General features: G+C 44.1%; 1 long non-coding RNA gene across 1 annotated transcript; it reads right to left on the reverse strand.

Moving 5' to 3' along the window:
- Window positions 1-67878: 67878 nt before the first annotated feature.
- LOC146864103 (uncharacterized) lies at window positions 67879-69003 on the reverse strand. Its single transcript, XR_014976609.1, has 3 exons — window positions 68842-69003; window positions 68577-68711; window positions 67879-68039 (listed from the first exon to the last, which is right to left on the reverse strand). It is a non-coding gene; the product is annotated as an uncharacterized LOC146864103 (long non-coding RNA).
- Between the last annotated feature and the right edge of the window lie 75176 nt (window positions 69004-144179).

Raw genomic sequence — 144179 nt, forward strand, 5'->3', positions numbered from 1 at the left:
TTTTCAGACGATGAACATGTGTGACCTTGGTGACTGACTACACTCCAGCAAAAGAAATCAGCCTTAGTGATGTTGAATGTATTAGCGTTACTCACTGCTTCCATAAAACACCAGTCACTTGTGAATACTCAGCATGATTCTACAGGATAAATTGCTGGGTGTGTGCTAACAGTCTGCTTATGCAGACTGTGTATTTTCAGTTGCAAGAGACATACGCATGGTTACTTCCCAAAAGAACCAGAGAGACACGAAATACATCTCTGACAGCAATTCCACTATGCTCACAGACTCATGCTGTGATTTTACGCGGAAAATGAAATTTGCTTGCCAATTTCAAAGCACACTTACTACTGTTTTCTGTGTTTTTAGGCAGAAAATGAAATTTGCTTGCCAATTTCTAAGCACACTTAGTACTGTTTTTTCCTGCAAGCGTTAATTACTCTAACAGTCGCATACATTTTCATTACAGTTTTCAGACACAGAAAACAGCACATGTCCAAACAGCTTTTTCAGACCATGAACATGTGTGACCTTGGTGACTGACTACACTCCAGCAAAATAAATCAGCCTTAGTGATGTTGAATGTATTAGCGTTACTCACTGCTACCTGAAACACCAGTCACTTGTGAATACTCAGCATGATTCTACAGGATAAACTGCTGGGTGTGTGCTAACAGTCTGCTTATGCAGACTGTGTACTTTCAGTTGCAAGAGACATATGCATGGTTACTTCCCAAAAGAACCAGAGAGACACGAAATACATCTCTGACAGCAATTCCACTATACTCACAGACTCATGCTGTGATTTTACACAGAAAATGAAATTTGCTTGCCAATTTCTAAGCACACTTAATACTGTTTTTTCCTGCAAGCGTTAATTACTCTAACAGTAGCATACATTTTCATTACAGTTTTCAGACACAGAAAACAGCACATGTGCAAACAGCTTTTTCAGACCATGAACATGTGTGACCTTGGTGACTGACTACACTCCAGCAAAAGAAATCAGCCTTAGTGATGTTGAATGTATTAGCGTTACTCACTGCTTCCATGAAACACCTTTCACTTGTGAATACTCAGCCTGATTCTACAGGATAAACTGCTGGGTGTGTGCTAACAGTCTGCTTATGCAGACTGTGTATTTTCAGTTGCAAGAGACATATGCATGGTTACTTCTCAAAAGAACCAGAGAAACACGAAATACATCTCTGACAGCAATTCCTCTGTGCTCATAGACTCATGCAAAATTCACCACATACATCCCCTCCCAAACTCATAACTCACCTTTAAAATTAGTTAGTTGAGAAAGAAATGTGGCACTCAAACAGCAGACTATCACAGTCAGAATATGAGAGCTGTACACCTCTCTCCTCTGAGCAGAACCAATTAATGGCAATGTTTCCCTCTCTTTTTTCACACATATACATGTTAATTACAAATCTCTGTGCTTCCAACTTTTTTTCAAATGAAATCATACATTTCTATTGGTTGAAAACTTCAACACTTTTCAAAATGTACCCTTCCCCCAACTTGTCTTCTGCCTGCTACCATAGCAACAGGTCATGGAACACTGCTGTGAGGAGAGAGGTCAGAAGTTCACCACAATGTTTCAAATCGAAAGACCAAGAGTGCTTCACCTGTCGAACCTAACAGCAAATCCAAACTATTCTTCTGTGGGAACACAATTTTCTGAACCAATACAAAACATGCTTCTAAAAATGTACACATACAGCCTAGTTTTTAGTGTAGAATGGTGTGAAACAGCCAATGAGTTCTTTTTATTTTAAAAAAATATGTATGCCTCCATTTTCAAACTGTCTTTCATTTCATTTTGCCATTCTACTGAAAGACACCTTCAGAGTGCATCCAGATCTCCTTCAAAGATGTTCACAGTGTGGATTGTAGGTCACAGCTATGTCTTCTGGAGTGAAAAATTTGCAGAAAAAAGAGCTATGGTGAGAGACCTTGCTTTGCCAAATGTAGACATTAAATGGATTGGTCAGAGAGGGTTAAAGTGGCACCAATTAATGCCTTTGGTGAAAACCTTTCTGCATCTCCCACAGCCTAACCTTATTATTGTGCACTGTGGTGGAAATGACCTAGGCACTTCAACTGGTGTAGGTCTGGAAATGCTTATTAAGGACACCTTTGTGCAATTGATGTCGCTTTTTCCTCATTCTGCCTTTGTATATTCTAACATATGCCAAAGGCAAAAGTGGAACTGGTCCAACCAATTTTGTCCGCAAATTGACAAAGCAAGAAAGCACGTCAACAAATCTGTTTCTGCTTTCCTCAGAGACTATGGTATGGGTTCTATATACCACAACAACTTGCGTTTCAACATGCAAGACATTTATAGAGGAGACGGTGTACATTTCAATGATGAAGGGAACAGAGTCTTCCTCTTGAACTTTAGACTCTGCATCGGTACTTACTTGTAGGTACCAAAAAACACTCAATGAACTCAACGGCTCTTTTTAGAGCCCCCTAATATCTAAACACTTAAAATTGTTTTTTTCTTCTTTTATTTTTTTTTCTACCGTACGCGTACGGTAAGCTTACCGTACGCGCACCCCGCGGTTTAAAAAAAAAAAAAAATTAAATGTATTTTTCATACTTTTATGGCCTTCTTGGACCCCCTGACTAACGCTAGGGGGTCTCTTTGTTGCCCCCTTTCCACGTTCTCCTCCTTTTTTTTATCAGTGTGAGGCACACAAAATGGAGGCTGACGCTTCCTCATTTCGGCCGATTCGAATGTTTACAGTCATGTAACCACCAATCAGAATAGAGCTCGCGCATGGCAGCGTGCGCGTACGGTAAGCTTACGGTACGCGCTCGGAGCGCGCCTATAGATATATATATTGATTCAAATGCTATTTTCTCAGCAAATACTGAACACATTTACACCAGACCTACAAAAGGCACATCCCTGACCTGAGGACTACCTCTTTGCCAAATTTCAAGTATTTCTGTTCAGCTGGAGCTTGGACTAAAGGTCCTATGGAAAAATGCATGGGGAAAACGCATTTTTGGACCCCCCCTTTTTCTCAGCCCCCACTTGACAAATCCCCCCGAGACTTTCAGGGAAGGAGCGGAGCGGAGCGCCCCACCTATTTTGAAAATTTCGCGAGGATTCGTCAATCGGCGCCAAAGTTATTCAAAATAGAATGTTGCGGATTTACTATGGAAACACGGTCCTAACTATAACTACCTACTGGCGACCACCAGTAGGTAATATATATATATATATATATATATACATATACACATATGCAGATATGCAGATATGTATATATTCAATGAAAAACCAAAGGTTACAGAGACGTTATAGTTAGGCTGATATTTCACTCAAATAAAACCAAAGAAATTCAGCCATTATAGTTAGTTGAGCTAACTGTAACTCACGTCCCTGCAATGCACTGCTTATGACCTCACATATTACATCACTCATTTCATGGTCAGTAACATCACTGATGACATCTCAAATGACATCACTGATGACATAATCCACAGAAGCTCTGACACAGCCTCTCACACTCCTATGTAACCATTCGTACACCCACTCAAACTTTCACACTACCATTCTTGAAAAAATTGACACACCCATATCAGTACTTACACACCCACTCACTCATTCATAAGTCTACACATCCATTCACTCACCCATACAGCCACTCATACACCCACTCACTAATACATCCACTGACATATCCACTCATACACCCATATAGCCACTCATATACTGTCAGGCACTCATAGAGCTACTCACGCACCTACTCACTCACCCATAGAGTCAATCACACTGCCACTTACTCACCTATACAGTTATACACACACCAACCCACTTATTCATCTAGATACTAACACATACTTACTCACCTGTACAGTCACTGACACAAGCACATACTCATCCATACAGCCACTCTCACAATCACTTACACATATGGTCACTTAAATACTCTAACACTCACATATACTGCCTTTCATATGCAGTTACTCATCCATATACCACTGAGACATCCATTCACTCACCAACACAGCCATATGCACACTCACTCACCCATATAGCCCCTCTCAGATACACTCATGAACCCATACAGCCAGTGATTCACCCACTTACTCATCCATGCAGGGAGTCACACATACCCTCACCCACCCACACAGACGCTAAGGCACCCATACAGGTACTCAGACAACCAATCAATAACCCATATAGGTACTCATGTACCTACTCACCAAACCATGCAGCCACTTACACAACAACTGACAGACTGATACAAACATTCACACAGATTAGTCACTCACCCATACATTCATTGAGACACGTATAGTCACTCACTTATATAGCCAGTCACACACCCACTAAATTATCCATACAGGTACTCATACACCCACTCATTCATCAACACACCTTGACATTTATATATTTAACACTCATACATTTTTAGAAACATTCACAGTCACTGGATGTTGTCATCAGTGATATCATTTGAGACGTCATCAGTGATGTCACTGACCATGTCATGAGCGATATAATATGTGAGGTCATAAGCAGTGCATTGAGGGGGCGTGAGTTACAGTTAGGACAGCTAACTGTAACTGCTGAATTTCTCTGGTTTGTACAAGTGAAATAGCCTAACTATAACGTCCCTGTAACCTTTGGTTTTTTCAGTAAATATCTAAGGATTTTTTAATCCTTTTTCCTAACTATAACAGCCCTGTAACCTTTGGGTTTTTTCAGTGAATTTTTAAGGTTTTTTAAATGCTAATTCCTAACTATAACTTACCTGTAACTTTTGATCTTTTTCAGTGAATTTCCATTTTTTTTAAAATAGCAATGGGCTTTGCAGAATGGTGTGGAAAAGGGGGTAGGGCCTCTGACCAGCTGTGTAGTACTTATAGAAAGTACCAGGAAGGCTTCTTGGTCCCCAAGGTCCTATAGCATCCAAGACAACTTTATTCCCCAACCAGTAGTATGCCAGGAGATGTGCTTTCAGAGTGATGCAGAAAGGGTGTGTGGCCTCCGAAGACCTTTCAGCAAACTGACTGTGTGGAACTTGCTGGAGGTAATAAGAGGGATACTTTGCCCCCAAATCCCCTCAATAGCAAAGGAGACTTCATCCCCCAACTAGTACTATGCCAGGAGGTGCGTTTACAGAGGGATGGAGAAAGGATGTCCTTGATGATTGCACAGGTAGTGCCTGTATGATTCTATGATTGCCATTGCCATGGACAGAATGCGAATACTGGGTGTTTTTAACAAACTGTAAAACACATATATAGACATATTTTCCATAAGGTTTCAGTGTAGCTATTTAGTAAAATACTAATTTAACTTTCCCCTTTGTATTCATTTGTCAAAATAACTACATCAAAAGTGCATTTTCCTTCTACACAGCAAAACTGGAGATCACAATGACATCAGTAGTCACAAATACAAATGTATAAAACAGATATATAGACATATTTTACACAAAGTTTCAGTCTAGCTGTTCAGTAACATATTAAATTAACTTTATTTTAAGAACATATTTTTAAAAAGCAACAGTTTCAAAAATATCTTTCAACATCTGAACTCATGAGCACCACATAACTTTCAAACAAACATCAAACTATCCATTGTTACCCAAACTCATGGGGAATCAAAAAAATGCAGCAAAACTAGTGCAATACACAATGTATGACAGGACCCTCTGTAGAGGGATGAACAAAAAATATTCATGTGGGATGACGTCCATCTCATATTATCTTAAACCTATCATAGAAAATATCTCCAACTGGCAATCTACAAGAGTAAAGCTGGAGGACCATATACATCAGTGGCAGCAGCAACAATACCCGGTCAGAAAAGTCCCTTTAGAGGTACAGACTACTGCAACAGATATGACTCTACAGTTTTCAAGAATGGCCACGTATTGCATGGACTGTAGTGTTGTTATAACAGCTGTTGAGCAATGTGTGACAGCTATTCACAATGCTGCCAAAAATCATACATGGTATTTTTTTCCAGTTTGCACATTTCATAAGAGGAGTTCATAGTGAGCAGCAAGAAGCCAATGCAAAGCTGAAGGACCCTAAACTTCAATAACAGCACAACAACACCAAAGCAGAGAGTCCATTTAAAAGTTCAATTTCAACTTCAAGATTTGGCTCCACACTTTTACCCGAAGGCATCATACTGCGTGGATTGTGGAGTTGTAGTTAGTGCTGGAGAGAAGTCCATAACGGCCCTTCGCAATGCTGGAAAGAATAATAAATGTTAATTTTTTTATTTTTGCCCTTCATAGTTTTTCTACATTAGCAGGAATTTTATTAACTTACAAAATCGGTATCTAATATCTATGTATTGTTCATCTTATTATCTTCCAATTTTTTGTAACACTACTTACATATAACTTGCCGTATAGACAAGTCAAACCATCCCTCTACAAATAAATTAAAAGGTAACTTTTTCACTTTTTAAATATGTCAACAGTCTGTGTTTAAATCTTCTACTAAGTGCATCAACAACATATACAAATATGCTCTGTTTTTTTACAGAACACTGTGTTAAATTTTGTAATCTCTCTTGTAAAACTATAAACTGTAATATATGAGTCTTGTTCTGCAACTCCTCCTCCTAACATTTTCCCTAGAATTCTGTTCAGGACCAAAGAACCGAAACTTAACATCACCACAAACCTTTTCTACGTGTGCCACACAACCATGCAAAAGTCCGCTACTTATTTCTTCTAAACATAAAGCAGGAGTTTTCACATAATACAGTCTGATACCTAAAGTTTGCATTGTTGAGTGGTTTACCTTATTTTGTGTTTTAAACTTTGCCATGGAAAGATAAGTAGGAATGTTCTTAATATAGCAATGCATTGCTATCTAATACTAGAAACACTACTACAATTCTATTTATATACAGTACCCTGACTACACCTTCCTTGACCCCTCTTCTGAAATAGCTTCTTCTACATTTCTAGGTACCATCACCTCTTTTGCTATAGGACTACCATTCTTCATTTCATAACATTGTCCTCTTTAATCAATAGCATGAATGAATTTGTTAACCTGGAGATAGCTTTCTTCATTAAAAAAAAGCCTCTGTACAAGAAGTATGTATCCATTGTCCACTAAAAACAGTTACTTCTATTTACTAATCTTTTCTTCTTGTTTTATCTCCTCATGCAAAACACTATTTTGTTAAGAGTCTTCATTCTATTTAGAATCATATTGAAAAGCATCCTATTCATAGCAAAGACCTTATCAACTACTCTCTCAACTCGTTTTTTCTGTTTCACTGCATCTCTCCTTCTTCTACACTTTTTAAAATGTAACACACAATTTGCAAGGCTGTAACTATGCAATCATTATAACTTGTACAGAACCTATGCAGCCATCTAAACACCCACTTACAAACCATATAGTCATTAATATACTGAGGCACACATGTGCACTAAGGAAACAGTCAGGCACTACTCATGCACTCACGTATTACGTAGAGAGTACCATTGTAGTAAACCTAGCACCCATATTGTGTAAAGACTACATATTCCTCAGTAAAACTTGTAAATACATGGGTTTGTGGTTAAATACATCAATACTGCCTGGATGATTAAATGATCCATATCTGCATTCTTACTGCCTGCATGTTTGCATGAGTATACCACTAGTATCTTTGTGTTTGGATGAGTGCATGAGTAGTGCTTGAATGATTCAACAAGTGTGTGACTAATGCTTCAATATTTCAATACATGCATAGATAGTGGTAGGATGATTACATGAGTGCAACTCTAGATGATTGCAAGAGTGCATACATCGTATATTGGTGATTTGTGCAGTGCTTGGATAGTGCATACATGATAGCTTAAGCCCATGCATAGCACCTAGGCGATTGGATGAATAGTGTTTCAGAGATTGGATGCAGCCCATGTCTTTTTGGTTGACTGAACAGGTGGTGCCTTGATGCTTACATAACTACATGGGTAGTGCCAGCAGAATTGAATAAGTGCATCAGTAGTGCCTACCAAATTATATGAGTGCATGACTAGTGTTAGAGTGACTGCATAATTCCTTTATTAAAGCTTGAGAGATTGAATGAAAGTAAGTATACTGCTGTGGTGATTGTATCAGTGCAAGACTATTAGCTCAGTAATTAAATGACTGCATAGGTACTGGATGGGTGATAGGTTTATTACAATGGAATTCTACATAATTACATGAGTGCATGAGTAGAGCATGAGTGTTTCATCAGTACATGCATGTGCCTCAGTTTTTCAATGACGGAATGGGTTGTAAGTGGGTGTTTAGATGGCTGCATAGGTTCTGCGCAGATGTTATAATGATTGCATAGTTGCAGCCTTGTTAATTGCATCAGTCAATAGATAGCAACTAGGCGATTAGATGAATGTATACGTCGTGACTACATACTTTAATAACTACATAGTATTTGCCTGCCTGATTGCAAGAGTGCATGTATAGATTCTGGAACATTGAATAACTTCATGGATAGTGAATCACTGATTTGCTGACAGCCTGAGTTGTGGCTGGGTGATTCCACGAGTGCCTAAATACTGCCTGAGTGACTGAGAAAGTCCCTTCATTCCTGTTAGATACATAACAATTGTCATTATATCTCTGAATCATTGGTTATCTCCTACCGTCAGGCTCAAACTGCCAGTTTGACTGTATACGTGCTTTTCTTCTGAGGTATGTGTGAGTGAAATCTGGGTATCAAACTTGATATATAATTGCATACAAGGTCCTCTAGAAACATACATTGCTTTGCTATTGAGCGTACACATGCATCAGTAAGTTTCAAAAATGGAATATAACATTTGGAAATTTTTCAAAGCACAAAACCTTTTGTGACTGGCATACCTACATCATTTCTCAAATACTTCTGCTTCTAAAACATATGTTCAGCATATCTCAAACAAAAGTTATACTCTAAATAAAGCTAGCACAAGAACTCTCGAGGCATTCTGCACTATTAAACCTTCTCAATTTTAAACAAGGCATGTTTAAAGAAAAATACAACCCTCGCCATATACACGAAATTTTTATCAGCCTTACTGAACATAAATCACCATGTAAACATATATGCAATTTCTTAATAAATGTACACCTTCAAGCCATCTTTCCCAAAATATATGCCTCTCTGCATCTTTAAGCAAACTCAAAAGTCCCACTGTGTGTAATATATGTATATGTATCTCTCTCTCTCTCTATATATATATATATATATATATATATATATATATATATATATATATATATATTACCTACTGGCGGTCGCCAGTAGGTAGTTATAGTTAGGACCCCTTTTCCATAGGAAATCCGCAACATTCTATTTTGAATAACTTTAGCGCCGGTTGATGAATCCTCGCGAATTTCTCAAAATAGGTGGGGCGCTACGCTCCGCTCCTACCCTGAAAGTCTCGGGGGGATTTGTCAAGCGGGGGCTGAGATAAAAGGGGGGTCCCAAAACGCGTTTTTCCCATGCATTTTTCCATAGGACCTTTAGACAGGGCTACAGCCCGAACGGCTGAACAGAATTACTAGAAATTTGGCAGAGAGGTAGTCCCTAGGTCAAGGAAGTGCTTTTTGTAGGTTTGGTGTAAATCTGTTCAGTAGATTCTGAGAAAATAGCCTTTAAATCAATATATATATCTGAGCCAGCTTACGGTACGCTTACCGTAAGCTTACCGTACGCGTACGGTGACGTGCGCGAGCGCGATTCTGATTGGCTCTTAGATCTTAGTAAACATTCGAATCGGCCGAAACCAGGAAGCGGCGGCCGCCATTTTGTGTGTTTCACTCAGAAAAAAAAGAGTGAAAACAAGAAAAGGGGGCAAGGAGGAGAGTTACAGACCCCCTTACATTTGTGAGGGGGTCAAAGAAGGACAGAAAAGTACAAAGAAAACATTTATTGATTTTTAAAAAAATCACGGGGTACGCGTACGGTAAGCTTACGGTAAGCGTACGGTAAAAAAAAAAAAAGAAAAGAAATGAAATACAGATTTAAGTGTTTAGATATTAGGGGGCTCTAAAAAGAGCCGTTGTGTTTATGAAGTGATTTTTTATTGGTACCTACAAGTAAGTACCGATGCAGAGTCTAAGGTTCAAGAGGAAGACTCTGTTCCCTTCATCATTGAAGTGCACACCATCTCCTCTATAAATGTCTTGCATGTCATAACGCAAGTTGTTGTGGTAAATGGCACCCATACCATAGTCACGGAGGAAAGCAGAAACAGATTTGTTGACGTGCTTTCTTGCTTTGTCAATTTGCGGACAGAAATGATTGGACCAGTTCCATTTTTGCCTTTGGCATATGTTGGAAAACACAAAGGCAGTTTTAGGGAAAAGAGAAAACAGTTGTGCAAAGGTGTCCTTCATAAGCATTTCCAGACCTACCCCAGTCAAAGTGCCTAGGTCATTGCCACCACAGTGCACTATTATGAGGTCAGGGTGTTGGTTTTGCATGAAGGATTTCACCAATGGCATCAATTGGTGCCACTTTAACCCTCTCTGACCAATCCATTTAATGTCTACATTTGGTAAAGCAAGGTCTCTCACCATATCTGTTTTCTCTGCAAACTTTTCACTCCAGAAGACATAGCTGTGCCCTACAATCCACACTGTGAACATCTTCAAAGGAGATCTGGATGCACTCAGGAGGTGTAATTCAGTAGAATGGGAAAAAGAAATGAAAAACAGTTTGGAAATGGAGGCATACATATTTTTAAATAAAAAAAAAGAACTGATTGGCTGTTTCATACCATTCTACACTAAAAACTAGGCTGTATGTGTAAATTTATAGAAGCATGTTTTGTATTGGTACAGAAAAATGTGTTACCAAAGAACAGTACTATGGATTTGCTGTAAGGTTTGAAAAGTCAAGCACTCTTGCTCTGTGGAATTGAAACATTGTTTGGCGAACTTCTGACCTAACTCCACACAGCAGTGTTCCATGAGCTGTTGCTATGGTAGCAGGCAGAAGTCAAGTTGGGGGAAGGGTACTTTAAGAAAAGGGTTGGTTTTCAACCAATAGAAATGTGTGATTACATTTGAAAAAAGGGGGAAGCACTGAGATTTGAAACTTACATGTATATGTGTGGAAAAATAGAGGGAAACTTTGCCATTTTCTGGTTCTGCTGAGAGGAGAGAGGTGTAGAGAACAGAGATCCTGGCTCTGAAAATCTGCTGTTTGAGTGCCACATTTCTTTCACAACTAACTAATTTTAAAGGTGAGTTATGAGTTTGAGAGGGGATGTATATGGTAAATTAAGAAATGAATAATAGAATTGGAATTCCTTTTGTAGAAGTTGTGTTTATTATTTTCTGTTTTGGGAGAAATTTAAATGTGAGGAACATGTAAAATAATATGGACTATTTTTTCATGATAAATTAAGGTGTACTGGTAAAAATAAGGAATACTTTAAGGGTTTGAGGTTGCAGTCAGTAATGCAAATACATTCAGCATCACTAAGGCTGGTTGCCCTTGCTGGAGTGTAGGCAGTCACCGAGGATACACATGGTGGTGGTCTGAAAAAGCAGTTTGGACATGTGCATTTAAAAAAATCTAAAAAGTGGATTCATAATGTGTCAGTCTGTAAAAGTGATTTTCACTTGCCAAAAAAAAAGAGCAGTAAGTGTGCATTTAAATTGGCAAAGAAATTTCGTTTTGGGACTAATGTGAAAACATGACTCTGTGTGCAAATAGGAATTACAGGCAGAGATTTATTGCGTTTTGCTCTGGTGATTTCACAGTTGCATTAGTAGGAAAAAGGGGGAGCGATTTTTTGGGGGAAGAAGCAGACTCTTAGCACACACCCAGCTCCTTTCCATGTATAATCATGCACAGTATTTAGAAGCGAGTGGGGTTTTGAGGTTTCAGTCTGTAATGCAAATACATTCAGCATCACTAAGGCTGGTTGCCCTTGCTGGAGTGTAGGCAGTCACCGAGGATACACATGGTGGTGGTCTGAAAAAGCAGTCTGGACATGTGCATTTAAAAAATCTAAAAAGTGGATTCATAATGTGTCAGTCTATAAAAGTGATTTTCACTTGCCAAAAAAAAAGAGCAGTAAGTGTGCATTTAAATTGGCAAAGAAATTTCGTTTTGGGACTAATGTGAAAACATGACTCTGTGTGCAAATAGGAATTACAGGCAGAGATTTATTGCGTTTTGCTCTGGTGATTTCACAGTTGCATTAGTAGGAAAAAGGGGGAGCGATTTTTTGGGGGAAGAAGCAGACTCTTAGCACACACCCAGCTCCTTTCTATGTATAATCATGCACAGTATTTAGAAGCGAGTGGGGTTTTGAGGTTTCAGTCTGTAATGCAAAAAACATTCAGCATCACTAAGGCTGGTTGCCCTTGCTGGAGTGTAGGCAGTCACCGAGGATACACATGGTGGTGGTCTGAAAAAGCAGTCTGGACATGGGCTTTTTTAAAAAAATCTGAAAAGTGGTTTCATAATGTGTCAGTCTGTAAAAGTGATTTTCACTTGCCAAAAAAAAAGAGCAGTAAGTGTGCATTCAAATTGGCAAAGAAATTTCGTTTTGGGACTAATGTGAAAACATGACTCTGTGTGCAAATAGGAATTACAGGCAGAGATTTATTGCGTTTTGCTCTGGTGATTTCACAGTTGCATTAGTAGGAAAAAGGGGGAGCGATTTTTTTGGTGCAGAAGCAGACTCTTAGCACACACCCAGCTCCTTTCTATGTATAATCATGCACAGTATTTAGAAGCGAGTGGGGTTTTGAGGTTTCAGTCTGTAATGCAAATACATTCAGCATCACTAAGGCTGGTTGCCCTTGCTGGAGTGTAGGCAGTCACCGAGGATACACATGGTGGTGGTCTGAAAAAGCAGTCTGGACATGGGCTTTTTAAAAAAACTGAAAAGTGGTTTCATAATGTGTCAGTCTGTAAAAGTGATTTTCACTTGCCAAAAAAAAGAGCAGTAAGTGTGCATTCAAATTGGCAAAGAAATTACGTTTTGTGACTAATGTGAAAACATGACTCTGTGTGCAAATAGGATTTACAGGCAGAGATTTATTGCGTTTTGCTCTGGTGATTTCACAGTTGCATTAGTAGGAAAAAGGGGGAGCGATTTTTGGGGGGAAGAAGCAGACTCTTAGCACACACCCAGCTCCTTTCCATGTATAATCATGCACAGTATTTACAAGCGAGTGGGGTTTTGAGGTTTCAGTCTGTAATGCAAATACATTCAGCATCACTAAGGCTGGTTGCCCTTGCTGGAGTGTAGGCAGTCACCGAGGATACACATGGTGGTGGTCTGAAAAAGCAGTCTGGACATGGGCTTTTTAAAAAAACTGAAAAGTGGTTTCATAATGTGTCAGTCTGTAAAAGTGATTTTCACTTGCCCAAAAAAAAGAGCAGTAAGTGTGCTTTCAAATTGGCAAAGAAATTTCGTTTTGGGACTAATGTGAAAACATGACTCTGTGTGGAAATAGGAATTACAGGCAGAGATTTATTGCGTTTTGCTCTGGTGATTTCACAGTTGCATTAGTAGGAAAAAGGGGGAGCGATTTTTTGGGGGAAGAAGCAGACTCTTAGCACACACCCAGCTCCTTTCCATGTATAATCATGCACAGTATTTAGAAGCGAGTGGGGTTTTGAGGTTTCAGTCTATAATGCAAATACATTCAGCATCACTAAGGCTGGTTGCCCTTGCTGGAGTGTAGGCAGTCACCGAGGATACACATGGTGGTGGTCTGAAAAAGCAGTCTGGACATGGGCTTTTAAAAAAAACTGAAAAGTGGTTTCATAATGTGTCAGTCTGTAAAAGTGATTTTCACTTGCCCAAAAAAAAGAGCAGTAAGTGTGCTTTCAAATTGGCAAAGAAATTTCGTTTTGGGACTAATGTGAAAACATGACTCTGTGTGGAGATAGGAATTACAGGCAGAGATTTATTGCGTTTTGCTCTGGTGATTTCACAGTTGCATTAGTAGGAAAAAGGGGGAGCGATTTTTTGGGGGAAGAAGCAGACTCTTAGCACACACCCAGCTCCTTTCCATGTATAATCATGCACAGTATTTAGAAGCGAGTGGGGTTTTGAGGTTTCAGTCTATAATGCAAATACATTCAGCATCACTAAGGCTGGTTGCCCTTGCTGGAGTGTAGGCAGTCACCGAGGATACACATGGTGGTGGTCTGAAAAAGCAGTCTGGACATGGGCTTTTTAAAAAAACTGAAAAGTGGTTTCATAATGTGTCAGTCTGTAAAAGTGATTTTAACTTGCCAAAAAAAAAGAGCAGTAAGTGTGCATTCAAATTGGCAAAGAAATTATGTTTTGTGACTATTGTGAAAAGAAATGTAGTAATATATTTAAATAAAATAAAGGAATTTTTTTTTAGTTTTTTTCAGGTATTGCTGAAGAGCAGTGGACAAAATTTAAGATGCCTACAAAATCCAGAGTTCAAAAAACGCACAAAAAAAACCTATATTTGAAGACAACTAGAGGACCAAAGTTAGTAGAAGATGCTCATGTTGGGAAAAAGAAAAAATCTTCTGGTAAGCAGAAAAAACAATTTCTAAAAAATATATTCAAAAGAATGAAAAATGTACAAAATGTCTGTACTCGAAAGGATGTTTTGAAAAAAAAAGGAGAGGAAAAAATTGACAATTTAGTTAATGCAAATATACCTTCAGCAACTGAAAAGATTTATATAAATAGAAAAACAGCGTTTAAAGAGATACGTAGAAAAATGTTTCAGAGAAGAGTTATGTCCAATTTGATGAAGGATGTGAAGAAATATAAGAAAAAGACAAAGTTTTATAAAAGAAAAAAAGAAATAGAAGCCATTGCAGCAAAGGCATTAGAATTAAAAAGGAAACTATTCATTTTAATTTTGAATAGGATGCGTACATTAGACAAAATGGTTAATGTACTGAAATCACATAGCAAAAGGAAAAGAGTAGTGAACAGAACAAACTTTTGTAAAGTGTTTTTAGGAAAGTGGATGCATAGTTCAAGTAGTGAAGCTTTTTTTAATGAAGAGAGCTATTTTCAAAGTAATAGTTTGCTGCATGCAGTTGACACCAGAGGTCGTTCTTACGAAGTAAAAAATGGTTGCATAATGGAGAAGGAGATAATGGTTCCAAGAGATGAGGTACAAGTGATGGCAGATGAGGCTATGGGGAGACGTCCTAAAGCCCCAGTGTACACTTGGAATTGTAGTAGTATTTGCACTGTGCGTCAGGAATCTATTGACAAATTTCGAGAGTTTCTAAGAGAATATAGTAAAAAAAGTATAAAACAGAAGATTAAGGTGCTTCAAAGTCTGGATCCATGCAGAGTGAGAGAGAATACTGGTTTGCAGGGTCATTCTCTGGCTTGTCTATCTAGAAAAGTGTGCAATAGTGTTTTCCATCATTTTAGGATGCTGGCTGTTCATCATACTGAAATGAGAAAGTTTGTGAGACGGTTGTATTTTGCCAAAAGTCCAGCAATAAAGTTAAATGAATTGAATAGGGCTCTGTTCCGAGGAACGGTATCAGATGTAGAGAAGGTTGTTGATGAAATTCAGTTTTGTTACTTTGGTCCTGAACAAAACAGTGCAGAGAAGGACACAGTAAATGAGGAAGAAGTGGAAGAGAATGTAGAACCCTCTGTAAGTAACACATTTAATGATCACATAACAAAATTTGCAATAGTCTCTAATGAAAGACCAAATTTTACTTGTATTTGTTGCCGCAGAACTCATTATAGAAAACAAACTAGGAATGTTGATCTCTACAGAAAGAGTGAAAATGAAGATAATTATAAGTGGAAGGATTTTGCCACATATATATTTCTAGAAAATTGTTTTGATTTGGGTGAGGATCAGCGTATTTGTAAATACTGTTACAACAAGTTAGAGGAAAATAGAATGCCGACCAGAGCTGTACATAATAATTTGGAATTGGATGCTATTCCTGCTGAACTTTCTGAATTAAATACATATGAGTCTATACTCATTCAATGTGTTCATCCATTCCAGACCATAGTACGTATGGAGCCCAAAACTGGTAAATTACCTCCTTCTGATTTACTGAGAGGTTTAAAAGGAAGAGTGGTGTATTTGCCCTTGGATTTGAAAAAAAATATGGAAACTATTGATGCGGATACTTTGGAAACTGAACCATTAATTATTCTGGTTAATGGTGTACCTACAAAGAATAAGAAGATTTGGCAGGAGCTGGTAGATGTGCGGAAAGTACAAAGAGCAAATTTGTATTTGAAAAGGAATAACAAATGGTATGAATCAATTTATATAGAAGAAGAAGAAGAAGAAGATTTACAAGAAGACACAGAAACACCAACTGGACAAATTGAAAAAGTGGACAAGTCAAAGGAAGAAGAAATTTATGAACATTTTAGCATACATCCTCTTCATTCAAAAGAAGTTATGGGAGACAATATTGATCTCTTTCAGATGAAGAAAGCAAAAGGAACTCCCGTGAGTGTATGGGAGGAGAGCTTGGAAGCTCGATGTTTTCCCCAGCTGTTTCCTAAAGGAAAAGGAGGACGATACGATGAACGTCCAGAACAGATTCCAGCTTCTGAGTATCGGACTACACGACTATATGCTGAAGATCCCAGATTTCGACAAAGTATTCCTTATTTGTTCCATCTTTTATTTGAAAGCGACTTGTCTGCACTGTCTTATGCAGTAAATCACATTTTAAAAAGTGGAGTACATTTACAAAATGTGTCTGCTAAGGATTTTATGGAGAAAGTGCAGCACCGAGATGATCATTTGGAAACACAACTGATCAATCTGATGGCTTGTCAGCGTGGGACAAATGAATATTGGTACCGACGCCATGGTGAATTAAAATGCATGTTACGGAATTTAGGAACACCAACATGGTTCGTTACCCTAAGCTGTGCGGAGTACGCTTGGGATGATTTACTGGATTTTCTACGAGAGGCAAATTCAAACATTAAAAACATCGAATACAAGACAGCAGGAGAACTGTGCTCATTGGATCCGGTTAATGTTTGCAGATATTTCAATCATAGATTTGAGGCTATGATGTCCTTCATCTGCAATAAAAAAAATCCACCTCTTGGAGAAGTAGTAGATTTCTTTTGGAGAAAAGAGTACCAGGCAAGAGGTGCTCCTCATATTCATATGCTGTTGTGGATCAAGGATGCCCCAAAGTTTGGAACAGATACTGATGAAGCAGTGTTATCTTTCATTGAAGAATATGCAACATGTGCTATACCAAAAAGCACAGAAGAGAAAAAGTTAAAGGAGCAAGTTTTACGTTTCCAAAGTCATCGGTGTGGAAAATACTGTCGACGGAAATACAAGAGCAAAGATAAATACTACACTAAATGTCGATTTGGATTTCCTAGACCTGTTCTTTCAAATGGAAGAGTCAACAGTTTTATGTCAGCTGTGAGACATACTATCACAAGAAAATCACCTAAGAATACCTACAACCTAAAAAGAAAAGAAGAATCAAAAAATATAAATGACTACAACCCAGTCATTTTATCCATGTGGAACGCTAACATGGATATACAGTATGTAGCTGACAATTCCATTGCTGTTGCTCGATATGTAACGTCTTACATTACGAAATCAGAAAAAACAGAATTGAAGGAAATGTGGGAAGAGATTTCTCACGAGAAGACTGTCAGTAAGAAGCTGTACAGTTTCAGTTTGAAGATGTTATCGCATCGAGAAATTGGATTCTACGAATGTTCAGATAGGTTATCTTCTGCAAGTCTCTACTCGAAGTCAAGAAGAATAATTTGGGCAAGTTTAGGCCTTGCAGCAATGAGAAATCGGGTACTGAAATCTGTTGGAGAAATTGAATATTTGGCCGAGAATGACCCAGAAAGTACAGATATTTTGGAATCAAACATGTTGGACACATATTATCCCAAGAGAAGTCAACATCTGGAGAACATGTGTCTCTATGAAGTGCTGCAGAACTACATTTATTCACGGAAAGCCGCAGAAGACATCAACAATGGAAAATATAAAGTCGTTGGTGAGGAAGGATGTTTGGTGAAGCAAACAAAAGGAAGTTTGATAAATCACAGGAAGCTGAGTTGCGACACTACTGACAAGAAGGAATTTTACTACTTGGCTCTTTTACAGTTGTTTAAACCATGGCGTACAGAGGATGAACTACTGGGAGAATTTCAAAGCTATGAAGATTCTTTTAATGCTTGCAAAGACAGCATACAATGCAGTACATTCTCAAGTTATCTGCAAATGTTAAATGAAGAAATTGAACAGGAAACTACAATTGCAGCAGAAATAGCTAGAGACAGTTCTCAGGATAGCCAAAGTTCAGGAACACTCAGTCAAGATCCCCTAGGACAACCAATCGTTGAAAATGAAGCATCAATAGCCATGAATGAAGTGGAAACGGCTATGAATCAAGCTCAAGAAGAATTTATAGACTTAGAAAATTTGGAAAGACAACTGAATCAAGAGCAGCAACAAATTTATGAAGAGATCAGAAACAAAATTGATCACGGATTTCTACATGAAAAAAAAGAGTGCTCATGCACATCATTTCATCCAATCAGGATGTATGTAAGCGGACAAGCTGGAACTGGAAAAAGTTTCCTTATAAAAGTCATCAGAAGCTACCTACAGCAAAAAACAGATTCTACTTTGTCTTGTGTGGTTACTGCTCCAACTGGGTTAGCAGCATATAGCATAAAAGGAATCACTTTACATCGTTTGCTAATGTTACCAGTGGAGCATGAGAACAAAATACAATACAACAAGCTAACTGGAGAAGCATCCTTGGAAGTTTCAAGAGTATTGAAGAAGATGCAAGTTCTCATTATTGATGAGGTGAGCATGGTATCAAACTTAATGCTTGCCTTTGTGCATTTAAGAATGCAGCAAATTTTGAAGACAGACTATGACATGTTATTTGGTGGAAAACACGTCATAGTTTTTGGAGATCTTTTGCAACTTACTCCAGTTAAAGGACAACCAGTGTTTAATACTGTCACACATGAAGACACGAAGAAGTCATTGGGAAGCATCGGAAATACAAATATTTGGTCCTTCTTTGAGTACAAGGAACTTACTACTAATATGAGGCAAGCAAGCGATGAAGAATATGGAAGTATTCTGAAAGATATCAGAATTGGACTACTCACAGAAGTTGGCAAAAAAGCATTACAGAGTCGGCTGCTACATAATTTATTTCCAAAGGAAGAAATAGTTTCAGAGAAAATATACAAGAACATTGCAGAAAACAAAAGTGTCATCTGCTTAATGCCAACTCTACGTGAATGCTCAATATTTAATGAGGAGCTTTTGAAATTGGAAAATGAAGAGATCAGGAAATTGGAAGCAGTGGACAAAATTGAGGATGGAAGAATTACTGTCACAGTAACAGGCACAATGAAAAATAAATTGGATTCACTAGAGAAGAACATCTCTAAAACAGCTGGATTAGAAAAAAATCTATATGTTTGCATGAACTGTAGAGTATTTTTAAGGAGAAATTTGGATGTTGAAAAAGGTTTAGTTAATGGAGCTATGGGAAGAGTTGTGGGTTTTATTAATTATCAGAAAAAAGATGGAATTGAATGTTTAAAAATAAAATTTGATCAGATAGAAGAAGTTAAAGACATTTGTCGTTGTTCAGTTCGTTTCATGCTTGTGAAAGACTTATATGTACGTAGGAAGCAGTTTCCGTTTTCTCTAGCATATGCTGTAACTATTCACAAGTCTCAAGGATTGACTGTAGATTGTGCATTTGTGAACATTGGTTCAACTGTGTTCAAAGAAGGTATGGCATATGTTGCTTTGTCACGAGTGAAAACATTATCAGGTTTATTCATGATAGACTTTGATGATTCAAAAGTTAGTGCTGATACAAACTGTGTAAAGGAGTATAATAGATTAAGAAGAAGCTATGCTCCTCATTTAGGTCAGTATCCTGTGTTGGAGAAACGTGTAGTTTCTCGTAAAAGGAAAAATGAGAATATCTGTAATGAAGATGTAGAGAGGAGGAAAAAAAAGAGGAGTGATGTAATTGCAAGCAAAAAGAAAAAGGAAAATGAAGAACAGGTTGTAGGATGTCATTTTGAAAATAGCTCTGGTGTCAACTGCTACGCAAATGTAGTGCTGAATGTTGCATTTTATCTGGAAAGTTTGCAAGAGCAGATAATAGTAAATCAGGGAAAAAGATTCTGTTCTGAGCTGAGTCTCCTTTTTCAAAAGCTGAGTAAAGATAAAACTCAAATAGAAAGTGCTACTGAAATTAGAAAACTTTTAGATGTATGTTCAGGACGAACACAGTTTTCTCAAAATGAACAGCAAGATGCACACGAATTTTTGATGTATTTTCTTCAAGTACTGGAAGAAGAAGAAGTTGCAATTGATATTTTTTTTGGTCTCTCTTATAAATGGGAACATAGTTGTGAAAACTGTTATAATATATGTGGCTCTAATGTTGAAAATGAAAGGTTTATTTATTTAACATTGCCAGAGAGTAAAACAGTCACTTTTGCTAAATTAGTTAAAGATGCTAATCATAGCATGAAATGCGGTGAGTGTCAATCTGACATGTTTTCAACATTAATTTTAAAGGAATACGGACAGTATGTAATTTTAATGATGCAACGATGTAGAGCTGATGGTTCAAAATTGGATACTTTAATAAAGAAGTTTACAGGACAGCAATTATCAATTTCAGGAAAAACTTTTGTAACAGTTGCAATAATTTTCCATGATGGACCTACTGTTACTTCTGGACATTACACAGTTTATCTTAAATGTGAAAAAGGCTGGACACTGTGTAATGATTCCCAATTGATTTTCAAACAACGTTTGCCTTTTGATTTAGCAAATTCCTATCTAATCTTCCTGAAACCTAAATTTTAGAGAGACTTGGCAAGATCTGGACAAAATAATTTTACCATTTTACTGGATTACCATTGGAATTTTCAAAAAAAAAGATTTTTTAAATTATCATTTGGCCTAATGGAAAGATAACCAATTGTAATGTGGACTTTTTTAATTTTTTATGAAACTTTCAAAAACCAATAATTTAGAGAAAATCGGTAACATCTGCACAATTTAAATTTTGGAATGTTATTGGAGTGCCATTGGAAATTTTTTCAAAAAAGATTTTTAAAATTACTATTTGGCCATGCGGAAAAGTAACCAATTCTATTGTGGACTTAATAAATTATTAAAAAAAATTTCGGGAACCAAAATGTTACAGAGAATCGGTGAGATCTGGACAAATTAAACTTTAGAATTTTATTGGATTACCATTGGAAATTTAATCCCAAAATTTTTTTAAAATTACTATTTGGCCTAAAGGAAATGGAATCAGATGTATTGTGGAGTTATTTGAGATATAATATTGTGATTATACTTCTGAAACAAAAATATCAGACGGTATTTTAAAGAAATAAGTATTGTTTTTTGATGATATTTTTTTTAGAATATTATGCATTTCTGTAATGTTAAGTTTAAGTGAGAAGAGATTCTGGGCTTTTTTAATACAATCTTTGAGATTGTTATTTTTTTTTTGCCCGCTGTTAAATGATGAATGCAATTGCTTTCACAATTTATAGTGAAATGCAATATATTCTGAAAACAGCAAAAATAAGGCAAAAATATTTTTTGGTAAATATGTAAATACGTGTACTGTATTTTAAAATGTTTAAAAAATATTAATACTTTTTTCTTTTTTTTCAGATTGATATAGAAAATTTTCGAAAACTAGAACCATTTTTAAAGCAATTTTTTTTTAAAAAAACAAATGAATAAATATTTTTTTGAGTGGGTATGGTAAGTCAATAATAATAATTGTAGTGTCTCAAAGACCTTGTAATGTGATAATTGATTTTTAGTGTTTTTAAAAAAAAAAAAAATAATTACGCGCACCGTACGCGTACGGTAAAAAAAAAAAAAAAAAGTTTTAAAAAACATATATAAAAAAAGATGAAAGATAAGGTTGGCTCTTAAAAGAGCCGTTGTGTTCATGCAGGGAGAGAGGAAAGAAAGAATGGGAAAATTAGTCTCTGTGACAAGTGTGCTGATCTATTTTGAGGTTCACTAGGGAAACACTGGTCTCCCTATGACAAATTAGATCATGACAAGAGGCACATCGAATATCAACCCTCAGAAATCGAGGGTTAATTTCCAGAGGGCCAGCAAAAGGAGATGCTCCCCCCACAGATGAAGGGCTCACCTGACCTGCAGAAGAAGGAGTCAGCCCTGCAGATGATGGTCCAGGCTGAGCTGCTGTGGATGTGCTTGGTTGACTTTCTGAAGGGTTACCTCCAAAAAGTCGAGCATGTGTCCTTTTGTGTACATCCTTGAGGTGCCTCATCATGGTATGATTCCCAAAGGAATACTTCCTGTCAGGATTACCTCTTGAAAGTACACGCTGACACAGCTTGCAAGTCACTAAGGGTGCATTTACCTTTAGCTGGCCTTCAGGAAAAGTAAAATAATCCCATACATAAGAGGTCTTTTGTTTCCTCGCTCTCTGCCTCAAAGTAGTGCTGCTAGTGCTAGCCTCACTCTCAGAAGGGCTCTGCTGTTCTGCCATCGTATCTCAAAGACAACCCAGCTCCTTCTCCTAAGGGATCACAAGCAGAAATGAGGGGAATGGGTGTGGTGTAGGAGAGTTCTAGAACTGAAAGTAGTTTCATCCAATCAAAAGTTGTGTTTCATGATCACATGACCTACCGTACGCTTACGGTACGCTTACGGTGCGCTTACGGCAAAAGTACGCATGCGCGTAAAAAAGACACGCGCTTGCGCGCATGCGCATAACAGTCACTACCCGACACTTCCGCGTAACGTGCGCGTGTAGCGTACACGCGTACGCGTCCCACGCGGAGTACGCGCGGCTACGCAAATTGCGTAACTATACGCAAACAGCGTAGATAAATTACGGGCATTGCGTAAACCGTACGCTTACCGTAAGCTTACGGTACGCGTACTAAAAAAAAAAGGAAAAAATGTACTGCAAAAATTTTTAACATGTTTATTTTATGAAATATATTTAAAAAAACATATTAAAGAATTTTAAAAATTTAACCATAGTCTTTATAAAAGGTTAGAACATTAAATTAAAAATATGTTTAAAAAAATAGAAGAAAAAAAAAAAATTAGCATTTAAAAAACCTTGCAAATTCACTGAAAAAACCATGGGTTTCACACAGGTTATAGTTAGGAATTAGCATTTAAAAAACCTTGCAAATTCACTGAAAAAAACATGGGTTTCACACACGTTATAGTTAGGAATTAGCATTTAAAAAACCTTAGAAATTCAGTGAAAAAACCATAGGTTTCACACACGTTATAGTTAGGAATTAGCATTTAAAAAACCTTAGAAATTCAATGAAAAAACCAAAGGTTTCACACACGTTATAGTTAGCTGGACATTTTACTCGTAAATAACCATTGAAATTCCCCCGTTATAGTTAGTTAAGCTAACTATAACTCGCGCGCCCGCAATGCACTGCTGATGACGTCACATATTACATCACTCATGACATGGTCAGTGACATCACTCATGACATCACTGATGACATCTCAAATGACATCACTGATGACATCACTGATGACATCATCCAGTGAATGTGTGTTTTTCTGAAAATTACATATGTTTTATATATGTATATCTCAAGGTCGATGAAAGAATAAATGGGTATATAAGTGTCTAAATGGATGATTTGTTTTTGAAAAATTGATTGTGTAACTGACTGATTAAGTGTATCATAGTGAATACATGGCTTAGTGAGTAATGTTTAAATATGTATATATCTGTATCAGTCTTTCACTTTGTGTATAAGTGGCTGTATGGGTTGGTGAGTACCTACATGAGTGTCTATATAGGTTATTAGTTGGTTTTTTGAGTATCAGTCTGAGTGTCTGCATGGTTCGGTGGGGGGTATTACGTAGTGCATAGGTGCATGAATGAGTGACTCACTGTTTGTATGTGTTGAAGATAGTATGTGTGCAGGACTGCATGGGTGGATGAGTGTGTGTATGGGTGTGTTAGTGAGTGAATGACTGTCTCAACAGTGTCTTTATGAGTAACTACATATGTTTTTAACTAGTATATGTGACTATTGGTGTATATAAGTGAGTATATGTGAGAGTGAGAGATTGAAAGAGTTCCTGTATGAATAAATATGTGTTTCTATAAGTGATTGTTTAAAAGACTAAGTATGTGTAAGTTTTTGTAGAAGTAAGTGTGGTGGTGTGTGTATAACTATATGCAAGTAAACGGATGTTTGATTCTTTATTAGCATGAGTGACTATGTGTGTGAGTAACTCTACGGATGAGTGGCATTGTGTAACAGGATGTATAGGTGTATGAGTACATATGATGAGTGAGTACATGTATGAGTGACTGTATAGGACTGTTGGTGAATGAGTGGATGTGTATGTGGATCTTAGAATTACTGAATAGGTTGTTGTAACTGGTATTGGTATGTCCATTGTTTTGAAAAGTTTAGTCTCTATTTTTGAATGTGTGTATCAAAGGTTATATTAGGGTGAGAGGAGGTCTGCCACTCTATCACAAGGATGATGTCATCAGTGATGTCATCAGTGATGTCATTTGAGATGTCATCAGTGATGTCATGAGTGATGTCACTGACAATGTCATGAGTGATGTAATATGTGACGTCATCAGCAGTGCATTGCGGGCGCGCGAGTTATAGTTAGCTTAACTAACTATAACGGGGGAATTTCAATGGTTTTTTACGAGTAAAATGTCCAGCTAACTATAACGTGTGTGAAACCTTTGGTTTTTTCATTGAATTTCTAAGGTTTTTTAAATGCTAATTCCTAACTATAACGTGTGTGAAACCTATGGTTTTTTCACTGAATATATATATATATATATAGGTTTCACGGGCGTTATAGTTAGCTGGACTTTTCACTCGTATAAAACCATTGAAATTCCCCCGTTATAGTTAGTTCAGCTAACTATAACACACGCGCCCGCAATGCACTGCTGATGACGTCCCATATTACATCACTCATGACATGGTCAGTGACATCACTCATGACATCACTGATGACATCTCAAATGACATCACTGATGACATCATCCAGTGAATGTGTGTTTTTCTGAAAATTACATATGTTTTATATATGTATATCTCAAGGTCGATGGAAGAATAAATGGGTATATAAGTGTCTAAATGGATGATTTGTTTTTGAAAAATTGATTGTGTAACTGACTGATTAAGTGTATCTTAGTGAATACATGGCTTAGTGAGTAATGTTTAAATGTGTAAATATCTGTATCAGTCTCTCACTTTGTGTATAAGTGGCTGCATGGGTTGGTGAGTAGCTACATGAGTGTCTATATAGGTTATTAGTTGGTTTTTTGAGTATCAGTATGAGTGTCTGTATGGTTTGGTGGGGAGTATTACGTAGTGCATAGGTGCATGAATGAGTGACTCACTGTATGTGTTGAAGGCAGCATGTGTGCAGGACTGTATGGGTGGATGAGTGTGTGCATGGGTGTGTTAGTGAGTGATAGACTGTCTCAATAGTGTCTTTATGAGTAACTACATATGTTTTAAACTAGTATATGTGACTATTGGTGTATATAAGTGAGTATACGTGAGAGTGAGAGATTGAAAGAGTTCCTGTATGAATAAGTATGTGTTTCTATAAGTGATTGTTTAAAAGACTAAGTATGGGTAAGTTTCTGTAGAAGTAAGTGTGGTGGTGTGTGTATAACTGTATATGCAAGTAAATGGATGTTTGATTCTTTATTAGCATGAGTGATTATGTGTGTGAGTAACTCTATGGATGAGTGGCGTTGTGTAACAGGATGTATAGGTGTGTGAGTACATGTGATGAGTGAGTACATGTATGAGTGACTGTATAGGACTGTTAGTGAATGAGTGGATGTATATGTGGATCTTAGAATTACTGAATAGGTTGTTGTAACTGGTATTGTTATGTCCATGGTTTTGAACATTGTTGTTTCTATTTTTGAATGTGTGTATCAAAGGTTATATTAGGGGAAGAGGAGGTCTGCCACTCTATCACAAGGATGATGTCATTAGTGATGTCATTTGAGATGTCATCAGTGATGTCATGAGTGATGTCCCTGACCATGTCATGAGTTATGTAATATGTGACGTCCTCAGCAGTGCATTGCGGGCACGCGAATTATAGTTAGCTGAACTAACTATAACGGGGGAATTTCAATGGTTTTGTACGAGTGAAAAGTCCAGCTAACTATAACGCCCCTGAAACCTATGGTTTTTTCAGTGAATTTCTAAGGTTTTTTAAATGCTAATTCCTAACTATAACGTGCCTCAAACCTATGGTTTTTCAGTGAATTTCAAAGGTTTTTTAAATGCTAATTTCTAACTATGCCTACAGAGATAGGACATGTGAAGAAAGAAGAAAAAACACACAGAAAGAAAAAAAAGAAATGCAGAAAGAAGCAACAGAAGTCCTCAAAGACAAAGAAAAGTGCAGGAAGAAGGATAACGTGCAGAAACAACAAACAGAAGAGCAGAAAGAAGCCTTGTTGCAAAATCATCCTGTACCCTCAACTTTTTCAGATGGATACTGGTGGTAACTGAGTCTGACTAACCAGTCCTAGAGCCAGTGCTATGTTAAAAGACACTCAGAATACAGTGAAAACACCTACATACACTAGGGAACACTATGCGTTGGGGTCCCCCTGTGATCAGCATTACCTCCTCTGTAAGCCCCTAGTATATAATAGGGCAGGGGATTAAAACTACCTCTTAAAACGCGCCACAAGGCGTGTTTGCACACGTCACCTCAGGCCCCGTCCCCTCACTTCCCCACTGTGTAAACACGCCCTGTGGCCGTTTTAAGTTGGGAGATTAAGTCCCCTTGAATCCTGAGGGTCCCTAGGGCCCAACTAGACCACTAGGTACCTCCAGTAAGCGCCACAGAGATGCGTTGCAGAGCGATGTAAAAAGGGGCACGGCCTAGACCACCTCTCTGCAACACAGCGCAGTGGCGCTTACTGGAAGCACCTGGTGGGCTAGTTGGGCCCCAGGGTCCCTCAGGATTGAAGGGGAATTATTTCCCCAACTTAAAACGCGCCACAGGGCTTGTTTGCACACGTTAACTCAGGCCCCGTCCCCTCCCTTCCCCACTGTGTAAACACGCCCTGTGGCCGTTTTTAGGTCTCGCCTGAGCCAGCGCTTTAGCTTTTGTAAAAGGGGGATCTGGAAGTGCAAACTAGTGCTTTTCAGGCCTCCAAATACAGTGCATGTGTGCCGGGCGCGCGCACCATTTGGTAGCCTGAAAAGCACTGCCTGATCACGTTCGCGGCCGCTTTGATGTCCTCAGTGAGCCGCACGGCCACTGAGGACATCAAAGCGGCCACGCACACCATTTGCCACCCCCTTCCTGCTTGTTCTTTCTAATAAGCTTTCCCGCGTGCGCGCTTGTATGTTTTTTAAACTTTGAGAGCGAGGCGCGCATGCTTCTTCCTCTAGTTTTCCCCTTGTCTCACTACTTGCACCTCATGCTTCCAATTTTCCTGTATGTTTGCTGTCCCCAAAGTTGCTTGTTTTCACTGTTAGTCATTCCACTTTCCCCTGAGTCTGCTTTCTGATCCTTAGCCTGCCCTTTTACCGCAGTGTCTGTTTTGCCCTTGAGTCTTTCCATGTTTCCCTCGACTCAGCCCACGTATGATCTTTCTCCCCTCAGTTTTGCCTCGCTCCCCGGCAGTCTCTCCGCTCGCATCTGTCACTGCCGGTCTGTTCTTTCTCCCCAGTGTTGCTGCTCTTCATGCATGTCTCTACCCTTACCACCCTCATTCTCTTCTCTCCACCTCCCCTGCGGATCTCCGCCATCCTCTGCCACCCTGCTTCTGTTCTTTTTCTCAGTTTCAACGTTGTCCCTGCTGGTCCCTAACAGTTGTTAATTCATCTTTATTTATTTATTTATTTTTAAGGCGCTCTACAAACAGATTGGTCTCTAGGCGCCAGTGGTGAAAGGAGTCATAACCATCACTCCTGCAGGCCAGTTCTCATCAGAGTTGCTGCTCTTCTCAGAATATACCTTTTATGTGCGTCACACATTACACAGGAAAAGCAGCGCCCGGTCACAACGACCAGTCTCACCACTTTGCTTCGATTACACTAATTTACTATGCGTGCTTTTCGCTTTCCCCGCTGGGGGAATTTCTGCAAAGGGGTAATTTTGGTGTACTATTCCTGTAATGTTCTCTTTTCATCATGCTACAACATGCACTGTGTTTCAGTGTTTCCATATAAAGGAACTGTTATTGAGAACGTGTTATTTTGAAATCATCACAGACCTGAGAAGGCTTGTTAAAGCATTTGTCTAAAATGAAGAAAATCTGGATCCAGTATGTTCGCGAATTAGAGATAAATGTTCTTCAAGAATGTAATTGGCCGTACTTGTGCTTCTTATGTGGCAGCTGCACATGAAACAAGCATTGGCATAGCCAATAGGTCTTGCTCTTTGTTAAGAAGGCTGCATTTTCTGTATTCTTTTTTCTACACCTTGTCTGTTGTCCTACCTCTATTTTTTGTACTTGCATGTAGAGATGCGAGCAGTCAGAAGCACTTTGTTAATTTAAATATACCGTGCGTACACCTGAGGTTTAAGCAGTAGCGGGGGCACGTCCTCTTCGTTTTCACGGTGAGTTTTATTTAGACAAAGGTCACGGGATGCTGATTTCATGAGGCACTGGCGTTTTAGTTAGTGACGGGCTAACATTTAAAAAGCTTTTGGCAGGCGTCAGTGAAGGCCATGACCCCACCCCCTCACTCCCTCTAGGGATTGTAAACACAGGCTTGCTGTCCGCGAGGCGCTCTCTGCCACCACCCCCTGCTGCGTGCTCTCACTACCCCCTCCCTTCTCCCCCTCCCTCCTCGTCAGTCACCGGGCTACAGCTTGTTAGTAGTGCATTTCAAGCGCACCTATAACAAGCATTGGCATAGCCAATAGGTCTCGCCTTTGGGACCTTATAAGTGTTTGGCCATGCAACAGTTATAGGATATTGTGCTGCATATCTAAATACTTATAAGGTCCCAAAAGCGAGACCTATTGGCTTTGCCAATGCTTGTTAGTTGGGAGATTAAGTACATTTGAATCCTGAGGGTCCCTAGGGTCCAACTAGCCCACTAGGTACCTCCAGTAAGCGCCACAGATCTGCGTTGCAGATAGGTGTAAAAAGTGGCACGGCCTGGACCACCTCTCTGCAAGGCAGCTCAGTGGCGCTTACTGAAAGCACCTGGTGGGCTAGTTAGCCCCCAGGGGCCCTCAGCGTGTTTGTACACGTCACCTCAGGCCCCGTCCCCTCCCTTCCCCACTGTGTAAACACGCCCTGTGGCCGTTTTTTAAGATGGGAGATTAAGTCCCCTTAAATCCTGAGGATCCCTAGGGGCAAAATAGCCCACTAGGTACGTCCAGTAAGCGCCATTGCAGAGACGTGTAAAAAGGGGCACGGCCTGCACCACCTCTCTGCAACGCAGAGCAGTGGCGCTTACTGGAAGCACCTGGTGGGCTAGTTGGCCCCCAGGGTCCCTCTGGATTGAAAGGGAATTATTTCCCCAACTTAAAACGTGCCACAGGGCGTGTTTGCACACGTCACCTCAGGCCTCGTCCCCTCCCTTCACCACTGTTTAAACGCGCCCTGTGGCCGTTCTAAGTTGAGAGATTAAGTCCCCTTGAATCCTAAGGGTCCCTAGGGTCAAACTAGCCCACTAGGTACCTCCAGTAAGCGCCACAGAGCTGTGTTGCTTAGAGGTGTAAAAAGGGGCGTGGCCTCAGAACACCTGTCTGCAACGCAGCTCCCTGGCGCATACTGGAGATACCTGTTGGGCTAGTTGGCCCTCAGGAACCCTCAGTATTGAAGAGTGCTGCAAGGAGGGGTCGTGGCCTCCGGCGCGATGCCGGTCTTTTATTTATTTTATTTTTTTTAAGAAGGAGGGCTGTGTGGCCCCCCTTCTTTTTCTAATTTACTGGCCCCGGGGACCCCATCCCCCAGGGCCTGCACCCTAATTTTTTTTGTTGAAAAAATAAATTTGGTCCTCCCAAGGCCTTAATCGGCCCCAGGGACCCCCTTTTGTTTTTATTCTTTAGGAGGGGGCAGCGTTGCCCCCCTCCTCAGGCCACTTATGGCCCCGGGGACCCCATTCCCCAGGGCCGGCCTTTGTTTTTTATTATTTTAAAAAAATATATATTTATAGAAACACCTAGGACATGCTGGGCAAACCGTACGTACCTATCACCATGACGATTTGCGTGATACTCATTAAAAGGCGACTATGCATAGAATGAATACACCGCTAGTGAAGCTCTGACGTGTCTGACGCCCTACCATGCCTAATCCCGGCGCCCCCACCGGTGGGTACTCTCCAAGTAGACACCCTTGTCGTTTATTTATACAAACATGGGTAGCTATTAACGGGCACATTTAATATACACGCACACTAAGCCATTCAAAGGGGATTCGACAAAAATTAGACCAAACTATGCAAGAAACCCCCCTCACGGTTAATAAAATACACATCCACCGCTGGATGTGTAATACTTTTTATTTTACTCTCTGGAAAGGAGACGAACCTCACTTGAGAGTCACAGCGTGCTCCTGGCTGAGCCCAATGCTGTGTTACACCCACCAGTGCCCGCCGAGTGCCTCACACCTCTGTGTTGTATTCCACCAGCTAGTGCGTATGCTATGACACTCTCTAGCCCATGTGCACTGTAACACCACCCCGTGAATATGTCATGCCACACTTGCCTTCGCACAGGCTATATTGCCACATCGAACGTGCCCTCCTCGATGCCTATGTTATAACGCACAGCGCTATGCCATACATATTACAATCTGGGATCCATATCTTTGTCACAGTGCATATGCAACGTTACACTCACCAGCACATATTTTATATTGCAACTTTAGAGACTAGTTAAGTTACACAACACTGCCCTGTGCATATTACACTCCAAGGCGCATATCGCATAGCACGCGCTAGTGCCTGTGCTATCTCTCACTCTCCAATGAATCTGTCATTGCGCACAATGTATTGCATATTATATTTCACGCCCCGGTTCATCTTATATCACACTTTTTGGTGCATAGTTTATACCATATACTATATCTAGTTTTCATTTTGAATCGTGCTCTCAGGACTATGTTCTATATAACACTGCGTCCACCTACCCTTTTCATGGGCATTACATTTTGCGATGGGGGGTGGAGGGTCAGGGGTGTTTCTGCCAAGTGAGCCCAGAGTCACAGTCACAAACGTCCTCTTCTTCCTGAATAAAAGTGAGATTATGCTGCATACTTGTTCATATTTTAAGTAGTTCGCACAGACACACATTTTAAAAACAATAAAGTTCTTAATACCCACCTTCTCTGAACAGTTAGCTTGCTGCCCCATCCACCTCCTCCCTATCCTCTGTTGTCTGAATCCATGGACTAGCCTCCTCCCTCCTGACATGCATGGTTTGATGTGCTGCCACTGCCCTCCATTTAGCATGATGTACCAGTCCACTCCTCCTGCCCTCCGTTGCCCAATTCTATGGCCCATCATTGACCTCCTGCTTAGCCTCTGTTCTTAGCTTGCTGCCCCAATTCTCCTTCCCCCTGCCCTCCGATGTCTTTGTGCATGCCCCTCCTCCATCCTTTTTGCCCACCATGTTCCATGGACCTGCCACTCTTATCTACTCTGAGTGTTCTGTTGAGCTGCCACTCCCCTCCCACCTGCCTATCATTGTCAGATGACTGTAAACAGTCCCTACCACCTCCACCCTGCCTGTCCACATGCCATGCCCCTATCCCTTCCTCCTGTCCTCCATGGTCCATTTTACTGCCACACCCTTCTGCCCTCCCTGGTCAGTTGTGCTGCAACTGCTCCTCCTGCCTGCCCCGTGCGGTCTGTTGTGAGGCCCCTTCCCCTGAACTCTCTTGTCTGTGCCCAGGTCCTGACCCTCCCTTCTATCCTCCATGGTCCTTTGTGCATGCCCCTGCACCCTCCTTCTTGCCCATCATAGCCATTGTGCTGCCACTAACCCTCCCACTTGCCATGCATGGTCTTCTGTGCTGCCATGGCCCCTCCCACCTTCCCTGTGTGGTCAGCTAGCTGCCCCTGACCCCCTCCCACCTTCTCTCCATGGTCTGTCTGTATGCCATCATAGTCTCATTGTTGCTCTCCATGGTGTGTCTTGTTTCTAGTGCCCATCCTGCCTGACCTCCATGGTCATCTTGCTGCTCCTGCCCTACTCCCTTGCCCCCAGCCCTCTGTTTCCATGTGCAGACCTCTATTCCCTCCCTCCTGGCTTGTCTGTTCCATTGTAATGCCCCTGATCCGTCCCTCCTGCCCTTTATGGTCTGTTATGCTGCAGCTTTCTCTCCTGTCTGACCATTATGGTCAGCTAGCCACCATTGCCTCCTTCCCCTCTGTTCTCTGTTGTCCATGTGCATGGTCCTGTCCCCTCTCTATTGCTTTCTATGGATTGTTGTGCTGCACTCCTGTTCCGCATGCGCTGTGTGGTGTATTGTACTGCTGCAAACCCTGATGCCTGCCCTGTAGGGTCAGTTTGGTGCACCTCTCCATGTCCCTCCTGTCCTCTGTTATCCGAGTCCATGTCCCTACCCCAATTCCTCCTGCCTACCATGATCCAATGTACCATACTTGCGAACATTTTGAACTTGGTAAGAGGGAGATTTTGAAAAAAAACTGGGGTATTGATTTTCCCCTTTGAGTTACATTGAAAAAGAGGAGATTGTAGACAGGAGACAGATCAAATAAAGCCCACTTGAGCTTAAAAACATTGTACGTTTCCTGGCTGAAACGGGGCTGTTGGCATGTATGGTTGTACTACCACTGCCTCTTCCTTCTGCCCACAATGGTCCACAGCCTCTCTTGCCAGTCCTGTATTGTTGGTTTGTTGCCACTGCCCCCCTTTCCACTGCCCTCCATAGTCTGTTGTGCTGCCACTGCCCTTCCTACCTGCCCAGTGTGGTCAAATTGTTGCCTCTGCACTCTCCTACCTGCCTTCAATTTTCAGAGTCCGTGTCCCTGGCCTCTGCCTCTCAACTGTATCCCAATGAACAACTAGATTGCTAACATTCTATATTTATTACAAAAGTGTGGAACGCCTGACGTCATCTTGATGTAATCAAAACTGTAATACCTAGAGTATTTCCTTTACAAATTACATATATGAGAGGGTCTTATTTGCATCAAACATATGGTTAGTGCTCTAAAAAACTAAAATGAGGACATATTTTCTGAGTTTTCAAATAGCGACAAAGAACTTCTAAATTATTTGTAATCTTTATTTTTGTTATCTAGTTGACCACTTGATTAAATGTTGCACCTAGGGGAGAGGATGTGGTGTTACTTCCAGAGCTGCAGACTTTGCAACTGGGGAACCAGGTTGGAGTTTCTGCTTCAGCTCAACATTCTGTGATTCTGGTCAAATCACTTAATCTCCTCATGTCTACAACCAAAATGAATTTGATCTTGTGTGATGTAACCAATGCTCATGTAAAGCACTCCAATACCTGACAAGTCTGCACTATATAAAACTGCAAATACACAAAAAATAAGTGTTTTGCACACTTCTATCATTGGGCTACATGTGGGCTACATATGGGTGATATTTGTGCTGCATTTGGTCTCTTTTGTCTCTGGTGGCCATCTTTGGAGATTTATTTGTTATGAAGTTTCCTAATTTCCTCATTTACTGCAGTCTCCTCAGTAGGAAATACTTTCAGTTTTTTACTTTGGTTCCATCAAGAAGGCATTCAGATGTTTCACACATTTGCCATACATTCTGAATGTTAGCACTCTAGTTGCTCATTAGATCACTGTAGTAAAGCTACTTCTCACCAGGGAAGCCTGCTGCTGGTATTCAAAGTGCATGTTTCAGTCTGCATGTCAGAATTTTTAATGAAATAGAAGAGGATTTGAGAGGTCACTAAAAATGTGCCCTAATTTTTCTTTCTGCAGCACTAATCATACTTTCTATGGCAAAATGAACCCCCTCATTTTGTTCCATTTTAAATTAAATGTTTTAAGAGTTACCACTTTATTCCAACCAAGATGGCTTCAGGTGTGCCATACGTTTGTCATAAGTAGGACTGTTAGCGCTCTAGTTCTTCTTAAGAACACTCTGGGAAGCTGCAGTAGAACACAAAGGAATCAACTGACAGTCTCTGCCCTTGTTGGATGTACATGTTTTACTGGGAATGTCAGACTTCATTCTCACATGACTGAGAAAGATAATGTGAATTTACAGAAAATATGCTCTCAGTTTAGCTTATAGATTACCTTCCAAACCTCTGTGGGAAAAGCATGAGAAAATAGTTTTCTTTCAAACATGATTCATGATATCACAGCAGAAGGCTTTTTCACATGGTAAAATCACCTTAGAACACACCACAATTCCTAAAATGAGTATGGTACCATCAACAAATGATGTATAATGTAACTAAAGTCTTAAAACCTTCTATTAACTGCAAAGCTTTTTATTGAGGTGCTATCATGTATATTGGTCCCAAGATGGCTGCCAACACTTCTTGGATGTGTGGTTAGGCTGCGCCCAGATATATATGTGATTTTACTTTTGATTTTCTCAGGAACTACTGAACGGATTTACACCATTACTCCGGGGAATGAGCCCGATGCATGCAGGGATTAAAACAATTGGAATTTATTCAGCAAATCACTTACAGCGCATAGGGATCAAAGTTCAAGAAACGCTGTGGCAGACGTGTTTCAGCCGTAAGGCTTTCCTCAGTGCCTGGTTTCAAGCAGTTCATTTCACCTGGGGCAGGTTTAAATCTCCTGGTGTTACTGTAGCCACTCCCACTAGCTGGATGTTTCAGCTCCTCCTCTGCTTCATCCTATGATACACATCGCACTGGGCTTAGACCTGCTGCATGCTGGTAGATGAAGTTCGGCGGGGTGACCACTTCCATGAGCGGTTTCTACCAGACCCCCAGTGGTGTCCCAAATCCTGTTGGCATCCGGACCTTATTCAACCAACTGCGGATCCAAGTAAAATGAAGGATTTCAGGCTGAGACCAAATGTATCCCCCGCAGTAAAGACTACAGCCTCTCTTCCCACGCAGTCGATGTATAAACACTGTAGTAATGAAACCGCTTGGGGGGGTGACACGTTGTATTTAAGTACAGGGTACAAAAGGTGCTGGCTTAAGTGTCACACCTGACCGAGATATATATAGCTATGTGCAAGCACAAAAACTATATCTCACCATCTAAGCATATGCAAAGTGGTCATATAAGTTAAAAACCCCATTGAGAAACACTTTCCAATGTATAACTGACAAGTATTACATCTTTCTAATTCATATACACACAGACTACATGTTCTCATCTTTTAATATAATGTGCATTAATGATTCACTGATATGGGGGTGTGGCCGGCAGCAGATGAAAATGGCCGCCGCCTAGAGGAGCTACGGACCTCTGCGACATTCCCCAGACATCTGCCAGACGTATCCGCACCAAAATCCGACTGCAATGCTGCGTGCCGACGTCGGAAGAAGACAAGCATCGATCGATCTGCCCGCGGTAGATGGCGGCTGAAAAATCAGCGAGTTCTGCCGCAAAGAGAAGCTGCGGCCTGAATATTGTGCTGAGAACGGGGCCTCAAGTGATCCGGCTGCTCGGAAGACGGTACCATGTTTCTGCTCTACCAAGGACGCGGAAACTGATCCACAGCTCACCGCAGGGCTACGTGGTGCAGCGCATAACCTGCCAAGCCCCACTCTGATCAGTGAGACCTCCGAGAGGGGTGTCTGCCGCACCGCACACCGGCCCTGCAGCTTCGGGCTCGCAAACCTGACGTGGCCCGATGGAAATAAATAAATAGAAGGTTCGTGCGCACACAGAGGAACAGTGTACTGGTGGCAATCCTGACTCCCTGGCGAGGCCCTGCCCTTTTCAACAGATATACCTCGAATCAACAAATTGCTGGCCGCATGGTAACAGAACCCACCACCAGACGTGCTACAGATGGTGCATGACCAGGGATACCCCTCAATTGAACAGGGGGAGACACATCATGCTACTGGGGCAGGCAGGAAAGAGCGAATCCCCCCTCACAACCTATGGATTGGCAGTGAACCTGGTTCCAAGGCGTACGTGGGCACCCATGACACGACTACTTGTGCACACCCCCAAATGATCAAGTGCTCACTTTACAATGGAAAAAGGCGCGTGTTTGCTTGCATCCAGGGCTGGGGGCGATAAGGCAACCTGGTGACGCAGCCCCCCTGCGAATAATTTGTTATCGCTCTACAAAACAGTGTCAGACCTTAGGGGTAGGAAACCCGAAAGGCAGTGTGCGACTGTTACTCGCACAGGCAGGCAGGGGTGTGTACTACCACCTCAACTGACGCCGATGCATAAACTCCATAGCTACACGGCACAATGGGAGGATGAGGCCAACGCATCACGCATCAAACCAAACTCGACAAATACGCCTGCAATAAGTCAAACCAGGAGTTACCAGACCACGTAGTAACGTCCGCAGAAGAACGGATTGCGTTAGAAGATAAAGAAGTAACGCTCAAAGATATCCTGGCAACACTAAATAAAGTGCATGCATCCCTGGAGTCCAGAATAGACACCGTGACCAATTAACTCACGCTAATATGTGCTGACTTCCGCAAACTTAGTACAAGAGTGACAGATGTGGAAACAACGATGACTACGCTTTGTGAAGATACCGCTGCCCTCAAACGCCAGGTGTCGCGCCTAGAAACTGAACACAAAGCTATGACGGCTAAACTAGATGACTATGAAGGCCGTTCCTGGCGCAACAATGTTCGTATCATAGGTGTGCCAGAAGGAACAGAAGGGCCAGCCATTGATCTCTTTGTGGAAGACTTAATTAAGAACCACCTCCAACCTCAAGGACTATCCACCTACTTTTCAGTCGAGGGGGCCCATCGCATCCCAGGAGGTAGGCCCAAGCCAGGAGCGCCCCCCAGGCCTATATTGGCCTGCATCTTCAACTTTTGAGATCAGGATCTTATTTTGCAGACGGCCAGAGTGGCCCCTCCGGTAAGGGATGAACATAGTATGATCTACTTCTATCCGGACTATACGGCCACAGTTTCAAAGCAGTGATGCAATTTTCTGGAAGTGAAGAAAGAACTGCGGGCTCGTGAGCTCAAATACTCCATGATGTTCCCTTCAAGAGTAGTAGCCAACGGGAAAATATGTTTTTTACAATGCCGTATGAGGCGAAAGATTGGCTCGAGGGGTGGCACGAGGTAACCCATCCTGGTAGAGCCGGGAGGGACCTCGGGCAACATGCAACAGGCTTATCACAGTCAGAATGATGAGACGCAGCATCCACGACCGAGAGGCCTGATGAAGAGCAATGACCGGCTAGAAGGATGCCTCCCTTCGGAAGACAGCGGTGTCAGAGATAACCTATCACAGAATCAAGAGGCCATAACCGATACAATTGAAACGGAAAAATCTTTGACTTGAGATCCAAAAATATAAGACTGCCGACCACACACACACATATATATGTATAGCCACCTCAGGACCGCATGGGAACATCCTCAGAAAGGCCTTGGCAATGGCCGGGAAGATGTCGTAGTGATCTTTGAGGACGTGTGCACAAATGAACAGATAATGTATAACATGTTCAGGGACATTACGGGGAGGTACCGGGGAGGCTCTCAATCGCCACATACAGAGTTACCGGGGATATGGGAATTAGGCACTCTGCAAAGCTGGGGAGGCGGGTAGTTTCTAAACCATCATGCAGGGAGGCAGGGGGGAAGGACGAATGTTTATTGGTGTTAGTTTTAGTTTCTTAATTTTGTATTCTATGTTCTGCCTTACGGTGCACCGTCATCACACTCGCAAGAGACTGCCACTTACAGACCAGTGCCTATGCCCATGTAATGTGAACTCCAATGATGCATACATCCACTCACCCTAATCCCCCGGATTTTGCGCCTACACATATGCTACATCTGCCACTAATTTCTTTGAATGTAAATGGCCTTAGAGATAAACTAAAGAGCGGACTGATACTACATACAATACCTTAGGCGCAAAGCGCCAGCAGTCATACTTCTTCAAGAGACCCACTTAGTAGGGACAACTTGTAAGGCTCTAGACAGATGGGGTTTCAAACTGATAGTCCACTCAGAATTCATATCCAGCTCTCGAGGGGGTTGGGATTCTGATTAGTGAACAGTGCCCGCTAATCATCAAACACACGTACACAGATGAGCAAGGCCATTTTGCGGCCATTTCCTTCCAATGGGAGGGACGACCAATCAATATTGTGACTGTGTACATACCCCCAGCACTTCACTCATTGGCGTTCCCAGCACTTGCTGCATTCCTGCTCCGACTTCCAGAGGGAGAACTCATTTGTGGAGGTGACCAAAAATGCAGCCCTCAATGACACACTAGACTGGACACCACACAGACAGCAACGCCGAACACCCTCTCCCCTGGCAGACTTCCTTGATACAGTAGGGATAGTCAATGTCTGGCGCTCACAATTCCCACAAGCAAGACAATACACATACCACTCAGGGGTACATAACAGTCTATCTAGGATAGATTATATACTGACATCAGCAGACACTGTGGAAAGATTCGTACATATGACACACCGACCGTGGGGAATCTCGGACCACACACCAATATATGTTAAATACTAGGGGTGGGCAGAATTTGCGAAATTGTTGAAAATCTCCGCAAACACGCCGGAAATATCGCGAAGATGCGGAAGTTTTTTTCCCGCCTGTTCGCGTATTTTTTGCGTGATCGTGGCTCGCCAACTTACCCATGCGGTTGCTCACAGGCGTGGCCATCTTGTTTTCCCTTATCCCGCCCGCTCGCGTTCGACATAACGTGCCTGCGTCCTCACGCTCTTACTCGCAGTGGAGAATGACGTGTTCGAGATCTCAATCTTCTCATACTCTCGCGGTGCATGATCGCGAGAAGAAAGACAGATGACGTTAATGCGGGACAGCGCAAAATGGCTACCAACAATCCAACATCTCGTGGAGAACGCGAGCGGATCGGGAAAACTTGACGGTGAACGCTGGGAATCAGGTAAGGCGATCGCGCGCACGCGAGAATGTATTTTTTTGCAGCGCGAGCAAGAAAAAAATTACCGGTAAGATGCGGATTGCGGAAATTATGACATTTTCGCGATTTCCGCAGTACACGAAAATGCCAAATTATCGCAATTTCCGCAAGCGGAACGGAATTTTGGCCCAGGCCTATTAAATACACACGGAACACAACTACCAAAATCCGAATATTCCTGATATACCCAGGCTATGTAAAAATCCCAAGATTGGGAAGGGCCTAACCGCAACCACAAAGCACTACTTTAGCGAAAATGAAGACTCACTTTGTGGGAAGCATACAAAACCGTTCTTCGTGGACAAGCCATATCTCTCATCACAGACCACAAAAGAGAAAAGGCAAGACTGGTAAAGGCATTTGAGCAGCATGATTAGAATCACTGCATTTGTAGGACCCCTCCGATATAAACACACATCAACTACACCTCAAAAAACAAGACTACAAGGAATACCTATTACTAGAAGCAAAAACTAGAATGACAACCACACTCCATATAATCTACGAAGTGGGAGACAAAGCCAGTCGGCTTTTGGCATGGCTGGATAAACGAGAGCGAGCAAGTCGTTGGGTAGCAGAACTCCAGGACACTACGGAAGAAATAGTGACAGACCCCCAAATTATAGTAAACATGCTGGCACTCCACTATACTGAGGTATACACCCCTTCAACCACGAAACAACAGGAGGACGCTGAGGCGCTCCTCCACGACATTAAACTTCTGAGGCTCGCAGGAGAGGAAACTCGGCTGCTGAACAAAGAATTCACCACTGACGAACTAATGATAGCGATAGGGAACGTACAATCTGGGAAAGCTCTAGGCCCGAATGGCATACCCATAGAATTATATAAAAGAAAGGCGACGGTAATTACCCCACATTTATTAAAAATGTACAAGGCAAGCTTTTAATTGGGAGAACTCCCTAAAGATGAGAGGATGGCCACAGTGGTGGCTATACACAAACCGTAAAGCACCTCCTACCAGCCCATCTCCCTAATTAACGCGGAAGCCAAGATTTTAGCCAGAGCACTGGCAAATAGAATGACACCCTACTTAGCTAAATTAATACACCCATATCAATCTGGATTTATGCCGGGCAGAAATACAGCGCTAAACCTGCGACGGCTGCAAAATGTCCTGGGACGCAAATATACGTTACAGGAGGAGGCCATAATACTGTATCTAGACGCCCGTATGGCCTTCAATACAGTTGAATGGCCTTTCCTATTTGCGGTTCTCTAGCGATTGAGATTAGGACCCGAGTTTTGCTCTTGGGTAAAGCTATTATACATGAAGCCTCTTGCACACGTAGTAGCGAACAGCCGCATCTCCAGGGAATTTCCGCTGGAGCGCGGCACCAGGCAGGGATGTCCGTTGTCACCGCTCCTTTTCGCTCTCGTGCTGGAACCACTAGCCGCATGGATAAGGCAAGATCCAATGATTCGAGAGCTCCGCTGGATGGAAGGTTGGGAAGACCGCATATCCCTATATGCAGATGACATCCTTTTATATATTGCATCCCCCCAACCGTTCCATGCATGCAATCTGGGATATATGTGACTCCTATGGTAAACACTCTGATTATACGATCAACTAGAACAAGTCAACACTGTATGTCCTGGCAGGCCCACCACCGAAGCTGCCCACAGGGTGTGCAGTGAAAATAGTGGAGGACACTTTCAAATACTTGGGGATCGATGTCACCTACGACCCCGAGGACTTCATGACTCTAAATCTTTTACAACCCCTAAAGAGACTACCCAGGGACACCAAACATTGGCAATCCTTGCCATTGACGCTGCTAGGAAGAGCAGCACTCTTTAAAATTATGGCACTCCCTCGATTCCTTTATGCTCTACATAATGCCCCATTCTTAGTCCCCCCCCATCATACTTCCGCTCAATTGATACGGAAGTGACCAAACTTCTTTGGAATGGAAAACCAGCCTGGATAGCAATGTTTATGTTTATGGGATTTGTAAAGCGCGTGACTACCCTTGGGCATCTCAGCGCTGGAGTGATTCAAAGGTAAAAGCAGTCGGTACCTAGTCCTACGGGAAGAGCCATGTCTTAAGTCTTTTCCTGAAGGAAGCTTCATTTTCAATGAGTCGAAGCTCTGGGGCTAGGCTGTTCCAGAGTGTGGGTACCAGATGGGTGAAGGATCTTCCACCCCATCTGTCTCTTTTGGTTGTGGTTGCTTTCATCAGGAATTTTGAACTTGATCTAAGATGTTGGTGGGGCGAATAGTTGACGACCAGCTTTTGGATAAGGGCAGAGCCCCTCCGATACATGGCTCGATGGGCCAGTCTTAAGGACTTAAATTTGATTCTGGCTTGGATCGGGAGCCAATGCAGTTCCCTCAATCCTGGTTTGACTGATTGACGTCTGGGTATGTTCAGAAGCAGTCGGGCAGCTGCATTCTGAACAATTTGTAGTTTATTTGTTACATATTTGGGGGAACCCAGAAAGAGAGAGTTGCTGTAGTCCAGCCTCGATATCACTAAGGCATGGACTACGGTCCTCCTTGCATCCTCTGGGAGTAGGGATATAATTTTTCTGATCAGGCGTAACATCCCGAAACAGGTACCAGACATTTTTTTGGCCTGCACCTCCATAGTTAAATTCTGGTCCAGCCACATGTGTAGGTTTTTTATAGCTGCTTTGGGGAGGGAGATGGCCCCCAACTTACTGGCCAGAGGATCTCTAATCGAGGATTGAAGTTGTTACCCAGAATCATCAGTTCTGTAATTAACAAATTAATTAGGACCTGGTATAACGGTGGCATTGCACTCCCCAATGTACAAATGTACTACTGGGCGTCCCAACTGGCCGTGATAAACCAATGGATTCATATCCCGCAAACTGATCCAGCCTATGCTTAGACAGACTTGCCCTAGGGCCAGAGGGGCTCAACCGAGCACTGTATAACAGTAACCACAAGATGGCACTACTAGGACGGACAAAAAAAACGATACAGCTCTGGCATATAGTACAAAAAAAGATGGGTTACAATAATAAGATCACGCACACCCCTTTAGGACACCGGTAAACTAGGCAAATTACGCAAGAGTAGAGGGTTCAGACAATGGGATATTATAAGAATATCAAAGGTGGGAGATCTGTGAGACAAGAGAAAAATTATCCCATTCACCAAACTCAGAGAGCAATACAAGATGGCACCTACGGAAAGCTTTCGCTATCCCCAGGTAAAGTATGCCGTGGAACCTACCATCCCCCCCTGATACTGCTCTCCCTGAAGCTTCACCACTAGAGGATAGACTTCTCACAGACCACATGGACAAAAAAGCCACGTCCTTAACATATCGAATAATTATAAACAACCACCCGGATCCTACGCAGGCTCTACGGGATAAGTGGCAGAAGGACATAGGAGAGTTGGATGAGACGGTCTGGCAGGAGGCATTAGCATCTCCAAAGGAGGTTGCAATTTCCTCGAAACGCCGACTAGTGCAGCTCAAAGTGCTCCATAGGATCTACTATACTAGGGTAGTATTATGTAAAATAGGAAAGACTAACAGTCCACAATGTCTCCGACAATGCGGGGAAGTAGGTACATTTTACATGCAATATGGGAATGGCCAGCAATAGCGAACTACTGGGAGGGGGTCATGTCCACAGTCACACGAGTCAGTGGGGTCCCGGTGCCACCAGAACCTAAACAATGTCTTTTGAACATATGGGAAGCTACAGATCTTAACACCGCGGCACAGACCTGGGCAACACTGGGAATGAAAATAGCTAGGAGAAACATAGCCAGACTATGGGGGTAAGCAACACTCACACGAGCCGAGACTGGAGTGCAGACATGGATATGGCCATGATGGCCGAAAGAGTGGTGTATTTAAATAGGCGATGCCCCCAAAAATGTGAACGATTGTGGGGAAAGTGGAACGCATTTAGAGGGGGAATATGTACTACACCTGTTGTGGAGTCGTCGCAGGAGGACAGTTAAAAACATTACATGGTATAGAATTGATTCTGATCACTGTAGATTTGGTAAAGTACTGAATCAATGTAAAACGAATGTCTCACGTGTAATGGATCTGTAATTTTTGGACTGAACTGCTATATGTTATGCACCAATAAAAAGAATGTTTTGAAAAAAATGATTCACTGATATATTGTTTTTATATTTTCACCAATATTTGCGACAACTTTGACAGTCGCGAAGTCCCCGCAACGGTACACAGAGTGGCGACATCATCACAAATATCACACGCCATTACCAAAAATTAATTTTAGACCCATAACCTGTGTCACTAACACCTCCATTTTTCAACCATGGGGTCAGAGTATCTCCACCCTGACCCCTTATATGGGCTTTCGCAAAGATTTTCAGCCCTGGGAACCGTTCCAGATAGATAAAAATGCCAGCCGCAACTTTCTATTCAGGTTGCAACCAGCCAATCAGAGCATTCCTGTTTGGGCGTGCATTCGCGATTCAGCACGAAACCACCACAAAATATCCATGGCCAGAGATATCACTATCATTTTCAGCTTAAATTTCTCAAAAAATACTGAACGGATTTACACTAAATAAGCAAAAGGCACTTCCTTAAACCGACATCTACCTCCCTGCAAAATTTGGTGTAAGTCCAATTAGCGGCTCGGTCTGTAGAGGTGGCTAAAGGTTCCTATTGGAATTAACATTAGAAACACAACCTTATTTCACGCCCCAAATTCTCAGTCCCCACTGTACAGATCAGCCCCAAACTTTCCCACTCAATAGTACCCACAATTACACTTTTTTGGCAAAATGTTATGCAGATTAGTCAAATGACACCAAAGTTATAGCCAAGTCAAAAAATGCTTTTCCTATGAAAACAATGTCCTACCTATAACTACCTACCCACGACCGCCAGTAGGTAATATATATATATATATATATATATATATATATACATATTTTTATATATATATATATATATACACACACAAATGTATACATATCTATATATACAAATGTGTATATATATATATTTATATATTTTCACTGAAAAAAACAAAGGTTACAGGGATGTTATAGTAAGGCTCAGGTTTCACACACATAACCAGTGAAATTCAGCAGCTATAGTTAGTTGAGTTAACTATAACTTACGCTCCTGCAATGCACTACTTATGATCTCACATATTACATCACTCATGACATGGTCAGTGACATCACTCATGACATTACTGGTGCTATCTCAAATGACATCACTGACAACATCATCAAGTAAGTGTGTGTTTTTAAAGAGTTTATGAGTAATAAACATATATACTAACCTACTATAAAAGTTATATTAGTATACTAGGTGCCCTACTATTTAGTGAATCTACTTCTGACATATATTATGTGAGAGGCTGTGTGACTATATTTATCCTTGTGTGTATGGGTGTGCAAGTGGCAATATGGGTGTATATGTGGGTGTGTGAGTAGCTATGTGGGTGAGTGACATGCTGTGTGAGTGGTTGTATTGGTGAGTGAGTGGGTGTGTCAGTAGCCGTATTAATGAGTGAGTGGTGTATGAGTGGCTCTATGGGTGGGTAAGTGGGTGTGTAAAAACTGTATGGGAGAGTGAGTTGGTATCTGAATGGCTGTAAGAATGAGTGACTCAGTGTGTAAGTGGCTGTGTGGGTAAGTGAGTGGCTGTTTGAGAGGGGATGTTTTGCTAGGTAAATTACTGTGTGAGTGGGTATTTAGGAGAGTGTCTGTGTGAATGGATATATGGGTGAGTGAGCGGATGTGAGTGCTTGTTTGGATATATGAATGTTTGTGTAAGTGGGTGTTTGAGTGAGTGTTTGTATGGTTGAGTGAGTGGTTGTGTTGAGAGGCTGTATGGGGGAGTGAGTATGTGTGTAAGTGACTGTTGATAAATAGGTGGGTGTGTCAGTAGCTCTATGGATGAGTGTGTGGCTATGTGAGTGGCTGTAGGGGTGAGTGACTGGTTGAATAAGTGGCTGTCTGGATGAGTGAATGGTTGTGTGAGTGGGTGTGTGAGTGAGAGTGAGTGAGTGAGTGAGTGGGTATGTGAGTGCCTCTATGGAAGAGTGAGTTGGTATATAAGCACTGATATGGGTGAGTGAATAGGTATGGGAGTGGTTGTATGAGAGGTTCTATGTGGGTGTGTGAATGGTTCTGTGGATGATGTCATCAGTGATATCACTGACCATGCCCTGAGTGATGTAATATGTGAGGTCATAAGCAGTAGGGGTGGGCTGAATTTGCAAAATTCACTTTTGCAAACTATCGCGAAAATGTTGAAAATCTCCGCAAACGCACCGGAAATATCGCAAAGATGCAGAAGTTTTTTTCCCGCCTGTTCGCGGTATTTTTTGCGTGATCGCGGCTCGCCAACACACCCATGCGGTTGCTCACAGGCACGGCCATCTTGTTTTCACTTGTCCCGCCCGCTCGCGTTCGATATGACGTTTCCCCCGTCCTCACGCTCTCGCTCGTGGTGGAGAATGACGTATTCGAGATCTCAATCTTCTCATACTCTCGCGGTGCATGATCGCGAGAAGAAAGACGTGATCGCGAGACAAATGACGTGATCGCGCGACAAATGACGTTAATGCGAGACAGCGCAAAATGGCTACCAACAATCCAACATCTCGTGGAGAATGCGACCGGATCGGGAAAACTTGTCGGCGAACGCGGGGATTCAGGTAAGGCGATCGCGCGCACACGAGAATGTATTATTTTACAGCACGAGCAAGAAAAAAATTACCGGTAAGATGCGGATTGCGGCAATTTTAACATTTTTGCGCTTTCCGCGGAATGCGAATATGCCAAATTATCGCAATTTCCGCGAGCGGAATAGAATTTTGGCCCAGGCCTAATAAGGAGTGCATTGCGGGGGTGTAAGTTATATTTACCTCAGTTAACTATAACTGCTGCATTTCACTGGTTTTCTACCAGTGCAATCTGAGCCCAACTATAACATCACTGTAACCTTTGTTTTTTTCAGGGAATTTCTAAGGTTTTTTAAATTCTATTTTCTAACTGTAACATCCCTATATCCTCTGTTTTTTTTCAGTGAATTTCCAGGGTTTTTCAAATTCTATTTCCTAACTATAATGTCTCAGTAACATTTGTTTTTTTTCAGTGAATTTCTATGTTTTTTTAACTAGTAATCACATTTGCAGAGTGATGGAGAACGGGGGCGGTCCCTCCAACCAGCTCTCAGCAATCCCGCTGTAAGGGACTTACTGGAGGTAACAGGAGGGCTTCTTTGCCCCCAAGGTCCCTCAGCAGCCAAGGGGACTTCACACCCAACCAGTAGTGCACCAGGAAGCGCGTTTGTAGAGTGGTGGAGAAAGGGGGTGTGGCCTCCAAAGACCTCTCAGCAATCCAGCTGTATGGGACTTACTGGAGGTAACAGGAGGGCTTGTTGCCCCCCAAGGGCCCTTTGGACCCAAGGGGACTTTAGTCCCAACCATCAGTGAACCAGGAGGTGTGTTTGCAGAGTAGTGCAGAAAGGGGGCAGGCCCTCTGACTGGAGGTAACAGGAAGACTTGTTGGCTCCCAAGAACCCTCTTCCGGCAAGGGAACTTCATCCCCCAACCAGCAGTGTGCCAGGAGGTGCGTTTGTAGACTGGCAAAGAATGGGGGTGGGGCCACTGGCGATTTGCAGTATTTTATTTTTTTATTTATTCAGGGAGGGAGCCATGTGACCCCCTTCTCTGGGCCAATTTTGGCCCTAGGGACCCCATTCCTGGGGACCAAGCCTATTTTGAATAGAGGAGGGGGCTGTGAATCCTCCCTCCCTAGGCCGATTTCAGCCTATAAAAAAGGATATTTTAATAAACTAAAAGGGCGGCCCAACTCCTGGGCAGATTTTGGCTCCAGGGACCCAATCCCCCGGCCTCTTTTTTTTAAATTATTTTTTAAATTAATGAAATAATGGGGGGGAGATCTCATCCCTGGGGACCTAATCCCCTGGGGCCCTGCCTCTTTTGTTTATTTAAAAAAATAAGAAATAATGGGAGGCAGGCTGCGTGGCCCCCCTCCCGGGCCAATTTGAGCCTTGGTGACCCCATGCCCTGGTGTCCGGCCTCTTTTATGTGTGCCCTGGTACCACCCAGAAAGACACACAATTGATGGACGGAATGTAGATCAAATCAAAACAGTGGCTTGGCAGTTTGGTCTGGACTGTTCTCATGAGGCACAGGGTCAAAACTGATTTCCATATGGCTGGGTTCAAACTGGGGTGGCATAGTGGACAAAAGAACAATGGATATATCCCAGATCTCTTAACTGGGGGAGAATGTTTGAATCATTCAGCATTCCGTCCATCATTTGTTGCAGTTACACTTTTTGCCCTAAGTGGGATGGGTATGCCCAGACATGGGTCCCTTGCTCACTGTGCCACTGGATTCAAGCTAGCCTGGCTAATGAAGGGTAACACACCCCAAAACCAGTCCCAGGATGCTAGTTTCCAGTCCAGGGAGGAACTGGCTTGGCAGTTCTGTCTGGACTGTTCCCATGAGGCTCAGGGTCAAGACTGATTTGCATATGGCTGTGTCCAACCTGGGGTGGCATATTGGGCAAAAGAGCAATGGATTTAACCCAGATCTCTTGACTGGGGAAGAATGTTTGAATCATTCAGCATTCCATCCATCATTTGTTGCAGTTACATTTTTCCCCCTAAATGGGATGGGTATGCCCAGACGTGGGTCCCTTGCTCACTGTGCCACTGGATTCCAGCTAGCCTGGCTGATGAAGGGTGACATACCCCGAAGCCGTCCCAGGATGCTTGTTTACGTTCCAGGGAGGACCTGGCTTGGCAGTTCGGTCTGGACTGTTCCCATGAGGCACAGGGAAAAGACTCATTTGCATATGGCTGGGTCCAAACTGGGGTGGCATAGTGGGCAAAAGAATGATGGATTTAAGCCAGATCTCTTGACTGGGGGAGAATGTATGAATCATTCAGTATTCCGTCCATCATTTGTTGCAGTTACAATTTTTGCCCTAAGAGGGATGGGTATGCCCAGACGTGGGTACCTTGCTCACTGTGCCACTGGATTTAAGCTAGCCTGGCTGATGAAGGGTGACATACCCCGAAACCAGTCCCAGGATGCTTGTTTCTAGTCCAGGGAGGACCTGACTTGGCAGTTTGGTCTGGACTGTTCCCAGGAGGCACAGGGTCAAGACTGATTTCTATATGTCTGGGTCCAAACTGGGGTGGCATAGTGGGCAAAAGAACAATGGATTTAACCCAGATCTCTTGACTGGGGGAGAATGTTTGAATCATTCAGCATTCCGTCCATCATTTGTTGCAGTTACATTTTTTGCCCTAAGTGGGATGGGTATGCCCAGACGTGGGTCCCTTGCTCACTGGATTCAAGCTAGCCTGGCTGATGAAGGGTAACATAGCCCAGAGGGGTGGCAGTCTCCACGGCCATCTATGACTCCAGGAGGGGGGCTGTGTGGCCCCGTCTTTAATTGTAAAGATTTGCCCTGGGGAGGTTGCAGTCCCCAGGGCTGTGGGGGTGCACCACGGGCCCCCTCGCTAATTTGATTTTAGCCCCAGGGAGGTGACAGTCCACATTAACTTCACATTTTGCACTGGGGAGGTAGCAGTCCACAGGGCACAGGGGTTGCTGAAGAGGCAAACCCGGCATTTCTTTAAAATTAAGACAGAGGGAGGTGGTGGTCCCCGGGGCTGTATGGGAGGCCTGGGCCTCCCCCACACACATTTTACAAATAGCCCCGGGGAGGTGGCGGTTCCTGGGGCTGTGGAGGGGTAATGTGGGCCTCCTGCATAATTTTATTGTTTGCCCTGGGTCGGTGGTGGTCCCTTGGGTGCGGGGAATGCCACGTGGGCACCCCCGCATAATTAATAAACACTGCCCTTGGGATTTGACCCACCCAAAAGCTTCATGAAATAGATGCTCATGACACTGCGTGCCATTTGTTTTTTAATTTTGCCACAGATCCACGGGTCCACCCGCGAATTCGCAGCAAAATTGAATTGGAAAATGCTTTTAAGGCCCAGCGGGGTCCCTGTGGGAACCCCCCCACCATATCTGGTGGGTAAGGGTATTCCTACCCTGCAGGCTTTTCTTTTTAAAGCATTTTTTGTGGGACCGAGTTTCAAAGCGAGTTCCAAGATAGCTGCCAACACTTCCTGGTTGAAGTGTTGGCAGTCAATAAAATTTTAGTAGGATCAACAAGTCCACTGCAAAGACTCACATCCCTAGATATCAGTATTTTTTAAACCTAAATATCTCTGAAACTACTGAATGGATTTACACCATATCACAAAAAGCTCGCTTTCTGGGCCAACATCTAGCTGTCTGCCAAATTTGGTGTAATTCTGTTCAGCGGTTCGGGCTGTAGTCGTGTTCAAATAAAAATCCCCATAGACATAACAGGGGGAAAATACGTTTCGGGACCCCCTTTTTTCTTAGCCTTCACTTGACGGATCACCCCAAAACTTTTTAGCAGCTGAACCAAAAATTGGACGTTTTTTGAATATTTTGTGAAGATTCGTCAAACGGCTATTGCCAGTAGGTAATGTATATGTTGTATGTATGTGTGTATATATTGGTGAGAGATTTAAGCTCTTATATTCAAGATACCACCGATTTCATCAAGCGTATTCAGGAGATACTGTGGGAACCTGACTTTCTCCTTATCACCATGGACATAACCAGCCTATACACCTGTATAGCACATAATAATGGACTAGAAGCACTCCAATATTTCCTCAAAACTAGGCCTCTTAAATTTCAGATGCATAACAAAATGTTACTTGAATTTGCCGATTTCTGCCTGCATAATAACATTTTTTTATTTGGTGGCCAATTGTATTTACAAACCCAAGATACCGCGATGGGCACGTGCTTCGCCCCCAGCTACGCGAACTTTTTCGTGGGCTGGTGGGAGAAGCACGTGGCCTGGGCGGATGACAATGAAAGGTGGGTCGAAAAAAAATCGCCCTATGGGTGTGATATATTGATGACCTTTTTATTGTCTGGAAAGGCACACCAGAGGAAGCAGCAGAATACATTGATATCTTGAATGATAACATGCTAAATTTGAGGTTCACTAGCTATATGAGCAAGACCATGGTACTGTGTTTAGATCTTTCAGTTTTTGTGGCAGATAATAAGATTTGAACGAAGCTTTATCGTAAGCCAACTGCTGGGAATACAGTTCTCCATTATAGGAGCCAGCACCCTTGTACACTGATTCACAGTATCCCATATGGGGAGTTGTTGCGACTCAAAAGGAATTGCACACTCCCCTCGGATTATGTTCAGGCAGCAAGTGAGTCATTGGGCAGATTCAGGCAGAGTGGCTACAAAAGTGGTCTCTTACATGAAACAACTCTGAAAGTGCAGGCTATTGAAAGGCAATCCCTTTTGGGATCTAAAGAATTATTGGAGACCCGAGAGGGTGAGAACACAGAAAATCCACAACTTATTTTGGGGTTTTTTACAGAATCAGGTGCTATCAGGAAGTTAGTAGAAAAGAACTGGAAAGTGCTACAGATAGACAATATCATTGGTAAGGCTTTACCGAGTTGACCTGAGATCACATATCGAAAAAGTAAATCTTTGAAAGATCTCTTAGTACAGAGTCACTTTTCAGAAGGTATTTCCAAAATCACTTTAGCTGGTTTCTATCCATGTGCTGCCTGTAAGGCATGTAAGAACAGCAAAAAGGTAAAAGAATATGCTCTTCCGGGCAGAAAGGGTACACACAGCATCAGCAAATTGATTAATTGCAACACCAGTTTTGTGGTTTATTGCTTGGTATGCCCGTGTGGTCTCCGTTATATTGGAAGTACAATCCATCCAGCGAAGAAACGGATACTGGAGCATACAAGGGCAATTACCAATCATGATACAGCCTATCCAGTGGCGAGGCATTTCGCTGAAATGCATGAATCTCGCAGTGATAGACTAAGCTTTTTCTGCTTAGATCATGTACCAGTGACAGAAAGAGGAGGAGATAGGGTTAAAGAGTTGCGACAACTTGAGGCAAGATTTATCATCGAGCTTCAAACACGCACTCCTGGGGGATTGAACATGGAGGAGTAATTGTGGTATTTTATTGGTTAAACTGCCCAATATTATTGTTAGATCTCCTAAGATTATCTTAGATAGGTGTAAGAGCAATTCCATATTCCCCAGAACTTATTTTCTATCTTCTGCTTCCTGTTCTCTATTTTCAATTTTCTATTCTCTATTTTCTGTTCTATACTCTCAGTTTCACAGTTTTTCATTGGAAATTATAATTTGGTGAACCGTCTTTATATAAGATACTGAATTTTGCTAAAACATGGTTGATTCATAGTTCAAGTGATTATTGATAGCCCATTTGAGGGCTTAATTTTGAAGTAATTTAATTTTTAATATTGCTTAATGAATCAATTCAAGGGATTATTAATTGTGATATATACAGAAAATTGGATATCAACATTACGGTGGATTTAATCGACAAATGATGCCAAACCAAAATCTGAAAAGAAGCATATCTCTGATTAATTCATTTTTTGCTTTAGGATTTTGTGTTTCAATAGAATGAATTTTGAAATATAAATGTCATTGTACAATGTATTTGCATAAACAGAACGAGATACATGAACTAGGTCAAAATGGCCGCGCTAGTAATACTGGTGTTTATGTCATGTTGGAAAGTCCCCTGTTTATGTTGCTGGATGACCCTGAGGACGAATGGTTAAGCCTGTTATTTAAAGGCAGTGATGATGTAAACAAACTAACACTGACGAAGGCCAGGGTGCCGGAACACGTGTGTTAGCTTTCTTTTGAAACAGAATAAAATACTTATGTGATCCAGCTGGAGTGCGCTAAACGTCTTCTTTGCTGAGGCGGGTTCTTTTCGAAAAAAATAATAGCGGTATCGTCCACGCAATTGGCGCACCCGCACTAAGGAGAGCGAGGTAACTGGGCGGTTCCGTTTGTATCTATATATATATATATATATATATATATATATATATATTACTTTCCTTTAGCTGAAATTACACGCACACTCAAAGTATAATGCTCATAGAGAAGCTGATTTATTGCTCGCTACGCGTTTCGACAAGTTAATGTCTTGATCACACAAAGTGAAGAGCTGGACGGGTTTACGGGTTGTTTTTATGAAAAATATAAAAGCCTCCTTACACCCCATCTCATAGACATGTATCAGGAGGCAGTTGAGACAGGAGAACTTCCACTCAATTTGAGAGAAGCTGTTATAATTTTGCTGCCTAAGCCCGGAAAGGATGTACAGAAATGTACCTCATACCGACCTCTTTCTCTCTTAAATTTTGATAATAAAATTCAGGCTAAAATACTGGCAACAAGGCTTGCATTATTTGTGGAAAAACTGATCTCTCCAGCGCAATCAGGTTTTATTCTCCACAAATCAACAGCCCCTAATATTTGCACGTTAATTGCCACATTGCACAGGATATCACTGATGGTCCCGGCAGCCGCTGTCCGCTTCGATGCTGAGAAAGCTTATGACTCACTTGAGTGGCCCTTTTTATATGCCACTGTGGGGAGACTGGGAGTGCCAGAACGGTTACTGGCAGTAGTTAGGTTATTGTACACTTTGCCCACAGCACGAATTAGACTTAATGGCACCTTGACTAACGCATTTCCACTCTCTCAGGGAATGCGACAGGGGTGCCCACTATCTCCCTTGTTATTTGTAATAGCGCTTGATCCACTGGTGCGACATCTACTAGAAAGGCATAGTCATCGGGGATTATAATTTAATACTGGGCCCTATGATATTATTCTATATGTATGGCACTTAGACGATAATTTAACACCATTGCTCCAGGAAGTGACAAGATATGGTACCAAGTCGGGCCTACACATCAACTGGGAGAAGTCGGAAGTATTCCAATTGACTGAGGCAACCTGCGATAGAACGGTGGACTACCCGCTGGCCTGGTGTGATGACTCTGTGAGGCATCTAGGAGTTCACATCCATAGAGAAAAAGATTGTATCCTCCAATTGAATTATGGCCCAGTGATGGAGAAACTGGGACGTAACATCGATTGTTGGGTGAAACTGCCCTTGTCAATGGATGGAAGAATAGCTATAATTAAGATGGTGGTACTTCCACAATGTCTATATCTTTTCCAAAACATTCCCATACTGTTATATAACAGCTTCTTCACAAACCTGCATACGTTGTTGATACGACTGGTGTGGGGTGGTAAACTACCCCTTATTGGTTGGGATACCTAGTGTTGCCGTATGAGAAGGATGGGTTTGGGTTCCAAACTTTCAGATTTACTACCTGGTAGTGCGGGAAAAACTTTGCCTGACACTGGTATCATGCAGACATTAGGATCCCATATTATAGACCTGAGACCGATTTTGCGCTTCCAGAACCACTCAATACCCTGCTGCTGTGTGGGTTCCCACGTGACCCGCAAGACATCCAGACACTGTCCACAACAAGTTGGGCATGGCATAAGTTACTATGAGTAACAGGTTCTTGTATATTATATTCATCCGCGCTGCCTCTCGCGGGGAATGGCTGGGTTCCCATTTTGCAGGAGACCTTAGTGAAGCGTACATTGGCCAAATATCAGCTAACAACATTTGGTGACCTGTTCCCTGGCAGACATATTTTTTCACGTACGGAGGACCCCCTTTTCAGAAATGCCACCATAATGAACCACTTTGTGTTGCAAAGATTGCAGAGGGTGTTGCGCACATGCATGTATAGTTACCCTTTGGAGCCTCCTGAATTTCCAATCCTGACAGGGGTAATCAAGGATAGGGATGGGAGTCACTTGATGGCACGGATGTATAAGGCAGCAGTGGCGGTGCTTCTGTGTCACGATACGGGTGTTCGGGCGGCATGGGAAAATCTATTGTTATATGGGTTTAGCTATGAATGCACTTGGACATATGACCATGTAAGATGCTGTTATAATTTTTTTGTTTTTGTTTGCTGCACTGTAGTGCTATGCTCTCCTTTTCTTTTCTTGTTGTAATTTGAATAAAACTCAATACATATATTAAATAAACTATAACTGGCATATTTCAGAGTTTGTGGGTGTTTTTTTTTAACGTTTGCTCATATCTCATTTCATCACCTAACCGATGTCAATTTGTTTTTTCAAGTGAGTTTTTCACACACAAGTGAGAGCTGAGTAAAAAAAGAGGTCCCAAAATGAAAAATCCCCATGCATTTTCCATACACTTCTTTAGGCAGCACAATGGCAAAAACTGCCTAATGAAATTACACCAAAATTGTCAGGAAGCTAGATCTTGGTTCACAGATTGTGCTTTTTGTGATTTGGTGTAAATACGTTGAGAAATGTTGAGAAATTCAAGTTAAAAAATATTTTTATTTCTCGATGGTTGAGTCCGCAAGAGTTTCTTGTGGTAGCACAAATTCAAAAAGTGTTCTGGTTGTCTCAGGAGAATTATATTCCCTTGGGCCCATTCGCTCCAGGGGGAGTCAGACTCCCGCAGGAGCAAGCGCTCCGATTGCTGCCAGCAGCATGAGACAATGTATCCTGTTAGACATTACAGGACTCAGGGTCTTAGTCTCCTGTGTCGATGTGTAAAAAAATAATAATAATGTACGGGAGGCAGGGCTAAGATACCCTGCCCCTTAAGGCCCTGTAGTGCAGACCCAGAGGGAATCCCACGGCCAAAATAAAAGAAAGGGGCAATTTTTGTTGTGGATCCATGGGACTGCCGCGGAATTGCTGCAGAAAAAAATGGTGGCCCAACATTAATTTAATAATTTGGGGCAGAGGCTGTAAGTGTGCCACCCTACCGAGCCTTTCTAAGATCCGGGGACCCCCATCCCCTGGGACCAACCATAACTACGTTTAAGCGGAGCCTTGCGTTCCCCCTCCAGGAGCCTTAATTGCCTCTGGGGACACAACTCCCTGGGGCTGGCTCAGTTACTGTGTCTTGAGGGGTCCACCCACCTAGTGCGGGTAAGGAAACATGTGTTTGCTCCTGCCTGGTTGGAGCATTTTTAAAACTACCACCGGACGGGAAACAAATTGCCTTCCCTGCCTGCAATGCTGTGGGTAAGAAAAGGCAAGTTTGCTCCCAGCCGTTGGGAGATTTTAAAAAATCTCCAGCCGGGTGGGAGCAGACTTCTGGTGCTCTGCCAACACTCCTGCGAATAGGGAAACAGATATTGCTCCCTCCCAGAGAGAGCATTAAAAAAACAGCTGCCTAACCATGTGAGAGCAATGCCGGCTCTCACAATTCTGGCTGGGGCTGCGAAGGTTCTGGTGCTCCCCCTTTGGCCCCCAACTTTAGCTTTGTGGGTGCCCTCGGTGGGCACCCACCTGTTGCCCCAGGGGATGGGGTCCCCGGGCCTAATAAGGTTCAGAGTGGGCGCATGGCTCCCTCCCCTTTTTTAAGAAATTCAGCCCTTGAGGATGAGGTCCCCAATGGCCCTGGGTGATGGGTCCCAGAGGCCTAATAAGGCTCTGGGTGGAGAGCTGTGTTGCTCCTTCCCTTTTATATGCAATTTAGCCCAGGGATAGGTCCCTGGGGCCCAATAAGTCTCGGGGAGAGGGGCCACATGCCCCCCCCTCTTTTTTTTTTGCTTTGGCCCCAGGGGATGTGGTCCTGGGGGCCTAATAAGACTCTCAGAGGGATGCCGCAACCCATTCCCTTAGAATTCAGCTCCAGGGCATAAGTCACCGGGACCTAATAAGGATCAGGGCTGGGGGCCCAACAGCCACTCTTCACTTTTTAATGTAGCCATCCCCCCCCTCCACTTAATACAAGTATTTCTTGGTGGGTGGCCTGGGATGGCTTCGGGGCACCCACCATAATTTAGAGAGGCCCAAGTAGATGGGGTTCCCAGGGCCACAACAGGCTTGGCCGTTTTTTAATGGAATTCAGCCCAGAAGAGGGAGTTCCCAGGACCTATTGAGGTGTGGGTATGGGGGCAACTTGCCCTCTCCCCTTTTTATTGGAATTTGGCCCCAGAGATAGGGTCTCCGGGGCCAAAGAAGGCTTGGGATGGGGTTGCATGCACCTTCCCCTTTTCAATTGCTTTTGGCCCCAGTGTATTAGTGACTTGAGGCCTACTAAGGCTCTGGGACGGAGGGTTCCCTCCGGGCCTAATAAGGCTCAGGGAGGGGGCTGCATCGTCCCCCGCCCCTTTAAAAAATGCCCGGGGCAATTGGGTTCCCATGTCCCGAAGGCCAACCCTATGCTGTATGTGCACTGATATAATTTGAGAACTCATCAGTGTTGTCATAAATGATGTCATAGTACATGTTAAGAGTGATGTAATATCTGAAGTCATAATCAGTGCATGGCGGGGGCACAAGTTATAGTTAGCCCTGCTAACTAAAACTGGTAAGTTTCTGTGTTTTATTTTTTTGCTTAAAATGTTACGTTGGCACTGGCATATTCACCGAGCTATAACATCACTTCAACCATTGTTTTTTGGGGGGAAATTTCTAAGGTTTTCTTTTTAATGGACAGTAAAATATAATAACAATCCCTAACTATAACGTCACTTTAACCTTTGTTGTTTTCAGTGTATATTATGAATGTATGTGCGCTGGGAGAAGCCATCACTTACAAAAGATGACCAATGAGAAAGTTGAGCCCTGAGAAATAAATAAATCCCCAATGCTGGTGTACCCTCATGTGGAAATTATTTCTTGGTTATAGGAGTGCTAAATATCAAGTACTAAAGTGAAGGTATCCCGTCTTGTACATGCTAATCCTCTGGTGCTTCGGAGATCACTAGAGCTTTGTTTCCCACACGGTTGAATCCATGCTTTCTAAAGGAGTAATAAAATACTCTGATGCTGACACTTTTACTTACATTTTCTCGTGCTAAAAGGTCAATTCTCTGACCCTGGGGCTGCATGTAAAAGATTGTGAAAAATGTATTTTCCTTTATTTTTATTCAAATACAGTGATACGACCATTTGCAAAACCACTATATCATCGTATCTTATTTTGAATTATTATGTACCATGAATTATTATATATTTAATCTCCCAGTTGGGCTTTAAAAATGCCTGGATAGTGAGATATGTGCATTTAATGGGCTTCTACTTAGGACCTTGCCTTTGGTAATTAAACAGTCCCAAGCTGAAAGAATTATTTGATACCACCAACAAATGAATGACTGCAGTTTATGTTGTTGGCAATTGTATATCTATTGTACAAACTAATGTACATTACTATAAACAGCTAAAAGTAACTTAAAACTCCCCATTTAGCATAATGAATGTGAAGGCAAAAAGATAAATTCCTTTCTACGTATTGCAGTGTGTGCCAGCGTGCACACAGCATGCACAGAGCCCTCCATTGAATGCCTTCTGCACTTCTCTGTTTCAAAGCCCTTAAAAATGGCAGCCAATGATAACAAAGAATGAAACTACACATAAGCAGACTGGTTCTTCCTTTAATGTATATTGCTCTGTTACAGACGTATTCTATTGAAGACCCTATCATCTTACCCAGGATTGGGAGCCTCGATAAAGAGAGTTCAGTTACACAGCTAAACAATGCGGCTACATCAGAGAGATTAAAGAGTGAATGCCTTAAGATACAGCATGCCACGTTTAAAAAACAAAACTCAGGGTGCTGCAAGTGAGTGGTTCGCATATTAAAGAGCAAGCCTTGCACTTTGTAAGAGCAATTATGAGTGGTATTTTACCGAATTGCCATGGTTATGTGTAAAATGATATGACCCACGAACTTTGGATGTTTATTAAATCATTACGTTTTCTATTCCACCCAGATTATGAATGTTTTAAAGTGGTTTAGAGCCTGCTTCGCCACTAGGGTGATTGCTTGTTAGGTCCATAAAATGACTGTGAAGAATTGAAAGGTTTAGGAGCTTGGGGCTTGACGTACCAAGTCGTTTTACCGTCGCTAGGTCCAGTTTGAGTCTTTAAGACCGCAACATTTTTTAATGTACAAGACCTAAACTGCAACTCTGTAACATGTTTCAGAATCGCAAAGTGGCAGTGCTTAATTTGTAATTGGTCCTCTTTAAACCATTTACAACCACTCCATGCCCCATCAGCTCACTCTTGCAGCTTTCTGCTTTTTAGGTCTCGCCTGAGACAGCGCTTTAGCGCTGCTCTGGCGAGACTTATAGTAAGCGAGTTTTGGAAGTGCAAACAGTGGCTTTTCAGGCCTCCAAGTACAGTGCATGTGCGTCGGCCGGGCGCGCGCACCATTTGGAGGCCTGAAAGCACTCGTTTGCTTTCACTTTCGCGGGCCGTACGGCCGCTTTGATGTGATCGCGATCGCTTGTTAAACATTCACTTCCCCGGCCGCTTTGATGTGATCGCGATCGCTTGTTAAACATTCACTTCCCCTTCTGTGAAGAGCTCCATGGTCCGGCTGTCTCAGCCCTCATTCACGCCTCATTACATTCTGCTGTGTCGCTTGTTTGTTTTGCCTTGGGCGCTTTGGCGGCCCCCTCCCTGGACTTTTGAAGTCCTCACGCACCAGGTCTCCTCCCTGGCCCGGATGTGGAGCTGCTTTCTGTTTTGTTTGTATTTCTTACTCGGAGCGTTTGGCTACACGCCTAATATTACTTTCTATTGTTTTTTACAAACATTTATTCAGACGGGAGTTTCCGTGTACATTGTGAGACAGTATTTTTGTTGACATGTGAGCTGCTTTTATAGCGTTAGTTTTACGTTCCCAATGCTTAATTTAAGATAAAACAGGTGCCGGGACTTCAGTTTCCTAATGCTTAATTTCAGATAAAACAAGTGCTGGCACTGTCTCTTTCTCTGTATCCTTCTGGGTCCTATTTCTTCTTCCTGGTCTGTCTCTCCGGCTCAATCTCTCTGACTCAGTCTCTACGGCTCTAGTGCTGTCTCAGTCTCTGTCTCTCCGGCTCTAACCATCGGCTCTAGCTCTCTGGCTCTGTCTCAGTCTCTGTCTCTCTGGCTGTATCTCTCAGACTCTGTCTCCCCGGCTCTGTCTCCCCGGCTCTGTCTCCTAGACTCTGTCTCAGTCTCTCCTGCTCTGTCTCTCTGGCTCTATCTCTCCGGCGCTGTCCTAGTCTCTGTCTCTCTGGCTCTGTCTCACAGACTCTGTCTCTCCGGCTCTATCTCCCGGGCTCCATCGGTGAAGTGTGACTTGCTGTTTGGAGAGGCCAAGCCTGGGCTGACTTCAGCTTGGAATTCCGATGTACCATGGTGAGGGGGGGGGTGCAGTTTGAGGGGCACATGCGGGGGGCTGGAAGTCATTCCAATGTAATCTCATTTAAAAAGACATAAGTGAGCATGTGTAGGGCCTGGCTGCGCAGCAGTGGGGCGGGGGTCCCCCCCTCGCCATTCAGACCCTGACAGCCTCACAAGGGTGGGCTATTAATCCGGGGCCGATGATCAGGGGCGTCAATCACCTTCGGGGGCTCAGCACAGGCCAAGCCTGGAACAAATGCCCCCCGCGGGCCCTGGCCGTCCTTACACTCCCCCCCCTTTATGCGCACTCCCAGGGGGGCATGTACCCCACTCCATGGCAGACCACTCGGGCAGTGAGCAGAGACTGCCTGCCCTGGGAAAGCGTGGGATGAGAACTGCCCCGCTGCCCCCTCCCCAGGCACCGCCGAGGCATTAGCCAGCCACCTGCAAACAACACAACACGATGTTGGGCTCTGTGTGTGGGAGGGGCATGTGAAAGCAGTAGCAGTAGGTAAACACACGGAGGGACTCCCAGGGTGGTGGAAATACCAGGGCTCTGGCCTGCAGGCACTGCCCCTGGCCGTGCCACACTTCAGTGATGTGCTGCCTGTGAGAGCCACGGACAGACACACACACACAGACAGCAAGGAGACACAAACATTACCACAAAGAACACACAAACAGATACCAAGACACATTCAACTACTCAAAGGCAGACACGCAAATAGACACACAACCGTGTGCAAAGATAGGCACACAAACATAAATGCACAATTAGGCACAACACACACTTACACATAGGATACACACGTTCAACTACTGAAATACTGACACACACAAACAAAAAACTACAAAGAGGCGCACACACACAAACAGGCACACAGACAACCACATAGATAGCCATGTCCAACTACTCAAACGACAGTCAGACACGCAAGCAGACAAGTGGGCAGACGAGTCCGGCCACTCAAAGACATACAGGTGCACACAAGCGAAGATTGGAAGACATCTACACATCTGCACCAATAGGAGACCATGCTCACAAACGGGTCATGCAGTGCCACTAGAGTTATGCCATGGTGCGGTTGCGACGTTTTCCGCATAATTATGGATGCGCTGCATTTGCCGCATAATTCATCATCTGCAGCATAATCTTCAGATATTAACAAAGAACAAATTAGTTTTTATTTCACACAGTTCAAAAGTTACTAAAACGTCAGCGACACGTGTTGGCGGGTAGTGGAAGGCCCCTTGCAAAGGTTGACTTCTCTCCTTTCTGTTGCTTGTTGCTGTGCTTGGGTTTTAAAACTAGGTGCAGTCTGTTATTCCCAGACAGTCTTAACAAGTGTAACAAGCATTTGCAATGCAATAGGTCTCGCATTTATGCGAGTTTACGCTATTGGCATTGTAAATGACAAAGCCTTTTATTTATGTTTTAAAAACCAGAACAAAAATAAAAGGCATTATCATTTACAATGCTAATAGCTCAAACTCGCGTAATTGCGAGACCTATTGCATTGCAAATGCTTGTTTCCCTTTGTGATGCTTTTCCATCTTTCCCATATGTGTCTTTTGCTCACAGTAAATGCCTGATGCAGAAAAATAAGTGCCCCCCAACAAATTGCAGGTGCCCCTCACCGGCAACCGCCTGCTCAAATAAAGCACTGCAAAGTAGGTTTTAGAATAAATACAGAATTGGTACATTGAAGGGGCATTTCAAGGGCAACGCTTCTAAATACCGATTATATATCTTATGTGACAATGTATTTACCACCAAGTCAAAATTGGTTAGAACCATTTGCAAACAGGAAGAGGTCCCAAAACAGAGGTCAACAAAAGCATGTTTTATGAGTAGGCAGTGGTCTCTGGGAAAAATGTTTATAAAAGTATTCATTTTCTTTTTTAAACGCATCTCATTTTACTATTAGAAAAATGGTCTGCATTAAAAAAAAGATTGCTTTATTTAAACGCAATTACTGATATGGTTGTCTGCTGATCCCAACTGGCCACCATGTCTGTGACACTTATCAATCGTAGAGAATCTTAATTTGCGACCTACCTCATGCATATTAAGGAGGTAGGTCGTTTTGAGAATCTTGTAAACCAACCTATTAATGCATAGGTTGGTTCACAAAATACTAATGGATTGGGTAGAAGTCAGTGATTCGGTAGAAGTTGATGTATAAATTATGGTATGCACCCACTTCTACGGAACCCATTTTGTTTGATTCCAAATAAGAAATAACAAATTGCAAATTGTTCTGTGATACAATTTACAATTTCTTAATAGGAATATTAGTAGATCAGGCCTAGGAATCTTAGTAAACTAGGCCCCTAATTCCTTGTTTTGGACAGTGCATGCAGACTCTAGATTTTTATTTTCTTATTTATACTTTTCTAAAATTCAAAAAATGCAATAATATAATTAATAAGTAATGAATTTTATATTAATATTAACCCTTTGTAACCTGTGAAATTTCAAATATTGTGCCTGGCGACTGGTCAGGCCCTGAACTCACCTCCCAAGTTGTCATACCCAGTGCATGAAACCTTTGTTTGCTGAGTTAAGTCCCTTGCTAAATACTGTGGGTTATCTTGTATAAATATCTGTTTTTAAAATCAGTGGATCCAGATTCTGAACTGTGAATCAAAAATGTCACGAATGATCCATGATGATGAGCATCTTTTCCTAGTCTGTAAATCCATGACAGATTCACAGAGATATACGGGCTGATTACGATGGCTGTTGGACGAGCGTCTGACTGCCATTGTTGCAGGACCGGGACCGGCCGACAGGTAGTCAGTGGACCAGCCCACTAAATTACGATATGACCCCAAAAGGGCCACAGCACAAAGCCATAATGCCAAAAAGCATGTTTGTAAATATTCCTGCACCCTGTGGCAGGCACCGCACACGAAGCTGGTATTTTAGTGGGAGGGCCCATAGTGTAGGGCCATGGGGAACAGGGGCACTGTTAGGGCACCCAAAAAAACCTTTCCACGTCAGAATAACCGACGTGAAATTGCTGACAAAAAGGTGAATCGTAATCGCCACAGCGGTGCCTGAGAAAGCCCAACCTCCATTTGGGGGAATGCAAGCCGACCGACCGCCTGAGGGGCTCCTTGAGCCCGTCTGAAGCTGTTGGTCGGTCCTTGGGGCAATGCGGTACGATCTACCACATCGTAATGCGGTGGTCTCACTGCAGTTTTAGATGTCAGTGGGACCGACACTGACGGCATCTCGGTGTCAGTCCTACCGAAATAGTAATTGGCCCCATAATCTCAGAATATTATCTATGGTGGCTTCCTCAAATCCTCCATTCATCCTCCGAATAATTAGGGAATTTCCACATTGCCCCTTTGTACCAACATCCTTTTATCACCCATATAACTTTTTTTGCTCTGTGGATCTTTATTTGCCCAAATGACACTATGAGTTAGAATCTGGAGCCAACTCCTTGAGCCCATTGAAACGTATTCATATTCACAGAGCTCATTCATAAAAAATGTGAGCTCTGGACTGGATTTGCAAATCCATTGGGGAAAATGACACCCAAATCATTATTCATAAATAGTGCAAATCGTAGGAGATGGTGAGTGGGTCTGTGGGCAGAGTTCCAAAATATAAGCTTTTTTTACTGAAAACACAACAGTTATTATTTTGGATAAAACGTGCAAAACTATTGAAATTCACTAGTTGTACACACCACACAACAAATGCCATAACTCACATTGCCAGTCATGTTTTGCTCTTGGTTGCCTGTCTGTTTTTCCTGTGCCATTTTAAAATTGATGTTTTGTGCTTTGTTTTCTGCATGGTGGGTTATGATTTGCTCTGTGTGTATTGCATACCCTAACTGTCAAATTCCAGATTTATTTTTAATGTTTGAGGCAGAATCAAAACTTAGTTTTTAACTGTACTTATTCAATGAATTTCTATGTTTTTTCTGGAGTTGATCACAAGGCCTGTTCCATGGCAAGACATTGCACCCATCCTGCAGTGGACTGCCAACCTCCACTGAGCATGAAGTTTGACTCCCATGCACAGTGGTTTGCCAAAGGACCTGCAGTCAAATCATTGTGGGCAGTGGGCCCCAATTTTGCACTGCCTTTGGCCTTGCATAGCAGAGTTTGGGTGCAAAGCTGTCCCTATGCCCAAGACCTGCACTCAACCCGCTGAGGGAATGCTGATGTCATCAAAAACATCACTTGTGTTGTCATCAATGATGTTATGTGTGATGTCCTATGCAGTGCGGGGGTCGTGCGAGTTATGGTTGGTGACGCAAATCGTTACTGCCGAATTTCTTTGGTTTGTCATGTTTGAGCAAGAACCATGACTCATTTTATAACATAGGCTTTTTAAATGGAATTCATGCTTTTTTTTTGGTTTCATATATAATTACCCTGTTGACAACCTACACCAGGGCACTGCGTTTTGCACTAAACACACTAAACTGCGTTTTTGCACTAAGCACACAAAGATTGAAATTAATGTGCCTATCTAATTCCCATCTTCTACAAGTAATTGCTGCTAAGTTTCTCCCAAAGCTTACCTGCGGCTCCGACCTATTTAAAGGCAAAGACGCACATTTTTTGAACTTACAACAATCTTGTCTCTTTAAACAATTTTTCGGAGTCTGCAATTTACCTCCCAGGCGCAGGTTTGCTTAGAATTTGGATTACTCAACGAACTCCCAGTAAGGTCAGCGGCAATACTCAAACTGTGCTGGAAGCTGAGAGCAGCCCATGAAGAATCCTTGTTAGGTCTCTGCTGGACGTAATTAAAGAACCAGCCCAAAAGCAAGAAAGACTGGCCTACCGCGCTTGAGCAAGTAACAACTACCCTAAATATGCATGAAGTATGGGGCACAAATACCAGCTTCTCAGTATTCAAAAAATTGTAAATACTGCTGCTAAACACGTTGGGGCAGATTTACAAGTGCCTTGCGCCTTATTTACGCCGCCGTTCCGTCACTTTTGTGACGCAGCGGCGGCGCAAAACCAGCACCAGGCTGCGGGGTATTTACAACGTGATGCATCTGGGAGATGCGTCATGTTGTAAAGCCCTGCTCCAGAAGTAGGCGTTCCTGCGCAGGGGGGGGGCGGGGGGGGGGGCGTTCCGTCGCAGGAACGCCTCCTAAAAGTGGCTGAGTGAAATCTACAAGTCACTTTTTAGCCCATGCTGCGTCAAAATCCTGCGCCTGCTTGAAGCAGGCATAAGGATTGATGCAGCATTGTAACGATAGGGCACCCCAGAGCCTTGCTGGAGCTGCGTCGCGCTTGCGACGCAACTCCAGCAATGCGCCGCCTTTACGGCACAGATGCGTCACGCATCTGCCCGTTTTTGCCCCATGGTGCGCCGCATTGTAAATGCGGCGCATCCATGGTGGCGGGGCCGTGACGCACAATAACTGGCGCATCCCTGCTGATATGCAGGGATGCGCCAGTTATTGTAAATCTGCCCCAAAACTTGGCTACCGGACAAAGCAATGCTCGCAAAAAAGAAACATGGATGGATGGTTTTATCCTCGAATGGGGCCCGCTCGCCACAGCCGTATCTTGTACATAACATATCCCTAACAATACAGACCTTACTGCTCTTGATTCCACTGGGAACTTTTTGCTCAAAAGATCAAGTCCCACCAGGGAGACAAACTTGGCCGACCAGTCTGTGTCGGTTCTCCTGACATGTGGGAGAGTCAGTCTTACATTTCTTGTGCTTCTGCCCAGCCGTCAATACATGGAGAAAGCACTTTACTTCCAGCCCTCTGTTCCCTTCGGATACGATTTTGCCGACTCACCGTAATAGCATTACTAAACCGCCAGTCGCCACAGCTTGATTGCAGGACAACCAAGTTTTTGCAAGAAGTCAGCAAACTGTTACAGATAACATCGAACCCACATTGCTGACTTCAGACCCAAGTCTTGCGGCTGCCCTACCCTATACTGCACAAGTGCAAACCCACAATCATTGAAAAAGAAGACAGCAGACACCTAGCACTTTTTGTACATAGACCAAACACCACTGTGTCAGACGAAATTATACTCCACTCTTAACTTTAAGATCATTACATGACTCTGCAGCCTCCCATATCAATATCAATCTTGCGACAGCCACACATTGCACAGCACAGGTTTCCAAATAATGGGAATGGAGGACAGTGAATACTTGGCATGCACTTGTGCAAAGTCTGTTTTTCCACTGATTTTAGATGCATAATCCCTTATTTTAAGGTTTGTTCTTGAAAATGAAATTATTTATTAACAGGGATGCTTTAATAACCGAAAAGGCAAATTTTGCACATGAAACCCTAGCCCAGTGGCAGCCTCAAATTGAACAAAGCATCTGAAACAAGTGAACACTTTGCACATTATGGACACTAATGCATTGTCTTGGTTTTTATATGTAATGTGTTTAACGTCCTTTTTTAAGAAGGTCGAATGAATGTGCTACATTACACATCAAACCCTTGTCTAGATGTAGCTACAAATGACAGTGTCCGTACATAGTCACCTAAAGCCACGATTGTGGTGATTCCGGATCTATTTGCATACAGAGCCCACTTCATTGCTTTAGATGTAACATGTATAACGCTTCACTAGAGATTTTGACCCAACAATATTTTAGTATCGGCCCAGACAATATTATCTGTTATTTCAAACTTTGCAATGGTGAAGAAAAGCACCACATAAGGAAATATTGCTCCATGCGATGTCAAGTAAGCGCAACTCAAAGTATAAATAAGTACGTAGTCATATTTGGCGTATTTTATGCTAAAATTGTAATGGTTTTAATTAACTACACAATAAAGTTGTTTTCCATGCACTGTTTTCATATATAATTTCCCTGCGTACAACCTACACCAGGGCACCTAAATCCTGCTGTGGGGCATACACCATTGGGCCTTGCTTGCGGTCACATCCAGCACCCAAACTGGAGCAAGCTTGCAGCCTCCCAACCTGGGGCAAGCTTGCAGCCCCCACTATGCACCTTTGGTAGATGGCAGCTCAGAATTAGTCTCAGGGGCTAGCGTTTGGCCAGGCCCTGTGCTTAACCCAATGCAGATAGCCAACCCCACTGTACATAGTTTTTGGACATGCCGGTTATAAGGCCTGGTCTTCAGCCAGGACCAGAGCCCAACCTGTGGAAGGCCCCTGTTGTGGGAGTGGTGGCTCAAAGGCCAGTCTCTGCACCCAACTTTACACAAGTGGGCAACACCACTGCGCACAGCCTTCATCAGTGCATAACATATGTTGGTCACAGCTCTTGACCAGAGGCCAGGCCTTGACCTCAACCGAATTTAGGCAACCAACTCCATTGCACACAACCCCCATCCTTGTTCAGTGGGAGTTGGTTTCAGGTCCTGGCCTCTGCCCAGGTTTTGCACCCAACCCACTATGGGCAGACATGCCCTTTCAGTATGTTATTTAGTTTCAGTCAACAAATCAGATTAGCTATTCATTTATTATAATATAGGTTAGGTATTATTTGGCTTACCTTCTCTGAATTTTAATAATGTTTTAATGGATTTACAATGGTTTTGTAATTTTACTTACTTTTACACGTTGAATTGCACTTGCAAGGACTAATCCTGATTGTTTTCATGTTTTTTTTTTTAGATGAATTATCAGATACTTGGTGGTCCTGGTCAATTTATAGTAACATTTATCTATTTAAAATGAGAATATCACTTGGGCTTTTGAGTGATATTAATTATTTGATCCCTTGGAACTAATTATGCTATAATAGTATTTGTATCAGCAAGATCAAGTGATAAATCAATTAACCTGTTGGTTTATTATAATTAGTATATTTTGTCTGCTGAATAGTATGCTTTCTCAAGGCATGACTACATTTAAATATTGTTTCATTTTTATTTTGATTTCCGAACATTAGTGTTAGTCATTTTTTAAGACACTTGTAGCTTCAGTTTTTTTTAAATAAAAGTGAATGAAAGACTGTACAACAGTGTTGTGAATACGGTTCTTGTAAACTGAAACATGCTAAATGCACATCTGTTCAAATAAATTCCACCTCATCTTGTATAGTACACAGTGGTAGTAGTATGTGAGCCATACTTTCCATCGGAAGAGCATTTTTCTGTTTTGGTAATAACTTTGGTGCCATTTGAACAATCTTCACATAACTTTCCTAAAAATAGTTCACCCATTTCAGCTCCTTCCTGTAAGGTTTCAGGGTTATCCATCAAAAGGTGGCTGAGAAAGGGGGGGTGTCCCAAAAATAATTACATAAAATTTTGGCAGAAAGCTAGATAACAGAAAGAGCGGTTTTTGTGAGTTGGTATGTATCTGTTCAGCCGTTTTAGAGAAAGTGATCTAAGTTGCTGCAGGACTTGCACCACAGGACTTGCAATGCTATAGTGAGATATAGATAGATAGATAGATAGACATACAGAAAGACCCCGGCACTCTTCATCAAATTGAGAACAATCACATTTGTTTGAAATTAATCATATAAACTGCAAGCACTAAGTAATATAGAGAAGAAACCAATTGGCATACAGAATTTCATGAGACATACAAATATGTGCTGTGAGCTCAGTTTTAATGATTGTCAGACACAAAGCACTTCATCTAGCGTGTAACATCATATGTCAGATAAGACATCAAACAAAGAAGATTTTTTCGTTGGTATATACATCTCAATTCTTGCAGTTCTTGTAAATGCAAGGGTTGACACGTAGAGCGTTCTTATCTGAAACAGCCAACGCGCGTTTCGTCACCACCGTGACTTCCTCAAGGCTGTAAGGTAATAGTAGAACAAACATTGAAGTGTTCCGACATAAGTGCACAAGATACTTTAAATGTCCATTTCTAAGAATTTTTATTTGAATACTACTAAAAAGATATATGTCAGTGACAGAAGACCGCTTGGAAACGATTTCTATGTTTTCATATCACCCTAAAATCACGAGCCAAGAATAAGCGAAAAGACATACAGAAATTGGAGTAATGTGGGAAGCGTGAAAAGATTCCGTGCACAATAGAAACAGTCACACAAAAGAATTCAAAAGTCTAGCCAACTAAAAAGGTGTTCGTGAATATGTAAAGAAAGCTAGAAACCAGTGAAAAAAAGATCTATAGGTCAATGTCCACTCCCAAGATATAGTGAGAAGAAACAACTCCATTAATATGAGAAAAGAATACAAAAGTATTTTGACGAAAAATAAGGTGAATCTGAAATGGTCCCCCTATTGACCCCAAGTATATCGAGTCATAAGATAAGAATTGAAGAGTATATATAGAGACATTATGTAGTCCAAATTCTTTTTAAATCACCTTCAGTTCTGATGGTTGTAAAAGAGTTGGCGATGGCTATAGTGGGCCCGATCCCCTAGGTTTCTCCGAAATCCCTAGAAATATCTCGAGGATTCCGGATATTCGCTATCTCGTAAGGTTGAAAATATATCGAAGCTGGAGAAGGAGAAAAAGCGAACCAGTCCTAGCAACATTAGATAATCCATTTGAGCAAATGTTGGCAATTCTAGAACCTGGACCAATACATTATATTGTCTGTAATATAACCGGACAGCTAGACATTCACCTTATTTGGCTTCTTTTGTGTGGAAGAAAGGGATATCCTATATTAGGATCGTTTACAACCTCCAAAGTCCTGGAGAGTGTTGGAGTCCAGTAAGCAGAAAGTAGTTTGGTCCAATTTGGCAAAAACTACATATAAGACAAGAAGTAAATGAAGTTACAAAATGTTTTTTATAAAAAGTTTTTTCATAAATTTCTCTGTCAATTAAGGCCTCATCCCAAACAGTCAAAAAAGAGTAAAAGTCACAAGGCCTTGTTATTTATAAAAAGCATAAAATGAGCGTGACTTACACAAAGCACGTTACAGTCTAAGGACACAGGGTCTTACATCCAGAAGTGATGGATAACCCTGTCGTTCTCTCCGAATAAGTAAAAGTCTATGGAAAGAATAAAAAATGTGCAGATTCAGTACATAGTAGGAAGGATTTCTTTAGTTGGAGTATTAGATTCCTCATATTAAAAATAAAACTAAAATAGGAAAAATAGTTACGTCTAGCTCAAAAACACTTACGAGATCGCCAGCAAGCTATATACGCTCTGCTATTCGTCAAATATCCCGTGAATTCAAGTTTCTAAGGCACCATGATAAGGTCCTAAAGTTCAAGGGTATAAAAATAAATATCACTAATGAGTCAGACCCAAAATATCACTGGTTGTTGTTACAAGTTATTTGAAAAACAGGAAAAATTGGGTCCTAAGCATTCGGCCATTGTTAGTGCTACGCTATCCAGTTATGGCATTTACAGCAATTTATTTCCGATTACGAGTGTAAGAACTGTTAACCACCAACAAAAACCTCCCGTCACACACTACGCTGTCCACCGCATTTACCTTCAGTCTGCAAATTGTAACGTCCTAAGAGTCCTCCCGTCCGTAGCCTTCCTGCATCAAATAGACCCGCCCGAGTTCTGATTTAAAAACCAATTATGTCCCGGAAGTGTTCCCTGCAATGTCGCGAGTGAGCAAGCAAGCAGGTTAAAAAACTGACTATTACTCATCAGTATGGGCGCCATATTGGAGTGGGGAAAAAAGGATGAGTTCCATTTAATCATTCCTAAGTCATATGTTTAGATCACACCTGAAACGGTATTCTAAGTCGTAAGATGCTGGAAAGGTAAAGAAAAGGAGAAATGGCGGAAATGTAGTGCATGAGATCAATTAGAATAATTTTATGTTGGCATGGAAGGATAGACCTCGAATGTCACCAAGAAATAGAATTTCAAAGGAAAAGAAAGAGGAAGGGAGTGCAAAAACCCAATCCACCATGATTTTAAAGATCAAGAAGCCATTCTACCTATTTTACCTGTACATTTTCGGATAAAAACATTTAGGGAATACTAGAGACAACAAACAGAGCAATCATCATAATTAGTACAGTAACGATATTATCTTGCTCATGGTAACAGTCTGGTACAACATAGCACATGTTTGAAGAGGAAAAGCTCAGTTTTTAGACCAACACTTAGATTAATGATGTTGTAATTTCTAATTCCAGTGTTAAGCACAAAAAATAAAGTACAACCAGACCCACAGTAGGCGAGTTGGACTAGAAAACACCAATGTACTCATTGCTTGTGGAATTGTTTAAGTCAAGCCTACGCAAGCATGTCAGCATAAATAAATCATTCGAGTTTAACTTTTGCAGAAATGTCAACATGAGTATATAACACAGGGTCACATTGTAAGTCATGGTAACTAACTTGGTTTTAGTCACATAGTATAAAATTAGGTTCTAGTATACTTTCTAAAATAAAGAGTAGCTCTGTGACACAAGCTCAGGATGTGGGTCATCACTCAGACAGGAAGACATGTAGTTCCCTATCAAAATTTAAACCCTGTTCCACCGCTCTCAATCTGATGATCCACTGTGTTTCGGTTCTGCGTAAAATTAAGACCCGGTCACCCCCTCTTTGCTGTGCTTTAATTTGAGTGATGCCATGAAAACGGATGTCTTTCATGTTCGCTATCAAATGTGAATCATTAAAGTGGACCGCAAAGGGATACTCTCTGTTGTTATTCCTGACTGCTCTGATATGTTCTTGTATTCGCTCTTTAAGAGGACGCAGTGTACTACCCACATAGATGAGCCCACAAATGCATACTAGACAATAAACTACATAGCAAGTATTGCAGTTTATAAATTCACGCACCGAATACTTTACTTGAGTGTTGTATTTAAAGTCCATTAGTTTGTTCAGTGCAAAGGGGCAAACATTGCATTGTGTGCATTTGAAGAAACCCTTCGGTTTGTTTGGAAGCCAAGTAGTAGTTTGGTCTTTGGGGGGCAAATAGCTGGGACATAAGATGTTACGTAAGGTGGTACCCCTCCTATGTGCAACCATTGGTTTTTTTGTGATGTGTTTTGCTAAAGATTTATCTAGATGTAATAGATGCCAATGTTTTAATAGGATTTTGTAGACAACATTGCTCTGTGTGTGGAAACCAGTCACAAGTGCAAGCTTATTACATCTATTCCCTTTCTTCCTATGTGTGTTGTGTACCAGCGATTCTCTCGAGGTCTTAAGTATTTTAGTTTTGGCCTTCTTCAGAACAGTTTGTGAGTACCCTCTCTGTGCAAAACGTCCTTCCAAGATGTTTAGTTCCGAGGCGAAAACTGAAGGGTCTGAACAGTTTCTTCTAATCCTACTCATTTCCCCCAGAGGGATTGCATTGATTTGTGAGCTAAGGTGTGCACTGTTCGAATGTAGGACTGAGTTGCAGGATGTTTCCTTCCTATACAGTTTAGATAGGATCTTATTGTCCTCCACATATAAAACTACATCTAAGAAATCTATTCTGGTTCGATGAGCTTTGTATGTGAAACTCAGATTGTATGTATTGACATTGAGATGGTCCACCAATTTCAAAAGATCTCTTTCGTTACCTGACCATATCATAAAGATGTCGTCTATATATCTAGACCAGTAAATGATATGTTCAGTCACTTCCGGGGAGCCTTCACGCCAAAGGTTTCTCTGCTCAAAGTTCCCCATATACAGATTCGCGTATGACGGTGAAAACTTAGAGCCCATTGCGACTCCCACCGCTTGTCTGTACCAGCTACCCAAATGTAGGAACACGTTGTTCTGTAATACCAGGCGAGTTAAGTCTAAGAGCATCTCTGTGTGCTCATATAGTGTTGCATCCCTTTGCCCTAGACAATCACTTAGGACCTGAAGTCCCTTTTCCAGTGGTATGCTAGTATATAAAGAGCGAACATCTAGTGTCACAAAGGTATAGTCACTAGACCACTCGAAGTCCTCCAGTTTGTTCAGAAGATCTCCTGTGTCCCTAAGATATGAGGGTAAGTTATGTACTAGGGGTTGCAAATAGACATCAATGAATTCTGATATTCACTCGGTGGGTGAACCCAACCCAGAGATGATTGGTCTACCCTGTGGGAACACCCCCGGTTTGTGAATTTTCGGTAAAATGTAGATGCACGGTGCTCGGGGGGAACTGTTGAAAAGGTATTTGTATTCGGTGTCTGAGATGAGACCCTGTTCCTGCAAAGAGGTGAGTTTCGTCTTGATTAGTGTGGTGATCTCGCCTAGTGGGTTGTGTGTTAAGCCTGTGTATGCTAGTCCTTCCGCAAGTTGTCTCTCAATTTCCTGGATGTAGTCGGTTTCTCGCATGATTACTATATTTCCACCCTTGTCAGCTTCTTTTATGACAATATCTGTCTTTTTTGCAAGAGATTTAAGTGCTTCATTTTCTCTTTTGCTTAGATTAGATTTGTGGAATGCAGCATTTGGAGCAAAGGAGTCCTCAAGTTTATACAAATCACAGGTGACAGCTTTGTAAAAAGCATCAACCAAGTTATCCGATGGTAAGGGTGGTATAAACTTAGATTTGGGTTTCAGGCCACTGTCTAGCCCCAGATTTGGAACAATGTCCAGATCCGCAAGGATATCTAGCATAGTTGGCGGTGTCCCAGAGCAATCATCAAGTGATAACAGCAGATGCAAGTCTTGTATTTCCTTGATTGTTTTATTACAAGGAGTCACAGTTTTTTCAATACATTGTACATCTGTACATTTGCTTTCAAATTTTTTTTCAGTTTAAGACGACGTACGAACTTGAAAAGATCAATGGGAATGCGTGTAAAGTCTGGCAATGAAGTAGGACAGAAATTAAGGCCCCTACTTAGTACATCTACATCACATTTGGTGAGTTCACAATCAGAGAGATTAACAATTGTTACATTCTGCTGTACAGAGTTTAATGTCTTTACGCTATCTGGCGGTAAGTGTGTTATATAGTTAAATTTTTCCGATTGCGTGAGACCGATCTGGTCGTTGCCCCTTCTCTCGTGTTTGCTCCGTTTTCTTCCCCTCCTTGTTTTTTTGGGATTGGTCTGTTGTACCCTTGTCTGGTGCCCTTCCTGTAGATAGATAGATAGATAGATAGATAGATAGATAGATAGATAGATAGATAGATAGATAGATAGATAGATAGATAGATAGATAGATAGATAGATAGATAGATAGATAGATAGATAGATAGATAGATAGATAGATAGATAGATAGATAGATAGATAGATAGATAAAGGTAAGGGTGATGTTATAGTTAGATGTTGAGAAGTCATATAGAAACTATCAATTAATCAATCAAAATAAGGTTTATTCGAAAACACAGAGTGAATCATAAAATACATCCATGACAAAATTTAAAAACCACAATACAAGTTAAAAAAGATATGAAGAGTTATTCTATATAAAAACATATAAACCAATCATCAACTGGGCAAATTCGTCAACTAAACGCTGAAGGCCGATGGGAGTACGGGCCATTAATACAGCATCATCGGCGTACAAAAGAGCTTGTATTGGCAGATGTCCCACCTGAGGTAGATCTGCACATTTGCTTGCCAGTATATCCCCTACGCTATTAATATAGAGATTGAACAGGAACTAACATTTGAAAGAAAATGAAATTCATAACAATAACTAGGCCCCGCCCATGCACTGCTTATGACCTTACATATTACATCACTCAGACATGTTATACAATGTCACTGATGACATCCCCAAATGACATAATTGATGATTACATCATCCAGACATTGTGGACTTAAAGTAATTCAACAAACTACACCTGTGCCCACTTTTCTATGACCAATCAATTGATAATGAACATAACCTTTGAATACATTCTGAACACATAACATATCTATTTAGTCACCCACATTTGGTAAATGTTACCCTTTTTCACTGGTATTCACCCACCTAACAAACATAAAGCATCCGTGGACTATAATGGATTCACCCTCTTTTTAAACCTTGAACACCTTCACAAAAATAGTTCCTACTCTGCTCATCTTAACAGGATCAACCTACTAAAGACTTCACATGGCCTGAAATGTTAAGTCAAAATGTATGTATTTTCCACCAATAAGACACCGTCTGCCAAGACCCATTCCTGAGATGCACACGAGGCTTACAGACTTACAGCAATGCTTACAGCCTCAGTCAGAGTTAAACCACCTCTAAGTGGGTCTGCTGCAAATCGGCGCATATAAAATCTCCCTACTTCCACGGACAGAGTAAATCCGCAGTCGCACGCACATACACTCATCATACGCTAGGGCCCATCACACTAAAATTCACACTATTACTCTATCCACACTGAATATAGGAGAGAAACCTAAACCAATCTGCATCTAAACGAGGTCAATGCGACCATAAAGACATTGTCCTGAGTCATGATTTTAAACATAGGAAATACATTTGAATCTCAGTAAATGACAAAGAAATAACCACCCGACACTGGAATTCAAACAAATGCCTATTTATCTAAATTAGTTCAAATGAAAGTCAATCAATAGCAAAATCATTATTCTCATAGTTACCTATTCTAGCTAAATGGGTCAGGACAGGTCTCTCGGTAAAGTCTCTCGTGCTGCCGTCCTCAGCATAGGTTCAGGAGGAAGTCCAAAACGCAAGGAACGCAATGAATGTAATGAACGCAATGAACACGGACCCTCTCTAGTCTAGCATTTTTATAACAAAAATGACAAAATAAAAGTTACAAACAAACTTTGAATATCCGTTGAGCCGCTGAGCAGAGCGAGCAGGAAAGGATGTCACTTGGTTACATTTAGAAAACCTCCGCTCAGAAAAAATCACAAAAATAAAAACACGGAAGAAGGAAAATCGAGTTTGCAAGTGTTACTTTTATGAAAGCTCTTCCTTGGTACCATAGCAGAGCCACCGCAGATTTGTCATTGTTCATAGTGGCTTTATCCTTCTCCAAGGACAATTGGAAACATGCCCAGAGCTGCTGTCCTCACGGAAACTTTTAATTCAGGCAGAGGCTGTGGTCAGGTGACTTTCAACCATATTCAGCAAGGCCTCTCGTCAAAATTCAATCACTCGAACGCAGGCTGTAAATAGCAGCCATCTTTGTTTAGGCCAAAACGAACCATCTTAATTAAAAGAAACACATAACAACGTTACCACATCATAATGATTGTACAGTGTTAATCCCCACTAATACCCTTATGTGTATGTAATTACCTAGCCTTTTGCAACGCAATAAAGCATTAGCACACGTTATTTTAAAAGCGCAAACTCGAAACAAATAGCACTTCTGCGAAACCCATTTAATTAAACTGCGCATATTAATAAGCAACATATATGCTTTCCCACGTGTAGTTTTCTCTCATTAGTAATGTTGGTTAATTTGGACTTTTAACAAAACAAACTATTAATTAATGATTACAAATTAGTCATTTTAATCATAACATATAGACGAAACTGGAGCTTAAAACTCGATAAATTTTCAACAGAAAACTCTGCTCCAGCAATCCCCCCTTTGGTGATATATTATCACCACAAAAACCAACCCAAAAAAAAAAAATTTAGTCCCAATTTTTAGGAGAAATTGAAAATGTCTTTTATGACACAACATTAAACACCAGACTCTCTCACATCATCCCTCTTCGACTCCAAGTACACAATCTCCCTCAATTCTTCTAATTCTATTTCTTGTGGGTCTCTTCTTAACCTCTTTTGTTTCTTTTCAGCATTTCCTCTAATTATTCTCTTTTTCCCTCCCCTGTTTTTACAACACAAACACCCCAATCTTAGTATCAATAAAGCAATAATTACACATGTCAATTGAAATAATATTTTACCAATAATGGTACTACCTATTTTAGCAATAAAACTCTTAACAGCAACTATCTTATTAGCTATTTTAGTCCAGATACTCTCAGCTTCCAGTGGTACTAATTCTCCATGCAAATCAGTAATATTTTTTATATAGACCTTTAGATCTTTGCTTTTGTCAGGAATGTAAGTGCAACAATGTTGAACTTTCAGCATTCCGCAGACTCCACCCTCCTTGGCTAATAGAATATCAAGGGCAAGTCGATTTTGCATAGACATGGCACGTACGGCAATCATCTCCGTATTTACCAAAAGAAACCCTCCAGCGGTACTTGTCGATAAACGATCCACCACTGTTGACAGTTTCCGAATCCCATATGCATTTAAAGAAATTCCCACTGCTGGAATTAAAGCTCCAAAAATATCACCTACAATTTCTGACCAAGTTCCTCTCTTAAAACGTGTTAGTAAATTAATGTGTTCTACATCTTCTATCCTATCTATATGAATAATATTTGGAAAGACCAGGCCCACATAACACGTGCCATACCAATGGTCAGGCAACTTGTAATAAGCCTTGTTCCCACAAACATAATACGCTCCTGGGAAAACTGGATCTTCACCACCTTTAAAACCCCATCCTGTCGCAATGAAGTATGTATCATGACACTCACTAGTCCCAACAAAATAGCTATCATATTGGGATCTCTTTCTGGTAATACATAGTTTACCCTTCTGTGGTGCATCTAAAGCCAAAGTTGGACTGGCCCCATTCCTCAATTCCTTTCCCATCTCAATATCCCAAATTGTCTCACTCACTTTATATTTCCCTGCCTTTTCATGCATGTTCACTCTCCTTTCCTCTACCATATCTAGGAAAGCCTTCTCCTCTTCTTTCAGACTGCAAGTTAAATTGTTTCTAAAAATGTAATCTAATGTTAATTCTTCTTTCTCAATAAAAATCTCACCAAAAATGTTAGCCTCTTTAGCTGGATTCAGCCTTTTGTTCATAGGCAATTGCCCAAAAATGTTATCCTTGTTAGACATCTCATAATCTATTTTCCCTAACAAATAAAAAACACTACTTAGTACACTACATGAAATCCCATACGTAGCTGGTAAATGGTGATAAGTAACACCCTCTGAAACGGATGCAGGTAACTGCATACAGACGTAGCAATCCCTAACTTCCATTGTCTTTACGTATTCGTACAATAACTTTGAAAAAACATTGCTAGAAAAATCATTAATTGACCTATCTTTATGTATGTAAATGTTACTAATTCTAGTTGGAACTACTTTTTGTGAACTCTTCTCTACATTGGTCACATTCTCAGTATGTATTCCAAAAGTGTCTATTGTAACTCTAAAAGTAACTAATAAAGCTAGTACACCCCATAATAGCATTAATAATCCAGTACAGCAGCAGCACATTCTACACCATCTTTTCAAAAAGGCACATCTACTTTGATTATTTTCTGTGTTAGCCATTTTACTACTTTGGCAGTGTCTTTTGACTTAGCCTCTTCTACTCCACTACTGGGATTTAGAACTCTAGATTATTTCACACAGCTAATTTCAGATCTTTTCTTTTCACTTTCCTCCAAGTGACTCCTTTAGTTCACTCAATTTGGATTCTCATCACTTTTCACTTCTTCTTCAGTAACATCAAATTGTATCAGATCTTCAACAACATCCTGTGCATCCGACTCTTCTCCAATGTCAGTCAGGATAACTTTCAGGATTCCAACAGTTTTCTCCTCAACCACTTCTCGTACGGTCCCCTCTGGATTTCCTTGACTTTCTGCCTCTTCACCTTCAGACAGTGCCACGTACGTCCATTCCGGTGACCTATACTTCTGGTTAGGTTTTCTGATTCTCTTGATCTCTTCCGGTTCTTTTGAGACCTTTTGTTTTTCACCTCTTGTTTGATTCTGACTAGACACCTCGTTCACCTGTTCAGCTTTCGATGAATTTGCTCGTGTCAGTCTGTACCTCAGTCTCTTTATCCTGTTGGGCCAAAGCTCTCCTCTTACAACCCTTTTTGGTCTCACCTCTTTATTATTTCTTTCTCCGATCCAAGTTCTCTTTCTCAGAACTCGACCCTCTGATTTCTCATTTTCACTCTCATCCGATTCTGTCTCATTTGCCTCTTGTTCTTCAACAATTTTCTTTTGCTCCACAGTCTTTCCCACCACCGATTGAGACTTCCCTAATTCTGTCCCTCCTCGGGTCTCCGACACGCAATCTTCTTGCTGTCTACTTGTCCCTTCACCTAGCTTATCAAGAATGTTCCCTACACCTCCTCGGGGGTCTTCCGCAATCTGTCCCTTTCTATCTTCTTCTGACCCTGCTTCTTCAGGTGTAATCTCAAGTGGATTCTCAACCTCCTAATCTGATTCAGGTGTAGTTTCTGTGGAACTGCTCTTTTCTCTTCTTTCTTCTCTACTGCTTGTTGGAACTTCAGGCACTCTTACAGAATCCGATCTCTCCTCTGAGACTCTCAATGTTTCTCTTGAAGCCTCTCTTGGAAAGAAAAAAGAATCACCTGACTCTCCTCCTCCTTCACCCCTTTCAGGATTCTTTTTCCTTCTCACTGGTTCAGTTTCTGCATCATCACTGGAATCTGACTCTTCAAAATACTTCTTACCAGTCCCATCCTTTGGATTTGGAACTCTCAGAGTATGACTTGCATGCACCCAGTTTTTCACACTTCACTGCAGTCGTTGTAGTCAGAATAACTTGTCTTGGCCTTCCCCACCTTGGAACCAAGCAATTTCTTTTTCTGTGCACCTTAATCCTCACCCAGTCCCCTGGACTCAGATCATGGGCTTGCTTCTTCTCAAGTGTGGTAGCGTCTTCTCCAACCTGGTGAAACACAGAATGAACTGCGTCAGCCAGGCCTTTACAGTAATCCAAAATCATGTCATCAGTTATTGTCATCAACTTGTTGACAGGCACAAATGCATGTCTCATCGCACGTCCCATTAATATCTCGTGCGGACTCAAACCTGTGGTTCTATCTGGAGTAGACCTAATAGTCATAAGCACTAGAGGCAAGCCATCAGGCCATTTCATTCCAGTGGCTAAACACATCTTACCAATTCGGTTTTTTATTGTGCCATTCATCTGTTCAACAACTCCAGAAGCCTCTGGTCTGTATGCACAATGTAGCTTCTGCTGTATGCTCAATGCTTCACAAATTAAACCCATGAGCTCATTGTAGAAGTGTCCACCTCTATCAGACTCAATTGTCACTGGGAACCCGTACCTAGGAATCAACTCTCTTAACAGTAACTTTGCAACTGTTATTCCATCATTCCTCCTAGTCGGATAGGCCTCCACCCATCTTGAGAACAAACAGACTACCACTAGAACATACCTCAATCTGTTCAATGAGGCCTTTCAATGAAATCTATTTGCATTCTGGTAAAAGGACCTCCTTCCCTGCCTATTGTTCCTAGGCTCACCACTGTCTTCTTTCCAGTATTGAACTGCTGACAAATCAAACATCTTTGACAGATGCTCTCTGCAATCAACCTGAACTTTGCATTGTACCAGGTTTGCTTGAATGACCTAATCATTGCATCCCTCCCCAGATGTCCCTGGCCATGATACATCCTTGCCATTGTTGACAACATGGAGTTGGGCATGACTGGTCTACCATCTCTATAGATCCAAACATGATCTGTTTCTCTTGGGGCACAACCTGCCTTGATCCAATCTCTCATTTCTTCATCTCCTGCCTCATCCTGCAACTGTTTCACTTCATCCCACGTTTCTAGGACATTGGTAAACATCACAGAACAAAAAGACATTTCCCTTTCTCATGCCCTATTAATCGAATGATTGTTCTTTGCACAATACTGTGCTATGTCATTAGCAAAACGATTACCAAGAGTAACAAAATCATCTCCTTGTCCATGAGCAGCACACTTCACAACTGCCAGCTCTTTAGGCAGCTGTATCGCCTCAAGCAACTTTCCAATCACTTCAGCATTCTTTATTGGAGTCCCACTCGACGTCAAGAAACCTCTCTGTAGCCAAAGCTGGCCAAAATCATGAACGACTCCAAATCCGTACTGACTATCAGTCATCACAGTTACACCATCACTACTAAACAAAGAATGTATTTCTACCAAAATATCACACTGGATATGTGCATTGAAGATCTATGAATGCATCAAAGGTTCCCATCACCCACTCGCAGTGGCTTGCTTCATCATTTGGGAGACCAGGGACTTATCTGAGAACCGGATGCCACCAGGTGAACGTGGGTCAAGGTTCAAAGTTTGTCCCGGATGCAACTATAGCAATGTTGCTCCAATGAAAAGACCACTCTAGAAATTAGTGTGGGGTGATGTGTGCAGTGCAGATAAAGTGAATGTGATATAATAAAATTGGGAACAAGGCACGGAAAATTATTTATTAAAGTGCTGCCTTGATACCAAATTAAAACAGTGCTTGTAACAGTTTTAACAAATAACTGTGTTGGAACTGGTCGACATGTTTCAGCTTTGGGTGAATGTGCCCTAGCTTTCGTCAGGACCATTATAAGCTACTGCATCTTAAATGTGAAAAAAGGTAAATCATACAACCTGCACCTGGGGTAGGTGTGGGAGAAATTACCTACGAAGGTAGAAATAAACATAATAAGAATAGTATACCAGAGGTGAAGCATTGTAAATGATAGATCACACAGCGCATAAAGTTGTTGTTCAATTATGCCAAATACATATTAGTAATAGCAACCCTTCCAGACAATAAAGGTGCTGTTGATTTTGCACTTACCCGAATGAATCTGGGTATTCGCCTCGCCTCACCTGGCAACTGCTCAGGCGTCAGGAGGCACCGCTCTAAAAGATGAATGAATAAGAGGCATGGTCCAAGTTTAGAGTGACACAATACCTTACCAAATCGAAAGACGCTTATCCTTAAAAAAACGCAACGGCAGAAAAACAGAGGTATAATCCTGAGACAGGGCGAAGTCCTATCTGAGCATGATATCAGAGTGTTTCTGGCAGTAATCTTATGACAAACTGGAAACTGCTGTGGTGTTGTCACACCGTGTATAGGCATGGGGAAAAATCGAATTCATTAGTGTGTATGAGACGACGAAGGGTCTTCTCCTGTTGGGTGTTATGTGGTAATTAAACGGAACCAGTGTTGTTCGCTAACTCAATAGCGGGTTGGTCTATCTCAAAGCCACGATTGTATAACGCTAGTGACTAACAGGCAAAAAAGTTGTGTATAGAATAAGAAGTAGCTTGCAGATCATAACGCGTGTGCACAGGTCTTACCTCTCCGTCGGTACCTGGGGCGGCTGCTGAGCCAGAGGGGGAGGTGAGTGATCATAATGGCATCGGTCTTTTAAACAATATGAAAAGAGGATGTCGGGACAGCGTGAAAGGAGGGCGCCCGGAGATGACGGCATTGCACGTGACTCGGGTATCATGGGAGTTGTAGTTATTGGTGCCAGGACTACGGGAGATACTATCAACCGAGTCAGTGGTAGTTCCTAGGGATTAACAATATGTTGGATAGGTGTCAAGTAGCCCATTTGAAATCCAATTTGTCCGTAAGTATGATGTTTAGAGTGATCACGAAAGGGGCGCGCATTCAGTATGTTATTATGAGTAATCTCAAGGGGGGAGCACATTAAAGACGTAGCGTCATGAGATGTACCCCAGACTGCGATGGGACATGTAGTCATTGACAAATAATGTAACCATGTTGCTCAAAACCTAATAACCGTATCTAAGCAGGATACGGACATGTCAAACACATATTAAATGATGTAGTATAAAATAGTGGTTTACTATGGAATTTGCACTATATTCTAAACAGGTGATAAAAAAGAGCCTCCGGAGAGGAGCGACAAATAGAGTGGAAGACCAACTCTACTGTCTATGCGCACAATATGAGACTAAGGAAAAGTAGTACTAATTCTGCACAGCTATCAAGTGTTTAAATAAAAGGGCAAACGGTGGAAGTCCCTATGGCAGTATAGGCACTGAAAATAAATTCTCAGAAAAAACCAAATATATGTATTAGTCATCAATCCTGGAGTTGTACAAGCATCAGGACAAAGGTGGACCTCATGGGGCCAGCCATAGCTAGGAAGAAAAGAGCAGTAGTGTAAAGCAGCTAAGGTGGTGAAACTATGAGGAGTGTGACGAGGATTAACAGTAACCACCCAGGGGTACTCCTTGTTGCTGGTCATTACAGCGATGTCCATGGTATAAGATCATTTAATCCCTGGATATCGCTCTTTAGTTTAAACACCCATTTCTGCTCTTTGGCAAAAAGAAATTTCTTTATGTCACTGATGTGTGATGGAATAAAAGGTTGTTCCAGAATGATCCATCTCAAATCTTCAGGTTTGTGATTTAGAGCAAGGAAGTGACTGGTCAGTCTGGTTGCTTGTTTGTTACGTCTTATGGTGCTCTTGTGTTCACTGATACGGATTTTGATCTTTCGTGTCGTCATACCAATGTATCGTAGTGAACACGGGCATGTTATCTGGTAAATCACTTTATCAGAATTGCAATTCGTATGCTTGCGTAAGATCCATGGTTTGGCCAACCCTAGATCGATTGATTTGGTTTGTTGTGTCTGAGGGCATACAGAACAGGAGCCACAGGGGTAGTGGCCCTGTACTGGTGGCAAATTCCACAGTGCTGACGCTCCCAAGGCTGGTTTGGTTTTGGGTCTTGTGTGAACCAGGTTATCACGCAGACTAAGCCCTCGTTTAAAAGAAAACAGAGGGGGTGGAATCTTGTCATTTCCAACGTTTAGGATGTGCCAATGTTTACGTACTGACTTTTGAACACTGTTGGAAAATGTGCTGAAAGTAGTAACTAATGTCATCCTGGTCAGAGGTTCCTTAGGAACTGAAGGTTCAAGTAGAGCATCCCTATTGTTATTGGACGCCCGTTTGTACGCTTGTTTCACCAGATGAGATGGATATTGTCTGGCTTTTAGTTGTTTAGAAAGTTGATCAGCATGAGATAAAAAACTGTCTTTGGTGGAACAATTTCTACGGATCCGTAGGAACTGTCCTACTGGCAAATTCTGTCAAAGTGATTTGGGATGATGACTGTGAAAACTCAGGAGGGAATTCTTCGTCTGCAACACACAAGATGACTGGCAGGCCTTACTCAATTTGAAAAAAGTACATTCTCGCACTTTCATACACGGTGCAATAATGACAGAGTATTTGAGGAACAACTGTGCACCAATGGGCTTAATAGTAACGAATGCCCCCCGGTTATTCCTCACTGACAAAACGTTTCTAAAGGACTGGTCGCTTATCGCGTGGCGGTGCACTTGCGATTGGTTAATCCTAATCATTAGCACCGCTAAGAAAGTAGCAGATACTATTTTGATTGAGATACAGACATTAGAAGGCCAAATTAAGGCATCAATTACAAGTGCCCTATACAAAAGAAATTTAGAGGAAACAAATAAATCTAAGAAAGACCATAAAGATACAATTTTGTTAACCAAAATTGATAAATTCAAAAAAGATTTAGCTCGCTTTTCTTTTGAGAAAGTTTACCCTTACACTAATGATAATTACAGTCCCCCAGAATTTAACAAGAAAGGGAGAAAATATGGGTCTAACTATTCTTCATCAGGCTCAGACACTTATTCAACAGATTCCGATGGGTCCAGCACATCAGTACCATCTAATAGGACTCTGTTTCCACGTTCCCGTCCAAACCGTAGGCGAGGCACACAAAATCATTACGAACAGCAAAATCCATGGTGGCCACCTTCTCCATGGGGTTATCAACCAATGCCTTTCGCACAGTCCATGCCTCCTTTCCCGTGTCAACCACCATTCTTCGGTCAGCCTTTTTTAGGACAGGGCCGAGGACGAAATAGAGGCAGAAGGAGAGGCGAGACACAACAACATGTACACTGGCAACCAGATCAACCCCAACAGAATACCCGCAACAGGAGGAACACACCACAAGCAGGGCAAAGTACGGACACGACGATTTAGTGGTGAACCTTAGTCAAAGGACACTCACTGCAGTAGAACTGAATGTCCTCAATAGGGGTTTAGGTTTTGTACCCACTAATATGGGCGATCCCTTTCAACTAAGACAAGAGATTGAGAAGTTTTTCAGAAAAATACGTCTACATTTCTTCTTTAAGAACAAAGACACAATGAACGAAAGTACATCTGAACTTGAGGATCTTTCCAATACGGGTCTAAAACCTCCTTCCAACTTCAATCCTCCTGCTCATCTTACACCAGACCAGGTGAAAGTGTTTGAGCAAGCAGTTATACATGACATCACTGCACTTGATCCTAAGAAGGACCGAGTATACCAAAATCTTTCCTACACTGAAAAACAGGCTTTACTAACTCTCCAGAATGACGAGAGCATTACCATCAAGCCCGCCGACAAAGGTGGGGCCATAGTCATCCTCGACACCGTTACTTATCGTAATGAGTGTCTTAGACAACTTAATGTAAATCATACCGGGTTCTCACAGAAGATCCCACCACAAGACTCTCTATCGAGATTCATGATCTTGTTAGTGAAGCAAGAGAATCAGGCTGGATCACTTCACAAGAATCCGATTTTCTCACCACCAAATTTCCTGTCATGCCGTATTTTTACGTATTGCCTAAAATACACAAAACAACAAGACCACCACCGGGACGTCCCATCATATCCGGTATAGGATCACTCTTGGAACCTCTATCCACTTTCGTTGACTTCTTTCTCAGACCTATTGTCAGGGAAATGCCTACCTTTCTACAAGACACCAAGGATGTCTTAAGACTATTGCCACAGATTGCCTTTAACATCGAGACTGACCTGTTGGTCAGTTTCGATGTGGAATCCCTATATACCTGTATCCCTCAAGATAAGACCCTCGAAGCCATCAGGGCTCTCTTGGACAATAGAGATTGTGATACCATAACACCAACACACTTCATCATGGAATGTGCCAGACTGGCGATGATGGAGAACTTTTTCAGATTTGAAGAAACCATCTTCCTCCAAGTCTCCGGTACATCAATGGGGAGCATTTTTGCTCCCAGTCTGGCAAATCTCTATGTTCACTGTTTCGAACAGGATGTTGTACTCACCGACCAGAATCCCTTCCGCGGGCAAATTGCCTGTTGGAAGAGGTACATAGATGACATCTTGGTAATCTGGCACGGTACTGTGGCTACCCTATTGGATTTTCACTCGTGGCTGAATTCTCAGAATAACTTTTTGAATTTCACTGTCACATATGATAAGACTAGACTCCCTTTTCTGGACATCACGATCTATCCTACACTAGGCACTTTGGGCAGTGAACTATATAAAAAACCTCAGACGAAGAATTCCCTCCTGAGTTTTCACAGTCCTCATCCCAAATCACTTCGACAGAATTTGCCAGTAGGACAGTTCCTACGGATCCGTAGAAATTGTTCCACCAAAGACAGTTTTTTATCTCATGCTGATCAACTTTCTAAACAACTAAAAGCCAGACAATATCCATCTCATCTGGTGAAACGAGCGTACAAACGGGCGTCCAATAAGAATAGGGATGCTCTACTTGAACCTTCAGTTCCTAAGGAACCTCTGACCAGGATGACATTAGTTCCTACTTTCAGCACATTTTCCAACAGTGTTCAAAAGTCAGTACGTAAACATTGGCACATCCTAAACGTTGGAAATGACAAGATTCCACCCCCTCTGTTTTCTTTTAAACGAGGGCTTAGTCTGCGTGATAACCTGGTTCACACAAGACCCAAAACCAAACCAGCCTTGGGAGCGTCAGCACTGTGGGATTTGCCACCAGTACAGGGCCCTGTGGCTCCTGTTCTGTATGCCCTCAGACACAACAAACCAAATCAATCGATCTAGGGTTGGCCAAACCATGGATCTTACGCAAGCATACGAATTGCAATTCTGATAAAGTGATTTACCAGATAACATGCCCGTGTTCACTACGATACATTGGTATGACGACACGAAAGATCAAAATCCGTATCAGTGAACACAAGAGCACCATAAGACGTAACAAACAAGCAACCAGACTGACCAGTCACTTCCTTGCTCTAAATCACAAACCTGAAGATTTGAGATGGATCATTCTGGAACAACCTTTTATTCCATCACACATCAGTGACATAACGAAATTTCTTTTTGCCAAAGAGCAGAAATGGGTGTTTAAACTAAAGAGCGATATCCAGGGATTAAATGATCTTATACCATGGACATCGCTGTAATGACCAGCAACAAGGAGTACCCCTGGGTGGTTACTGTTAATCCTCGTCACACTCCTCATAGTTTCACCACCTTAGCTGCTTTACACTACTGCTCTTTTCTTCCTAGCTATGGCTGGCCCCATGAGGTCCACCTTTGTCCTGATGCTTGTACAACTCCAGGATTGATGACTAATACATATATTTGTTTTTTTCTGAGAATTTATTTTCAGTGCCTATACTGCCATAGGGACTTCCACCGTTTGCCCTTTTATTTAAACACTTGATAGCTGTGCAGAATTAGTACTACTTTTCCTTAGTCTCATATTGTGCGCATAGACAGTAGAGCTGGTCTTCCACTCTATTTGTCGTTCCTCTCCGGAGGCTCTTTTTTATCACCTGTTTAGACTATAGTGCAAATTCCATAGTAAACCACTATTTTATACTACATCATTTAATATGTGTTTGACATGTCCGTATCCTGCTTAGATACGGTTATTAGGTTTTGAGCAACATGGTTACATTATTTGTCAATGACTACATGTCCCATCGCAGTCTGGGGTACATCTCATGACGCTACGTCTTTAATGCGCGCCCCCCTTGAGATTACTCATAATAACATACTGAATGCGTGCCCCTTTCGTGATCACTCTAAACATCATACTTACGGACAAATTGGATTTCAAATGGGCTACTTGACACCTTTCCAACATATTGTTAATCCCTAGGAACTACCACTGACTCGGTTGATAGTATCTCCCGTAGTCCTGGCACCAATAACTACAACTCCCATGATACCCGAGTCACGTGCAATGCCGTCATCTCCGGGCGCCCTCCTTTCACGCTGTCCCGACATCCTCTTTTCATATTGTTTAAAAGACCGATGCCATTATGATCACTCACCTCCCCCTCTGGCTCAGCAGCCGCCCGAGGTACCGACGGAGAGGTAAGACCTGTGCACACGCGTTATGATCTGCAAGCTACTTCTTATTCTATACACGACTTTTTTGCCTGTTAGTCACTAGCGTTATACAATCGTGGCTTTGAGATAGACCAACCCGCTATTGAGTTAGCGAACAACACTGGTTCCGTTTAATTACCACATAACACCCAACAGGAGAAGACCCTTCGTCGTCTCATACACACTAATGAATTCGATTTTTCCCCGTGCCTATACACGGTGTGACAACACCACAGCAGTTTCCAGTTTGTCATAAGATTACTGCCAGAAACACTCTGATATCATGCTCAGATAGGACTTCGCCCTGTCTCAGGATTATACCTCTGTTTTTCTGCCGTTGCGTTTTTTTAAGGATAAGCGTCTTTCGATTTGGTAAGGTATTGTGTCACTCTAAACTTGGACCATGCCTCTTATTCATTCATCTTTTAGAGCGGTGCCTCCTGACGCCTGAGCAGTTGCCAGGCGAGGCGAATACCCAGATTCATTCGGGTAAGTGCAAAATCTACAGCACCTTTATTGTCTGGAAGGGTTGCTTTTACTAATATGTATTTGGCATAATTGAACAACAACTTTATGCGCTGTGTGATCTATCATTTACAATGCTTCACCTCTGGTATACTATTCTTATTATGTTTATTTCTACCTTCGTAGGTAATTTCTCCCACACCTACCCCAGGTGCAGGTTGTATGATTTACCTTTTTTCACATTTAAGATGCAGTAGCTTATAATGGTCCTGACGAAAGCTAGGGCACATTCACCCAAAGCTGAAACATGTCGACCAGTTCCAACACAGTTATTTGTTAAAACTGTTACAAGCACTGTTTTAATTTGGTATCAAGGCAGCACTTTAATAAATAATTTTCCGTGCCTTGTTCCCAATTTTATTATATCACATTCACTTTATCTGCACTGCACACATCACCCCACACTAATTTCTAGAGTGGTCTTTTCATTGGAGCAACATTGCTATAGTTGCATCCGGGACAAACTTTGAACCTTGACCCACGTTCACCTGGTGGCATCCGGTTCTCAGATAAGTCCCTGGTCTCCCAAATGATGAAGCAAGCCACTGCGAGTGGGTGATGGGAACCTTTGATGCATTCATAGATCTTCAATGCATGCACATATCCAGTGTGATATTTTGGTAGAAATACATTCTTTGTTTAGTAGTGATGGTGTAACTGTATGAAGGTCACCTAGCCTCATAGACTCACAGTTTTCTTTGGATTTAGATTTAGGATTGGGATTTTTACTGTTTGAGTCTTTAAACTTATATCCCTTAGACCCACCACTCATTTTGAGATTCTTTTTATTGTTATCAGTCATCACAGTCACTCTCAGATTCTTCCCAATCTTGCAAGCTTTTGTCAATGCCACCAATTCAGCCACTTGAGCAGATCTCACTCCTTTCAAAGGCAAAGCTTCCATAACTTCTGAAACCTTGCACACTGCATATGCTGCACTCAGCACACCATCATCAGTTCTTAGACATGACCCATCCACAAACAACACATGATCACTCTCTGGCAATGGCAAATCTCTTATGTCTGGTCTTGGTTTCGTGCAGTAGTCAAGCACATCCAAACAATCATGATCAACATCATCTCCAACATTCACATTGTCAGCATCTGGTAACAACGTTGCTGGATTCACATTCACACATCTCTCAAGAGTCACATTTGATGCTCCCAGAATGATTTTCTCATATTTAGTCAACCGACTATGTGACATGTACTGAGTCCTGCTTCTTGTCAAAAGAATTGCCACATCATGAGGTACGAACACCCTTACAGGATATCCCATTATTATGCCCTCACTCTGTTCCAAGCTTCTGCATGTAGCAGCTACTGCTTTCAGACAACCTGGCAAACCCACAGCTACGGGGTCAAGTGTCGATGAGAAGTACGCAATCGGCCTTCTCAGTTGTCCATGTTTCTGAATTAACACTGAAAGTGCACAACCATTTCTCTCACTGCAGTACAACTCAAACTCTTTCTCATAGTCTGGCATTCCCAAAGCAGGGGCTTCACACATTCTGCTCTTTAACTCTTCGAAAGCTGCCATTTGTTCTCCATCCAGTTCCAATGGGTCTCTCACTTCACTTTTGGTCAACTTAATCAGTGGCTTTGCTATCAGGGAGAAATTACTTATCCACTGACGACAATAACCCACCATCCCCAGAAACATCCTCACCTCTCTCTGGGTCATCGGGGCTCTCATTCCTCTGATAATTTTGATCCTGTCATCGGTCACCTTTCTCAGACCCTTTTCAATATTGTGTCCAAGATAATGCACCTCTTTCTTGCAAAACTGCAATTTGGCTGGAGATACCTTTAACCCTCCATCTGCCAGATGATTCAGTAAAGCTATGGTATCTACTTCACAAGCTTCACGTGTCTTCGATGCCACAAGTAAGTCATCGATATACTGCACTAGTACTGAGCTTTCAGGCATGATCAAACTCTCCAATGACTTTTTCAACAACTGATTGAATATCGAAGGACTCTCTGTATACCCCTGTGGGATACGACACCATGCTAAAATACGCTGGCCAAATCGAAATGCAAAAATCGGCTGGCTGTCATGATGCAATAGAATTGAAAAGAAAGCATGACACAAATCAATCACTGTGTACCACTCAGCATCATGAGGAATCTGATACAAAATCACTGAAGGATTTGGCACAATGGGACAACATGCCACCACAATTTTGTTAACTTTTCTCAAATCTTGTACAATCCTGAACTTTCCATTAGGTTTCTTTAGCCCCATTATCGGTGAATTACACGGGCTACTCAGTAACTCTCTCAAAACACCCTGTTGAATCATCTTGTCAATTATAGGAGTTATTCCCTCAATTATTTCTGGTGTCAATCTGTACTGTGGGATATTAGGATAAACAATCCCCTCTTTTACTGAAATCTTCACTGGATCTACATTATTCATCAATCCCACATCTTCTCCAGTAAAATCCCAAACTGCTGTTTTCACTGTGTGTCTCAACTCCTGAGGCAGATCATCTGGATTAAACACAGCATATGTACCAACAATCTCACTCTCTCTAGTATCTAGAGTCATTCGGTACAAAACATCCTCATCTGGTGTCTCAAAAGCTATTCCATCCGGAGTACAGAAAATTGTACAGTTCATCTTGCACAATAGGTCCCTACCTAACAAGTTCACTGGACTGGTGTCACAGACTACAAATCTGTGCATGTCTGAGAATTTCCCTATTCTTACCCTTACTGGTTCGGTAAGACGAGTCTTAATCTGTGTATTGGCTACACCAACCACTTGGATTGCTTTGTCCGAGAGAGGAAGATTTCTAATATCTGCTGACCTGACAGTTGATCTCGTCGCTCCTGTGTCTACCAAAAAAGTAACACTCTCCCCATTTATTTTCCCATCTACAAATGGTCCTGCCTGGTCTATTTCTAGAGTTGCACCAAGTATGCACTCTTCCTCCTCTCTTCGGCACCGTCAATAGTCACCTTCAGACTCACTCCCCTCATTCTTTAACCAGTACTGCTGTACCAGGTTAGAACGTCTCGGTTTGTTTACCTGCTCATCATTGTAGAATCCTGAGTCCTGGTTATACTTTTGGGACCCTCTATTCTGCGGCAAGGGCGGTTTTGGCTCTTGGCTCTGCTGTCTGACAACCTTCTGCTGTTGCTGCTGTTGATTACACCCCTCGTTCTGCACCTGTTGATTTAAGGGTTTATTTTCATTACTCACTAATGGTGGATTGGTACACTCGGATCTCCAATGCCCCAATTGTCCACAGTTGTGACAAGGGAACTTCTTTTTGGCCTCCTCTAAATTCCCCTTTCCTTTTCCCGCATATCTGGGCCTATTTCCTGGATTATTTGCCTGTTCCATCAACTGTGCTTCTTGTCTCTCAGCAACTTTCACCTGTGCCCACATTGCTTTCTCTTTCAGCTTTCTCTGTTTTGCCTCAATCTCATCACTGAAGTACTTTGCATGTCTCAGGATTTCATCAATCTTTTTACTCTGCCAGTCAACTGTATGCTCACGTATCCTTTCACTGATTTCAGGTCTCAGGCCATATACAAATCTGTATACAAAATGACTCAAATCCTTATCACCCAGGTGTTCATCTCCACTGAACTGTTTAAAAGCCAGTATCAGCCTTTCGTAAAAAGCATGAACTGATTCCTTTGCTTCCTGATGTGTTCGATCTATCTTAACCCAGTCTGTCTCTTTCGGGGGTACTTTATTTTTCAGGAACACTATAACCTGTTCATATTTTTTCATAACCTCTGGATCTGGTGCTCCTGTTTTCGGATATCTTGGGTACTCCTTTGCAGGCCAATCTACAACTATTTTACACTCTGCCCACAAGTCTGCTGGAACAATTATATCAAACAGACTATTCAGGTCAATCCACAGCACTTTTGACAATTTCACAAACCTGTCTACCTGCCTATACCACTCGACGGGCTTTTCTCTCAGTCGAGGGAAATCATTCGTAAATGACAAAATATCCTGTCTAGTCCATGGGACATGTACATATCCTCCTCCAGGAATCTCTCTCATAGGATAAGCATCCACTGTTTTTTCTTTTTCTCTCGTGGGAAAAGCTGAGTAAGTCCTGTCCACTGAATCTTCCCTTTTCTTGTACCACCTATCCTTCCACTTTTCCACATCACCCCATTTTCGCAATAAGGCAATCATTTCCTTAATCTGTCCTGTTCTGCCAGCACCATTTAGATTTTCAATGTCTTTGTCAGAGAAATCCACCCTGTAAGGCTTCTGCAAAGCTTTCACCTTATCCATGTCAACTCCTTGTTCACTCGCTATTGCTTTTAACCTGTCATGTGTACTTTTAGCCCTCCAGGTGATACTCTTACACATAAATAACAACTCTCCATCATGATGGTTTTTCAGTATATCTGTAGGAATTGTTCCTGCAATAAGCTCCTCCAATTCTATGCGCAACCTGGCTACATCAATTGCCTGTGAATCTTTATCCTTCTTTTGAAGAACTTTCAACCAATCATTCAAATCTTCAGCTGTTATTTCAGTAGACTTTTTCACTGCACCCACTTGTTCTGTCATCCTCTGTGGTTCCAAAATCGATCCTCCCAAACAACCAGTATTCAATCCTGAATTAGGCTGTACATCTAATCCTCCACTACATGTGTCATGTCTCAACTGCCTCAAATTATTTTCTCCCGCTCTCATTCTCGATTCCTCCAAAGTACAAGTACCAACCAAACCATTTCCAACATAGGGAACCGTCAAACCATTTTCACCCATCCTTTGTTTATCAAAAATAGGCACAACCGGACCAATCGTTACAGGCACTGTAACTGCTTCAAGATTTTTCGTCAGCTCCCTAATTTTCTCAGTCAGCTCAGATGTGGTTCTGGCTAATTCTCTTGTTTTCTCGTCACTGACTCGATTCTCTCTCTCTCGCTCTCTCTCTCTCTCCCTTTCCGTGAAAGAGCTACCACTTTTCAGATCAGGCGTCACAACCTCAGTTTTAATAATTCGCAAAGTATCTCTTACAGGAGTAGCAGCTGACATACTCTCCTCTGGTTCTGGTCTATACGGAGGTGGTCTCTTGTAAATCATGTCATCCAAAACCTCATCCTCGTAATCATTAACTCCATACCTTCTCACTTCTGTATCAGGCACCTTTTCTGCACCTTTCCTCCCTTCCGCTTCTTCAACAGTCCTCATAGGATATAATCCCTCTGACATACTAGCATCTAGCCATCTCCTCATTCGATCATGATGAGTCTCACGATCATATTTCCTCCCGAACATATACCTATAATTGCCTCCACTCCTCTGCTTTTCTCGCTCATGCACCTCATCTTCCCATTCCACCAACGCCTCGAACTGTGTCGGCCTTGGTTTAGGCTCTAGACACATCATTTTTTCCCGTAAATTTCTCAACACAGCCAGATTAAATGAACCATGTTCCGGGAACGCTAAGACACCATCTTCCTTAGTATACTTAGCCCAGTTATCTAACCATATACAGGTATGATACCCACATTTCGCAACCATGAAGGATGCAGGAGTTCTCGTCGGAGGTAGCAATTCACCCTTTCTGGTTATTATGTCTTTATCCTTGTCGAACCACCTTTTAATTTTACTGAACAAGGATTTTTTCTTCTTTTCCTCAGGTTGGTAATACATTTTAACGTATACCAATATTCTCTAGTCCCTTCCGCAACTGTACGATCTTTTGTCCAATAACAGCGCGACTCACACCAACGCACCAATCCTGGAGCGTCTACGTCACCCTGTACTCCTTCCAATCCCTGCGCGGTTCACACTAACGCACCAATCCTAGCGCGAGCACTGTTCTGATCCACTGTCCAATCACAGCGCGGTCTGTATGATGTCAGCAGTCGCTGCAGCCGCTTCTGCTCCTGTCTCCTGTCACTCGTCTACCCCTCCTTTACAAAGTCTTTTCAGTAGACTTCGTTTCAGATTCTACAAAATCTATTAGTTACAACATATAAACATCTCCATTGTCTGCTTCGCTAACCACAGAATAGTAAAGAAAAGTCTCTCACAAGAATCCCGCTTTTCTCTAGAACAGCGCTTACCTCTGCTCCACTACGGAATAATTACTTTCGTTGACACAGTAACACATCCCTCTACTCTGCCCTTCTAACATGCATCCATTAACTGTTTCCTCTAGGACTATTCCAAAGAGTCTTACAATCAACTAAATGCTCATACATTCACGCACTTTTACACCAGAAAATGTAGCACATGCACACAGAATCCTGCCTTTCCCGAGAACAGCGAACAGTCTGTCCCACTACAGAATTATAACACACGTTAACCAAGCAGCGCTTACCTCTGCCCAGTCCTTCGGACAAGCTCAGAGAATACCTATTACTTCTCCCAGCGATAAGCTTTAACGGCGAACCTTACGGATCCCTGGGACTTAAGACCAGAGTTTCACAGATAACCTTCGCTACCATACACACTCCTTTTATACTGAAAATATGTCCCTAATAGTAACACACGACGATGTCACTGATTCCGAACCCAGACAATGTGACGCGCAACTTCAATTGTCACACGTTTTTCCCCGCATACGTACAGGGCCAACAATCCCGTTTTTCCCGAGAGCAGCACTCACTTCCCTCTGCCCTACTACGGAACCGTCACCAGCTCCCCACGTTCCAGAAGCCGTACACACTACATAGAACTCAATACGACGACCTCAACATATAGTATTAGTACATATACCAACATCAATCAATAAATCAATGAATTAAAAGCATATGTACAAGCAATCTATCAGATCAAGACAATAATCTAAAACCATCATACTGCTACCAGGAAACTGCTGCAGATCGGCGCATATAAAATCTCCCTACTTCCACGGACAGAGTAAATCTGCAGTCGCACGCACATACACTCATCATACGCTAGGGCCCATCACACTAAAATTCACACTATTACTCTATCCACACTGAATATAGGAGAGAAACCTAAACCAATCTGCATCTAAACGAAGTCAATGCGACCATAAAGACATTGTCCTGAGTCATGATTTTAAACATAGGAAATACATTTGAATCTCAGTAAATGACAAAGAAATAACCACCCGACACTGGAATTCAAACAAATGCTTATTTATCTAAATTAGTTCAAATGAAAGTCAATCAATAGCAAAATCATTATTCTCATAGTTACCTATTCTAGCTAAATGGGTCAGGACAGGTCTCTCGGTAAAGTCTCTCGTGCTGCCGTCCTCAGCATAGATTCAGGAGGAAGTCCAAAACGCAAGGAACGCAATGAATGTAATGAACGCAATGAACATGGACCCTCTCTAGTCTAGCATTTTTATAACAAAAATGACAAAATAAAAGTTACAAACAAACTTTGAATATCCGTTGAGCCGCTGAGCAGAGCGAGCAGGAAAGGATGTCACTTGGTTACATTTAGAAAACCTCCGCTCAGAAAAAATCACAAAAATAAAAACACGGAAGAAGGAAACTCGAGTTTGCAAGTGTTACTTTTATAAATGCTCTTCCTTGGTACCATAGCAGAGCCACCGCAGATTTGTCATTGTTCATAGTGGCTTTAACCTTCTCCAAGGACAATTGGAAACATGCCCAGAGCTGCTGTCCTCACGGAAACTTTTAATTCAGGCAGAGGCTGTGGTCAGGTGACTTTCAACCATATTCAGCAAGCCCTCTCGTCAAAATTCAATCACTCGAGCGCAGGCTGTAAATAGCAGCCATCTTTGTTTAGGCCAAAACGAACCATCTTAATTAAAAGAAACACATAACAACGTTACCACATCATAATGATTGTACAGTGTTAATCCCCACTAATACCCTTATGTGTATGTAATTACCTAGCCTTTTGCAACGCAATAAAGCATTAGCACACGTTATTTTAAAAGCGCAAACTCGAAACAAATAGCACTTCTGCGAAACCCATTTAATTAAACTGCGCATATTAATAAGCAACATATATGCTTTCCCACGTGTAGTTTTCTCTCATTAGTAATGTTGGTTAATTTGGACTTTTAACAAAACAAACTATTAATTAATGATTACAAATTAGTAATTTTAATCATAACATATAAACGAAACTGGAGCTTAAAACTCGATAAATTTTCAACAGAAAACTCTGCTCCAGCAGGTCAACACTATATTCTAAATTATTTAAGAATCTGCAACACCTCCAAATCTTCAGCCAAGCTCTGAATAAAAAATCCACACATATAAATGCCCGCATCACATGGAATTTGTCTATATCGCTGTATTACAACTATTTAACATGGTCACATGCGCAGACTTCCACTGGTACATAATCTATTGTCAGCTGAAGCTTTGGCTTTTCTCACAAATTTGTTGCAACAGGCTTCAGCTTTAAGCCATAACCTATTTTGAAACAACCTGCTGCAACCTGCATCAGGTGCACTCAGCCTTTACTTTTTTTTTAACATGGAGTACTACTCTTACCCAACACATTACTGGTGTGTAAACAATGCACCATATAGCTTTCTAATTGTATAACCACTCTTGCTTCGAAGGCTAACGCTGTTTCTTTTCTATGTACCCACTTGTGTACACACAGTAACTCTGTGCTGTACACTACTATAGGCCCTTTACTAGCAACTTAAAAAAAAAATGATGTTACAGTTTTATGGAGTCATGTGAATAACAGTATCATGGATGATGTCATTTGAGTTGTCTTCAGTGGTGCCATCAACGATATCATTTGACATGTGATTAGCTACGTAATATGTGAGGTCATAAGCAGTGCGTGATGGGTGTGCGAGTTGTAGATACTTCACTAAAATATAACTAGTAAATGTAAGTGTTTTTTGTTAGTTTTTTATCCTATTTCAACACCAAACTATGTCATCACTTTAACACTCAGTTTTTTCAATGAATTTCAGTTTTTTTAAATGCAAAATAGGAACTTATTACGATATCTAACTATAATGTCACTTTAACCATTGGTATTTCCAATGAATTTCTGCAGTTTCTTCATCATATTCAAAGTTGAGAATATGCTGAACCACCTCAGGAAACTTAAGGTCAACCCCCTCCGGCAGTGTCCAGAGATGCACTGTCTGACCTTTGGCCAAGCCCTCTGCCCAATCCCTGGTGGATGCCCAACTCCCCACAGCTGCCAAACTCTGGTCAGGCCCTGCAGACAACCCCAGTGAGCACCCAACACCCTGCTGCACACGGCCTTTTGCCATGCGCAGCAGGGGGTTGGGCAAGGGTCATGTGCAGAGGGAGGTCAGTTCATGCACTAAACCCCCAGTTGTTGGCTGTCTTGGCTGTCAGCTGCGCTTGGTCTTTGGCTGCGCATCACGGTATGTTGGCTGCTGGGCATGCGCAACTGTGGTTTGGCCCTGCACCCTAACCCATTGAAAGCAGCCTGCACAATGGCAGTTTGTTTTTTCAAATAAAGTTTTACAAATACCATTACAGCAGTACCACAGGGGGTGCCATCTTGGGGAGGGTACTGCAGTACCTGTGACACAAAATATATATTTTTAAATTTTGACTAAAGGAGGGGGATGCCTGTAGCACTTCCACCGATGGTCCTGAGTGTCAAGATGTTTCTCCCCATTACTTAGCCTTTCATCTTTTTTCATTACTTAGCGATCCACTCTTCCACTGTGAATTGGCCAATCAGAGCAAATCTGGAACCAATGGTCCTAATGTCTCTAACTTTAAACAAACATTAGCCCCTTCATACCCACCTGAGCACTGTTTTAAATAGTAATTTCTTTTAAATGGCTGAACAGATTTACACCAAATAACAAGCATTGTCAGAGCCAATAGGTTTCGCCTATGCAAAATCTACTGGGTTTGTGAATGTTGTTTTACTTTCCAGGGGTGATACAAACTGTATACCGATGTCTGTTGCACATTTGCTGCAGTGCGATTTGCACGGGTGCACAACCGGAATTTTAAGTCAGCCGACTGAAGTTATTTGTGATGATGAAATCTTTCTAACAAACAGAGATGGAGAGAGAATGTGGTGTAATGGCTAGAGCGGCTAACTCAGAAGTTGGAGAGCCGCATTCGAGTCTCAGCGGAAGGCTTAACATCCTGTGATTCTGGGGACATCACTTAATCTCTCCACACTTGAAAATGAATGTGTTCGTCTGTAATGCAACTATTGCTCACATAAAGCGCATGCTCGAGCAACTTGTTTGGGACGCCCAGGAACTAGTGGGAAGGAGCACAGACACCAGTGGGAAGGAGCACAGACATCAGTGGGAAGGAGCACAGACACCAGTGGAAAGGAGCACAGACACCAGTGGGAAGGAGCACAGACACCAGTGGGAAGGAGCACAGACACCAGTGGGAAGGAGCACAGACACCAGTGGGAAGGAGCACAGACACCTGGGAACATCACTTTAATGGAGCGGACACTGCCTGGGGACCAGCCTGCTATCTTCTTCTGGGGGACTGAGCAACTTCTGGAGAAACAGAACCTCAGCACACCTGCACCAGCCATAGTAAGGCAGGCAACTGGAGACCTGTGTTCATGTTTGCAGTGCACGCAGGGGTCCCTGGGACTAGAGAGTACAGAGTGTTGGTGGAAGGCCTCAGTTGGGTGGAATTTGGGGCTACAGGGAGGGTACGCATAGTAACAACCCATGTAAAGGTGTCAGGGTCTGGGAGAGGAGTACTGAGTGATGAACTGACCCCAGCACTGTCTGAGCAGCAGAACACGGATGACAGAGAGGAGCAGCTGTAAGCAGTGTGAGTCCACACTCCAGCTTTAGCGTCAGCCCGTGGCCGGCAGCATTTTCCCAGCAGAGTTAGTAATTAGCCATGTACAGGTGGGGCAGCACTAAGAGTGAGTGAGTCAGTGATGTCTGTCACTGTGCTGTTTGGATAAATTGGTTCATACTAATGTGGTGCCATACACAATGAGGAAAGGAGCTGTGATGAAAGGTGTTTACGTAGCCAGGTTACAACGTCTGGCAATTGTACACTGACTGTTTAGAGAGAGCAATGAATGTCATAATGTGTCCGTGTTACTGCAAGCAGCTCAGCTGAAAGGTGCAAAAATCATGTAGGATGTGGGCAGATTCTGCAAGTTGGTGGGAGCGTTTTCACTTTTGGAGAAGAGTGTTTTGAAAGTTTTACATTATGGAACCTGATTAGATAATGTATATGCATATGTGTGTGTAACAGGGAGAGAAATTGAACTGTATCCTGGTTGGCACAGGAGGTGTTATCTGACTTGTGTATTTATGGTACTACGAGGTCCCAGGCTGTGACTGAAAGCACAACGAGTATAAAAGTAATTATTTAAAATTACTAGTTAGTCTCGTGACCTGATGAAGAGTGAGTCATGTGACAGCTTACTAGATGTTGTAATATTGCCCCTCATTGTTTGCAACGTAACACTTTCACCAGGGACTTATTAATTCTCTGGTGCCACTTTACATCCAATGCAGTTCTGCTGATTGTGAGTTTATCTGCTGATCAAGTTAGTGACACTTTGCAATTGCAAACTTTCAGCCTTCCTTGAAGAATACCTCAGTGAATATTTATTTTTCTACTGTCATTGGAACCTCCCTCTGTACAGGTTGCACTTTTCTTAGTTGATTTATTTTTAATTGCAGCGCAAAACACTCATATTGTTAATTGGACATAAATAGTAAGATTTCAACCACTGGGCTGGTGCAGGGTGCTCTCTGAGTATGCAGAACTGGTTTGAGGTAGATTCCATTTCAAGTGCCTTTCTATGCTACTCTGCAGACACAGCCTTTGTGCCGAGAGATGTCCCTCACAGCAGGGTGGTCACCGTCCTGGAGCACCCCAGAACAAAGATACAAAGAGGTGTGAACTATCTGCTACTAACTATAAACATCTAAGAACACAGTGATCAGGAAAGAGGCAAAAGGATGTTTTGATCTAAAATATCCTCCTACTCTGAACACCAGAGACTGCAGCTGCCCTGCCCTCACCCTTCACCTATCTACCAATTGGTAGTGCGACAGGAAGATTATTCAGGAACTCCTCTCGACAAAAGGACCCAATCGAATTTCTATAGGAGCCCTCTCTCCTCCATCCCCACTTGAGTGACTAGCTCTCCTCACTCCTGCTTCAGGAGTGTCCGCAATACACTTCCACTGTCTGGGGAAACAAAATCACCTCCATCTTATGCACAGGATCAGGCAAGGGATTTCAAAGTGGAACCCACATGCCTCCATTACTCTGCTTCCCTTATTCATACAATGCATATACTGGCCACTACAACACATGTACAAAATACACAGGGATGTCAGTAGTAAGTACCTTTCATATCAGCAGCTATGTGAGAAACTGGGTGTCTGTTGCAGTACCCCCCCCCCCACCCACCACCCCCAGTTTTGCCTGGTTTTGATGCACCTTTGACTGAACTGTATAGTGTCCCTACTGACCAGGTTCCCAGTACCAATGTTCTTTCCCTGAAAATGCACCACACTTTGCAATACTTCAGCTACCCCTGTAAGCCCCTAGTAAAAAGTACCTCTGGTACCTATGGCATGGGTGCTGAATAGGGTCCACTAGGACTGCAACACGAATTGTGCCACCTCAGAGACATCTCCCCAAGGTCACACAAACTGCCAATGCAGGATGCGTGACTTGGTGCAGACAAATCCGAAGGGTCAACATGGCAAATAGCCCTGTGTGCCTTGCCCTTACACACTGCATGAGATATAGATGATTCACCCCTACTGCAGGCCTTACAGCCCTAAGGGAGGGTGCACTATACCCCATGTGTGGACATATCAGCATGAGCAGATATGACCCTGCAATATCTGGGATATTCTTCGATATTGCAAGTGCACAGGGAAGTCATAAAGAGTACATGGATTGGATACTTGTCATTATGAATTTCCGTGCTCCATGATGTCTTCACTGTACCTTAAAATGTTTGGTACCAAACAACTTGTCTTAATAAATCCTCACTGATGCCAGTGTGGGATTTTTTAATAAATGCACACAGGAGACCCTTTTGAGGGTTCCTTGAAAAGCTACCAAGCACTGGTGTTTTCTCTGACTAGTCATACCCAGCCTGCCACCACCAGACATGTTTCTGACCCCATGGCGTGAGAGCCTGAACTCTCTGGAGGCCAGAAACAAAGCCTGCTCTGGGTGTAGGCATTTCACACCTCCTTCAGACCCAAATGGCCTTCCAGATTGGGAAGCTTCAAAGGCATTTCCTATTTAGACTTTCAGCCCAGGCTTCCCCCGATAGTGGGGGATGCCAACCCTCCTGTCCTTCTCCACATTTGCAGGAGGGCAGGTGGGAAAATTAGTCAGATTTAGGAGGAGTGTCCACACTCAGCCAGCACCACCCCTAAGGTGTGGCAGGCGATGTGAACCATCTCCTTAAGATCCACCATCTTGAGATGGTGGAGAAACAACCTATCAGGGCTAGGGTAGTGCCTCTTCCCACAGAAATAAGTCACTTAGAGGGTTAGGCACCCTAAAGGTAGGTAGCCCATTGGCTACTACCTGTTTCTCTCAGTAATGCCCCTAAATTCTGTATTCAGGTGGCATCCCTAGACCTTGAACCTAGATTCGATGGACAAGAGGAGGAGAAGGACAAAGAAGACTCGCTGCCCGAGATCTGAAGCTCTGCTGCAGAATAAATTGATGCCAAAGCCTGCCTGCTGCCTCTTGAACTCGACAATTGGAGTGTGCCATGTCATCCTGAACCTGTGAAGACTCTAGACTTTGAAGAATCACCAAAAATCTCCCTTGGAATGAAGGCATTACTCCCGGCAGTATGCAGGCACCAATACCTGGCGTACTAGACCCCCTACAGCAAACGCAAGATGAAGAGTCCGTGCTGGACTCTAACTATCCCAGAATCAACCACCCATCGAGGGACATTGAGATCCTTGAGACCCATTTCCCGAGTGGCCTAACTGTCCCAAAATCGCCTCTCCAATTTGCCTGCTCCTGACCGGGAGGACTTCTCAACGCCTGGCTGTCCTATCTGCTCTGCACCTGGACCCACCGGCCCCGGCAACAATGAACCAGCTGTGCTCCTTTTGTCCTGTGACCCTTGCAACCTCCTCCCTCCACTGGGACCCACCGGACTTACCTCTAAGTTTTCCTGTGCAGTGTGTTCCCAGGTGGCCACTTTGTCTTAGCGCACCAGCTACCAACAACTTCAGCACCTTGCACCTGGCCGAATCTGGGCCGCTCCCGATCGTCTGCTGCTGGAACTTTGGATTTGGTCCTGCTATCAACCTGAAATGAGAAGGTGAACTTCGTGAAAGCATTGCTTGATATTATATGCATTTTTCCGCTTTTCCCCATTGACTTTAATGGTGTGTAATTGTGCACAAAAGTGATATATTTTCTGAACTCTTATAAATCGTAACTCCTAAAGTACTTACTGTAGATTTAAGTTCTTGGTCTTAAAAATACATAAAAATCAATATTATTTATGTAAAGTAGTCTCGCATTTATTCTTGACTGTGTGTCTCATTTATTGGCTCTGTGAGTACAACAAATGCTTAGCACTTCCCTCTGATAAGCCTAATTGCTCGCTCACACTACCACAAAAAGAGCACCAGTATTATCTACTTTAACCTCTGTGTACCAGTAAGGGACCCATTGGACTCTCTGGACAGTGTACTTCATTTTAATATGCTATATTGAAAGCAATCTTCCTACAAGTTACTCTACTGTGCCCGAGAAACAACCTAGAATGGGAGTATGTGACAAAACACTTGTGTTATTTGTTTACTCATTGACAAGACACTCTCAGCCAATGTCAAATAACTCATTTTACTGAGTGAGTTAAAAAATAAAAAAAATGTATACAAATTGGTGAGGGAAGATCATTAAATCAGGCCTTTTCTTTTTTCTGCACCAACTCTTCTTGTACCGTTTACAGACCGTGTACCAAGGTTGGCATACTCCAAACACTGTTTATAGGGCTGTCCAAGGGTTCGTACACAGCAGGCTAGACTCTTAATGTTTAAGTGATGTGTACATTCGAACTCACATGTTTTAAGCTGTCTTCCCCGTACTAAAGCACTTTGTACAATATTTCTTCTTTTTACAGATCACATCTTCAGATTGCTTTTTACAGCTTACATCCATGCTCTGTGTATCTGTGGGCCTTAAAGCTAACTTTTGCCTGCTGTGCGATACCAGCCCATACCTAACGTGCCTGCTATGTGAGTCCAGAGATCCCTGGAACCTGAGGATCGGGCGATCGGGACCCGACTAAGCAAATACTCACTGACTCGGACACGGCAGACGGATTGGCTCTCTGGGTCCAGGGACGCCCGCCATCATGTCCTCCCAGCTGCCGACAAACAGATTTGATGCATTATCGGGCATAAGTGAGTCTGCCTACTGTACCATTCTTTCGCGCTGTGCCTGCTTCCCCACTCTAAGTGAAACTACTGGGTGTTGTATTTCTTGGACAGATTTATCTTCGGAACCATCCTCCTTTGCGGCTCACTGTACTCCCCCAGATGCTTCTGTTGTTTGCACCTTGCAGAATTCTCCAGCCCCATTCTTCATGCTCATCCACCGCCTGTCTCCACGATAATATACTAAGGGGCAAATCCTCCACGGACTGCCCGGTGGTATCTTGGTGGTCCAAGTCCTCCACACTAGCTCTTGAAGCTGCAGCTGCTCAGTCGATCACCCAGAATTACATGGCTCAATTCCTGAATGACATTAAGCAAGAAATTGGCTCGTTAAAAGTTACATACAGGACTTGCACAGAGATATTATGGAAGTGGGAACACGTGTGGATGATGTTAATGCCACAATGGACTCACGCACGGAGAATTGGGAGATGCTTATGCGCCGTATTACTGTCCTGGAAGAACAACATATTGGACTCCAAGCCAAACAGGAAGATTTGGAGAACCACAGGACACAGAGGGAGATGACATTAGGACTTTCACTACTGACCTCTTCCAAACTGTTCGAGGAGACACGGGGGCCTAGCCACTGTTTCTTGTCCTCACTCTCCACGTCATGGCCATGTCGGCCCGACGCACCACTGCCCCAGACATTTTGACAACAGTCAACTTCTTTGGAGAGATGGCCTTTCTCAAAGCTACTAGGACTAAAGCTGACCTTGTCTTTTGAGGCCATACTCTACAAATCTTTCAAGACCTCTCACTAGTGAGGCTTCAGAAATGAAAGGACTTCAGGCCAATCATGAAGAAACTCAGAGATATGGGTCTCAAACAGCAATGGATGCACCCTTTTGGCCTGCTTTTCCAGCTGAAAGGTAAACAGCGGTTGGTGTGCTCCCTCACTGAGGCCAAATGCCTAGTGGACCTACTGGAGGGGTCACCGGATCAAGAGCCCTCAATGCCGCCCCTGAAAGAGAATGACAGATGGCAACCGATGTGGAAACCGATGTGCAGATGCAGCAAGGACCATTTGGGAAAAGCGAGAGCCCTCCGACCGGCAAAAGAGGACATTATATCCCAACTACAAAACATGAAGCACTAACTTTCTCAACACTCTGGCTCAGACACCTTAGTTTTATTTGAACAAGCTATCATGTCCGCCTGTACATATTATCATGTTAACCACTCTTCCTCCTTTTTCTTCGGCAGGGCCAGCGGATTTTTGATTCTTGAATTGCCCTTTATAGTATTATGTGCTGTGCCTCTAGATTAGATACATAGACATCAATCACAATATTACCTGCTTCTTCCTGCCTGTGTGGCTCTCCCACCCTTTTGGGGCAATCTCCACCTGAGGAGACACCTCTACGGGTCTGAGGAGTTTTCTCTTCGGTCTGAGGATGGAAAGCCACACCATGTTGGGCCCTGTTGGACCGATAGTTTTCTCTTGGTATTGTGAACCGTTTTACCCGCTATGGCTCATGGGTTTTTGGTGGTCTGGGATAGTCAGTTCCCCTCATCCTGTTGGAATATTCTGGTAGGCTTGCATCCACATATATCCCACTGCACCTGCCTTTTTCTTTTCTTCTAGTTGCTAGGCTATGGGGACCCTGAATAAAACCAAAATTTTCCCTCAATTTGAAAGGGCTTAACTCTCCCAGCAAGCGTAAACAGTTGTGGCGTTACCTGCTTCACCATGATTCCGATACAATTTTCCTACAAGAGACCCACCTGCTCCAGAAAGACTGCTCCCATATGTCACACCCTGAGTACGCCTCCCAATACTGGGCGTATACAGACACTAAAACACTAGGGACATGGTATCCCTTTTCAGCGGTGATTCAGTACTGAATTGCTACGCATAACAGAAACCCTGGAGAGCACTTCCTGATGGTGATAGTGGAGCGGGACACAAGATCTTTTTATTTAGGAATTTCTGTGCCCTAAATCAGGCGCAAGACTCCTTCCTCCATGGGATTATTAAAAAACAACTCTGTCAGGCCTGATGGGAGGTGGTATTGGGGGGGGATTTTAACCTGGTGTGGGAGCCCACACTGGACAGAAGCTTCAATCACTTTCAAGGCATGGGAGCCATGTCGGTACAGCTTAGAAGGGAGCTCACTGACTCAGGCCTAGCTGATACCTGGCGCTAGCTGCACCATATTACTCAGGATTACTCCTTTTATTTGCATGTGTATCAGTCAAGCTCCAGTAGTGATTATGTGTCTCTTACCCATTCCCTCCTCTGTGGCCTAGCGACATTCTGATTTCAGAGATTTCTATTTCATATCATGGCCACATAGAGCTGACCTGGCCCTGTCGGTTGGGTGCCCCAGATGCCCCCCATGCTGGCGCCTCCCACGCACGTACTGCGCGATCCTATAGATAGAGCTGCCATCAATGATGCAAATCACGAATATTTCGTACTCAACGCTATACCTGAGACCCCTCCTCATATGCTATGGTTTGTCTTTAAGGCAACAATATGGGGCACCATTTCCTCCATAGCAATCGCACAAGCATGCGAAGCATGCATATTTGAAACTAAACTTACTGACAATATTCGGACTCTGGAGGGACCAGACAAATGCAATCCCTCAAATCGTAATAAACGACAGCTCACAATACTTCACTTGCAATTACGTACACATAGAGTTAACAAAGCTGAGCGCTCTTCTTGAACTTCAAGCAAAATTATGATGATGGAGGGGACAAGGTGGGGATCCTCTTGGCGTGCCGACTCTGCTGCCAGTACGCTCGTTCCCACATTGCTAAACTCAGTATAGCGGACTCGGGTTTTGCGGTCAAAGAAGCAGATAAGCAGAAAGCATTTCAAAAATATTATCGGGCTCTCTACGCAAGCAAGAGGTAATATTCTGCAATCATTCATGCCTATCTTTTGGATTGTCTTTGGACGCTTTTAGAACCACACCTCACCCAAGACTTGGAAACACCCTTCACTGTGGCGGAACTTAAGAAAGCACTGGGAAAGGTGTCAGTGGGAAAGACCTCGGGTCTGGACGGACAGACTGCCGGTCTCCTTCTTTAAGATTTTCTTTCCCACCTTGATGGATCATTTGCTCGAGCTCTTCAGTTCCTTTAACCATACTGCTGGGCTCACGCCTACAATGTCACTGGCTGACATTTCCCTCATGCCTAAACCTGGTAAAGACCCCACCCACTTTTCCTCCTACTGGCCCATAGCATTATTAAACACTGACGCTAAGCATTGCCTTAAGCCCCTCTTACCGGGGCTAGTTGTTCCTTACCAGGTGGGAAACACTGCCAAGGCCCAGACAACACCAGGGGGCAGATTTATGACGACTGGCGCATCCCTGCATATCAGCAGGGATGCGCCAGTTATTATGCGCCACAGCTGCGGCACCATGGATGCGCCGCATTTATAATGCGGCGCACCATGGGGCAAAAACGGCACAGATGCGTGACGCATCTGTGCCGAAAAGTGGCGCATTGCTGGAGTTGCGTCGCAAGCGCGACGCAGCTCCAGCAATGATCTGGGGGGCCCTATCTGTACAATGCTGCGTCAATCCTTACGCCTGCTTCAAGCAGGCGCAGGGTTTTGACGCAGCATGGGCCTAAAAGTGACTGAGTGAAATCTTGTAGATTTCACTCAGCCACTTTTAGGAGGCGTTCCTGCGCGGGAACGCCCCCACCTGCCCTGGAACGCCTACATGTGGCGCAGGGCTTTACAACGTGACGCATCTGAGAGATGCGTCACGTTTGTAAATGCCCCGCACCATGGCGCAGGATTTGCGCCACTGCTGCGTCACAAAAGTGACGCAACGGCGGCGCAAAAGTGCCGCAAGTGCAACATAAATCTGCCCCCAGGTGTCTAGCCTAGCTAATAGAAAAAGCACACATGCATGATAACCCTGCCCTTCTCCTGTCCTTGGATGTGCAGAAGGCATTCGATGGTGTCATTTGGGATTTTTTGAGGGCTGTCCTCATAAAAATAGGGCTGTGCCCAGTCATGGTTAGAAAGATAATGGCTTCCTATGCTGCCCCAATGGCCTCTATCTGGGTAAATGATGACTCTACTGACCCTATCCCTATGCAGCAGGGCACACAACAGGGATGCCCGTTTTTCCCTTCTCCTTTTAGCGTTAGTTGTTGAACCCCTGTGGATTCGCCTTCACCAGGCAGTGGACATTGAATGCATTTCCTTTTGGGGGATGGGAGAATAATGTGCTGTTTTATGCAGATGACCTTATGCTGACTCCCTGCAGTCGTACAGAAGCTGCAACAGTTTGAGTTGCCATCCATCTATAAGATCAACATGTCAAAATCACAGATGCTCAGTCTTACCATTCATCCATGGCATCTCCCAGCTTTGCTTGAACTGGCTCCTTTCCATTGGGATGATCACTCTATTTAATATCTGGGGCTTAATATCACAGGTTCCTCAAAGACATGGACTCACGCCAACTGGCTCACTTACCATAGGGCCATCTTGGAAGATCTGTGCCAGTGGAAATCCTTGCACATTTCCTGGCTGGGGCAGGTCAATGTGGTTAAAATGAACATCCAACCATGCTTGCTCTACCTGTTTCAGGCACTGGCGACCTCCATTCCAGCGGAGGATATCCACCGATTACAGAGCGACCTACGTACCTTCATATGGAACAGGAAGCATCCCGCATCGATAATACCATCATTATGCTGCCCAGGAACTTTGAGGGTCTGGCGTGTCCCAATCGTCTTGACTATTATCGAGAAGCCCATCCGTGGTTTATTTTGGAACGGGTGGTCAGGTAAGGGGGGAAGCATTAATTCCAAATGGACCCTTGCGGTTGCCTGTTGACTTCTTTGGTATTTGTCATGGTTACCAAAGTGTCACCACCCCCAAAGTACTTATCACATGACCCCTACTAGAATGGTCCTGGAGATCTGGGTTTAGGGTTGCAGTGGAATACGGCCTGACTTCGTTCCGTTCCCCAAACACTCCCATTACGGGTAACCCAGATTTTACACAAGGGTTTCATCTGGGCTCCTTCTATGCTTGGGAGGGAGGCAAAGGCAAAATACTTCAGGATCTCTTCCAGGAGCAAAACATTAAATCATTTGACCTATGCAAATCTGAATTTGGCCTACTTGATCAACTTAGGCATCAATACTTCCAGCTTCGACACTGGGCGCTTTTTCCACCTAGTGTCGAAGGGGCGACCAGAACACTCACACCCTGTGAGAATTTAGTTCAACACTTTGAGGGCTCGAAGGATCTGATTACCAAAACCTGTAGTGTCCTCCAACAGTCTCGCCTTCTACCCCGCCACCCATATCAGAGAAATGGGAGTCGGATGCTGTAACAGCCATCACGCAGAAGCAGTGGTAACTGCTGTGGAGAGAAATTCCCAAGACACATAGTAGTATCTTGCACCAAGAGTCCGCTTACAACTTGATGTTCCAGTGGTTTTATACCTAGCTCGCCTTCATGCTGTTTTTCCATGGCCACTGCGGCTTGGTGGAGATGTGGGACACAGGGAGATAACTTCTAACACATCTGGTGGACACGCCCCCAAATTACACTTTTTGAAAGAAAGTATTGGGACACATTAAAAACACTGTAGAATTTCCAGTCCTGGCTGACTACTGCACGATCATACTGGGCCTTCGCCCGCTTATTCTCGAAAGCATGACCCAAGCTGGTTGGTACCTAACTCGTCATATCATGGGGGCAGCCAAACAGTTAATTGCCTTGGCCTGGAAGTTTCCTATCTCCCCTCCCATTGCTTTCCGGTTCACCAGACTTTGGCATACATTAGCGACAGGAACACCTGTCACTTAAGTTTTCGCTCACCGATAAAAGGTTTTTATGGCTATGGCAACCCCACCTTGACTAGCTCTCACAGATGGAACATCTTTGTTTTCAACCAACCAAACTGCATGCTCTCCTTTTGTTTGATCAGTCCATTTGAATGAGGAATGGTTGCAGTCCTTGCACATAGCCCTCTGTGTGATCCAAAATGCCCATGACCAACCCTAAAACATCCCTCCACCCATAGTCTCCTCTCCCTGGCCCTTAGCATTGGCCTATCCTCTTCAAGCTCTTCAATGACTCGCCAGGAGTAGTAAGTGCTATATAAATACAATTTCAATAAAAGTAGGCTATTTTTGGGGTTGGGAGGCGCGTAGCCCCCCTCCCTTAAGCCTCTGAAAGACCTCAAGGACCCCGTCCTGTGAATAATAGTAATAAAGGGAGGGAGGAAAGTGGACCCCACTCCCAGAACCCAATTAGGCCTTGAGGACCCCATAAAGGAGAGGGGGCTGAGCAGCCCGCCCCTCCATGAGCCTAAAGAGGCCTGGAGGACCCCATCTCCCGGAGAAAATAATTGATTAAGAGAGGAGGACACACGGGTGCGTGGCCGAGCCGGCTAAGATGGCAGACTCCTCTTCCTGAGGCTCCTGCTCGGCGGCCCGTGTACGGGTCAATACTACCTGCCCAAAGCACCCACCACGCTCGGGATTCGTAGTACAGAGCCAGGAAACATCAGAGGTGACGCCAATGTGCTTGGAGTCCCCGCGACTGGAGCCATTGCAGCGCTGGAGGCTCCACGCGAGAGCGCGCCCGCCACTGGTGATCAAAATGGCGGCCATGTGAATCGCCGCCGAGACGCTCCGAGGTGAAGGAGGCGGACACGCGGCTCCGGGATGCGCCGGAGCCCCACCGGAGAACACACCTGCAATCATCGGCGGCTTATGGACGCACTGCCTGCAGCGGTGCCCCTTCAGACGGCTGGCGGGACCGGAGAGCACCGCGGACGAGGGGGTAAGAGATCGGCGCCCCCCTCTCCTAACGTGCACGGAGCCCCGGGGCAATCTGTTGGATCTACGGGGGAATGTCGATTGGAGAACAACCCCCCCCCCTGACAGTGTCGGCTCAGTGAACAGGGACACCAGTAAGTGAGCCTCAACGCATGCGATCACAATGCAGGGACGGCGGGGGATCCTAGCGCCGAGCGCCGACCAGGAGGGGAAAAGAAGCGCGACATCCACCGACGGGCGGGACGAACGGGTGCCACCCATGGGGAAGAGCTGGCGCTAGACCCCGGACGGTATCAGAAGTGGGGGGCCACGACGAGTGTGCCGTGAGGTGCTGGTGGCACGCCCGAACCGAGCTCCTATGGAGAGACAGGGTGCACCCCACGTCGCGCATACCAACCGCCAGCAGGGCACCTGTGAGCGGTCGACACGGGGGGGTGGCGGCCGGATCGCCCTGAATTCCCAAGCACACCAAAAACGGCGAAATCCAGGATGTATCAGAAGGCGGGGGCCCCTCCCGGTAAGAAGCACACGTACGAGCAGTTCGTGGGAGACACATCCGGTGCTGGAGGTCCCGAGGCTGCCCTGCACACTCCTGAGGGACTTCATTCTGCTGGTGCCTGAGCCCACTAGCGCCTCACCCCCCACACGGGGATCTGGATCTCCATACCCAGCTCAGACGGAGACGGGCTCCGCCGGACCGTGAAGGAGCCGGGCAAGACCCGGGATTGCCCCCTGGGGCCGGACCACCGGAGGAACGGTGGTCGGAGAGGCCCTCATAGCCTAATCGCCCCCGACTGGGAGGGGCTTGATTATGGAGAAGAAGAAACGCCACAGGGAGCCCCACGGAGAGAGGACGCAGGGCGCCGGCCGCGTTGGAGGTGAGCACCACTGCACGCAACCAGCCGGTGGAGCGCAGAGGGTATTTTCCCCCCCGATATGGGTCGTCAACGTGCAGCGGGGGCGCCGCAGGCCCCGAATCAACAGAAGGCGAACCCTTCGACCCACGAGGGACCCCAACCCAGAGATGAGTCCACCAATGCCGACCCTATGTCTAAGAAACTAGACCAAGTTCTAGCGGCCATTGAACACTCCAGAGTGGCGCTGGAGGGAAAGTTCGGCGAGTTGGCGACGGACCTGGGCCTCCTGCGCGACGACCATAGAAAACTGGCGGACAAAGTTACAAAAAGCGAACACACGATCCAAGCAATAGAGCCACAGGTACAACAACATCACATCACACTGCAAGACCTCCAATCGCGAATAAAGGTGTTGGAAGCTAAGACGGACGATTTGGAAGGGCGCTCCCGAAGGAGCAATGTCCGCATCATGAATCTGCCGGAGGGAATAGAGGGATCAAACCCGGTTAAATACATCACCGACTGGATAACAACCTACACGCCCGCGCAAGACCTCACAGCTTACTTTTCGGTGGAAAGAGCCCACAGGGTACCGGCACGTAGACCGCAGCCTGGCATGCCTCCACGCCCATTCCTGATGAAACTCCTACATTACCAGGACAGAGATACTATCCTACGGGCAGCCAGGCAAAAAGGGAGAGTCCAAATCGAGGACAAACAAAGCATGCTTTTTCCAGACTACTCCAGCGCGGTCCAACAACAAAGAGCCACCTTCCTAGCAGTGAAGCGCTCCATGCACCTAAAGAACATACAATATGCCCTCCTCTTTCCGGCTCGCCTAAAAATCATGTATGAAGGTGAGACTCACTTCTTCACGGACCCGAGGGAAGCGGAAACTTGGGTGGAACAACACGCACGGTGTCCCAAGGGCGGCTCCAGTCAGCAAACGGATACACCGTCCGGACGATTGGGACGCCGACCCCGTAGGGTCGCCCTCACACAGCTCAGTGCGCGGTCAGGCACCACCACCGCGAGCTCACCGGACTTAGCGCAAATCATCGCGGAACGCAGGAAAGCACTGCAGGCGGTGGCCACGCTGAGTCCCCAAGAGAGAGGATCGGACGCAGAGAGAGGTCCGCACCTATTCAGCTCGGACGATGAGAGGAGCGCAACGCCCAGGTCCCGGGAGGGCTCAATGACACCCCCGATAGTGACCCCCCAGACAGCAGACACGCTCATATAGAGAGTCGTCAACGACCACGCCACAGGAGGGAACAGAGGCGATCTGTACGAAGGACATGTGTGCACAATTGGATATACGAGTTCGGCGAACTGCAAACGAGCCCACTTGAATGAGTCGTCACCACAGCACTAAGGTACAATATTCCCGCAGGACTTGGATGACTCTAAGCAGCCAGGGTGCGGGCAGGAACTTTGTAGAAGTTGACATTATACGGATAACTGCAGGGGCGAGAGCCAGGAATTACCGAAGTCACCACCCCTTCAGATACGAACTAAAGTTTTCAGCATGATACTTAGTTTGGGCATACCGCCGCGCGCGATATGCCCTTCGCATTGGGACTGTTCCCCTTTGTTGCAGTTTACCCCCATTCCCCTTTTGTTTGTTCCCCAAATATCCAGGAACGGGCAGGACAGCGGTCATGGACGATACAACTCACAAGTGGACGGTAAGTGGTGGATGGTGGGGTGGGCACATCGGACGGAAGAGCTACAGAGCAGCGCGTACACGCAATCACAACCTCTCACACTCCTTCCACTCAATCCCGCACGATTTAAGAGTCAGATTAGACAGATTTGTATGCTCAGCTTCGCTTTTGCCCAAAGTACAAGACTCGGAATACCTGGGTAGAATAGTGTCGGATCACGATGCACACACAGTGGTCCTCAGATGGAAACACCCTCACCCCCCCAGGAGTGCCTCACAGATCCAGTATTCTGTCACACCCATGAGGAATACATGCAGGAACACTTCCAGCGGAACAATGGCATGGCTTCCTCTAGGGCTATAGAGTGGGACGCATTTAAGGTTAGCGCCAGGGGACATTGTATCCAACAAGTGGTGGGGGTCAGGAGAGTGCTGGATAGGGCCCTACGACAGGCTGAAATTACATTAGAGGGCATGTCAAAAAGGGTGGACCAAGGGAAAGCCACACCGGCACAACTGTCGGCGGCAAAATCCTCACACGCCGAAAAGCTACATGATCTGCGCAAATACAATTTGAGCATACGCAGCTAAGACACACCGGGAGGGTAACAGAACGGGTTCACTTCTGGCATGGTTAGTTAAACAGGACTCCACCCCACACCTCATTACAGAACTTAAGGCCTCAGATGGGCAACTCAAACACTCCCAAGCCGACATACTGCACCTCTTTCACGAATACTACGCGGCATTATACCGGTCCCCACAGGACGCGACGCCTAGAGACCTAGACAGTTTCCTAGGCCGGTCACCCATGCCTAGGATCCCCTCCGCAGACAGGAAGGAACTAGATAGGAGGATCAAACCGGCCGATGTAAAGCAAGCCATCAAGTCGTTGGCCCGCAAGAAGGCGCCGGGTTCAGACGGATTCCCACTCGAGTACTATAGCACGTTCGCGGCGCACATGGCGCCACGACTGGCCTTCATATATGAGGAAGCGCTGGCTAACAAGATACTCCCGGAATCGACGGGGACGTCGACTCTGGTGACCTTCCTGAAACCGCACAGAGACCCCACGCTCCCGGCCTCATATCGACCAATAACGCTCCTGAATACAGACTGTAAGATCCTAGGTAAACTATTAGCTGATCGATACAGTCAAATACTTCCAGCCCTGGTGCACCCCGACCAATGTGGGTTCGTTCCCCGACGCAACACCTCCCATAATTTACGCCGCTTCTTTCATGTCCAGGACCAAACAAAAGAACGCTTCCCCCGTGCGGCATGTCTGATTTTAGACCTAGAAAAGGCGTTCGACACCCTGTTATGGCCATACCTGTTTACGGTCCTGCAGCGTGTAAATGTTGGTCCCACTCTACTAGCTTACACCCAGCTCCCGTATAGGGACCTCACCTCCAGGATGCGACTCGGTAAACTCATATCGACCCCTTTCCCGGTGTCCCGAGGAACCAGACAGGGGTGCCCCCTGCCCCCTCTCCTTTTCGCTCTGGCGATGGAAACTCTGGCCATAAGATTACGACGGGTGGGGACGGCGTGGGGGATCCCCATCGCGGACACGGTCCATTGTGCGTCACTTTACGCGGACGATCTTCTGATATATGTTCGAGACACCTCGGACGACCTCACCCCAATATGGACCGTACTGCAGGAGTTTAGAGAGACCTCGGGACTAAGAGTGAACTGGGGGAAATCATTGATCTTCCCACTAGGTGCCCAAACAGAGCCCATGGAAATAACACTGGGGCCACAGAGGCTGTCGTGGGACGGGGCGGCCCCCAGATACTTGGGGGTGCGCCTGTACCACTCCCCCAAAGACCTCTTCGAAGGTAACCATCGTCGGGCACTGACAAGTTTGAGATCGGCGGTGGGGTTCTGGAAGTCGCTACCATTGGCACCCATAGGTCGTGTCGCCATAGCAAAAATGATCATGGTACCGAGAATGCTCTATTACTTCGCGAACCTTCCTATAATCCCGCCGCGCTCTTTCTTCCGGGAATTAGATACGTTACTAACAACCCTGATCTGGGGAGGAGGCCGTCACAGAGTGACGTTGCGCACATTATACCTACCTACGACGGGCGGAGGCCTAGGTGCTCCGTCCTTCGAATCATACTTCCTCGCAGCTCAGCTCCAATGGTTGTCCCACTGGACGGCGGAGAGGCATACGGGAGAGACGGTCACAGAGGAAGGTAGAATACCCCTCCCCGTGATCAGACGACTGTTACTACCAGGTACTACACCGACACGCACACACCCACTGCAGGTGACCATTGCTCGCAAGTGCATGATGCGGATACATCGCATGTCCAAGGGCCAACCACTATACTCCCCCCTGCTTCCCCTGGTGGGATTCCCCCAGAAAAGCGGATACTACACCGCGGGAGCTCTTCGAGAGTGGACCGACCATAACATCACGGAGATGGAAGCGCTATTTCAAGAGTGACAACTGAAGACATTCGCACAACTAACCGAATGGTACGACCTCCCTCATTGGCAGTTCCTATGACATAGACAAATCTTAGAAAGCGGCAGCCAATTCTGGAACCTGCGGGATGGGGAGCCCCCGACACATCCAGTGTTACACACAGTGTTACGCATGGGGGCTGGCGGACATCTAATTACGTGGCATTACAAATCGATCCGAGAACTGACGGACGTCTCCCTGGACGGACTCCGGGGCGCGTGGGAAGATGACGTGGGCCAAGCGTTCCACGACTCGGAGTGACGCAAAGCCTTAGAATTCCCCAAAAAGGTGTCCAGAAAGCGCGATTCAAAAACATACAGTTCAACATCCTGCACCGAGCGTACCTTACGCCAGACAAGCTCCACCGGTTCTACCCCGATACGCAATTCCGATGCCCTCGCTGCCAACTGTTAGAAGAAGACTTTAGGCACATGTTTTGGGCCTGCCCATCCATACAACATTATTGGGGTAGGGTGCACCAAACACTCAGAGTGACGACCGATCTCCCGGCCGCCTCCACGTGGGAGGCATGTGCTTTGGGAATGTCCCAGAAGAAGAAGACCGCAAAAGTACAATGGAAATTCAAGTCTCTGCCTATCCTCTTAGCGAAAAGGAACATAGCTATGCACTGGAGGGCCCCTACGGGACCCTCGGAGACGGCCTGGATAGGAGCGGTTCTTAAATGGGGCACGGCGGAGGAGGAGACACTCAGAGAGGAGGAGGTGAGGGGTACCCGCAAACATCCGATATCCATGGAATGGGCACAACTCCTGATACACTTCAAACAGCATTGCGCAGAGGCAGAGACACAGAATGCGACACAGCCCACCTCCTGCAGCCCCCCCACCCCCTGCCACCCAACACCCAGGGATAATGACAGAGACATAATAGGCAAGCAGGGAACTTACCCAGGAGAGGCGAATGGAGACCCCGGCCCCTTCCATACACACCGGCCCGCTTTGGCCCTGACCTCCCACTGACCGCGTCCACCACAATTACTCTTCATCCATGCGTAGACCGCTGTTGCAGTGTTTCCAAGCCCGCCCGCCCGACCCCTTTCCCCCCTCTCACGATCCTCCCACTCGTTTCCCCGCTCCCCCCCTTTTGTTTTCTCCTTTGGCTCCTTCTTCCCTTTTTGCGATCTCGTCCACTCCTCCCCATAGTTAACGGTTGAACCCATCGGCAGTTCAGACGCCGATACACTAGTTAACGTAACAGTTGCACACTTTCGTCAGAAGGGAGGAGATACACAGCCAGTACAGGGGAGACCGAGATAACATGGGACATATCAAGACAGCCGGGACGATACATATGACGATCTATAGGCTCGTATCATTAGGGGTCAGCTGGATCTAGTATCATCTGGAGGTTCCAGGGACAAATTACCAATGTAACTACTTTTGTAAACAGCAATGTTCAGTCGCAATGATGCACAAAATTGGTCTGTATGTAATTCAGTTGGCATATTTTGTGGAAATCTGTACGCAAAACCCTACTAATAAAAAAATTTGAGGAGGACACACGCACCCCCTAACCAAGCCTACTTCGGTCTTGAGGACCACATACCCTGTGGCTGAAATGTGGAGAGAAGATGAGAGGGCAGGGCTCCCACACTCACTGAGTCAATAAAGGCCTAAGGGACCCCAACCTCTCAGGGATGGTTTAATGACTGTGTCCCAGGGAGTCCACTCCTGGCACAGTGTAGCCGTTTCCCTGTCAGAACCCACGTGGGCAGGGAAACAAGTGTTTGCTCCCATCTGGCAGGAGCATTTTTAAATTGCGTGCCAAATGGCAGCAAACATTGAAGTCTGCTCTAAGCTGGTGGGAGCTTTAAAAATGCTCCAGGTGGCTGGGAGCAGATTGACAGAAAACATATTGCTCCCACCCAGAGAAATATAAGAGCAGCTGGTACCTCTGGGTGGGAGCAATGCTGACTCCCCACACTATGCAGGGAGCCAGGTTTGGCCATGGAGGCCATGGGGGCTCCCTTCGTGGCTTCCAACATGGTGCTTGGTGGGTGCCCTGGATGGGCACCAGGGCACCCACCTTTTATTAATGAAGATCTCGGGGTTGGGGTCCCAGGGGCCAACATTTACTCAGGAAGGGGAACACAGGCCCCTTCCCCTTTTAAAAAAGCACATGGCCCAGGGAGATGGTGTTACCAGTGTCTGACAAGGCTCAGGAAGGGGGGGCTACATAGGATCCCTCCTCTTTTTTATAATGTTTGACGCAGGGGTATGGAATCCATAGGGCCTAAAAAGGCATGAAGAGGGGGGGCAAATCACCCCTTCACTATTTCTTTGTATTTGGCCCTGGGAAATGGGGGGTCCTGTGGCCAAACCCTACAGTGCACAGCGTTCGCTGTGCACAGCATCTGGTGACAGGACCTGGCTGCCCCTGCTGCATACAGCCATGTGCGTCTTGGGTTGAGCTGTCTGGCAGGGGTTTGGTCAGGGGGTTTCCGACCTTGCTGCATGGTGTTTGGCTGTGCATGGTGGGGGTTGGCTTTACGTATGGTAACAAAATATTACTTTATATTTTTAAAAAACCTAGAAATTCACTCAAAAAAACAAAGGCTAAAGTAACGATAAAGTTAGGTGAAATGTTTAGTAACAATGTAAAGTTATAACCTTGCCAGACACTGCTAATTACCCCATATATTACATCACTCATGACCTCTTCTATGACATCATTGATAATGTAATTGCAACATTCGCAATAAAATTATTGATTGGAAAACTGTTTATTGCGGGGGCACGAGTTATAGTTAACTTAGTGCACAAGTTATAGTTACTTGAGATAACTATAGCTGGTGACTTTCAGTGGCTTTCTGAGTTAATAACATTACGTTGTTAGTGAACATTTCACCTAGCTATAAAGTTTCTTTAACCTTTGGTGTTTTTCAGTGAAAAAAACACATATATATTCATATCATATAATGTATACAATATAATATAATCTCCCTGGCTCCTGTTGACGGCCTGAGGAGGTGGAGCATCAGCACTTAAGTAGCATGCAAATGAAAAACATATATATATTTATATAATATAATATATATAATATAATATAATCTCCCTGGCTCATACATGGAGAAGATGTGTGTTGGCCATGATGGATTTGATCACATACCCGGTAGTAAGTGGTATTTAGTGTAATGCCTCACACACCAACTGAGACACTCATGCACTCACTCACAGACTCACTCTCAATGGTTACAGGTTTCAGTAATGAAAACATTAAAAACGGTTGAAATTCACTGAAGGAACCAAAGATTACAGGGATATTATAGTTAAGAAATACAATTTAAAAAAACCTTAGAAATTCATTGGAAAAAACAAAGATTACAGTGTTTATAGTTAGGCTCACATTTCACTTGTACAAAACCATAGAAACTCATCAGTTATAGTTACCTGAACTAACTATAACTTACACCCCTGCAATGCACTGCCACTTTAATGAAAGCCTTTTATGGCTCCTGGGACCCCAGAGCCAGCTCCCTTGCTAACTCACTTGCTGTGTCCCAGGGAGCCCACCTCAGGACACAGTAGTTGCCTTGCCTGCATTGCTGTGGGCAGGGAGACCTCTGCAACAGACCCAGCACCTTCTTCCAAAACAAGATTAAGATGATCTACTACAACTTCAACAACCAAGACCTCTGCACCACTCCAGCTCCCCCTCCATGCGACGCCACCCAACAGACCCTGCTCATATGGACCCCACGCTCGACACCTTGAAGACCTTGAAAAGTACCCTGTCCATATCACATCTTCCACAGAGCTACCTCAGCCATCGCACCCGAACAACGTCAGAAGATCGACTTCTCTTCGAGACCGCCACCTTTCCCGATGAATGGAAACACGCCAAAGTCAACAACCTCCTGAAACTTCAGGCCCATTTTCCAGCTTCCATTCGCAGCCAATGTTATTGAAAAGGCCATCAACACCCAGCTAGCAAACTTCATCGAACCTAACAACGTCCTGGACATCTCCCAATCCGGATTCCATTTAAAAAAAAATATATCTTTATTGATTTGCAGGTTTTACAATTGAACTTTCACCAATTAAAACATAATGCTACAACACGTAGCAACAGTCTTTGTCTCTGTTTTGTCGTTTCTTACATATATGTTGTACCATACATATGTTTCTGTGGTGGATAGGATGACGTGTCAGTTCGAACATGTTGCAGTTGTCTGGCAATATCGCATATATCATCTTACAAGATTCACTGTACATATGTGTTACATAATGAGCATTTCGTCAATTCCTGCTTAGCCTAGGTATAGCTGACATGTTGTACATTCAATAAAGGAAGGGGGGGGGAATAACAAATTGGGAAATGGGTTACAGAACTTGGAGAATGAGCTGGAATAGTGTATCGCAATTGCCAAAGTCTGTGCCTGTGCATGTTGTTTATTGTTTGTTGTGCCCCCATTTATTGCCGTGGTGGTTGGTGTCCAGAGTGTGTGCACCGGGTGCTCTCCAACGTTTGGTGATTAATCTCTTCACCGTTACCATGCCCAGGTCCAGGAATCTTGAGGTGACTTTGGTGCTGCGCCTTCTACAGAATATATGTAGTAGATAGGTTGGCAAGCCGAAAAGGTATTTCTCTTTCGGTGCAGGCACAAAGCGCACTCGCCATACCCCTTCCAGTACACCAACAGCTTGGTGCAGCCCCAAAGCATGTGTACCAAGTCTGCATCCACTGTAGTCGGTGCGGTGAAAGTATCTGTTGATGTTGCCTGGTGTAAGGTACGCTCTTTGCGTAATATAATATTGGATTTGTCTAAATCTGGCATTTCTAGGGATTTGTACTGGGCTAGCCAGTGCCCGCTCCCAGTCTTTATCTGTAAATTGTCAGCCCAGGTCGCTTTCCCATTTGTGGCGGAGAGGGGCTAGATTTACCGCTGCGTGCTGCCGTAACGAGGCCACGAACCACCACATAAGGTGTCGACCCCGTCCCATGACGTGCAAATATTGCACCGTGAGATGTGTTTGCGGTTCCACTGCTAGGTCTTCCCATTTCACTGAGAGTGTAGTTATCAATGACCGGTGAAGGAGGAATTGCCCTGCCGGGAGCCCCTTGTCAGACATTAATGTGATGTAGGGAATAAGCGAGCCTTCTCGATAGAGATCCCCCAACGTTTGTATACCCGCGTCGTGCCAGTGTCGCAGAGTAGCAGTCGTAAGTGGCGTACAGCCTACATGGGCACCCTCCAGAGGAAGTGCAGGAGCATAAGGCGTTGTATCACGGGTTAAGTAGAGGCTTCTGCGGTAATGTCTGTACGCTACGTTCAGAAAACAGGTTCCAGGGGGCTGCACCCGCGTCCCGTGGTGAAATAGCACATAACATAACATAACAGGTTTATTTGTAAAGCGCATGTTCACCCCAGCAACGGGGTATCTTGGAGCTGAAATAACAGATGTATATTGTTACCCAACTCAATGGTACTCATTTTATCGACCTCAAATGGATGAAAGGCTGAGTGGACCCGCCGGGATTTGAACCTGTGACCATGAGGTCGAACACAGGCCCCTGCAGTGGATGCATTAGTCCACTGAGCCACCAGACCCGCCATGGAGCTGAGAGAGCATGTAGTTTGGGCGTGTGGGCGCTGTGTCGTCACGCTGACCATCTGCCATCCATCTGGCGATCCAGTGAAGTTGGGCCGCCAGATAGTAGTGCTCAAAGCAGGGAACTGCCAGGCCCTCCTGATCAGTGGGCAAATATAGCTTTCTGATCACCGCTCTGTGCCGATTGGGACCCCAGATGAAATCTCCGGCTATCCTCTCCAGTGCAGCAAAAAAGGAAGCGGGGACATAGATGGGCAGATTGGCAAAGTAGTACAGAAATCTCGGTAAGGCCACCATTTTGAGCAGTGCCACTGTACCGACAACAGCGAGAGGGAGTGTGCTCCAAAATTGCATCTGGGATTTCACCACTGTCAGTGCTCTGCCTAGATTGCCATCAAAGAGATCTAGTGGTTTGCGATACACCCGTATTCCCAAATATCAGAACGTGTTGGCGCTCCACTGCACTCTCACGCCATTGAGGAGCAGGCCGGGGTCACAACAGTTGTCCTTGAAAGCATATAGTTTAGATTTAGCGACGTTTACTTTTAACCCTGACACAGCAGCAAATTCACGGAGGATTTGGGCTAGTCGTTCTGGAGTGATGTCTCTTAGGTAGATCAGTAAATCTTCGGCATATAGTGACACCACGTGTGTGTGCCATCGCCCAGCAATATGCCATTGTGTAGTAGCGTCCTTAACGATTCCGCCTATGGCTCCATGGCAAGCACAAAGAGGAGAGGAGACAACGGGCAGCCCTGTCTCGTTCCTCGTCTCACTGGAATGGCAGTCGAGACATATGGCCCCAGCTTCACTATGACCACAGGGTTGATGTAGAAGAGGCGGTTTGGTCGTAAAATGTCGGGTCCTAGGTTATATTTTTTGAGGGTGGCAAACATATAATCCCATTCAAGAGAATCGAATGCCTTCTCAAGATTGAGCACGAGGCAGTCTGCTCTTGGCCATTCACATACGGAGTAGGTTGCGACGCAGATTAAGTGAGGTGTTTCGGGATGGCACAAAGCCATTTTGGTCTACATGCATGAGATCGGGGACCACCTGTGCTAACCTGTCTGCTAAGAGTTTCGCCACAATTTGGTAATCAGTATTGAGCAGGGCCAGGGGTCGATCTGACCCCATGTCCGTTGGGTCTCTGGCAGGCTTGGACAATGAGATCAGATGTGCTTCACATAGCGTTGGTGGGAGTCGCCCCGTGTCTACCGCGGCTGCATAAAGGTCACATAACCGGGGCACCAGTGACACTTGGTACGCCTTATAATATTCTGCCGGGAGACCGTCTGGCCCCGAAGTCTTCCCTGTAGCTAGGGACATAATGGCTTCCCTTATCTCCTCTGTCCAAATCTGCGCGTCCAGTAGCTTATTGTGCGACTGTGTCGCCTTAGGCAGCTGCACCCGCTCCAGAAAAGCCGAGAGGGTGTGTGGTTCGCATTAACTACGGGATTGGTAGAGCCTTTGATAGTGTTGCATCACAGCTGCATGGATGTCCCGCTGTGTGTGCAGTAGAAGACCCGTGTCATCGCGCAGCATCACTATTGGTGTGCGGGCATGTTCTTGGTGGATCAGTCAGGCCAGGAGTCGTCCTGCACGGTCAGCGGTAGCTTGGGTGCGGGCCGTGTGCGCGGCATAATTATGGCAGCGGAGGCATTCCATTAGCTCAGCATGTTGCGCCCGCAGTGTCTCCAGGCGGCGACTGTCCCTACCCCCTCCCTCCCCTCCCACCTCGTGTCTCAGTAGGTCTAACTCCTTTGTGCTCAGGTTGGAGGTGAGAGTTTTGCCTATGTTCCATGTGGCGCCCATGCAGTGTCCCTGTATCGTTGCCTTGCAGGCTTCCCATTCTATTAGTGTGTCTCCTGCCGTGTCTTCATTAAGCTCGAAAGTATTCAAGGATTGCCGTGCCTAGGGAGGAGCGAAATGGTGGGTCTTCGAGTACAGCAGTTTGAAGTCTCCACATGGGGGTAGGGGGCATTCAGGGTCCCAGGTAAGCGTCAGCAATTGGGGGTTGTGATCGGAGTGTGTCCGACCTAGGTATTTTATGTGGTGAACCAGTGGGAGAAGCGCAGGGCAGCCAACTATTCTATCCAGGTGTACGTGCAAGTGGTGTACTGCTGAGTAGTGCGAGCATATTCGAGTGTTCGGGTTAATGCCGCGCCATATGTCTAATAGTGCCCAGTGTGTCAGCCAGTCAGTGAGAGCCTACGCGTTGGACCGCGCTGCAGTCCTGGACAAGGGCGGAAACGATCTATCCAAGTCAACATCAAGCACAGAATTAAAATCTCCTCCTAGGAGCCTGGGGACCCCACTCCACCTTGCTAGGGTGATTGTGAGACTGTCTAAGAAAGCGGACTGATTAACATTTGGGGCATATATGGATCCAATAAGGATCGGTTGACCATTCAGTCTGCCGCTCATTAGTGCGTATCTACCATCTGGGTCAGTCAGTGCCTCATCTCGTAAACGGAACTCCTGCTTTCACCCAGATGAGAGCACCGTGTGCGTGCGCTGAGTACACAGTACCATGGACTTGCCCTCTCCATCTGTGCCGGAGGCTCCCTAGCTCATTCTGGGACATGTGCGATTCCTGGAGCAGCGCTATGTCGGCAGCCCTGTGCTGCAGATAAGCGTAGATAGAGTGTCTGCATGTCGGTGTGTGCATACCGCGCACGTTCCATGTGACTACGTTGATCTGTGCCATGTATCTCATATACAATTACCAAGACAGCGTTGGGGGGATAGTGTTGCAGTATCTGGCCTCTGGGGGGGTGCTCCAACTCAGTGGTGTTGAGAACAGTGGGGGGTGTGAACTGAACTGTGTGTAACCAGAAGGGTGTGTTCCAAGTGGGAGTTCGTCCAAACCATAATGCCCGAACTAGGGCTGAAAGCCAATCCAGATTCCATAGCAACTACAGCACCGAGACCACCCTACTCGCCACCACCGATGACATTATCTCCCTCCTCGACAAGGACGAAACGGCAGTCCTCATCCTCCTGGACTTCTTGGCTTCCTTCGGCACCATCTCCCACCGCACCCTAGTCACCAGACTCCATGATGCTGGCATCCACGGCAAGGCCCTCAACTGGATATGCTCATTCCTCACTGGCAGAACTCAGTGGGTCAGATTCCCTCCCTACCTCTTGGAACCGACAGAGACCAACTGAGGTGTTCTCCAGGGCTCCTCCCTCAGCCCCACCCTCTTCAACATCTACATGGCTCCCCTCGCAACCATCAACAGGAACCACGGGCTTAACATCATCTCCTACACCGACGACACCCAGCTCATCCTCTCCCTCATCAACAAACCCAACATCACCAAACACAACTTCCAAGAAGGTATGAAAGCCTTCGCCACCTGGATGAAGAATAGCTGCCTGAAACTCAAATGAGAGAAAAGCAAGGTCCTCGTCCTTGGCTTCACCCCCTCTGCATGGGATGACTCCTGGTGGCCCCCTGCCGCCCTCAGAAATCCCCCCACCCCGTCGGACCATGCACAAAACCTCAGCATCATACTAGACCCATCGCTCACAATGAACCACCAGATCAAAGCAGTCTCCTTGACATGCTTCAACACCCCCACATGCTTCAAAAGACGTTCAGATGGATACCATCCGAATCCAGAAAAACTGTCACGCACGCTCTCATCATCAGCAGACTGGACTACGGCAGCGCTCTCTATGCCGGAATCAACAAGAAACTCCATCGCAAACTCCAGACCTTCCAGAACGCCACAGCCAGACTGATCCTCGACATCCCTCATCGCAGTCACATCACCCAACACCTTTGCGATCTCCACTGGCTACCAGTTGAAAGAACAATAAACTTGATACTCCTCACCCATGCATACAGGCCCTTCACAACATCGGAACAATATACCTGAACGGCCTTTTCTTCCACGCACCCAAAAGACACCTCTGATCAGCTAACCTCACTCTGGCCTCCTTCCCATGCATCTACAAGACCAGAACAGGAGGAAAGTCCTCCTACCTCACAGCCAAGGCCTGGAACAACCTCTCCCTCCACCTCTGGCAAGCCCTCACAGTGCCCCAGTTCAGTAAGGACCCCAGACCCAGCTCTTCGGATGACCCCAGCATTCAACGGAGCAACCCCCCTCCCCACCAGCACCTTGAGACCCTTACAGGTGAGTAATTACGCTTTACCAACCCTGATTGATTGATGGATTGTTTGCTCCTGTATGGCAGGAGCATTTTCTAATGTCTTGCCAAATGGATAAAAACACTAAGTCTGCTCCCATCCAGCAGAAGCTTTAAAAATGCACTGATATGGGCAGGGAAACAGAACAGCAGATTGCTCCCGCCTGGAGGAAGCATCATAAATTGTAGCTTCCTAAGGGTGGGAGCAATGTCAGCACGAACACCATTTTATGTTATGGTATATTGATATATATAGTGCACTAATCACCCGAGAGGGCATCCAGATGCTTAAGAAAGGTGTAGAGGTGTGTGGTCACAAGGTACTTATATGAAGAGCCAGGTCTTCAGCTTCTTGTGGAACTCAATAAGTGAGGAAGAGATTCTGAAGTTCTGAGGGAGGTCATTCCATGTCTTGGGTGGGATGGAGGAGAATGAGTAACCTCTAGTTTTGCTTTTGCGGATGCGGGCATGTGCGCCTGTTCGGGTATTCTGGTCCTGAGTTGTATAGGGCTCTGTATTATGCCTGGGCTAAAATTTTGTTCCGTTCGCGGAAATTGCGATAATTTGACATTTTCGCGTTCCGCGGAAAGCACGAGAATGTCAAAATTTCTGCATTCCGCAGCTTGGCGATAATTTGTTTCTTGCTCGTGCTGTAAAATAATACATTCTCGCGCGCGCGATCGCCTTACCTGAATCCCTGCGTTCGCCGACAAGTTTTCTTGATCCGGTCACGTTCTCCATGAGATGTTGTATTGTTTTTAGTCATTTGCGCTGTCTCGCGACAGTTCGCACCCGCAGTGACGTCATGCGTCGCACGATCACGTCTTTCTTCTCGCGATCATGCACCGTGAGACAACTGAAAACAAGATGGCCGCGCCCGCGAGCAACCACATGGGTAAGTTGGCGAGCCGCAACCATGCAGAAAATCTCGCGAACATGCGTGAAAAAAACTTCCGCATCTTCGCGATATTTCCGCATTTTCGCGATAATTTGCGAAAGTGGATTTCGCAAATTCCGCCCACCCCTACTCTGTATGTGTGTGTGAAAAGTTTTAATTGGCTGCGCCTGTAAATGGGGAGCCAGTGAAGCTTCTTGAGGTGCAGTGTGAAGTGGGTGCGGCATAGGAGGTCGACTGTGAATCTTGCAGCTGCTTTCTGGGTGGTCTGGAGTCTGTGCAGTAGTTGTTTGGAGATTCTGGCATAGAGGGTTTTTCCGTAGTTCAGCCAGCTGGTGATGAGTGCTTGTGTGATGGTCCGTCTGATGTTCTGAGGAAACCATTTGAAGTTCCTTTGGAGCATGCGTAGGATGTGGAGCTTGTCATCTAGAGTGATCCTGCATCCAACATCCACCAGGAGGTCTTATTGCTGAAGACCAGTACTTTCGTCTTGTTGCAGTTGAGCTTCAGGCAGTTGTTTAGCATCCAGTCTGCTACTATGGTCATGCAGTTGGTGAGGCTGGTTCTGATAATGTTTGTCTTGTCTGTCAGCAAGAGAATGAGTTTGGTGTCATCGGTGTAGGAGATTGCGTGATGTGTTATGGTCAAATGATGTTTGCGAGCAGTATATGTTGAAAACAGGCTGAGGGACAATTCCCACGGGACACCGCATATCAGTTTCTTGGTCTCTGATATGACGAATGGCACCTGACCTTTGGGTTCTTCACGTGAGGATGGAACAGATCCATTTGAGAGCAGATACTTGTATAGCAATCTCTTCAAGTTGTCTGATGAGGGTGTTGTGGGAGACAGTGTCAAAGGCCGCAGAGAGGCCAAGCCGGATTAGGGTCTCTGTTTCTCCCGGGTCCAGGATGTTTTGAATGTCATTGGTGGCCGCAATGAGTTCTGTTTAGATGCTGTGTTTTTTTCTGAATACTGATTTGTGCTGGCTATAAGATTTTGAAGTTCGAGGTGCATTGCACGTTGCTTGTTAATGGCCTTCTCAATCATTTTGGCTGGATAGGGGAGCAGGGAGATGGGTCAGCAGTTGCTAAGTTGATTCAAGTCTTTTTTTTTCTTGAGGAGGGCATTCATTTCTGCAAGTTTCATCCGGGAAAGTGGCAGACGTGATGGAGGTGTTGATGATGTGGGTCTGGGTGGTGCTGATTGGTGATGTTCCCAGGTTGTAGATTTAGTGGGGTAATGAGTCCTTTGGGACCCTTGAATAGATGGTCCGCATGATTGCCACTGTGTCATTTCTGGAGAGGGTTCTTCATTTGGCCAGGTGTCTTGGTTGGTGGTGGTTATCGGTACAAAAGGGGTTGGTGATGGACGGAGCATCAGAACCAATCAAACACTCAGGTTATTGGTGAGTTCTGTGCGAAATAGCTGTAGATGTTTGTGATTTTGCTGCGGTAGGTAGTTTTGTCGGCTGTGTTGTGGATGGCTCCCCATTTCCTTTCTAGCTGTTTACAGTGTTTGGTGTCTCAGAGGTTTTCTGTGTACCAGCTGGCATGGTTGTTTGATCTACTATACTTGTTGGGTTCGATTGGTGCAAGGGAGTTTGCGAAGTTCTTAATCCCGTTATTGAATATCTTGATGTCCTTGTTGAGGTTGTCTGTGGGGCTAGGCTGATCAGTGCTGAATGTCCTAAGCCAGTCTGCTCTGTGATTTTGCTCAAGCTGTAACATGGAGTGCTGAACCTGGTAGGGGTGTTGATTTGTAAGTGGATAATGGAGTGGTCCATCTGTGTGAGCTGTGTGGTGGAGTTGTATTTGATGCTGTCACCTGTGGTGAAGATGGGGTCCAATGTGTACCCTATGGTGTGTACTGGTTCTCTGATGAGCTGGGTGAGTCCGAGGTTGCTCAAGCTTTCAAGGAGTGTTGTGGAGTAGGGTTCATTTTGGTCTTACAAGTGAAAGTTGAGGTCACCGAGGAAAATGTAGGCTCTGGAGTCAATGGTGAGCGGAGCAACAAAGTTTATAATGAAGTTGATAAAGGTGGGTCGGGGGCATGGGCAGTCGATATTTGAGGGATCCGTTCTGGTGAATTTTTTGGAGATTTGCAGTGCAGTTGTTCCATGAATGAGGTGGTTTTCTTTGTGGATGGTGCACATTTGAGGGATTCCTCGCAGACAATAGTGAGTCCTCCTTCTGGCTTGTGAAGGTGATCCTGTTGAGCGACCCATGCTTTACACCATGCAGGTACGGACCCGGATAGATCGGTCCCCAGGGGCTATATGGGCTCAGGGAGGGGGGCTGCATGGCCCTCTTTCCCTATTGTTTACATTGTTACCCGTGGGGGTTGGGATCCTTGGGGCCTAATTATGCCTAGGGCGGGGGGCCATGTTCCCCCTCCCTTTATTAATTATTCAACCTAGGGGGATGGATGTCCCGTCCATTTTAAAAGAATTTGTCCCTAGGGATCGGGTCTCCTGGGGTAAGAAGGCTTGGGAAGGGGGCCGCACGTCCCCTCCCCTTTTTAATTGGCTTTGGCCCCAGGGGAGGAGCCCCCAAGTCTTGACAAGTGGGTTGTGTAGCCCATCTCCTTTTTTAACAAAAGAAAGCCCTGGGGATGGGGTCCTCGAGGCCTAATAAGGCTAAGGAAGGGGGGCTGTGCATCACCCTCCCCTTTTTTATTGTATTTGACCCCAGGGGATAAGGTCCCTGGCAACTTGTAAGGCTTGGGGAGGGGGTGACATGTCCCCCTTCCCTTTTTTACTGGAACAGGCCCTGGGGGATGGGGTACCCAGGGCCAATTAAGGGTTGGGTAGGGGGATTCATACCTTCCTTACCTTAATATACATATTTTGGACTATGTGGATGGGGTCCCTGGGACGTGAAAGCCAACCCTATGCGGCTCACGTCAAAGGCTTTTGCACGGTGTGTGGTTGGCATCCTGCTTGGGGCTTGGCCCTGTCGCCATCTCCCCTCACTGTGTATGGCCAAAGGCTGTGTGCAGCATGGGGTTGACTGAATTTATGAGTTAGAAGCAGGGCCTGGCTGCTAGGCAGGCCCTTCGGCTAACCCCACTGCACACAGATTGAAAGGCCATGTGTAGTTTCGGGTTGACTGTGTCTGGATGGCTGCCTACGGGGATTTGGACGCAGGTCATGACTGTAATGAAAGGTCATGAGCAGTGTGGTTTTGGCTCTTCTACCAACCCCCTGCAGTGCATAGCTGAAGGCCATGCACAGCCTGAAGTTCTCTTGCTTGTGGGTGTTTTGCTGCAGGGCCCAACCCCCGCCACACATGGCCAATGCTATAAAAAGATTACTTTACCCATAGAAATTTACTGAAAAATCCAAAGGTCAAAATAGTGCTAAAATTAGTTGTGATAAAAAAAGCTGTTTTTATTTAAAGAAAACAAGCTTAGAAATTCACTGAAAAAATCAAAGGTTAAAGTAACGTTTTACGTTGGTAAATATGTCAGTGATAACATTAACGGTTTGAACTCAATATCTTCCATCCACTGAGAGCAGACCTTGTGTTTGTTCCCATTTGGCGGTAGATGAAAAAATGCTCCTACCAGGATGGAGAAAACACAAATTTTCCTGCCTGCACAGGTGCGGGCAGAGAAACCACTGTGTCTCGGGGGTGGGCTCCCCATGACACAGTATGATAGCCCGCCCTAGGGGATGGGGTCCCCGGGACCTTTGAAGGCTCTCGGAGGGGAGGCAGACAGCCCCTTCAAAAAGTACTGTGAGCCCTGAAGGATGGGGTTCCCAAGGCCGAATATAGCTTGGGGATGGGGGCCTCACACTCCTTCCCCATATTTATTAAATCAGGCCTGAGGGATGGTGTCCCCGGGGCTGAAATGGCTCATGGAGTATTCGGATGCACCCCTTCCTCTTAATTAAACAATGCGGGCCGAGCTTCCATTTTGTTTTTTTTTGCCACAATCCCCGAGTCCTATAATGGCTGCCAGTAACATTTTTCTCATGTTGCTGGCAGCCAATCAGAGCACTCACTCCTGCTGGAGTCTAACTCCCAAAGGGGCGAGATGGTCCAAGGTAAATAAAAAGCTCTGTGGGCCAATCAGAAGGCTATATTTTTAAAATTGGGTTCAATGGACTCTCACAAGAGTCCCTCGTATCCAGCCTTCCAGAGATACAAATATATTTTTGCCTTAATTTCGCAAAAAATAACCAACCGATGTATACCAAATCACAAAAAGCATAATCTTTGGACCAAGATCTATTTTCCTGCCATATTTGGTGTAATTCCATTCAGCAGTTTTTGCGGTAGCTCTTCTTAAAGTGTATGGAAAATGCATGGGGATTTTGTGTTTTGGGACCCCTTTATCATTGGCCCCTGCTTGAAAAATCACCCCGAAACTTTCCGTGCATGGAACTAGTCAAAAAGTAGCACCTTTTTAGAAGGTTTTGTGGAGCTTCGTCAAACGGGGCCAAAGTTGTTAGCAACACAAAAAACGCATTTACTTTGGAAACGCTGACCGAACTATAACTACCCAGTGGTAACCATCATTGGCTAATATATATATATGGTCGTTGGTAGGTAGTAATAGTTAAGACCTACTTACAATAGGAAAATTGTTTTTTATTTTGCTAATACATTTGGCGCCATCTGACAAATCTTCATGAAATTGTCAAAACTAGTACACCACTCAGTTCAGCTGCTGTCTGAAAACTTATGGAGTTATTTTTTAAGCAAGGGCCGAGCAAAACAGAAGGTCCCAAAATGTGTTTTCCTCATGCAATTTCCCATAGGGATTCCATTCAGCAGTTCAAATTTTCCAGAAATGCCCCCTTTTTGTTTCAGCTGCTGTGTTGAAAGTTTCGGGGTGATCACTCAAGTGAAGGCTAAGAAAAATGGTGGGGGTCCCGAAACGTATTTTCCCCATGTTAAGTCTATGGGGATTTGTTCATTTTTTGAACATGACTACAGCCCGACCTGCTGAATGGAATTACACCAAATTTGTCAGAAAGCTAGCTCTTGGTCCAGAAAGACCCATTTTTGTAATTTGGGGTAAATACATTCATTTGGTTTGGAGGTATTAAAGAAAAAATGTATATATATCTGGGGACGCAAATCCCCTGCAAATTTGACAGATCTCATAGTGAGATCTGATTGGCTGACAAAACTTATCAATGAAATAAAAAATACATAATGGAACATTTCAAGAAATACCCTTGCCCCCTAGGCCTGGTACCAAAAATATATTTGTAATTTTATCACAAATTTCTGGCCGTACCGCGGTACAATAAAAAAAATAAAAAACAAGTGTGGGCTGCCATGCTTGTTTTATTTAATGCTCCCCAGGTGGGCCAGGTCCCGGGGGATAATTAGCATTTAACTGGGGGAGGGGGATGTGTGTGGTCCCCTTCTCTAGTGTGATTTTGCAACCAAGGGCCCATCTCACGGGGCCTGACCAAACAACAGAAGGGTGAGGGGCATTGCGAGCTCTCTCACAGACTGATTTCGGCCCTAGGCACCTCATCTCTTGTCCTCAGCCTTAATGTGAAGCGGGAGGGGGGTATGTGACCCCCCCTTCCGGGCCAATTTCAGACCCGGTGACTGTCACCCCCGAATCTCGGATATGAAAAATGAAGGGGAGGGTGGCATGCGGTACACCTCCTGGGCCAATTTCAGCCCCGGGGAATGCAACTCCCTGGGGCCCAGCCATGAAAGAAAAGTGGTCTGAGGTTGAGCAGCCCCCCTCCCTCGGGCTGTTTCACATCCCGAGGACCCCACCCCAGGGCCCAACAGTTAAAAACCATTAATGACCAGCTCCAGGTATGTCCTAGGATACCCATCCCCGGGACACAGTGGTTTCCCTGCTCGCACTGGTGTGGGCAGGGAAATCTGTGTTTGCTCTTGCTTAGTGGGAGCAATTTTAAAGCTCCCACCAAGTGATAGCACACACTAAGTCCGATCTCAATGGTGGGAGCATGGAAAATTCTCCCGCCTGCTGGGGGCGGACATTTCATCTGTTCCCTTGCCCAAACTGAAGCAGGCAGAGAAACATTTTTAGCTGCTTCCTGTGGGCGGGAGCAATACCGGTCCTGCTGGAGGTGGGGGAGCCAGCTGGGGCCACTGGGGCATTGGGGGTCTCCCCGTGGCCACCAATAATAGTGAAGTGGGAACGCTGAGTGGGCTCTAGGGCACCCACCTCTTGTTAGTGAGGCCCCCATAGGGGATAGGGTCCCCATGGCCAGAACTCGGCACAGGAAGGGGGGCTGCATTCCCCTCCTCCACCTTTACAATATGGCTTAGCCCTAGGAAATGGGCTTTCTGGGGACAATATCAGCATGGGACGGGGGCTGCATGCCCTCCCCCCAAATAAATAGAGCAGTGGGCCCCAGGGGATGGGATACCCCGGGCCAAATACCGCCCAGATAGGGGGGCCACGTACCAGCTCCCCTAAATAAATCTGGCCGGTTCCGGGGATGGGGTCCCTGGGGCTGAAAATGTCCCAAGGAGGGGAGCTGTGTGCTTCCTTCCCGTGTTGGCTGCCTTTGGGTAGTTGGCCACATGGCCGTGTTAGTCTTTGTTTTTTGTGGTGTATTTCTAGGGTTTTTGTAACATAAAGAAAAGAAGCCCATCTCCATGTGTGGCAGGGGGACGTTGGACACAGGCCTTACATTGTCCATCGTGTCCCCTCCTTCTTGCCCTCCATTGCCCAAGTCAATATGCTGCCCCCTCACTCCAGCTCTTTATGGCCAATGTCCTACCACTGCCCTTCGGACCTGTTCTGCACACTTAGCTTGCTGTCTCTAATCACCTCCTCGCTGCCCTCTGGAGCCCTTCGATGTCTGTGTGCATGCCCCTTCCCCCTCCCTTTTGCACACCATGTTCCATTGAACTATTACTGCCCCTCCCTTCTACTCTGAGTATTCTTGTGTGCTGCCACTGCCCCTTCTGGCTGCCAGACATGGTCCGATTCCTCTATCCCTGCCCCCTTCCCTCCTGCCCTCCGTTGTCCATGTATGGGCCCCTAAACCCTCCCTCCTGCCCTCCATGGTCCGTTGTGCTGCAACTGCTCCTTCTGTCTGCCCTGTGTGGCGCATTATGCTTGTACTGCCTATCCTGCTTGTCCTGTGTGGTCAGCTTGCTGTTTCTGTCTCCTCACCTGCCCTCTGTTGTCCACATCCATGCCCCTACTCCTCTACCTCCTGCCCTCCATGGTCCATTGAATTGCCGCTGCCACTCCCTCCTGCCCTCCATGATTAGCTTGTTGCCCCTACAGCCTTCAGCCCTCCATTGTCTGTTGTTCTGCCACTAAACCTCTACCTTGCCCTGTGAGGTGAGTTGTGCTGCCACTGCCCCCCGCCTGCACATGGTGGTCAACTTGCTACCTCTGCCCCCTCCTCCCTGCCCTCAATTGTCCAAGTCTGGGCCCCTTGCCTCTACCTTCCCACAGTGTTCTTATGAACCACTAGATCGCTAACATTCTGTATTTATTATAAAAGTGTGGCAGACCTGAAGTCATCTTGGTGTTATCAATACTGTAAAAACTAAAGCTTTTGAAATGATAAAAATGAGAAGTCTTTTTCCCATAGAAATGTTGTTTAGTGCTCTAAAAACTTAAATGAGGACACTTCCTTAAATAGCGACAAAGCGCTTCTAAATTATTTACTATTTTTATGTTTTTTTATCCATTTGTTTACCACAAGAAGCCGCTCCTAGTGTGATAACCCAAACGAGTTACAGGAACGTCGTAGGTGTGGGCATCTCACAAAAAGTTACGGACTGGTCTCACACACCACCTGGTGTCATGCTTCATCATTGACCAGTCCTCGCCCTCTAAAACCTTCGTTTGATAGAGGGCGGGCATACACTTGACGACAAGGATGCACTTTCTAAGTGGCTGAGTGGGGGCCCGTGAAACTGTGAGTGGGGTCAAAAATCATTATAGTGGTCAAAAGTGATTTTTAATGTGATTGACAACTATATGATATTAAAAGTTATGTGTGACGGTGCATGGGGTAGTTAGTGTCCCCTAACCGTCTTATGTGTGGTCAACATGTTTCTGCCGGAATGGCCCTGTTGGGTCCGTGGCATTCATCAGGACCAAATTATGAATGAGGGCTCCGTTCTTACCAGGTGTTGGTAAGACGCTACCACTGTGTGAGTGTAGCATAGGCCACACTTCACTTCCTATGGTGCTTCCAAAGGTGAAGCCTATGAGAGAAATGTGAGAAACAAGATTTATTTAGAAATTGTTGAATTGGACGTACCTGTAAACGAAAGGGAGAGAGAAGAAATACAATGCATGCATTGAACTCTAAGAGTGAATAAAGTGTTTGTGACTTTGTGACACTCTATTTGTGTACACTTTTGTGAACAATTTCAGCCTGGGAGCAGTAAATACTGCTGCCAAACTTACCCTAATTGGTTGGACAACTTGTCCCAAGGGGGGAGGAGGGACGGGGGTAATCCACCGTTTTGTCACTTCTGTTGGAAGAGAAACACAGAACCTAGGTTTTCATCCAAACTTCAGATAAAATGCTGCACAGACAGAGAAAAGGGTCTCTACAAAAGATCTATCATTGAGCGAATCCCAACAGAAATGGTGGGACATATAGTAAGTAAAATGCTTTTATCGTGAGGGTTAAGTTGCACAATAATACACTCACACGCTCATTAGTCATTCGCACCACCCGTACTCTTACTGTGACATGAAGCAGAATGTTCCTGTGTCCTAGGCGTCCGCTCGATCCTCCCGATTGCGAGGAATGGAGGGAGCGGGCGCCGTCTTAAATATGCAGTTTAATTGTATTAATTGGACGTAAAACAGAAATCAGGTGCGGGGATCCCGGTGTCGAGAGAGCACCGAGCCTGTACTTAAGATGGCGGTAGTGGCGTAAATGAAAGGGGGAGCCTCATTCGTTGAAAGCCTGGGGGTGTGTGTCAGCCGTCCAGTTGTAATCGAAGGATCAGAAAAGGAAGCCGGTCATAGGGCGCGCCTATGCCTGTCTAAAGAGTTCCGTGAAACAGGAGCGATTTCATTGGTGGTGAGGCTGGCCAGACGAGGGTTGTGATAGGTCTGTGCTCTACTGAATCGGAACACTTAAGGTGTTTTCGCAATTCTGGTCACGCGTCAATTGTTGACACGGAGACGCCAAATAAAACAAGTTTATGCTAGGGCAGAACCTACACCTCGATTATCTAGTACGATCATGGGCTAAATAAAAATAAAAATAAAAGTAAAAATAAAGTACGCTCAGTTGTGTCCCGATTTTTTAAATTAAGTGGTGGCACATGTGGGCTAATGCAGAGTTATAAGTTGTTATACAAAATAAAATTTGACTCAAAAACTGGAGAGTTTTTTTATATATAATGTTTCCTTCCTGAGACACATATCTTTTCTTGCTACCCCATCGTGCATTGGCACGGTGCAGAGTATCTGTGAGTATAGCGAGAAACACTTCTCCAGAGAAACAAAGATACATTTGGCTAGCTCTGGCCGCTTTTCAACATCTATAGGGAGATATATCGTGACAATAAACGGCTACAGTGTTGTGATATACTTATATGTGTCCAAATGAGCAGTTGTATTGTGTGTTGAGGCAAGGTTCTGTTTGCAAACAGGGTCAAGAAGGGAAAAAGAAAAGGAAAAAAGAAAAAAGGTGTATGGTTTGGTAGTTGTACTGTCTAAATGGCTTATATCCAAAACATATACCCTTTCATCAATTTGTTAGCTGCAGCCATGGAATTTCATCGTTAAGACATTTTTCATGAGAGCGTAGGCGGTACACCCAACGTTGTTCTCTCACATGGAGAGCTTTTGTGAGATCAAATTTCTTTTTCTTCATGACCTCCAGGATAGTCCACCGTAGGTCTGAGTCTGTATGGTTTTTTTCGGTGAAATGTCGTGTTAGCTTGGTGTTAGTTTTTTTGCACCTGATTGTGCTACGGTGCTCATTAATTCGAATTCTTACTTTCCTTGTGGTCATCCCTATGTATTGGAGTTGGCAAGGGCATGTTAGTAAATATATCACGTTTTCCGTATTGCAGTTGCTGAACGATTTGAGTTGCCATGGTTTGTTTGTCCCAATGTCCACTGTCTTGGTGTTCTTTGTGAGATTACAGGAATGGCCGCCGCAGGAAAAATGGCCTACTGCGGGTGGTTGATCCCAAAGTCTAAGTTGTTCTATGTTCTCATTGGTGGTCATCTGGGCGTGGACTAGTTTGTCCCGGAGATTTTTATTGCGTTTGTACGCAAACAAGGGGGGTTCCCAATTTTTTCCAGCGCTGTTAAGTATGTGCCATCTTTTTTGGATAATTTTCTGAACTGAGTTTGATATTGGGGTGAAAGTAGTGACGCAGACTGGTCTGTTGGTTTTGTCTTTCTCCACGTTTTCCAGAAGTGCATCCCTTGGGTAGTTTCTAGCTCTTTTGTTAGCCTTCCTCACCAGTTTTCTTGGATAATGGCGTTCAATCAGTTTCTTCTCGAGTTGTTCTGCCTGCTCTGTGTAAGTTTCTTTCTCGGAACAGTTTCTCCTGATACGGAGGAACTGGCCAACCTGTAAGTTCTGTTTGAGGGCCTTAGGATGATAACTCTCATACAAGAGTAGGCTATTTCTGTCGGTGGGTTTATTATGAACCTTGGTTGTTATCCCCTCGTTTGTGAGTGTTATATCTAAGTCCAGAAAGATTGTGTGATTTTTATTGATGGTATGAGTAAATTTGAGATGGCTGTCTTGTAGGTTAACCCAGTGGACGAAGGCTATTGCGTTCTCTTCTGTTCCATTCCATACGATAAGAACGTCATCTATGTAACGTTTCCAAATCTTTATGTGGTTTGGAAATGGGTTCACTGCGTTGTTGATGAAATCATCTTCAAATTGCTGGACGTATAGACAGACCATGCTGGGAGCAAATGTGCTCCCCATCGAAGTGCCTGTTATTTGGTGATAGATGACCTGTTCGAATTCAAAGATATTTTCTGTGAGGGCCAGTTCGGCACATTCCATGACAAATTGTTGGGGGGTAACAAAATCCCACTCCCTTCGTAAGATGATATTTTCTACGACCTCCAATGTTCGTCGTTGCGGTATACTTGTGTACAGGGCTTCGATGTCCATCGTTATAAGCCAGTCATTTGTGGTATCAACCTCCAAATCTCTTAGGAGGCATAGGACGTCTTTTGTGTCCTTTAGGTATGATTGCGTTTCTTTAACAATGGGCCGTAAGAACCAATCGCAAAATTGGGACAAGGGTTCTAGCACCGATCCGATGCCTGAAACGATTGGTCTGCCTGGCGGTGGCATACGTCCCTTGTGGATCTTGGGTAGAATGTAGAAGCGCGGCATCCTTGGTTCTTCGTTGATTAAGAAGTCAGCTTCTTGCTTCATTATCCAGTTGTTACTTAGGGCTTCTTCCACTATGTTCTTAATTTTGATCTTGATTGGGCCCGTGGGATCCGTTTGGTGTATGGCATAGCTGTTCGTATCCGCTAGCAGTCTTGTACACTCATCTCGGTACATCGTGAGGTCCATAAGGACAGTCGCGCCCCCTTTATCTGCTGGTTTGATAACGACATCATGGTTATTTTTGAGTGCTTGTAGGGCCATCCGTTCCTTCCCTGAGAGGCTGTTGAACCCTTTGGTGTTATGGAAGTCAATGTTTTCTATATCCCTAAGCACTGCCTGTTCAAATGTAAGTATTTGGCATGAAATGTTCTGATTTGGAGGTTGGAAGGTGGACTTTTTGCGCAGCCCGGTAGATTTCTTCTTATCATCATCAACTTCTGTCGTGTCTCCGTAGAAGTCTCGAAGCTTGAGTTTTCGAAAAAACTGGGCCAATTCCATATTGAGAGTGAAGGGGTCATTTCTGGGAGTGGGGATAAAACCTAAGCCTTTGTTAAGAATGGTTTCTTCGTCAGGCGTTAGGATGTGTGTGCTGATGTTAACGATGTTGGTTAGTCCCTGCTTGTTGAGGGCATCTCCGTTCTCCCTCTGCTCCTGGTTGTTACTCCTTGCGGTGGTTGTTGGTCCTCCCACTGGACCCTTGTGTTTCTTCTTTTTTGTCTGCCCCGCCCTCTGCCTCTGCCCTGGAATAAAAAAGGCGGTGGGCCTGGGTGATAACCAAAGCCCGGTGGGAAGTAGGGCTGTTGCCAATAACCAAAGGGAGGAGGTTGGGGTGGTTGTGGTTGAGGTACTTGCATCAGAGGTTGGTACCCAGACGGTTTTCCATAGTGTGGTCCTGAGCCTTCGTCACTGCTGGAGTCACTTCTCTCTTCTCCAGAGCTGAACGTCCAGTTTTGGGGAGTGGGTCGGAAGCGTTGTTTTCTCCCTGATTGTTGTGGAATTGGTTTATTGTAATGTTCATCCGTCACGTATGGATAGACTGTTTCTTTACTGAACTTTTGTACATCTTTTTTCAGTTTAGTCAGCTTGGATTGTGTTAGATATTCCTTATATTCTGAGTGTTCTTTATTAATTTCGTCCAATTTCTTTTTAAAGACTGAAAGTTGCACTGTAGTTTTCAGTTTACTTTCGCTCTGTTGGATCTCAACTAGGAGAGCGTCTGCTAGTTGTCTTGCAGTGTTGATAATAAGGATGAGCCAATCTTTTGTGCATTTCCACGCAATGCTGGACCAATTAATTCTAAATTCCTTATTGTTAAGGAATAATCTGGGTTCGTTAGTAACAATCAATCCCCTGGGTGCCGTGTTTTTTCGGAGATATTCCATCATAAACGCCCCATGTAGGGCTGTGCGAATTTGTTCTTTTTTCTTTGAGGATAGTGCTTCCCACTCATCTGAATTCTGTACTGTTTGCGTCACTATAGTTTCTGCCAATAGGGATGGTGTGTTTAAGATCTCTGCTAGGACTTCTTCCCCAAATGAGAGTTCGGTATCCATGCTGGATAATTAGGGTAACGTTAAGGATAATCCTAAATCTATCCTTATTATTTGAAAGGACAGTATCAACAGCAAAGGTGACTGTAGTAGTTCTTTTCTGTTTACATGAGTTTGTATAACAGAACAAATCCCTTGTACTGGGATGATGACCCCTTAGTTTGTTCCCACAGCCATCAGCTGTACGTAAGTTAACACACAAAAAGTCTCCACTGGATCTGTGGAGGGGGGAACTGGAGGCATAGGGGTACTAGGAGCTGGCAGCCTCCACTATAACTGTTTACCACAAGAAGCCGCTCCTAGTGTGATAACCCAAACGAGTTACAGGAACGTCGTAGGTGTGGGCATCTCACAAAAAGTTACGGACTGGTCTCACACACCACCTGGTGTCATGCTTCATCATTGACCAGTCCTCGCCCTCTAAAACCTTCGTTTGATAGAGGGCGGGCATACACTTGACGACAAGGATGCACTTTCTAAGTGGCTGAGTGGGGGCCCGTGAAACTGTGAGTGGGGTTAAAAATCATTACAGTGGTCAAAAGTGATTTTTAATATGATTGACAACTATATGATATTAAAAGTTATGTGTGACGGTGCATGGGGTAGTTAGTGTCCCCTAACCGTCTTATGTGTGGTCAACATGTTTCTGCCGGAATGGCCCTGTTGGGTCCGTGGCATTCATCAGGACCAAATTATGAATGAGGGCTCCGTTCTTACCAGGTGTTGGTAAGACGCTACCACTGTGTGAGTGTAGCATAGGCCACACTTCACTTCCTATGGTGCTTCCAAAGGTGAAGCCTATGAGAGAAATGTGAGAAACAAGATTTATTTAGAACTTGTTGAATTGGACGTACCTGTAAACGAAAGGGAGAGAGAAGAAATACAATGCATGCATTGAACTCTAAGAGTGAATAAAGTGTTTGTGACTTTGTGACACTCTATTTGTGTACACTTTTGTGAACAATTTCAGCCTGGGAGCAGTAAATACTGCTGCCAAACTTACCCTAATTGGTTGGACAACTTGTCCCAAGGAGGGAGGAGGGACGGGGGTAATCCACCGTTTTGTCACTTCTGTTGGAAGAGAAACACAGAACCTAGGTTTTCATCCAAACTTCAGATAAAATGCTGCACAGACAGAGAAAAGGGTCTCTACAAAAGATCTATCATTGAGCGAATCCCAACAGAAATGGTGGGAAATATAGTAAGTAAAATGCTTTTATCGTGAGGGTTAAGTTGCACAATAATACACTCACACGCTCATTAGTCATTCGCACCACCCGTACTCTTACTGTGACACGAAGCAGAATGTTCCTGTGTCCTAGGCGTCCACTCGATCCTCCCGATTGCGAGGAATGGAGGGAGCGGGCGCCGTCTTAAATATGCAGTTTAATTGTATTAATTGGACGTAAAACAGAAATCAGGTGTGGGGATCCCGGTGTCGAGAGAGCACCGAGCCTGTACTTAAGATGGCGGTAGTGGCGTAAATGAAAGGGGGAGCCTCATTCGTTGAAAGCCTGGGGGTGTGTGTCAGCCGTCCAGTTGTAATCGAAGGATCAGAAAAGGAAGCCGGTCATAGGGCGCGCCTATGCCTGTCTAAAGAGTTCCGTGAAACAGGAGCGATTTCATTGGTGGTGAGGCTGGCCAGACGAGGGTTGTGATAGGTCTGTGCTCTACTGAATCGGAACACTTAGGGTGTTTTCGCAATTCTGGTCACGCGTCAATTGTTGACACGGAGACGCCAAATAAAACGAGTTTATGCTAGGGCAGAACATACGCCTCGATTATCTAGTACGATCATGGGCTAAATAAAAATAAAAATAAAAGTAAAAATAAAGTACGCTCAGTTGTGTCCCGATTTTTGAAATTAAGTGGTGGCACATGTGGGCTAATGCAGAGTTATAAGTTGTTATACAAAATAAAATTTGACTCAAAAACTGGAGAGTTTTTTTATATATAATGTTTCCTTCCTGAGACACATATCTTTTCTTGCTACCCCATCGTGCATTGGCACGGTGCAGAGTATCTGTGAGTATAGCGAGAAACACTTCTCCAGAGAAACAAAGATACATTTGGCTAGCTCTGGCCGCTTTTCAACATCTATAGGGAGATATATCGTGACAATAAACGGCTACAGTGTCGTGATATACTTATATTTGTCCAAATGAGCAGTTGTATTGTGTGTTGAGGCAAGGTTCTGTTTGCAAACCGGGTCAAGAAGGGAAAAAGAAAAGGAAAAAAGGTGTATGGTTTGGTAGTTGTACTGTCTAAATGGCTTATATCCAAAACATATACCCTTTCATCAATTTGTTAGCTGCAGCCATGGAATGTCATCGTTAAGACCTTTTTCATGAGAGCGTAGGCGGTACACCCAACGTTGTTCTCTCACATGGAGAGCTTTTGTGAGATCAAATTTCTTTTTCTTCATGACCTCCAGGATAGTCCACCGTAGGTCTGAGTCTGTATGTTTTTTTTCGGTGAAATGTCGTGTTAGCTTGGTGTTAGTTTTTTTGCACCTGATTGTGCTACGGTGCTCATTAATTCGAATTCTTACTTTCCTTGTGGTCATCCCTATGTATTGGAGTTGGCAAGGGCATGTTAGTAAATATATCACGTTTTCCGTATTGCAGTTGCTGAACGATTTGAGTTGCCATGGTTTGTTTGTCCCAATGTCCACTGTCTTGGTGTTCTTTGTGAGATTACAGGATTGGCATCCGCCGCAGGAAAAATGGCCTACTGCGGGTGGTTGATCCCAAAGTCTAAGTTGTTCTATGTTCTCATTGGTGGTCATCTGGGCGTGGACTAGTTCGTCCCGGAGATTTTTATTGCGTTTGTACGCAAACAAGGGGGGTTCCCAATTTTTTCCAGCGCTGTTAAGTATGTGCCATCTTTTTGGGATAATTTTCTGAACTGAGTTTGATATCGGGGTGAAAGTAGTGACGCAGACTGGTCTGTTGGTTTTGTCTTTCTCCACGTTTTCCAGAAGTGCATCCCTTGGGTTGTTTCTAGCTCTTTTGTTAGCCTTCCTCGCCAGTTTTCTTGGATAATGGCGTTCAATCAGTTTCTTCTCGAGTTGTTCTGCCTGCTCTGTGTAAGTTTCTTTCTCGGAACAGTTTCTCCTGATACGGAGGAACTGGCCAACAGGTAAGTTCTGTTTGAGGGCCTTAGGATGATAACTCTCATACAAGAGTAGGCTATTTCTGTCGGTGGGTTTATTATGAACCTTGGTTGTTATCCCCTCGTTTGTGAGTGTTATATCTAAGTCCAGAAAGATTGCGTGATTTTTATTGATGGTATGAGTAAATTTGAGATGGCTGTCTTGTAGGTTAACCCAGTGGACGAAGGCTATTGCGTTCTCTTCTGTTCCATTCCATACGATAAGAACGTCATCTATGTAACGTTTCCAAATCTTTATGTGGTTTCGAAATGGGTTCACTGCGTTGTTGATGAAATCATCTTCAAATTGCTGGACGTATAGACAGGCCATGCTGGGAGCAAATGTGCTCCCCATCGAAGTGCCTGTTATTTGGTGATAGATGACCTGTTCGAATTCAAAGAAATTTTCTGTGAGGGCCAGTTCGGCACATTCCATGACAAATTGTTGGGGGGTAACAAAATCCCACTCCCTTCGTAAGATGATATTTTCTACGACCTCCAATGTTCGTCGTTGCGGTATACTTGTGTACAGGGCTTCGATGTCCATCGTTATAAGCCAGTCATTTGTGGTATCAACCTCCAAATCTCTTAGGAGGCATAGGACGTCTTTTGTGTCCTTTAGGTATGATTGCGTTTCTTTAACAATGGGCCGTAAGAACCAATCGCAAAATTGGGACAAGGGTTCTAGCACCGATCCGATGCCTGAAACGATTGGTCTGCCTGGCGGTGGCATACGTCCCTTGTGGATCTTGGGTAGAATGTAGAAGCGCGGCATCCTTGGTTCTTCGTTGATTAAGAAGTCAGCTTCTTGCTTCGTTATCCAGTTTTTATTTAGTGCTTCTTCCACTATGTTCTTAATTTTGATCTTGATTGGGCCCGTGGGATCCGTTTGGTGTATGGCATAGCTGTTCGTATCCGCTAGCAGTCTTGTACACTCATCTCGGTACATCGTGAGGTCCATAAGGACAGTCGCGCCCCCTTTATCTGCTGGTTTGATAACGACATCATGGTTATTTTTGAGTGCTTGTAGGGCCATCCGTTCCTTCCCTGAGAGGTTGTTGAACCCTTTGGTGTTATGGAAGTCAATGTTTTCTATATCCCTAAGCACTGCCTGTTCAAATGTAAGTATTTGGCATGAAATGTTCTGATTTGGAGGTTGGAAGGTGGACTTTTTGCGCAGCCCGGTAGATTTCTTCTTATCATCATCAACTTCTGTCGTGTCTCCGAAGAAGTCTCGAAGCTTGAGTTTTCGAAAAAACTGGGCCAATTCCATATTGAGAGTGAAGGGGTCATTTCTGGGAGTGGGGATAAAACCTAAGCCTTTGTTAAGAATGGTTTCTTCGTCAGGCGTTAGGATGTGTGTGCTGATGTTGTTAACGATGTTGGTTAGTCCCTGCTTGTTGAGGGCATCTCCGTTCTCCCTCTGCTCCTGGTTGTTACTCCTTGCGGTGGTTGTTGGTCCTCCCACTGGACCCTTGTGTTTCTTCTTTTTTGTCTGCCCCACCCTCTGCCTCTGCCCTGGAATAAAAAAGGCGGTGGGCCTGGGTGATAACCAAAGCCCGGTGGGAAGTAGGGCTGTTGCCAATAACCAAAGGGAGGAGGTTGGGGTGGTTGTGGTTGAGGTACTTGCATCAGAGGTTGGTACCCAGACGGTTTTCCATAGTGTGGTCCTGAGCCTTCGTCACTGCTGGAGTCACTTCTCTCTTCTCCAGAGCTGAACGTCCAGTTTTGGGGAGTGGGTCGGAAGCGTTGTTTTCTCCCTGATTGTTGTGGAATTGGTTTATTGTAATGTTCATCCGTCACGTATGGATAGACTGTTTCTTTACTGAACTTTTGTACATCTTTTTTCAGTTTAGTTAGCTTGGATTGTGTTAGATATTCCTTATATTCTGAGTGTTCTTTATTAATTTCGTCCAATTTCTTTTTAAAGACTGAAAGTTGCACTGTAGTTTTCAGTTTACTTTCGCTCTGTTGGATCTCAACTAGGAGAGCGTCTGCTAGTTGTCTTGCAGTGTTTATAATAAGGATGAGCCAATCTTTTGTGCATTTTCACGCAATGCTGGACCAATTAATTCTAAATTCCTTATTGTTAAGGAATAATCTGGGTTTGTTAGTAACAATTAATCCCCTGGGTGCCGTGTTTTTTCGGAGATATTCCGTCATAAACGCCCCATGTAGGGCTGTGCGAATTTGTTCTTTTTTCTTTGAGGATAGTGCTTCCCACTCATCTGAATTCTGTACTGTTTGCGTCACTATAGTTTCTGCCAATAGGGATGGTGTGTTTAAGATCTCTGCTAGGACTTCTTCCCCAAATGAGAGTTCGGTATCCATGCTGGATAATTAGGGTAACGTTAAGGATAATCCTAAATCTATCCTTATTATTTGAAAGGACAGTATCAACAGCAAAGGTGACTGTAGTAGTTCTTTTCTGTTTACATGAGTTTGTATAACAGAACAAATCCCTTGTACTGGGATGATGACCCCTTAGTTTGTTCCCACAGCTATCAGCTGTACGTAAGTTAACACACAAAAAGTCTCCACTGGACCTGTGGAGGGGGGAACTAGAGGCATAGGGGTACTAGGAGCTGGCAGCCTCCACTATAACTGTTTACCACAAGAAGCCGCTCCTAGTGTGATAACCCAAACGAGTTACAGGAACGTCGTAGGTGTGGGCATCTCACAAAAAGTTACGGACTGGTTAACCTACAAGACAGCCATCTCA

This window comes from Triturus cristatus, chromosome 2_1 (genome assembly GCF_964204655.1).
Source record: "Triturus cristatus chromosome 2_1, aTriCri1.1, whole genome shotgun sequence".
Lineage (NCBI taxonomy): Eukaryota > Metazoa > Chordata > Amphibia > Caudata > Salamandridae > Triturus > Triturus cristatus.